The sequence below is a fragment of the Erithacus rubecula genome (genome assembly GCF_903797595.1).
Source record: "Erithacus rubecula genome assembly, chromosome: 1".
Taxonomy (NCBI): Eukaryota; Metazoa; Chordata; class Aves; order Passeriformes; family Muscicapidae; genus Erithacus; species Erithacus rubecula.
Genome location: NC_136658.1, coordinates 80,084,804 through 80,205,493, shown reverse-complemented (window position 1 = coordinate 80,205,493; position 120,690 = coordinate 80,084,804). Strand labels below are relative to the sequence as shown.

Genomic DNA, 120,690 nt, shown 5'->3' with positions numbered 1-120,690 from the left:
ATCACATGTAACAGTGGCTTGGGATACCATCACTCCAAACAACCTCCTCTTCTTCCTCCAGCTTTATGTGCTGAGCATGACTCCTTATGTTACAGGATGTCCCTGTGGACACTTAGAGTCAGCTGTCCTGGTGTCCCCTCCCAAGTCCTTTTGCACCCTCAAACTCCTTGCTGGTGGGGTGGGATGAGAAGCAGAAAAGGCCTTGGCTCTGAGTAAGCACTGCTCAGAGATAAGGAAAACATCCCTGTGTAATCAGCACTGTTTCCTGTACAATTCCAGAGCACAGCCCCAAACTGGCTGCTCTGAAGCAAATTAACTCTGTCCCAGCTAAACCGAGCACAATCCAGCTGATCTATGACTGAGTATAAAGTATATAAAGTATATAGTTTGGGGAGCAGCAGGGGAGGAATGTTTATCCAGTTTACATTAAACATTTTCCCATGAGAGGCATGAGACTAGAGTTATGAGACCAGAATTTGCCCACCATGACCTCTTACAGCATTCCCAAAAAAGACACAATCATTGAGGGGGGATTTGGGAAAGGAAAATAATGGTTTTTAGCATACCATTCCCAAGAGATAAACCCCAGGTAGCTTCATGGCAAGAGATGATTATATTTTCATCTGTACTAGATTACTTCTATGCTCAGAGGATGTCCCATTGCATAAAACAAGTCTCACTGAGGAAAAGACTATTGGTAGCCAAGCTGGCCTCAGCAAGAAGTCAGCTTAATCTGGAGAATGTGATGGCCTCTTGCAAAATACAGAAGAATACAAGGCCCTAAAAAGTCTTGTGCATCCCACCAGTAAGGAAAATTGAATTGAACAATGTGAAATGAATGAGAAAAACTGGCAACATTTCTGGTAAAATAGAGAAATTTTAATATCCTTAAAATTACTGTTAGCAGGTGGCCCAGTTTAAGCAAATCATACATCAAAAATCACTGTCATCAGCTTCCAAAATTTTTGTGACAGAAATCTGGCAGGGCTATCTCGGTGCTATTGGAAACAGAAGCAGAATTGGCACAGGGAAAACCACTCAGTGTAAGAACTACTAGAATTTATTTCTACACCAGAAAAACAAAAAGCAAGCATACAGTAATGAAACCCTATTTTTAAAATAGTAAAGTGGAGGTTCTTGTTTTAGCTTGCTACAGCATGTGTTCCTTGAGTTCTTTAGGGATGACATATAGTGCCTAGGTAGCAATTCTAATGCAAAATAACAATGATGTTAAAACCTTGGGCATGTTTGGACTGGTTCTGAGTCTAATCAAAATGGTGAATGATTAAGTCTGATGTTGCTGTGTGAATACTGTTGGTTCATGGAGCTCTACTTACAGGTACATGAAATGCCTCAAAACTCTCCAGAGTGTGCTGCAAAAAGACACTTGAGGAAAATGTGACAATTACTGGCAAATGCACATGCCCCACTGACTGCCAAACATAGTCATAACACTGGCATGTCAGTGGAAACTCACTGAAATATAGACCGCCAATAGACACCTCTTCAGTAGCCCACCAGTAAAATAAACATTCAATGTTTCAGCATAAAAGACAGAAACACTCAGTGTTTCAGCATCTGAAGAGCTGCTTCAGTTTCATAACAGCAGCTGTGAAAATGAAAATATGTAAAAACATGAGAGAACTACTGATAAAGCTGGGAGAATAACGACAAAACTGCATAATAGGAAGCAGCAGAAGAAAGAAGACTGAAGCATGCTTCATAAAAGCAAAACAAGAGAATCTAAATAATTTCTAAATAATGTCCTGAGCTCTGTACAGAGCAGCTAAGCAGGCCACCAGGAGTGGCTGCAAGGTCCATAGTCTGCTTGCCACTTTCTCCTGGTCTGACACAGAAGAATTCTGCAGGTGCGAGGATGTACTGGTTGGTACCAGACAGGAATTCCCAGACCTACATTGCTCTGGGAATCAAAGTCCAGAGACAATGTAGACAATTTCCCATGACTCTGAACCCAACTGAATGACAGGTTCATTCATTGACCCATCAGGCTCAAATAGGTTCCTACACATAACTCTCCTAGATGTGTCTAGACCATACTCCAGCTGCACAGAGGAGCACAGTGCTGTAAGGAGCCCATCCATAAATACAATACTGAACTTCATAGAGATGGCATGCATGATTCCATGATCCCTTCTATTTATGGTCTGTCTCCATATGGACTAAGGCAGTGAGCTCTGTGTGGCAGTTTAGGTACTGGTGGGTCTCACTAGCTTGGGCACAGGCTGTACTCACAGAGCATGACACCTGCCAGTGCTAACTTTCCAGAATTAGAAGTGTGATGCACCTCACCCTAACTGCAGTATTGTTTCTGTCCTGCAAGCCATGAAGAGGGTGACTGTAGTGAGCAGATGGACTCCTTTGGTTTATCTTAATTATTATGAATGTCCTGATCTGTCAAAAATATTACTCAAAGCAAAAAAAATTTTACTTCAAAAAAAGAAATTGAAACAGATGCGCTCCAAAACACCTGAATGCACAGTATTACAGAAACAACAAGAAGAAAATATTTTCACTTATCTATATAGGCAACGAGCAATGAATGTCTAAGCAACAAATCACCTTCATAAATTAAGGATGTCTCTCTCAGAAATAAATGCTTTCAGTGCAGATTTCATACTTTTTTGGTGAGGGGACATGGAAAACCCCTGGGGGTATCTATTTAAAAAGACTGATTTTTTCTGAAGTAAATGATCCTAAGAAATTCTCAGAGAAGACTCTTCTTACAATGTCAAGAATTCTAACTAGGACAAGCCCACATCAGCATCAAGCACAGCAAGGCAATTGAAGTACAGATTTAGGACATCATCAATATGACTTCCATAACAAGTGATAATATGGATGCCATCTGGAAAACGCAGAAAAGGAGTTGGATATGGATGAGCTTCTGTCAAGTTATTCTCTATTTTTTTTCTGCTATTTTTTGTGCGAGTTCCTAGCTGTGATTGTTTTTTTTTATATAATAAAAATCCTCATAATCTTAGCATGCTTATGAGTGGAGAAGATCTGAGAGTTAAGGGCTTTGGGGGAGCAGATGCTTAGTTCTGCAAGGTTTCAGAGAAAGATTTTAATCTGGCTGGAATTGCCATCATTTGCTGTAAAGTGTCCTAACAATTTTGGAATACATTTTTCACTGCCGCACGTTGCAGAAAAGCTTTTAAAAGGGTTGCAGGCTCCAGAGTGTATTGTAGGTTGTTCTTAAGATCAGGTATACTTTGCTAACTTGTACTCCTGTAGGTCCCACAAGTAGTTAACTTGTCTGAAGACAAACCATTCCTGCCCTGCCTGGGTGTATATGTATGAATTTCCTTCTGAGGCTGACAGACCTTGGTAATTTAATTTGACTTAGTTCTTCTTTATAACATTAAGATGGAACTTTAATCCTTTTAAGGAAGAGCACCTAATTTTATCACTTTCAAATTCACAAACTCCTTCAAACTTGTCATCTTCCTGTTAGAAAAAAAGGGACCCTGCAAGGTGAAGTGGTAACAATCTCCAGCCTAAGGTAATTATTCACTGTCTAAAGCTAATTACAAGCTATATTTCTTGTTCTCATTAAAAATTCTGTAAAATAAGTAGCTGTTGAGGCCTGCAATATAGAAAATTTATGTGCTTCAATTCCTGTAAATTCAGGTCCTGTTTAGGCTCTTTGTCAAAAGGGAGACATTTGCACAAGGTAATTGACCCATCTATTGGTAAGTTGACACTAACAGAGGGCATGCCAGGTGGCCAGCTTGGGCTCTCCAAAGCACAGTGGCAGATCACAAGCTAATGCTATCTCAAACAGTGTTTCACAAATGGGGCAGTCATAAATTAGGACTGTGTTTAGAACTGAAGTGTCATGACCGTGGGATACAGGATGTCTCCAGAAGTGTGTTTATATTCAGCTGAATCACCAGTGGGCCAATGAAATTCATTGGAAAAGCTTTGCTGTAAACAGCAGGTTGTAGCTCAGGGGATAATGCCAGAGCACACTGCTTGTCAAGAGAATCAGGTCCTGACTCCAGCCAGCTGCAGACATGTCCTGGCAGCTCCTGGCTGAACAAAACAAGGAGAGGACCTTGGGAATCTCCTTAAACACAGATAGCCAATAAAGTTTGTGGTTGCTCTGTTTCCTTTTGTTTGTTTTCTGTACCTACTTTCTAGTTTCTTAATTTATTTTGCTTTTCATCCGGTCCTCTGGCAGCTGTCACCTGGCTTGGTAAATATTTTCAGCAGAAGCTGGCAATAGTTCAGGTGGCCTGACTTCAAAGGAGAGCAATATAACAAATATCCACTAGATTGCACCTAGGCATTAAGCCACACACGCTTAAATTAGACTCTCCTGCTACCTTCTGGAAGGAAGTTGTGTAAGGCGAAGCTGTGAAAGAAGTGATGCCTTCTAAGCAAGTCAAACCAGGAGCTTAATACTGCCTAGATAAAACATGAAATATCAATTAAAAAAAAAAAAAAAAAAAAAAAAAAGGAGGAAAACAAATGTAAACAGAAAATCTATAACGAAGAGCAAGAAAAGCAATGTATGCAATGAATGCAATGAAAATGTTGACCAATTAGATGGCAATAAATTGGGGCAGCTTCTGAGAGTCCTAGAACAAAGGTAAGTGCTGTGAAATATGATAATCTGATACCTCATGGCAGGCAGATATTCAGGTACTTGAAAGGAGTTCTTATCAAACAAGCTCAAGCTGGTCATTTAAACAAGTGCAGAAATTGAATTTTTGCACACAAAACACCATGAAGTTGATAATACAACAACAGAAGAGGGTGGAAAAAGCACAGAGAGGCTGAGGAGTGCTTTGCTTTGCTGGAAGTGGGTTCTCAGCATAATCCAGCAGTAGCTCAGCTCATGCTGCACAGGCTGAGACATGCACCTCTCATATTTTTACTCTGATCTGCATGTAGGAGGGAGTCAGAGAGAGCCTGCCTGGGGGAAGGAAGAGGATGTTGCCTCCTTCAGTCTAAGGGTATGAACCCTGTAGGATGCTTTTAGTTAAAAATACTGGAAACTTCCGTGCATGAACAGGAAATACATTCTCTCTCTGGCAAAGAGAGACCAGATTCTTAGAGAAGGCTGCCAGAAAGCAATTACTTGGGTTGAGTGCACGAGCTACATCTGGGATGGGGATATTGCTCAGTGTATTTAGCAAATTAAGTTATTTCAAGGTAATACAAATAGAAACGGATTGCTCTTATTTGAAGGGTGGTGAAAAAGGAAGAAGGACTGGACTCTGTCTTTTCATAAGTCTGAAAAAAATGATTTGGCTGAAAGAGGCAAAATTACTGTAGGTATGCCTGAGTGTAAGTAGGAGTGGACATACCTAAACTGTGATAGTATCCCATTTCCACTTTGCCCACCAAGAGATTTCTTGGAGTGTATTTGTCTTCCCTGACATATATGGACAATACACAGAAGCTTTTTTTATTTCTTTAAGGACTTTTAGTAAGAAAGCATGAGATCTGAAGATCCATGGCCAAGGTCTGCCATCATCACTTAGCTGGAATTTCAAAACATTTATAAAATGTGAACCAGTTCAGACAGGCCAATGCAGATTCTACCCCATCTTCATGGGTGAAATTTTCTAGTTCAGCAGTAAGCTGAACACAAAGAGTTCATAAAGCTATGTCAGGAGAGTTTAAAAGGTAAATACAAAGATGAGAGAGGATATATCTGCTCCAATTCAGCATTCCCAGCACATATTTCTGCTTTGGTATTGGGCTCTCTCTGCAGTCAACTGAGAGCAACAGATGTTTCTGGGCATGACTCATCCCATTGGAAACCTGGTACTTGTGTAAACAAAGTGCACCTTGAGATTGTCACTGTCTCTCCAGTGACTGAGGAGAGTAGACAGAGAGACCAGCTCAGCTGCAAATGCCTCCTACATAGATACACAAGAACAAGTTAAATAAGATTAAGTAAGTGTTGGATCAGAAGACTTACAGAGGTCCATTCCAGCCTCAACCATTCTGTGAAGTTCAGGCCAAGGGCCAACAAGTAAAATTGGAGCAGCCGAAGGCAGCTGCCCAAACTAACTCTAAGTCCAGTCTTCCACAGCATTTTAAAGGAAAGCAGGATGGGCATGAAGGGTCAGTGATATTATCCCTTAATTTACTCATATGGGTGAAAAAATGCAAACTTTGACAAGAGAGTATGTGTGGAGGCTCATTAAGTAATTGTCAGAAAAGCAAAAGAAAACTTACTGAAGTGTCTGTCTTGTTAGTGAGAGCCTTAATTTTGTTAAGATATTGATCTGTGTACCATTAGCCATTTTTAAGAAGAGATTGGCTGAAACTGTGACTCTTGGAAATAGTATATACAACTTTGTTCTGAAACTTAAGCAACTACTAAATAATGGTTTTTATCCCTTGTGAACAGACAAACAGGTGCTGAACTGATGTCCAAGCCACTGAGGAATATGAAGTGCCTTGGCCTGGAGGGCTGCAGCTGCCATAGGAAAAGGGAACAGCAAAAATGTTTCAGAAGAGACTATGATGGCCAAAGAAGAAACTAACTAGGAAAATATCACCTTATTTGCCTGAAAGCCTCATTCTGCCGCTAGTTTCTGGAATTAGATCAACTCAGAGGAGTAAGTATAATCATCTCCAAGCCATTTATGAGTCTGAAATAAAAGTGGGCTGGTGGGGTGTGAAGAAATATGGAGGTGTGAGGAAAAGAAAATGATCCTCTGCAACTGCTGTCAGATACAGAATCCAACTGATCATAGGCTGATTGCATTACAGAGGAAGCATAATACATTTTGTAATCATCACAGGATTTGTTTTTCATGTAATGCAATTGTCTAGGCCCTCCAGGAGCATTTTGACCTATGATAGTCATAATTCCCACCCCAAAAAAAAACCCTTAAAAATTCCTCCATACTTTTAATAAATTTGGGAGAGAAAAACCAAACAACCAAACCAAACAAACAAACAAACAAACAACCCAAAACACACCCAAAAAAAAAAAAAAAAAAAGTGCAAAGAACTAAGTCAAACAAAAAATCCCACACCCAAACAAATAAAACAAACACAAACAAGAACACAAAAACCCTGAAAACCAAAATAACAAACAGAAGTAACCTTTCTCACTTGCCCAAAACACTACTGAGTAATAGCAAGTAGCTTGGACAAGTGAACTTTTGTGGCAGCTGTATTGGACTAATGGCTGCTCAGAATAAAAGGTTTATATTACTTTATGTCCCTTTTCTCTTTTCAGCACTTTGAGCCTTGCGGATTTTATGAGTAAATCCAAGGAAAATACTTGGGTGTACAGTGATAATCAGAAATGTAATTTACTAGACAGATAAATTCTGTTAAGCAAGCCAGGATGGTGATAAAGAGAAAATTAAGGAGAGAAGAAGAAGAAAGAAAAACAAAATTTCAGAATTCTCAGTGACTATTGAAACTATTCCTTGACTGACTCCAAAACAGATAGAGAGAGAAAAGGGAATGCATTAGGTTGTCATTGGCAATTTTATATTCAACCTCTTTATTATTTTCCTGATTTAGTTAGTTCGTGAGGGATCTAATTCCTCACTTTGCTATCCAGTTTGAAATCAGGTAATCATGAAAGGTAATACCTGTATCTTTTGCTGTGCTAAATGAAGCAATCTGGCTTATGTGGTAAGGAAGTAGGTGATCTAACAGCTGTATTTAATATTTTAGTGTAGTGCTGCTTAGTTTTTTAATTCCTTACAAAAGTATTTCCTCATGTTCTTAGCCAACAATTGCTGAAGTCTCGATTTTTTTGCTGGTTTTTCATCTCGTCCCAAAGCATATTTACATGTTTCATTGTTTCTTTCCCTCTCAGGTTTGCTGTGATGTCATCAGCAGTTACAAATGCTAGGCCAAAAAACTATTACAAATACTAGACCACATTTGTGGTTTCTCAGTATCCCGGCCCTTTGCAGCTTCTGAAACTGGGGCCTGTCCCCTTCTCATCAGGAATTCCTGTGGACTCTCTCCTGGGCTGGCAGAGCCACCAGCTTCCACCTTCAGTGACTGAGTTCAGATTTACTGCTCTATGCCCTCACCTCCAAACCTGACTCTCTCTTTTAATTTTTATTCTCTGCTTTCTCTGCTGGCTGCTTAAAGCAAATGAAAAATGAAAAAAACAAGGGTGGTAGATGCTGCTTTAAAAAGAGTGCCCCCAAATCTGCCCCTCAAGTGAATCCTGCAAAGGTTAACCTGCATGGCTGCTGCAAGTGCAGCCTGGAAAGACCAGCCCCATGACCCATTTTAAACACACAATCCCTGATTCATGACAGAAATCTCATTATGGACATTCTTTTTTTTTTTTAAGAGCTGCTGAGCAGTGGGTTACAACGTATCTTCAAATTAAATCCAGTTCAATAAATAGCACAAAATTAAATCACTCAAGGTCTGGTCTGCCTTGAGCTATACTTAAGCCCCGTGCATGATTAACAGATTAGAATGAAAAAAAAATCCAAACAGCAAAAAAAAAAAAAAAAAGCAGCTTAATATGTCCACTGCAGAGATACTGTTATTCCCCTGTGCTACAAATTGTTTTATCTCTAGATACTATACCAGTCTGCTCTGCCTGTAGGTCTGAGCAGATGGTATGGTTAGAGGAGCACTGAATTTCCAATTTACCCTGAAACCTGGATATTTGTGTTGTGTCCTTAGTGTTTTCAATTCTTGCAAAGAGCTATGTATTTGTCTTTCACTCATTACAATAGTGTTCCCACACAAAAAAAAGAAAAAAAGCTGAGAGGCTCAAATTGTTCCCAAGCCATACAATAATTCAGTATAAAAGAAAAGGCAATGGCATCCAGATAGTCCAAATCCTACCTTCATGCCTTATCTGTAAAAACACACTATCTGCTATGTGGCTGTCACTCACCATCCTTTAAATTAGCACTTTATATTAGGACATTAAATCCTAAGTATTCCTCACTGTGAAGTTCAATTAAGAATGTCAGCCTTCCAAGTTTTATTCTCTTAATGGAGCCTACTTTTATTTTTTTTTTATGAGGCTGCATAGCTGTAGGACTATACTACCACACTTAAAATAAAAGTAACTAAAGTAGATGAATATAAAGCTCAATACAAGAGCATATAATTTAAATTCTTCTGGCATGGCAGGACCATGTTTCACTTTCAGCAGAAACAGAGAGGTGAGAGGGCTCAGCCTTGTGCAGGATTAAACCATTTGCTATATTACATATGCTGTGCATAGCACTGAGGACAAAGAGAACCAGGCACACATTGAGACCATGATCAGGTCTCAATTAGAAATATCAGTGATATTCCAGGCTCAGGTGCCTGGAATATCACTGCAAAGCCTTTGGCACTGTAATAACCAGAAAATCATTGTCATCATTTGCATCTCATAGCAGAAACTCACTTAAATATAGGGACATATCAGAATAGCAATGAGAGGCACTGGCATATTCACATATTTTTAAATATGAAAAAGACCACCCTGCTGCAGCAGGTGACATTTTGCAGTCTGCTCCGATACCCCCCCTTCAGTCATGCAGCTACTTCAAGCAGATGTTTTCTGCCAAAGTGCCTGAACAAATTAGAAACCTCCTGGCACAGGGCATTTTTCAAATTGAGTAGTGGGATTTTAATTTAGTGATTCTCTTAAACATAACATCCTTAAGCCCCTCTGTGGACTTACAAGCTCCATCACCAAATCAGACTTGCCTCAGGTTCAAAGTCCCAATGGCAATCACCTGCACCAGCTGTAAAAGCAGTGGGCTGGTGGGTACCACTGCAGGGTGATGGTTTGTCACCCGCAGCTGCTGGCTGGTTTTCCTCTATCGAGATTTCAGAAATGAGTCAGGTGATAAACGACCCAGTTTTGAACAGGAGGGTTACCCCAAGTTGCTATGCTACTGTGAGCATGTGTAATCTTCTGATTTTAAGTACATCTAAAGAAAAGAAGAGTTGATTAAATAAATCATTGGTTCTTTTTTATGAGTTTTCAATTAACTGATGTTTGAGCAGCAAGCTTTGTTGTGCTCAAGGTTTTTTCCTACCAGTAATTTCTACTAAAAGAAATGCAATGTGGTTTTAAAACCATTCAGTGTGATAAGGTTGTGCTGAGAAATTAATAACCTGTGTGTATGTGTCATACTACTTTTCTGAAGAAATAAATCAGAAGTCTATAACATTGAAAATTGTGAGCACTTTTTCAGTTGCTTGCATAAAAATTACTCCATTTTTAGTGCTCTGCTTCAAACTCAAGTGGCCATGATTCTATTACCTGACTGATCTGTAAATCTTGGAGTCTGTATTTTGAAAAACCCCTGAAAAATAATCAGGTGACTCTGAAACATCTGATATTTGAGGAGAGACTGACTTCCAGACTCCTCAAAACAGAAAATCACAGGAAAACATCCCAATGTCAACAACTAAGCCTCCCAGATGCTCTCCAGTTCACCTTGAAGAGGCAAGAAAACATTATTTTATGTGATGAGCTCATTGTCTGCAGTGCCAGACTCTGCCCTTCCAGAATCCCAGGCACTGGGGAGTCAGTGAGCCCAACTTCCCACCTTTTGTTTTCAGTCATTTATTATCATTGCCAAAAGGACATCCATAGCCATGCTCTTACTCTTTTTTTTTTTTTTCCAACAAGGGCACTGACAACTTTGCATATGCCAGGTCTAAGAAGCCCAGGTGTAAGAAGCCACAGCCCAGCCAACATCAGCAGCCAAAAAGACACAGCCAAAAAGATTAGTCCCAAAGTCTCAGCATCTTTCAAACATGTCAAATTTTGCTATTAATATACTGATCAGCTGGGCTCCTGCAATTGGTTTGAGTATGTGCAACTAACCATGTTAAGTTTGTCCAGGATGGCTGGAAAGGCAACAGTGTTGGCCACCAGAAGGTCAAAGACTGCAGAAGCTCAGAGTATATCAGCAGCACTCCAGAGCTGCAGGGAGGTCCCCAGCTGCACAGTAATTTTTAGAGTTGAATGCTGTATGACTGGGGGAGGGAAAAAAAAAACAACCAAACCTGTCAGGAAGGCAGAAGAGTGTAGGTGAGAAAATTTTCCCCAGATTTAACAAGATCCTAAATATTTTCATCAAGACAATCTGTGAACAATTCTTTGCATATAAAATACCCTAGAGATTTGAGACTGTTGAGTGTTCTTGTATAATTAATGTTTGTTAGAAGACCTACTGAAACTATTTTTCTCATATCCATGTTATAAAGGCTGTGTGATAGTAATGTGAGACCAACGGGAATAATCCCATCTGCATAACAAAAACTAAAGGGAGATCTGTAACTGATTTAATTTTATTGCATTTCAACCACTAAATATATCTTTTAAATCAAAAGTAAGAAATAAATTATATTTCTGTCAATAGGTAACCAGATGAGTACACTCTATCGAAATGAAATCTTAGCTGTTTCCTTTTATTAAGCTTGTGATTCTTGCAGCCACATCCAGATTTCAGATCCATAAGCACATCCTTTCAAAGATGTTCCTTCTGGACTGATGCAGACTGACACAGAAAGGGACAGAGTTACTACAAGCAGGAGAACTGTAAGCTGCAGACAGGAAATGCCCTTTCTGGTTTTAAGTAATTTGGTTTAGTTTCTTATAAAAGTTGTATTATTCAAAGAGACATGGAGAAAATGAGTCCTTTTTGATTCCTGAACTTCAAAATTATGCATCTTAAAATAGTAATAGAAAACACTAGTACAGTTTGTTTGGAAATTAATTTGGATTGAAATATTAGTCACGTGCACTTTCATTTAGACTGTTTTTTTCTTTTCCAAATGGAAATAGAGAAACATATTTTTAATTTTACAATCCTTTTCTGCTTTTCATTTCCTATAAATACTGTTCAGGGTGTTTTGGATTACAGTGAAAACCTACGTATTTTTACTGCTGGGAAGATACTTACTTACTGACTGCCAAGGGTACTGATGACTGACAAATATCCATTATTTGAAAATTTAAGATTTGTCACTGTAATTACTAAAAACATCAATTTATTTTAAATTTATTGACAGTCTTCTCATTCAATGGCAGCAGAAATTGAGGCAGCATTCAGCAAAGACACAACTTTGGTGTTGACACCAATTTTTCTTTCATCAGGAGACATTTGGAGGCATCACTAATTAAATCAGAAAAGACATTAAATGCTTTTTACTACAGCATGTTGTTGGACAAAAGGAATTGTGGTTGAAGCAGTAAAACTCCATCCTACAACATTCCTGGCTGGAACTCAGATCATAGGAAGCTCTTATTTGGGCCATGTAGGGAAGGAAAACAGGTCTCTTAACACAAACAAGATAGTTTTAATTACATTAATTGTTTCTGCAGGAGCCCTTTAAAGAGAAACTAAATTTTTTAGGACTCCCACAGGATAAAGGTAAGTTAATGAAGTAAACAGACACAGAGCATCTTAAATCCCAGACAAAACATTTAAGCAAACTGATCTCTTTGACTTCATTGCAGAACAACTGTCAGTATTCCCCAGAGGAAGAGGGATGGCACTAAGAAATCTCTAGGCTTCATCTCAACCCTTCAAGTCAGTAAAGCCAAACTGCTGTGAAAAGTGATGATTTAGATTTCTCTACAAAACCTTTTTGATGGTACTGCAAGGTGCAGTACATCAAAGTCTAAGATACTCTTGAATAAAGTTCATACTGAAAAGAAAAAAAAACCCAAACAGTTTTATAACAGCATGGAACAAAATGGATCAAGAATGAAGGAACTGACATTAGTTTCTCAAAGTATCAGTCATGGCTAAATTGACTATATCCTCAATAACTATCAGTAAGTCACAATGCCAAGGTCCAGGAGAGCTGGATGAGGACCATTAATTCCTGACCAAGTCTGTGTTTCTAGGAGATGTCCCTCAGAAGATGCCTTAAACCAGAGCCTCAGGGAAGGTCCTCAGTTTTCCAAAGATGAAAGTCTGCTATGGCTGAGTTACTCAAGAGACAAGGTCATACCACTGCCAAAAAATGCCTCTATTTCAAGTAATTCCATATAGACCATGAACTTGGGTGAAACTTGTCTGGAAGCTTATTACTAAGACCAGCTAGGAAAAAAACCCCCAGATAACTAAAATGTAAAGCAAATGTTTAGCTCCCTACTTTAGCTAAGTCTGGAAGTAGGCATGACTCTTCTGTGAAGTTATTTGACTCAGTCCCCATACCCAAGAGGATATCCCACCACCTTTCCAAAACAGCTGTGTATGCATCAAGGAAACTCAGAGACAACAGACCCCTTGCCATGTTTGTGTTATGTTTTCAAGGGGATATATAGGCAATAACCCACTAGTACATTTTTTAGCAATTCTAAATGAATGCAAGTAGGAAAGCCTTGTCCCTTTCAGGAGCAGCTCAGCTTAGATGTAGGTGGATGTCAGCAAAGTCATTCTCAGCAGAAATGAAAGCCAAAGCTGTAGAAAATTGTCAGTTACAAAATGCTGAGCCCCTGAGGGCACCCTCTCTCCCTGCCAAATTCTATGGGGCTCCCCCACCCTCCCATGGTCAAGGATCCCATTTCAGTCCAGCCTGGACCCATCAGTCAGGTAAGGTCCCCATTAGAGTTACCTTGCTTGAGGTAGCTTACCTTCCTCAGAACTCAGATGGAGGCAGCTGTGACAACAATTTCAAATGCTTATAATATTAGATAATTTAGTAAACTTTCTTCCTGTTTTATCAGTAGTCTTGCAGTGTTTTTAGGGGGTATTTCCCAATGGTAGGCTGGAGGCAAAATCACAAATAAAAATCTCCACCCAACAAAACCACAAAGTATGACTATTTCAAAACAAGATGTAAAGTAGGGGCATTTCACCACACTACTAAAACAAACATGAACAGTCCTCTGTAGTTCCTGCCTGGGCAACTGCTTCAGCTTCAAATGGATCAATACTTTTCCTTGGAGGCTGAGTGACAGGACCATCCAGCAAGAGGATAAACATAAAAATACACATAGGTAAGAGGACTGAAGACAGGGAAGGGAGGACAAAGAAAAAACTCAACCATTACCACCAAGAAATACAGCAAAAGAAAGTAGAATGAATTTTCCTGTAAGCAGAAGAGAGGTATAGGGAGATCAAATACATGCTCCAGCCTTGGCCATTCCTCATGGCCAGCAAGCTGGAGCAGCGTGATTTCACCATCAGCAATGCCTACATGCTCTTCTGCATACAGCAAAGTCCAGCAGCTAATAAATAATGTGTGAAATCTGCCTGGACAGAGGATCAGGTTTGCCCAGAACATTTCCACAGTCAGCCCAATTCTTCCAAGAGAACCTGAGGAGTATTGCAGGAACTGTGCTGAGATCAGCTTAAAAGCTTCAGGATATATTTGAATCTTTTCTCTTTGAACTGCATGGTCGAAATAAATTTTTGCAGCAGCTCAGCAATTGCATGTTACTTTTTTTATTGTTGCTCACCTGGAACAACAGTTATATCTTCTTAGAAAATCAGCCTCTATATCCTGTAATGACCTTTTACTCTGTTTTTTTCCTGTTCACCCGCTTGTTTCATGAGCAAGGCTTATGTGTTTTCATTTTTCTAAGAGGTATAATAAGAGTGAAGCTACTGAAGAGCAAATGATTTTTGTGCTAAAGCTGTAGTAAAATTTGTTAGGCAATTTTCACAGTCACATAAAACCTGAAACTGCATTAAATTGTCTATGTAGCTAAAGTAACAAAACCTGACAATTAACATTTTCATACCAAAAACTGCACAAACTCAAGCAGTCTCTCTTTGCAGAAAGCAGAGTAGAAGTTCTTTGTTTACAGAAGTTTACAGTAAAACCAAAATGGTTTTCATCCAGTGTTTAAAACATACAGGCATAGAGATGCCTCACTAAATAAATAGTGTGCTGCAGGTGTGTAGTTGTGCTATGGTTGCTTTGGACAAATTTTGTAAAGCTTGTAGTGAAGGCCCAAGGCAAGAGACTAACACCAATTTTCAAATCTGCTGCACTCATTACACAGCTGAAAAAAGAAATTATGGACTGCTGACTGCCATTCCAGTCAGAAACCCCCAATTAACAGCATAAAAAGCCCAGAGAAGACTTCCTAATTAATAACCAGTAATGACAGGCAGGGAGTTAAACTGGCTCCCAGAGGTTCCAGGAACCCAGGAATTTCCCAGAATCAGTATCTTTTTGCCTGCTAACATTTTCCTCATGAAAGTTAAATAATCTGGCACAAGCATATACAAGATTAATTTTCAAGTGAATTATACATTCTGGCATTTGTATTTCTTCCTTACAGGCACAGTAATGTCTCCTGGGAATAATTTGCAGAAATTATTCAGAAATTCTGAATTTGCAAAATTATCTTCAGAAAACTTGATGGGACATATTTATAAAGTAGGTGCAGTGATTGAGCACTCAGCATTTTCATTTGCATATGCCAGCAGAGATTTGCACATATGACAGAAGTGAATAAAAAGGCAGATAGATGCTCAGTCCAAAAACTATATTCTGTACATGAAAGTGCTGCCTTAGGAAAGTGCAGGAGAATTGTAAGTATTTTGTTACAATAGCTGTCAGAGGGGTTACTTTGAGGGGAAAAAAAATCGCCCGTTAAAAATAGGTCTTAAATTTTCTAGTTCATTTCTTCACTTGAGTGAACTGTGAAAGAATTAGTTCCCTAATTATGTCAACACAATGGCTTAAGTTGTTGAGAGAGTTGGGAGAGCTTGCTGTTAATCAGCATCTCTAATTCAGTAAAAGTAAGCCTGTGACAATGAGAGAAAGCAGAAAAAGATTAACAGTTTCTGCCATTAAAAACTATTATTTCCCACACATTTTAGTATAGAGGCAGTTCTTGTACTCAAAGATGTGAGACCCCAAACCATTACCAAATCATTATTACCATAGGAATAATTTTCCTGTGCAGCTACTGTTAATTGCCAGGCAGTGTGATGGAGGTGCTGGCTATTGGTGTAGTGTAAGTGTTTCTGGGCCTTTCTGCTAATGGGGCAACAGAGCCCACTCTGCAGGGAAGAGGTTTAAAGTCTTCAGATTAAGAGTCATCCTTGGCTGAATTTAGAAAAACTCAAGTTATATTAGTACTGAGTTGGATTACTGAATAGATTCTTTCTTTCATTGTTGCTGATTTATCTGAATTTACACTGTTACAAATACTAAAAGAATTCTATCTGAGCTTTCTCTTGAACCTCAACAAATACATAAGCTTGGTTTGCTCTGCCTTCTATATCTTGCATTCTCTTATTACATTTCCTAGTAACACTTTCTATCTTCAATGACAACATTAGCGCCCTTTCTTAGAGGAAGTTAGAGGAGCTCACAAGATCACTGATGACATAACCATGTTTTAAATTCAAAAACCTCAAACTTTCCTGGTTTCTTTTCTTTTGTTGTTTTGATTTTTTTTTTTTTTTTTTTTTTTTTTTTGGTTGTTTTTTTTTGCCATTTCAACACTCAGCTCTCACATTCTTGGAAAGCCACAGCCAATCTCTACTCTGACAATTACATTGTAGAATATTAGTTATATCTTAATTTTTAAATAAATCAAAAGCAGAAATAAAATGTCTTTGGTTCTCTTGGACATAGAGAGCTCCTTTAGCTAGGTACCCCTCAGGCTGCTGCAGCTGCTTCAGCAATGCTGCACTGGGCTATGAAGCATCCCTTAGCCCAAATATAGGCTGCAGTGCTGAATTTGAATTTAATCTGAACACCTTCTCAGCTCACTCTCTGTACCCAGCACTTATGTCAGGAAGCAGAGAGCAGCAGCAGGCCTAACTTTACAACTTCACCAGTTCTTAGGAATAACTTTGGAGAAATTTGGGAGAGAAGGGAGCAATGCATTCCCTCCCTTCTGACTCCACACATGTTGTTGGTCCCCAAACTCAACTGCCAGCTTCCCTCAGCCTGAGGTGTACACAGGACTCTCAAGCCTTTCTGCTGCTCCTGTTCTTCTGCATATTGGGTGGTAGGAATTGCATGGTGGCTATGTAATTATGTTAACCAAGACCTGAAGCTGCACAGAATCACAGAATATGCCGAGCTGGAAGGGAGCCTCAAGGATCATCAAAGTCCTTGCCCTGCACTGAACATCCCCAAGAGCCTCATCATGTTCCTGAGTGTTGTACAAATGCTTCTTGAACTCTGTCAGGTTTTGTGTTGTGACCACTACCCTGGAGAGCCTGCTCCGGTGTCAACCACCCTTTGGATGAAGAACCTTTTTCTAATATCTAAACTAAACTAATAACTAAACTAAACTAAACTCCCCTCACACAATTTCCCCAGGCCATTCCCTCGGGTCCTGTCACTATTCACCACAGATAAGAGATCAGTGCCTGCCCCTCCTCTCCCGCATCATGAGAAAGTGTAGACTTTGAGTTTGTGGACCATGAGGTCTCTCCTCAGTCTCCTCCAGGCTGAACAGACCCTCAGCCACACCTCATACAGGCCTTTAAGGCCCTTCACCATCTTCATTGCCCTCCTTTGGACATTCTCTAATAGTTTTGCATTTTCCTTACATTGCAGCACCCAAAACTGCACACAATACTCAAGGTGAGGCTGCCCCAGCTCAGAGCAGAGCAGGACAATCCCCTCCCTTGCCCGGCTGGTAATGCTGTTCCTGATGTCCCCAGGACAGAGTTGGCCCTCCTGGCTGCCAGGGCACACTGGTGACTCATGTTCAACTTGATCAGGACCCCTATGTCCCTTTCCAGGGTGCTACTTTCCAGCATCTCATTCCCCAGTCTGTCTATACATTCTGCCCCATCCCAGGTGCAGAATCCAGCACTTTTCTTTGCTGAATGTCATACAGCTGCTGATTGCCCAGCCCCCTGATTTGTTGTAATCTCTTTGCAGGGCCTTGCTGCCTGCAACAGCTCCTTCCAGTTTTGAACTGTCTGTAAGCCTGCTTAGTATCCTTTCCAGTCTTGCATCCAAACCCTTTTATGAAGATGTGTAAGCTCACAAGGCACAAGATAGAGCTCTGCAGAGCCCCACTGGTGACAAGTCACCAGTCTGATGCCTGTATTCACTGTAATCTTTTATGCCTAACCTGTGAGGCAGTTGTTCACCCATGTGTTTATCCAGCTGTATGCTGAACATTTTGTCCAGAAGGATACTGTGAGAGCCAATATCTAAAGCTTTACTGAAATCCAAGCCCTTGGGTGGTTATCTTGTCATGAAAGGAAATCAGGTTTGATAAGCAGGATTTCCTTCTCATGAAGCATGCTGGCTGTGACCAGTAACTGTAAACCTGGCTTCTTTCAAATCAGCCCACACTGAAACTCAGAGGTACACTGAAACTGTGCCAGTGTAATGATCAGGAGTACACAAGACCGAGGTAGTTAAGATTGCTACAGTTCCTGCAGATTTCCTTGTCTTCCTTGTAGATGTTCAAGACTGACAACAGGTGTACATGCAGGAAGCAGAACTGCTGCCACCTGAATGTGGCTTTGTGTCTGGAGCCACTTCCACCCAGCTGCTTACCAGCCCCAGATTAGAAGTCTACTCCGCCTTTGCTTTACTTTGCACTTTCTTCAGATCCTCTGAATTTCCATTGAGTCTGTCAGAATCTCTGTGATATTTCTGACCTTTTGCAGGTCCTCAATCTTTGTTCCACTTTCAGAGAAAACCACACTGCCAAAAGTCCCTTCTGCACTAGTCATCTCGCCTGGACCAGCTTGTCCTTCCCACTATTCTCAACACGTCAATTCTGAAATGTGAGCTACTAAGTTTGGTCCCATATGTGAAACACGTGGTATTGCACATGTTGGAACATCTGATGACAAAAGAACTTCAAAAATAAGGACAATTGTCCTAGCTTGTTGGCTTCTGGAAGGTTTTGAAGCTGTTACTAACCACTGACTTCCTCTTGGCTGGAGCCTGTGAGTGACAACATGTGCAAGCAGAGAGCTCATTAACAGTCAGGATGTTTGAGGGAGGTGCTCCATGTGCAAAGCATGTTTAATTTTATCAGCAAATCAAGTTATTTTTACTCACAAAGTACTCTGTGAAAATGACAAGAGCATGGGAGAGCTGAAAGATTGCAAGATATAGAGGCAACTATTTCTATTTTGAAGACTCTGCTGAGAAGATAAAAATTATTGAGACTGAAATGAAGCATTCCAGCATTTACTGTCTCTCTTGACAGTAGAAGCACCGTGGGAGACAGAAGAACAAAAATTAAGTTAGAGAGATAATACACAGGAAGCCAATGTTATGTTATATTAAAAGCTGTCAGTACTTACAGTGACAAGCTTGGAAACAAGAAAGGAAATACTGCAATACTGAAGTATGCAGAACATATTCTGCCTATATTTTTCCCTCCCCCTTTACAAAATAATATTAAGCACAGAATTATCACCAAAAAATGGCAGGAGCTAGATGCCAAATGGGTAAACTGCTTCACCGATCAGTGAAGAAGAACCTGGCTGTCTTCCTTGGGTACAGAACTGTCCTGATCTTAGAAGGAGATGCAGATAATTTGTATATGTAAATGATGTGGTTTATAGAAAAAACCTAAATAGGGAAAATCATCTCTGTCATCTGTGCTGAAGAGAGAACACAGTACAGAACTGAAAATCGAGACAAGAGAAAGCTGATCTCTTCCCACTCTATTTAGACCAGCAGTGCACTCCCAAACACTCAAATTAGGTACTTCTTGTGAAGTAGGTACTTTCTTCAGGAAGGCTGGAGCTAAGTGATTACAAGTTGAGCTCAGGCACCTGCTGGGTGACAAAATAAATACTGGCTTTGCTGGAATCTCCTCGTGCCAAAAAAGCTGTAACCCGAAACAACTGAAGTAAACACAGCCTAATCCTCTTGCAGTAGAGGGACGGTTGTGAAGGTGCAAAAAACAACATTTATTGGCATTCATTTTTGATCTGATAATCTTCTAACAACTATGGATTTATCTTTACTAAAATATGGAGCTTGTGGTAAAGTTATTTGCATATTTCATTTTTGCCAGAACAGTCACCACAGAGGTTTGTAGCTCCACTGTCTGAAAAAAAAAATCAGTGCAAGACATACATAGTTTTATTTCTATGGTTTTGCATTTTTCTGATAGTTGTCTTACTCTCTGAGATGTTTGATTCTTGGCAAGAGAGCTTTATTTCAGTTAGGCAGGTTTAAGACCTTGATTTTAGTTCTTAAGCCTAAGTATGTGTCATAGAAAACCAAACAAAATTAGTTTAAAGTAATATGTCTTGCAAATGGCTCATTGGCCATCAGTGATGCTGGTGCTACTGCCAACCCAGTATTTTGTCTTACAGAGGGAAAATCCTGCCATCTCAGAATTATCCATTCTCAATAGCACTTCTTGATATATCATCTTGGTAAATCGATCCAAATTACTATTTTGCATGATGCAAAATACAAGTCGGATATGCTGGAGACTCTCAAAATACTAAGTATGCATGGTTTTTGGATGGGGAAAGGTTTTTTTTGGCAAGACTGTAATCTGATTTTGGCATGTGTGTTTTTATTCTGTCATCCTCCTTTAGTTGTCTGAGGGTCTGAATAAAATCCTGGTATAAAATTCTGAATAAAATTACTGAGTCAAAGGTGAAAATACACTGGTGACTGTGAGATACTGGTGTTTCTTGGTGTTTAAAGATACAAGCAGTGAAATGTATGTTGAGGCAAAATTTCCTTTGCAATGCTGTAATTTCTACACTCTTCTGCTAAGGAGCTCACAAAGCTTGTTTGGCACCATCTACTCACTCAGCACGTTATAAAGGGCAGGAAGCCCAGTCTTTAACACTTATTAACATGGGGCAAGTAAAGCTTTAGCAGGCAGACTACTGGCTCACCACCTGGACAGAAGAGAAGCATGCTTTTTCTCTCTCTCGTTGATTTCTGGTCCTCGTGCTTTGCCTGACATAGTCAAAGTAAGATTATATTTTAATAACTAGACATTCATGCTATGTCCAGCATCTTCAGGCTGTGTATCTATACATCTGTACTACAGATGGAGCATTTTTAGAACCCATTAAATTAGTGGGTTGTTTCTGCTCTCTGTTGCATGTGGTGGCATTGACAAAGACTGTGGCATGTGTCTAACCACAGGTGTTTATATACCACAGACTCCTCTGAGAGTCAAAGCATTCTACACCAAGGGCAAGAACAGTGTTATCCTCTCTGAATTTCACTCTGCACACCATACCTAAATATTAGTAGTGTTTTACAGAGGATGCCACCTGTTGCCTAGTGGTCAGGACTGTCAGCAGCTCCCACTGCACCAGCAGGACAGTGACCTCACTTTCCTGACACCTGGATGCCTTAACCAGGGACAAGGGATCATGGTCCATCTCTTTATGTGAGGTCAGGCATGGGCTGGGCTGGAGATTCTGAGACTATACATTTTAATCTAAACACCTGAAGTCAAAATCTTGTTGACTTTCCATCTCCAGGAGATTTCAACTAATCTTAGATGTCTGAAAAACTAGAAGTCAAGATTTAAACTGGTAACTTTATGCTTCTACTGTAGTTAATAAAGAGGGCTATCAGGAAGACATCCACAAAAGGTTGAGTGTCCTTCTGTGGATACCCATTTCTTCCAGCTGCAAAGGGTGACCCTCTCAGACAGCTATGGAACTTACAGGTGTTAAAACTGGAGCAATGAGTCATGATCGAGATGTCCGCATCCCATCAGCACAAACACGCAGACAAAAGTGAGGCTGAGAAACCCCGCAGCTCTCTATAGCGCCGAACCGCAGCATTTCTGAAACTCACTGCAGATTTTAATAGCTGTCGTCTACCCTAAAAATACATTCGGCACCTCTTCTCCTCACTGTAGCGTCTTGCCTGCTCTTTCTCCGGAGCTCCGGTGAACAGCAGGACCAACCACTCCTCCTCGGGACACCCTCGGCTGCTCGGTACCTGTCCTGGCTAACGCTGCTCCTTTTCGGTGCGCCCCTTCCCGGGCGGGGGTGAGTCCCGCCGTGCCGAGCCCGCCCCTCCGGCCCTGCCCGGGGGAGGGAGGGAGGGAGGCCGGGCGAGGGGCGGCCCGGAGCCCGGCGCAGCGGCACCGGGAGCAGCAGCAGCGGCGGCGGCAGCAGCCCGCTCCCCGCCGGCGGCGGTGGCTGCTCAGGCGGCAGCGGGGGCAGGTGCGGGCGCTTCCGCGTCGCGCTGCGAGGAGGAGCAGGACGAGAAGGAGGAGACGGCGGCGGGAGCGGCGGGCGGCGCGGCCAGCGGCCCGGAGCCGGGCCGGCGTGCCCGTGGGCGTGCTCCCGGGCGGGGAGGACCGCCCGCCGCCCACATCCCCGCCGCCGCCGCCGCTAACTTTGCTTCTCCGCAAAGAGCTGCCCTCCGGCAAGCAGAGGGTCGGCGGAGCCGGGGTCCGAGCCGGCCCCAGCGATGAAGGGCCGGCGGCGGTGGCGAGGCGAGCATCGCCGCTTCGCCGCGGTGCTGGTGCTGTACACGCTGCTGCTGCTCCTGCTGGTGCCCTACGCGCTGGACTACGGGGCCAGGCGCGGGCGAGTGGACGAGGAGCCGCTGCTGCGGCGCTGCCCAAGCCTGGAAGAGGCGCTGAGTGAGTGGGGCTGGGAGCAGCGACCGCCGCTGGACGAGGAAGAGGAGGAGGATGAGGCGGGCACGGCCGGGGCAGCGGGTAACAGCAGCGCGGGGAAGCGGCACATCTACCTGCACGCTACCTGGCGAACGGGCTCCTCTTTCCTCGGGGAGCTTTTCAACCAGCACCCCGACGTCTTCTACCTGTACGAGCCCATGTGGCACCTTTGGCAGGCGCTCTACCCGGGGGACGCTCTGAGCCTGCAGGGAGCCCTCCGCGACATGCTGCGCGCCCTCTTCCGATGCGACTTCTCCGTCCTGCGCCTCTACACCGCCCCGTCCGGCCCCCGCGACCCGCTGGCCCCCGCCCCGCCCGCCGCCGACAACCTCACCACGGCCAGCATCTTCGGCTGGCGGACCAACAAGGTGATCTGCTCGCCGCCGCTCTGCCCCGCCGCCCCGCGGCCCCGCGGGGAGATCGGCCTCGTCGACGGCGCGACCTGCGAGGAGAAGTGTCCGCCGCGGGCGCTGCGGGAGCTGGAGGCCGAGTGCCGCAAGTACCCGGTGGTGGTCATCAAGGACGTGCGGCTGCTGGAGCTGGGCGCGCTGCTGCCGCTGCTGCGGGAGCCCGGCCTCAACCTGCGGGTGGTGCAGCTCTTCCGCGACCCCCGCGCCGTCCACAACTCCCGCCTGAAGGCGCGGCAAGCGCTGCTGCGGGAGAGCGTCCAGGTGCTGCGCAGCCGCCACCGCACAGAGCCGCGGGGCCCGGCCCGCCACCAGCAGCAGCATCTCCTGCTGCCGCCCGGGCTGCTGGGCGGCGGGCGGCCGCCGCAGCCGCAGCATCGCGCCGAGTTCTTCCTCGGCGGCGCGCTGGAGGTGATCTGCCAGTCCTGGCTGCGCGATCTCCTGCTGGCCCGGCGCGCCCCGGACTGGCTCCGCCGCCGCTACACGCAGCTCCGCTACGAGGACCTGGTGCGGGAGCCCCGCGCCGAGCTGCGCCGCCTGCTGCGCTTCGCCGGGCTGACGGTGCCGCCGGCCCTGGAGGACTTCGTGGTCAACATGACCCGCGGTGCCGCCTACTCCTCCGACCGGCCCTTCCTCATCTCCGCCCGCGACGCGCGGGAGGCCGTGCACGCCTGGCGAGAGCGCCTCAGCCGCCAGCAGGTGCGGCAGGTGGAGGCGGCGTGCGGAGAGGCCATGAGCATCCTCGCCTACCCCCTCAGCGCCGGCGACGCCCGGTAGCGCCCGAGCCCCGTGTCCCGGACGGGCCCAGGGCGGACGGACGGACGGACAGAGCCGTCGGGCAGAGCTGAGCGCGGGGCTCACCCCTGGCATGGTAGGCGCCGACCTGGCGGGCCGGGCGCTCCCTCGGGGCAGCCCCGGCTGAGGGACACCTCGCCTCGCAGCGCTGCAGGGTCCAGGCCCCCCGTGCCGCCGTGGCTTATTGTGGCTGTGTTCCTTCTGGGCTGGGTGGAGAGGGCAGGGGGGATGATTCATTTACGAGGCGGGTTTGAGGTTAAGTGACACCTCAAGAGGTGTCTTCTGAGTACGGCATCACTCTTGGAGCCTTTTAGCGTGAAACCGCGATCGTGTACAAAGCACAGGTATGCTGTAAACAAACTGCATGAAAATTTTAAAGTCCCCCAGGTGAACACTCTCAGCAGGGAACTAGAGGGCCTGGAAGGTGCTCCTGTGGGAGCATTGCCCTTCTGGAGCTCTGAATCACACTGACCTCTATCCCACTGCTACTGAAACACAAGAGGCTTCTGTGAAGTCGCTGCAGAGGTCGGCAGGGGCCTGGGCAGCCAGGAGGGTGCCTGCTGCAGGGGGGGACTCAGCTCTGCTGCTCCAAACCTGCTCTGCAGGGATGGTCTCTGCCCCTGTTCATTGCTGGTGCTGCAGGGAGGGGGCTGAGGGAAGGGGAACCACATCCAATTGTGTCCATCGTTCTGAGCAGCAGGGTAAGCAGTCGTGCAGGGAGGGTAAGCATTCACCTGCCTATGTGTTTTGAAGATGTTCATGGCAGAAATCTTTGCTTTTCTAAAGAAATATGTAATTGTTTTGAAAGTTGGATTTTTTTTATATATATACATATATTGATATAGTTTGGTGACACTCATGTGAGATACAGGTGACTAACATGTTTCTTTGGAACACGTGTAGGGGTGAATGGAACTAGAAGGCAAGTGCTTGACATTTCTGTTTTGTTTTCTCTGTCAGATGAGAGAATCCCTTTTCTTTCCTTGCTTCCGGGCTGACACATTGTGCCGTGCTCAGGGTCCTCCCGATCACATCCCTTCCAAACAATAACATCCTCTCAGCTGGCAGCTCCTGGACAAAAGCAAATGTTTCCTAAGACAAATTAATCATGAAGTTCCCAAATAAAATCTTACATTAAAAACAAACAAACAAACGAATGAAACAAACAAACAAATAAAAAAACCCCCCAAAGTTTTATTTTGGATTTTAAAAATGACATGTTCCTGCAGGTATCCTGCAACTTGTGCAAAAAGAAGGTGTGTGTTTATCTGCAGGTACCTTTGTTTCTTAATTTCTTGATGTGGGGATAGAAGTTGTAATTCAGGGTTGCAGTTTCATAACTTCATAGAGACTGTTTTTGAATCTATTACAGTCTGTTAGTCTTTAAATGGCCCCACAAAAGTGTACAGGATTATAGGGATGTTTACATGCAGTCCTCAAATACAAATCCAGAATATGAGTTTCAAATTGAGGATAATCCAGGATCAGGAAGAAAGCGGTATTTATATAAAGTGCTGGAAATAAAGACAGTTCAAAGATGTTTTGTTATCATGGAGGAGGTATTTGATTTGCACTGCACTTTTTGTGCTCTGTTATGCTGCACAGCATGTCACTAAGTTAGGATGAACCTTCATTTATTTTAGATTGTTTTCCCTTCATCTTCCCATCTGAGTGTATGTTGGCACAAGAAGCAGGTTTCTTTCATTATCTTACAGGAAAATGTAGTCATAAAAATGTTTTTGAACAAATGGATCCATTTCCCTAAAGCATACTTCATATAGTTCTGCAACCTTGGGCTTCTACTTGAAGTAAGAATTACAGAGTCTTGTTTTGTGCTGGAAAACCTTGTGTATTATCTAAGGGATGCTTCTGCATTCTCTCACTGTGCCTATGCCACCAAAATTTGTCTCGGGGTGTTCCAGTGGCATTTAATAAGGGTATTTGTAAAGATAGACAATAACTGTACAATGCCTTGATAACCTGTGTCAGGTAACCTATTTTGGAAGGCTTTTCTGGGACTACACCCAGTACAGCTTGGCTTGTACTGACAGGTTTGGAAAGAAATTAAGATTTTTGTGCATACCAAAAGATGATACGGTACTTATTTTCTTAAATCGGTTGGGAGATTAAAATCCAATATATCCTGTTGATTTGTTCTTAGCAAGTTGCAGCCACAGAATTGTGTGATGCAAAAATTAAGCATTCTCCTCACTTTGGCAGGGAATCTCATCATCATGCTCTTTCAGGTGGTAAATATCTTTTGTGAGTCTTTCAAAATTCACACCTAATTTCACTTAAAATGGTTTATCATGATGAGCAAAGAACTGTTAACATCTAGCTTAACTTGATTCTTGTAGTTGAGAGGAAATCCACTTATTGGAATTTATATGGTATTTTCTGAAGCTGTTTCCATTTTTAAGCTGCAGAGGTGGGGAAGAGGCTTGAGGGGAAGCCATGTGAGGAGCATCTGAGGGGATTTGGTCTGTTCAGCCTGGGCAAGAGGACACTGAGGGGAGACCTCCCTGCAGTCCACAGCCTATTCCTGAGGGGTGCAGGAGGGGCAGGCACTGATCTCTTCTCTCTGGGCATCAGTGACAGGACCCAGGGAATGGTCTGAAGCTGTGTCAGGGGAAGTTTAGGTTGGATATTAGGAAAAGATTCTTCACCCAGAGGGTGCTTGGGCACTGGAACAGCTCCCCAGGGAAATGGTCAGAGCACCAGCTCAACAGAGCTCAAGAAGTTTTTGGACAATGCTCCAGCCACATGATGTGACTCTTGGGGCTGTCCTATGAAGGGCCTGGAGTTGGACTTTGCTGATTCTTGTGAGTCTCTTCCAACTCAGGATATTGTATGATAGATGTATTTTGTGTATCAATTATTATTTCTGTCAGCAAAAATTGTTCACTAGCCTGGTTGTTCTCTATGAGTGATTGATTTTTTAATTTTTGTATAATATGAGAAGGGCTCCATTGGGCAAAATGTACAAAATATAGCAAGTGCTATTTTTATTTTTTTATTCAGTGCACCTGAATTCATTAGAAAACTCATGTAAAAAAACCTGTAGGGAATATCCAAAGCTGAGAAAGGAACAATTAGGCCAGAGTGAAATCTTAGAACAGTATGTGGATGACAATTGCTTAATGATTGGTGGTGTGACATGTGCACTTCAATTACTAGAAAGTTTTCTAAAATTCTCCTGCCCAAGGAGGACAACTGAGGCTCACCAACAAATGCATCCCATTTTTCTCTTCAGGGTGTTTGGAGGGCATTGGACAGCATCATTCAGGGTGCTTACAGAATGTACTTGGTCTTGAAACTCAGACCTTGAAAAAAAAGCAAATGTACCGTCAAATGTCAGTGTTGGTATTTACCTGAAAAAATAGAAACAGGCTGATTAGGACAACCAGCATGGTGTTTTGGTAGCAGACATCTTTGGAACCAACCAGAACTTGCTGAAAGCAGGACACCCATAGTTAGACTGCATTTTGAGAGCAGCTAGACATTTTTTGCTTGGGCAGTTTGAGGTGAAGTGACAATTCTACTGGATGATGCAGAAAATTGAACCATAACTGCTCATTTAGAGAAGGGCATGGCATGATAAGCAAGAGAACAGAAAGCACATTTTTATAGTCAGCCTGAACCTGGAAGGCTTAGAATGGGGGTGCAGGACTCAGCCATAAAGTTTTAGTATTTCAGACTGAGGTTGGTAAAAATTACCTACTTGTGCTATATTGCATACAATGAATTAACAATTTTAATTTATTAAAAAGCCATAGTAGGAAATGGGTATAAAACTCACAAATGCTCACAACACATTTCTGTCTGGTTTTACTTAATTTGTGATTGTCACACGTGAGTGAATGGAGCTGGAAACTTGAGTTCTGTAATTTTTCATAAAAGGCTGAGATATTTCCATGCCATAATTGTTAACTGCTCTTTTACAACACCATATCTGTATTTAAATAGTTTCTTTTGGTGACGCAAACTAATGACATACTTGTGGGAAATGATGGAAGTGCAGGGCCAAGAAATACTTGAACCCCACCTTATTTCTACTCCTTGGGATATTACTGATGGAGTCCTTGTAGATATCCACAGTATGTACTTACATACTGCAGGTACAATAGAAATAGTTTGGTACCAGTTGCAGTATCTAACAGAAGTGTTAGAATGGTTGTGTTACTTATTTAACAACTTCAGTATTGCATGAGTCGTTTTAGCCCCCTCCTCCCCTGTCAGTCTGAGCATCAAGAAAAGTCCTGAGTTTCTGCATGAAGTTCTCAATATCACCACTTCCAGCAAAGCTCAATGATGAAAATACTTCAGAGTTTCTGGGTTTTTTATGGTAATGCAATTAAACCACTGAAACCCTGAGAGCCAACAAGCCCAACAGCGTGTTCTGTTCCTTTCTTGAGCACAGAGAGCTGTCACTGAGACTCTCTGATGGTGCATGTCATTTCTCAGAGTCACCATGGAATCCATGAAGCACTGGGAACACCTGAGATGTTGTTTTGTCTTTCTTATTTAACTTGACATGACACCTACCACCATGGAGAATGACTTGGGAGAAATACAATTTGTCAAACTAGCTGTTTTCAACACCCCACTGGCAGTGTGTGTGTGTGAATGAGGGGCCAGGCCCTGACTGTCCTTCTCCTGGCTGTTTTTCAGAGATGAATGCTGGATGCAAACACATTGAGGTGGTGTGTTCCAATGATTGAGGGGTTTGTTGTTTGTTGGTGAGATGTATATCTGGCAGTCTCAGCTCTGAACAACAGGCTGGAAGCCAATTTACATTTTAGGACTTGCAGTCTGGATATTGAGTACTGTGAAATTCTTGCTTCCAGCACTGAGATGTTAACTCTGCTGCTAACCTGGGGCACCTGCAGTGCCATTTCTTGTTGCTGTTACGTGGGAATCCAGTCCTTCCCTGGAGCTTCCAAACTTGTTGCCCTGTTTCTAAAGGTCCAACTTTGCCAAACTTCAACTGTATATAGACTGAAGCTTTTTGTCATGGGCATAAGGTTTAAGTCTCTTGGACTTTCAGTCAAAACAGTTGCATATTCTTTTTAACTTAGGATGTAGTGGTCTTTTGCCTGTGTTCAAATATTCTCAAAGATATTTCTTTGAAATCATTTTTCACTTCAGTGTTTTGGGACAGGAACTCCAGTTTGGGTAGGGGAAATTTCCTCTTTGTAGAGGATGTCTCCTGTGTTTTTTATTTTTACCTCTGCTTTCTATTCTGATTTGGCCAAATATATTAATGTTTGTATAAAATGGATAGCACGTGCTCAGTAAAAGTGGTTTTGGTATGTGTGTGTATCTTTATTTTATACCAAATAAAATGGTCTTATCTCCAGTGAGCATGTGCAAAGCTCTTTCTTTCCCATAGAAAACTCAGTGTGGTACAGTGGGAATCAAAGTCATGTAACTGTGGCAGGGGCTGCATCACTGGGCTGAGCAGGGAGGAGTCTGCTATTCCTGGTTCTCTCCAATGCCTTCCCTATCCTCTCTTTCCCTGTTGCAGTTTTCCTAAGGAAGACCCATAAATCCAGTGCTCAGCTTTCCAGTGCTTAATAATGAAAAGGACTACAGGCGAGAGGGAGAAGACATTGATGATAGATGAGGTAAACATGAGGAAACAGGGAAAGGAGTTCACTTTTAGTTGAGGATAGTGGGATTTGTTGGGCAAAGGACTTGGGTGTGAGGCAAATGAGGGGACTGGGATTTGATGAAGAGAGGCAGGAAGTTGTGATTGCTTTAATTGGAAAAGTTGGCTAAGAGTGTGTGAGGGAAGGAAGGAACATGGAGGGAGCAAGCTAGGACAAATAGGGACCAAGAACTGGGAATTGCCCCAAGTGTTTGGAGCAGATAGAAGAGGAAAGCTCAGGGCAGAAAGGGGGGAAAGATGGAAAGGAGAGGGAAACTGGTAACTCTCCAACAGCAGTTCTTGCCATGTCTCAGTTCAAATGGCTGTGCAGACAGCTGGCAGTGGAGCAGCCCCTGAGTGGAGAGCTGCTCCACAGGGCAGTGGTGACTTGTCTTCCCCTCTACCTTTCCCAGCACAAATAAACACATTTCTCCTGCAAACCAGACTCACCTCTTTCCCTTTGTATAAGGAATTTATTAGCTGCCCACCTGCTCTCCTACCAGCATTGGGATGGGATGCATGAGAAGAAGTGCTTTCCTGCAAAACTGAAATTCTGAAGCTAAAATTTGTAAAAATAAAGTCTTTGCCCACCTTCTGCTACTGTTGGTCAGTCTGTGAGTACAAGGGATGATGTGAGAGCAGTCTCACCCAGCTGCCTTTGTCTGAGCTCTGTTTGGGAGTGCCTTTGCAGTCACTTCTGCAGTGGGCATTACCACCAGCCACTAGAACAGAGGAGTCTGGGGGAGAGCCTTGTCTGTGTCCTTGGTTCAAGTGACAGATTTAAAAATCACAGTTCTAGCAGTGACTCGTGCATATCACTGACATCTATTGTTTTCAGTATAAACTTTTCAAAAAATGCCAGGAAACCTCTTGTCTATGCACGCTGTTACAGAGGCATTCAATGTCTGTGCTGCAAAGTCAAGCACTGAAGGAGTCAGACTCAATGTCTGCTGCCTCTCCTTTCATGCTCCTTTTCATGTATCACAAGTAGTTGTTTTTTCTGCAGTACAGCACTTGGTCAGCACTCAAGGTTGCACACACCTGGGGCAGGAATGGATTGTGCAGCACATCTGTGAGCACTGCCTGCTCTGTGCCACAGGTTAGAAAGTGTAAAGGAATCTGGGAGGAGACTGAAGGAGGTAAGGATGGAGGCAGTATCTCATGGCTGAGGTATTTAAAAGCTCTCAGAGGAGCTGGACTCAGTCCCTGGTGCCACAGTGTCTGTGAGATATTGGACAAGTAAGTTAGATTTTCCAAAAAGGCCAAGTCCAAATCTAGCAGAAGCTGAGTGACACCTTTGGTATGCTGGAACTGGTTTTGCAGAGCTGCTGTAGCAGCAGTCAGTGTGCAGATGTGCCTGGTCAGGGAGCACTGGTGCTTTGAGGGATGTCTCTGAACCCCTGAGTCAACTAGTCGTGAAAAGAGCAAATGTATGGTTGGTATTAACATGTTCTTTGTCATAGGCATTCAAGCTCCAAGAGGCTGAATTAATATTTTTCATAGATACAGAGAAAAGTCTGGTGAATAACTTCTTGAGGACGACCAAGCTGTGTGGTTTATTTAGTGTCAAAGTCAAGGTTGAAAGAGGACAGCAGTGCACAGCAGCATGAACAGCAGTGTGGAAGAGAGGCAATCCAGCTATGAACAATACTGGCATAACAACAGATTTTTACACATCAGCAATGAATCATTTTAGCCTGGAAGTTAGAAGAAGGTGGGGTTTTTTTAATCATAAGAACAACATGGCAGGAAGGGATGGAAGAGACAGCTCATTTTAAAAGACAAATCCTGCAATTTAGAAATAGAAAGGAACTGATATAGACCACCATGTTATGACTAGATATGAAGCTGGTGGTCCAGAAGCCCTGTGATCCTTAGGAAGTACTGTACAGTGCTGAAGTCTTCTGAAAAATCAGCTCCAATGTTCAAAAATACCAGAGCCCTAGTTTAAAGATGCTTTGTGCATTTGTTTGTGCTCTGTGAAAAGGAGAGAATGCTGACTTTCGTGGAAATGTTAACTCCAGACTCCAGTTTGTTCAGGAGTACTCTGCAATAGGTTAGTGTCTCATAACATTTCCTATGAGGAAATCTGGGGATTGTGCCTCTGCCAGTATTTGAATAAAATATATTGGAGCTGTACAATAAATCAAGAGGAGCACAAAGCCCACACCATTAACCCAGTAGGTCTTGCCCTTTTTTTCTTGAGATGAGCTGAAGGCAAAGGAAAGGTGGGGTGTGTTTGTGTAAGCAAAGGCTGTGTGGTGTTCCCTTGCCGTGGGTAGAAATCCCAGCTGTGCCAGCAAGTGCAGGATGTGGGACCACCCAGCCCTAGCACTGCCCTCACTGTGGCTGAGCTGCCTTTAATGCTTTGCCATACAGCTGTGAAATGATTAGTCCCTTGTTTATCTATGCACAGCCATGAAACTAGTTTCAGGTGGGCTCTGGATAGGATCTGAAGTGCAGCACTTGTTAAAATAATAGGAAAGAGCTGTGGGAGATCAATCTAACTACAGCAGAGGTCTCTCTGGTGGAAGATTTGAAAATTTTTCCTTGCTTTTCACGGTCATTTCAGCTGCAGCTTGAGCAGGGGTGACTTGAGTGAATTGTTGTGAATGTTCATCCCCCTCATTTAAGAACACTTAGTGATACTTAACGCTTTCTCAAATGGATTTAGAGATGAGAGGGTGAGACATTTGTCACCTGTTCCAAGCTACTTTTAAAATCATTAAGGATAAAGACTTCATCTAACCATCATATACTCCATTATGCCTATTATGTGTGCCCACTGTCAAAAACTGCTCTCAGTCATCTGTTTAAGTAATTCTTGATTCTGTTTAAGCCTGTTACTTCTCTTGCTGGATGCAGAAAACAACCTGCTACCATTGCTCTGTGATAACTTATTCTTGTCACAAGCATGTAACTATATATATATTTTTTTTTTTTACACAACAACAACCCTCCCCCAAATACTCAGCTTTCAAACGTATTAATTTCCAAGTCAGGTCTCGATTTTACAGTTTTTGTTTCAATAAGGCAGTTTGGTTTGTTCATCCTTGCATATTGATCAGCTTCCATACACAAGTCCCAGTTCTGCCTTCAAGCTCCCAAATCAGATAACCAGATAAATATTTCAGTCATTTATATAACATCAGTTTCTTGTATGAAAAGAGGTGCTTTTGCTTACCTGAAGATTGGTTTTGTCTGTTCACAAGGTTTGTAATGTCTAAAATGAGGAAACTGCTAGAAAGCAGAACCCACCCTCAAGCTACTGCAGCAAATGAGGAGTTGCTTTATCATTAATTTAATTTTGCATCCTTAAATTGGAAACCATATCTTCCTATTGACTCCCTGTAAATTCTTATTAAAATATTTTCTAGTTGACTCTTCTAAGAACTTACAATCAAAGCAGTTACATTCAGATTGAATTGTAATAATAATAACTAGCCAATATTTCTGAAACTTTGTGCCTTAATAGGAAAGAGTTAAAATCTTGACAAGCAGTATAGGTTATGAGTAGCTGCCTTGGTAGTTCTGCCCTGAAAAGTGGCCTTCCTGCTGTTTTTAGCTCTCTACATGTTGCTTGTAAATTGGTAATGCTACCCCTGAAGGAAGCAGCTAGTCAGCAATTTTAAGACTGCATAAACTTGGGTTATTTCTAAACTGAGTTTCAGGTTGCTTGGAGCTGTCTAAGTGTGTCTGGTCATGCCTGTACTTAGAGTCTCACAGATTCCTGATGAGGGATTCCAGTTCTGAGATGCTGAGCTCCTGAGGGCTGACCTTGGAGCACTCCTCAGTATGCAGAGAGTAAAATTCCTTTAGCTCAGTAGGCTACTGAGCAGGTGAGTGATAGTCCCCAGTCCTCATAGCAAAAATTCTGTCCTTCAGAAGAGTTAGGCTGTGCATTTAATAAACATTATTTTAAAAATCCTTATTATTGCATGGAAGAAAAGGTCCAGGGATAAGTGTGAGAGAAGTCTCTTGTGATCTGTTACAGAATAACTAGAATAATTTTGAGCTAGACATTTAATTAATAAAACTTTTTCATCTTCTAACAATGCTTTGATCTGGGAATGCACAAGTAGTCTGGGGCCTACAGAATAATTCCTGGGACTTATTTCTGCATGCCTGCAGGGCTTCATCACTGCTCTACCCGTGAGAAGTTCATTCCAATATTGAGAGGTTTTAAACTAGTGAAGGTAAAAAGCATCCAGGGAAGATGATAGTTACTCCTTAATCTAAACCAATTGCAGTATTGAGCATATCTAACTGAAAGCAGTAATTTGAATACCTGTAATATCATAAGTACAATTAATACAGAGTGAAGTTTGCATCCTTTGAAATGCTTTACATCCTGACTTGACAGTTGAGCTTTGGAATAACAGCTAAAAGGTAAAATCAGGTTGATTTTTGCAACCAAATGCTTTCATACATAAATAGTATTATTCTTCAAAGAAAGTGTGAAATTCTACAAGAAAAATTGCACATCCATCTTTGCAGACTTTGTTGGCTAAAGACCCAGTATGGACACCTTCCTTTTTAGAAGCTTTTAGGATTTCTTTTATTTATTTATTTTTGCTTGCTGCTGCCCTGCCCCATGCAGATCATCTGTACTGAACCACACAGCTATGGATAACTTATAGTAACCTGGGGCAGTTCTGTTTACAGTTGATCATAGTGTTGTAACAGTTAATTCCTTCCTAGTGAAAGGAAATCTGTGGAAATTTGCTGGCATTCCCTTCTCCTCCCTTTCTAAATACCAATGTCCAAGGTAAATAATATTTTGCCCTGTTTATTTTTCCAGTAGGGTTTTACCAGTGTGGATGTTTCTTGTGCTTGAAGAGACTTTCTCCATGATCCATTAGATGACAGTGCACTGTGCACCTTGGGGTCCCCTCTCTTTCACTCCTGAAGTTGTTCAACACCACTGCCTCTCTGGGGTCTAACCCCAAATTCCTGCTGTTGGCTGAAAAGCCTGACTGAGCTGGTTTTGGCTGGGGGACTTTTTTCAGAGCAGCTCACGTGGGGCGGTATTTTGGATTTGTGCTGCAGACTGTTGATAGCACAGAGATGTTTTGTTATTGCTGAGCAGTGCTTGTGCAGAATCAAGGCTTTTCCTGCTCCTCACCCACCAGTGAGGAGACTGGGGATGAGCAAGGAGTTGGGAGGTGACCTAGCCAGGACAGCTGGACACAGAGCTATCCCAGACAACGGCCTCATGCTCAGCATGTAAAGCTGGAGGCAGAAGAAGGAAACAGGAGACATTTGGAGTGATCACTGTTGTGTAAGATGGAGCCCTGCTCTCCTGGAGATGGGTGAACACCTGCCTGCTCATGGGAAATTGTGATTAATTCCTTGTTCTGCTTCGCTGGTGTGCACAGCATTTGCTTTCTCTATTCAACTGTCTTTATCTCAACCCACAAGTTTTCTCCCTTTTGTCTGTGCGATTCCGTCCCCCATCCCACTGGTGGCAAGTGAGCAGGTGGCTGTGTGGCTGGGGTTAAACCACATCACTGACCATGGATATACACAGTCCAAATCCCACTCTTCAGTTAACCAGCTGGCCCTTGGTCTATCAAGGTCTGAGTACCAGGCACCTGGGTGGGAGCAGGTGGCTGGAGCTCCACAGCCACGTCCAGCCCCAGTGCATCTAGTCCAGTGTCTGTCCTGCACAGTGCAGGGCACCAGGAAAGCTCTGCTCCCCACTGAGTGCAACTTCTGATTCCTGCTTTTTAAACTTACCACACACACAAACTCACTGCTGCAATAGCACAGAAACAGTTTTCTGCACAGGATGACCAAGGTACAGAGAGAAGTAGGGCATAGCAAACCATGGAGAAGCAACTTCTCCTCATTGCAGTGCAAAAATGAAAAGCACTGCTGAGCAGACGAGGCTGGCAGTTCTAGCAAAAGACAGGTGCATTTCAATACTGCAATTGCTACAGAAAATTTCATGGTATAAACCAAGTTTCTCTCTATAGCTTTGGTATGTATTTAATTACTCATCCTTTCTTGAACAAAAGGTGCTTTCAAGATAGCTGTACATTTACCTCTGGTTTAAATTCCCTTTTTCAGATTGTATGTAATCATTTAGTATTTAAATTCGATTTATTGTCCCATAACAAGAGAGTAGACATGGTTTTGTTTAAGACTTTTAATAGGGAGGGATTTGATAATTTTATTTCAATGACCAAATGTCTCAGGACACATAGTGGATATAGAAATAATCACATTTTCAAGTTACCCTGCACAAAACCCGAATGCAAGCTGTCACTTTTCTTTTCTTCTTAAAATTCTTCTTAAAAGAAAAGAAAACAGCTCCTAACTTCAAAACATACAAGGATTATTTTAAGTGCTTCTCAGAAATCACTTTGTCTTGTACTGTGGATTAGCTTAGCAGGAATAGTTTTTACTTTGTGAATTCACTCTTGGCTAAGAAAAATAATATATACCTGGATTAACAAAATTCTGTTGCTTTGAGGATATTGAACTCAATCATAGCAGAGGTGCCCTAGTTTTGGAAGAGAAGCAATATTAGACTGACAAATCTCTTTTATTAAGTATGTTTAAGAAAATACAGAATGTTTGGGAAAAGAAAGTCAGTGTGCAGAACATCTGTAGTTCTTCAAGCAGAGTTAAATTCTGATCACCATCTCCTTTCAGTATTTCCACTCCTCCTTTGATCCAGTTCAAATATTCAGCTGATGTTAGCATACTGAAAAATTACTGACACAATGTTACATTATATAATATACATGTTATATTATATAATGCAAGACAAAGCAGACTCTCCTCTGGTGTCTCTGCCAAGGGTGCACCTCACATCCTCTCAGAGGACTCCAAAACCCCCACACATCACTGCGAGCAGCTCCTGCACTGGATTTGCAGTGCAACACATGGTTTGTGAGTTTGGCTTCAGCTCTCAGCATTGTCTTTTCAATCACTCCTGCTGTCTCCTGAACACTAACCAGGATGGTTCCAAGCTCTTTCTGACAGACAAGCAGCTATTTTATAGGCTGTTGCACTTGTAGGCACACACGCACTAGAGATGTTTTTCACTAAGTGCAACACCCCATTTTACACTCAGCCTTGGGTTCCAAAATTACCTGAATATCCCCCACATTTTTACTTTCCTATGATTCTCTTCTCCAGATCCAGCCCTACAAATCTCTGGAAGACAGTGCTAGTAACTTCTTTCCACTATGAAAACTGGTGAAAAGATAAGAAACAGAACAGAGTTATTAATAACAGAGTTACTAATCCTCATGGATTCATCTTCCTACAGTGACTAAAGACAGCATGAGCCAAGGCTTCTTGAGAAAGGAATTTACAAATATCTTATAAAATGGAGTATATCATCCAGACCTTCTTTGTCTGCATGATCATTCACTCTTTCTAACAACAGATGTAGAAGTTACAACACCTCTCTATCCCAGCCATGTTGATGTAAATCTGTATTTTATTTCTCTACATAATAATATTTACCTTTAGTTGTATCTTGAAACACTTCCTAAAAGACAAGGGTGTGAAAGCAACTGGTGGATGCTCCAAGGTAGAAACCATTAATTTGATTTTAAGGAAGGAAACTCCAAATCAGTTCTGTATTGTGAGAAGAGGGCTGAGTTGCTGGCTTTGCCTTGAGGAAAGACCTGACAGTATCAGCCTTTTCACTTCCAAGATAAAACACAATGTTCATGTGTATCACAAATGTATTAAGCCACAGTAAGTTTTGCATTACTATCAGCCAAATAATAAGACATATTTCTGACTTGACTACAAATGACAGCTATGATTATTTGTTCTAGTGCAGCCAATGGTGTAATTCAGTGTGAGACAATGAACTCCACAAAAGGTGTCACCACCTTGTACCTGGTACTTCCCCATGACTCCAAGGTCTATTTGAAGTAAGGAAGTAATAAGAAATAAAAAGATAATGCTGATGCCTAGAATAGTAACACCATCTTCACACCTTAACTGAAACTTGTTGACAAAGCAGGAGTTCCAAGCAGCACTAACACTTCTTCTCTTGTGAAAAAATTGCTTGTATGATGCCTCAATCAAGAGACTCAAAGCTGAAGTTACTGCAGTATCTTGTCCACACAAATGAAAGTTCAGCCAAGTTTGTACACAAGCTAGCCAGTGGCAGAAAGCCCAGCAGGTGTTTATTCCCCATCCTCCACTGCTACAATCCCCACAACACAGAGAGCTTTCACAATATTTAGCTTTTTCTCTCCACCCACTTCTTTGCCATTTAACCTCTTTAGGATACTGACCTCCCAAATTAGGGCTCAGAGACATGCAAACCATTGGTGTGCTGAAGATCAAGAAACCAAGCCCTGGTACTGCAGAGAGTTGCTGTTCTCCTTACATCCTCACTGCTCCAAGTGAAAATATTGAAAGGATTGTTGTTGTGTAGCTGTCAACATGTGTCAGGGGATACAGGGGATACTATATTCCAGTTCTACTAACCTCTGCTTACAGCAATGCTCTTAGCATTGCTAAAGACACCTGGTGCAGCACCCAGCTTATTGCACACAAGAATCTGTGTTTATCTCTTGGAAGGATTCAGGTTAAATGCTGCTTCTGATTTCGGGCATTATGAACAGACCAAAACTAATTAACAGGCAACCTGTAGCAGCCACCCTGTAGCTGCAAAGGCAAGGCACAGCCTGTCTCCTTAAAGGAAGGAAGCAAATTTGGGATGTCCTTAGATGGCTTACATTCTCCTTTCTCCACCAGAACCATCGATGAGTCATGTGATTTTACCTCTCTTCTGATATCCCAAATCAGACAAACTTACCTCAAGTGACCCTGTGTGCTGGAAGTTGTTATTTCACAACAGCTATTACTAATCGGCTGATGCGATCCAGAATGCCTTCTGGTGTTCTGCTTTCTGGTATTAATCTGTGTCAACATCAAGACATTCAAGCCAAGCAGTTTAAGACTGAAATTCAAAATCAGGCAGTGGAGGATAACCTGCCTGATTAAACTAAAGTCTGGCAACAAAAGTCATAAATATATTACAACACTGAACTGCGTGACCTACTTCTCCCTGCCTCAGTAATAACAACTTCAGAGATTTTACTAGTTAACAAATAAATCCAATTCATTTCTCATAGCCTGAAGTTAAGTATTTTAACACTGCAGCAAAAACCTTTTAAGTTGGGCAATCACTTTCTCTGAGGGAATGCAAATCTGGAGGGTTTTTTTTCAATTAGAAGCAGGAAAGCAACCTTTAATTGCAGCATTTCAAATTATTGCCATTTAATTAATCAAATTTGCATAAGTTAGCAGTGTAGCATAGCTTTGAAATTATACTCAGGCGCTAAAGTGACGTTTGACTATTCTGCCTCCCTCTCTCTTTTTTAAAAATCTGTATCTAATGTGTTTATATGTGACATTTTCAATCTCCAAAAGGTTTAAAAACTGCAGGAAGTGGGGCTTCAGAAAGCTAAATTAAAAATGATTATGTTAATAAAAGGTAGAACTAACCCAAATATTTTTAATTTTCCTAGGGCAAAGATTGTTGCTTCCTTGCATGCACCAACAGAAATCCTTTCTGGCTCTGTACTACTGCACAAGAACCTTTACCCATGGCAGCTTAGCAGCTGATCAATAAGCCAGGGCTTCTTTCCCTCCCTGCAGATATCTTTCTCCACCAGCAAGTTCCCTGATAGAGTCAGTGCAGGCGACTAATAAAGCCTTTTATTCCAGTATAAATTATAATGAGCTGTCTTGCCCAGTTAACATTCAGTCCCAGATAAATCAGATAAACCCACTGGCATTTTGGATGTCAGCAAGTCCATGTGGGGCAGTGCAAAATAGATTATTATCAAGAAAGTACCAGAGGAAGAGTGAATAAAGCAACCAAACCAGATAGATCATCTTATTGCCATCTTATTCAAAATCTGAACTGATTCTAAGATTCAATTGCTTTGTCACAACTGTTTAATTTCCATAACAAAAACTTAGATAAATTCAAAGTATCAAATGAAGATAAGAAATGTCATTTGAGTCTGCAACACAGATTCAAATATTAGATAAGCATTTCCATCCTGTTTGTATGTGACCATGTTTCATAAGGCACCTCCATATTCTTCAGACTAATGTTAACATAGAACTGCTCTCAAGATTACTATAGGCATTTTAGAATCAAGAAAACATAGTAATGATGCGAGGTTACTTTAAAAACAATATTCAAAGTTACTTCCCTTGCTCTGGAGCAGAAGCAAATCAGTGTTGCCCTGTAAAAACTTTTGATTTTATGATCAGTTAGAATGGGTTGATTTTATTACTTTTGCATTAGCCCACTGCCCTTACTTTAGATAAGGTATGCAGAAGCCAACATAACTTCTCAGCATTTAGGACTTCAAGATTAAGAATAGCAATTGTTTACAGTGCTGTTCCCACAGTAGAGCTGCCTGTTTAAACCATTTCCTGGCTTTGTAATTCACTGTTTCCTCCACACTTTCCTCCTCTTTTACTTTGCAGGCTTATTTCTACTGGAAGTTATTTTTCAGAATGGCACTCCCAAAAATTCCAGACCAAGAAGTATCTGGTTTTTCACTGCAACATATTAAGCTCTCCTCTAAACCTTTGGAAGCAAGACCCCATTTCTGCATTGAAAATAAGATTTGCATGGGCTGCTTCTTACAAAGAGTGTTTTCCAACATAGGGATGTTTGAATTTGTTAATCTACATTATTTAGACCGATTAATGTGTTCAACTTATTTAGCTGTTTTGTCCTACTTTCTGCAAGTCTGATTATGACCAAAATTGTTCATAGCTAGTCCAGGGTATTTACTGACTTCTTTTCTCCTGGATGGTCTGTGTCTCACAGTCATAGGTTGTCTTCCCTTTCTTCTAAAGTTTCAGTGGGTCATGAGTTCAGTAATTTTGGAGAAGAATACTCCCTGCTTATGCATCTGCAACTTCTCTGGTTTCTCCCCCAAAAAGGTCCTCCCATAAATGTTAAAGAAAAGCATATGAAGGTTAGGCTTGAGAGTATCCAAATTCCATTCCCACACTTGTGCAGAAGCAGACACCATGTCTGCCAAGGCTGAGGTCAAGCATGTTATTCCAGGGAGCTGCTTCAGAGTTAAAAGAAACACAGAACCTTTCGTTGAAAGGCATGTGAAGCATATTAGTTTCTAGGGTTTTACGTCCAGAATAAGACTAAAAGACATTCTGCTGACCAATACTGTCTAAAGAGAGACTGCAATAAGAGTTAAATTGATATTATACATGAAGGACCATACCAAACTTATTATAAAGATGAAAATCACACAATCTGGCATCCTAAGTAGCATAAGCAGCTCACAGTATCTGCTAAGGTTGCTAGAATTCCTACTGAGAGAACTTTCCCTCACCCCAGGAGTAAAACATAGGAGCCATCATTTCACTAATAATGGACATAATTTTAACATTTGCTATTTATTTGTTTCAGATCAGCTCTTCAGAAGTTCAGCCAAAAAAGAATTTATTTTTTTCTCTCCTCCAGTTAAAATTCCTGCAGTCCTTTCCCCAAAGGCAATTCCTTCATTGTAAAAGTAAATAAAATTTTTTTTTTTGTCTTTTCATGGGCCAGAAAACATGCATCCTTGGAATAGGGCTAGACTTGGTCAACTACCAAGTATGTGATACTTCACCCTTGTTCAGGCTTATCAGAAAAGCCAGTTTACATTGCATAGTAGACATGTAACAGAGTGTAAACACACTTGTCATAGTGTTCCTCCTTTCTGATAAGTGGAGATAGAGGATCAGAGCTGCTCCTGGAGCCAGCAGCACTTGGAACACCTCTCATGGAAAGCACCCTGAAAATTCCAGTGTTGAGCTCCTGTTTGTAGCAGTGCTCTTGGCAGTCACAGGATCTGCTCATGGCTCCTCAGCTTTAACTGAGAAACTGTCTGTGCTCCCAGAGAAATTAATTGTTGGTTTTTTGTTGTTTTTTTTTTTTGCAAAACACACACAGGTCTGAAAAGGAGCTATTCTGCTCAGCAATCTTCATCAGAGTTTGTTATTCTGCACCATTTAAGAACAAGCTCCCTCACTGCAGTCTACAAATTCCTCATGAGGGGAAGAGGAGGGGCAGGCATTGATCTCTTCTCTGTGGTGACCACTGGCAGGGCCCAGGCAAGGGGCTGAAGTTGTGCCAGGGGGGTTTAAGTTGGGTCTTAGAAAAAGGTTCTTCACCTAGAGGATGGCAGGGCACTGGAACAGTTCCCAGGGAAATGGTCACAGCACCAGCCTGATAGAGCTCAAGAAGTTTTTGGACAATGCTCTCAGGCACAGTGTGACTCTTGGGGATGGTGCTGTTCAGGGACAAGAGCTGGACTTCAATGATCCTTGTGTGTCCCATTCAGCTGGGAATATTCTGTGATTCTATATTGGTCTTACAATTTTTCCAGTCATTACAGATCAATGCCCTTTATAAATTTATCTTGGAGGTACAGGCAGGTAGGTAGATCATTTGTAAGAGAACACATTTGAAAGAAAGCAGACTAGACAACACAACTGCAAAGTTTCTCTGCAGCAGGAAAAGTTCATGTACTGAGGTTAGCCCAATAAGTTTAATAGTTAAGGTAAAACAGAGTGGGTATTTACTCACACACAATTTTATGAGGAACAACTGAAATGGCATCAAGAAAAACACAATTTTTGGACAAATTGATATTACATCACGTTAGTGGGCCACAAACTCTTTAAAAAAATAAATCTTTTGAGACATGAGAATGAAATCACATTTTAGCATGCTTTAAATAGCTGAAAGGCTCTTCAAAGCATACATTTTCAGCTATTGGCAAAGACAATGATTATCTCCTCATCTGAAAATTAAAAAGCATTTAGCAATAAGTTAAAGCTAGCCTACGTGTAAGTGGGCTAAATACTAGTCAGAGATTTTTCCCTTTTCACATTTAAGATACTACAGTTCATCACTTCTGTAGCTTATATGCTGTTGTGCAATGCCCCACTGAAGTTTCACATCTACTCTGCAAAAGACAACAAGGGTAAACAGCTTTCTGTCAGGATAGTCACAAATGGTAAAAACAGTAGTAATTGTTTGTCTGTTTAATTAGATGTTTGCTGTTTATCACACACAAGAACTTGAAGCAGAGTTCATGGATTCTTCTGAGCAATATGAAACCTCCTGGTTCCATGCAAGTCCAATACTGCCTCTCTCTCTTTTTTTTCTTTTCTCCTCCTATCTGCTGTTTTCCCCAGGTCAAGTTTCCAACTACTTTCATATGAAAGAAAGTTTTACTTTGTGACTGCTACCTGAGAGATCCAGGCTCATGTCGGCTTCAGGTACATCTTAGACCACAGGAAACTGGATGTTTTTCTTTTGAGGCACTAGAAGTTAGGCTAAGAGTAATAGTCATGTTGCCCAAAGCTAAAGGGACAAGTAGCTCTCATTGCCTTCCTATCTAAACAGCTGGACAGCGAAGAAATCTTATTTTCCCTTTTTTTTTTCCCTGAAATAGATTAAATACATTTTGAAGTAACAGATTCCCCAGTCTTTCATTCACACATCTGTAACCCTAATGTTTACTGTCCCATTACATGTCTCAGCCTCACGAGAGAAGTTAACAATAGATCTCTCCACATTCAGATAAACACACAATCATTTTGTCTCTTAACAATTGTCAGGTTTATAGTTGTCCTTTCACATTCTCAAGCTAAGCCAAGACAAGCTCAGTTCTATGACATTTTCATGTACCTCTCTTCAGAGAGAGAGCTGCTGCAGCTGAACAAGACAATTGCAGCATGCTAGTTATACTTGGATTTGATAAGCAGTTGGAAAGAGGAGAATAACCAGTTTTCTTATTTGTCTATTTTCAGACATATAGAAAACCCCACTGTCAGCATCTTGAGTAAAAAATAGGTGATATCTTCAGACCCTAGTAAAACCACTTATGTGTGTTAACTTGTTTAAATAAACACTCCCACCTCAAGTGACACAGTGGCCTGCAGTCTTCCTTGATCCATTCACAGAGCAAGAGTTATTTTTACTGAGTCAGTAATCATGCATTGTATTCCAGAGGAAATACTAGCCGGGTACCCCTACTTGTAACTTCATGATCAGCTGCTCCCAAATCACGTTCCAGTGCTTCCTCTGAACTACTTTTTTTTCTCCTGCTGTCAAGGTTAGTGGTAGCTGTGTGGGGGCCAGAAGAACCATTTGCAGTTATTGTTGTATCACCATATGTCACAGTAAGGTCACCATCATTCAGAATAAAATCGGAATCCTCTTCTCGAAGCTGTTCCTGATTCTGAAAAAAAGAAAAATCTTTACACAATGCACAGCACCTTTCTTTGCCCAGAACACAACAGAAGAATTTATCTACATGTCAATATAGAAAAGGTTCCACCTTAAGAAATGTTAAAAATAACCTTGAACCCAGTGTTTGCAAATCAGCTTACTGTTCCCTGTATAACTACTGCTACTGAGGAGAGATGAAAGGGAGCTGAAGCCAAGAACTAGGTTATGGAACGGGTAACCCGGGATTTAGTGGCACTGGAAGTACACCAGAAGTACAAGAGATGAGTGGTACATATTGGATTTTGCATTACAATTCAGAAGGCAGTACAGATCAAGCACAGCTGAGCCACTCGAGATACAGAGTTACATCTGTTGCTAATTAGGCAAATTCATTAGTAAACTTTTTATGCAAGTTGATAAGAACTCAGAAAGCCCAAAATCTCTATATACAAGGATTCCTCAACACTTTCATTATACATCAAGAACTAACAATATTCTTTCAAACTATCTCCTTACTTTTACCTGTTACTAAATAAAGAATTACTTGACCTAGTTCTTTGGAAAGCTCCTGAGCCAAAAAGGATGGATACAACTAAGTGCTGGCTTCATAATTTTGTAACTAGTTCTGATGTGTTTTCTTCTCAAAATCATTTAAGAAATGATGGCTCACAAAACCCTGTGAATTTATTTTGGCAGAGATGGGATGAAATATATAGTCAGAGAATATAAATTGCTAAATTGTAATAAAGCACTTGATTTCTCCATCACAGCATAATACAACAAGCAACTGTACTCTGTTCCACTCCTGTTTGACATGATAAAAGGTAAAATGGCTGAATAAGTCAGAAAATGTGTTTTCTTCATATTTGAAGAAAATTCTAATCAGTGCTATAATCTTGTTTTCTTGCAACTGAAAGCAATTATTTCCCCACATGAATGGCTCTGTCCTGCTTAGCAGGAGCTGAAATGTGCTTTGCTTGTTCCCTCAGTAGGCTGGACACGGATCAGGCTGTGTTCTCAAAATACATTATTTTCTTCCACTGCGGCAAAGGGAGGGGGGCACAGGCCATGTGAGATGGGATGGCTGTGATCAACGTGAACAGAAAGCACTGCCTCTCCTGCAGAACAGCAGTTCAGGGCACTGGAGATTGAAAATGCTGATTAACCTGTCCATGATGAAAAATGCAGCTCCTGGCTAAATGAAACTTCCCTGGGAAAGTTCCCTGTCATTATGTCAGAAAGATAATCAGACAAAATAAAGCAGCAGAAGCCTCTAGATGATACAGAATATATAACTCACAAGGACTAGAAGAAGTGTCAGGAATTTGCCAAAATCCACAAGAGAAATGGTGCAGTTCAGTGTTGGTGCAAGACAAGCCCTACTTTGAAGGAATGCTAATTTCTTAGACCCTTAATGGCATCCAAATTTATCATTGCTTTTTTGTGACAGTGTTAGTCTGATAGAGAGCACTGTTCTCAAAGACCCAATACAGGTTAGGACACTTGCTTTTTTGATCACAAAGAAAACACTGACCTACCAGTACCATCTTAAACAGAAAAAAAAAAAAAAAGGGAGAAATTAAAGGGTTCAGCTATAATTGGCAGAAACACCCTTTGCAATATTTTAGTTCCAAATAAAAATCAAGTCTGAGGTACAAGACCAAAATCATTAAAAGGGTCATAAAATAATCAGTTTAAGAAAACCTGCTATCTGGATATATATTTTTTTGAAGAAGAGGCATTCAAATAAGGATGAAAATCAGAAAAAAAGAAGCAGGCAGTTTGTGACTATTGACTGATTATGTTTCTAAAAGTCAGAGAAGCTGTGAAGGTCTGTCACACATTCCCTCTCATGGTGCTTGCCCTTGGAGAAGCACCAAGGAGGGGAAGGCAGAGCTGACAGAGCACCAGAAGGTATTGCTGTACCAGGGCTGTGTGAGAAGTGGCTGCAGCAAGCACCCAAAGCACCTCCTGTCTCCACAGTGCTGTTGTACAGTCAACCCTTGCAGATACCTATCAGATAAGAAATTGGTAAGAACACATTACAATTGAGCTTCCCCAAAAGGCTGAGGAGTTCTTGCAAGTATGACACTGAAAAAGAGGGACACAGGCAAGCCCTGACTCAGTCTTTGCTGGTTTGTCCCAGGCTACATTTACATGATCAGCTCCAGAGAAAACACTGAGCTTTCTCTCGAGGGGGTGAACAAACATTGCCTCATACAAGTCAATGTCCAATTATTTGTTTCCACTCTGAATAGTACTACCAGCAGCATGGATTTTATTTCATTTATTTCTTCAGAGAACACCCACGAAAAATCTCACGTACTGTACAGATTTACTATGCTTGCAAACAAAGAGGAAGGGTGAATAAACCTATCGTGCTTCATGCAGCATGTACAATTTTTTCAAGAAAGACAGGAAATGTATCCAAATAGATCCACAGAGACTTGAAATAGTCCCAAGAATAACCCTAAACAGGCCTCTGCAATCCCCTACGGTTCTGTAGGAAGAGCCTCAATTCACTCAGAAAACAGTTCTGAACTTCACTACTTAAACTGACACTCTAGAATGGCTAAAGACCTGAATCCAAAACTCTGCAAAAGCCTGGATTCTGCTCTGATGTGCTGACCACAACCTTGAGGGACCTCTCTGCAGACTATCATCTTTGTGGTAAAAGCTGTTCATGCTCCTAAGAATGCAGGAACATTCTGGAGATGTTTTTTTTTATTCTAAAAGCTTATTTAAAATCAGTTACTGCTTACAAAGCCAGGTTTTTTGCCCCCTAAGACAATGTAACAAAAAGCACAGGCAAAGTAGGATGCATGTGCAAAGTGCTGACAGTCATCACAAATGCTGGTGCTGAACACAACGCAGGCACCACAGATAACAAAACTTGCATCAGAAGTTGCTTATCTTGTGGCTCCAAAATGAAAGCATCAAGTACCATGCATGCAAAATATATTCCAACTTAAACCTGATGCTCCTTTTAGTTTCCCTCTTTCTCTGCTGAATTTAAATTCAGCAAGGAAACAAAGTATTTTTTGCTATGAAGCTAAAGCCACTTAGGAGGGAAAGGGGGAAGCCTGGCTGAACAGTTTTCTTATCCATTTTGAGAGTTATCTCCTCCAAAGATTGCAAATCAAGTTTCTTCACTGGGCTTGCATATTTATAAATTATTTCAGTTCCTTCTAGTTATATACCAAGTTGTCATACTGTGTATGTGCAATAAATACACTTTAAAAAAGTGTGGAAGAGCCCCAAAACAAATGAGCAACAACAAAAATGTATCCCCAGGAGTGCTTCTTTCAGTTGGAATAAATGACTGATAGAACAGAGAATTACTAAAAAAACTCAAAGGACATTTTAAAAAAAAGCAAAATAACTGACCTACATCAGTTTGGGATAAGCTGTAAAGCCCTGCCAACTAGTCATGCACTGAAGATAACACCAGAAGAAAAAAATAGTGATTAAAATTATAATTTTCAAAATCTAACTTCTAACTGCAGCAACTTTTCAAGCTTTAAATTCCAACTTGTCTGTCTGGGTTGGAAACAGCCAAGTGGCACAGCCTTAAAGCAGTGGGAGAATGTCAGCAAGGAACAGTAACATCATCCCTGGAAAAAATCCACTGTACCTCACCCCTGTGGGCTGACTCAGAGCCCTACACACACTCCATGCAAATTGAGGCTTGGAGGACACGATCTCATGCTGAGGAATAATTTGTGGGTGGGCCACATTGTAGGATTATTTGACTTTCAGACTTTCCAATCCCCCTCTGGCATTTAATTAAAAAGACCTACTCCCACTTGTGGAAGTGAGAGTGAATTTTAAGTAAGAGTGTGATAAAGTCAGAGAAAGTAAAAAAACCCAAAACAACAACAGCTAAAAACAATCTACAAATATACAGTCAGCATAGCCACATACTTATTGTTTTCTTCTCTATATAGATATCATGACTTAGACATGCACCTGGAAGGAGATCCAGGATTTAATATTTGTTTGGAAAACAAATTTTACAGCTATGTTTTACTTTATTAAATATTTACAGACTTATTTTTTCTTGTTTAACTGAAAATCTTCAGTCTTTAATCCTCACAGGTATATAGCATTTAATTTTCCTGGAAATATCTTACAAAAGCACTATTCCAAGGAGTTTTTCCTCACAAAGACATGGCTGTCTCTGTTGCTTCACCTGCATTTAATAGAAAGGCAAAAATATTCCACAGTTTATTAACCAATAATGAAATGTCATAGCCATGTGCTGCAGCAAAGTCAGCCATGCAAAGAAACAAAAAGACACAAAGCAAGTTCAGAAGTCTTGAAAATAAGCTACAAATAAACCTTCAAAATTATATTCCTAAGACAAATGCAGCACTGCCCTGAAATAGGAACAGGAAAGAGAATACAATAGGAAAGTTCCACATTATACACCTTAATGAAGTATACAACCTTTCAAGCATTTTTAATGAAGTTAATGTCCTGTGTGTATCACTGAGCCAATCCATTAATAATAAGTTTCCACATCTGGTAGTAACCAATAATGATGAGTAACGAGGAGAAAAAAAAAGAGGAAAAAGAGCCAACTATAAGAGAAAATGAGAGTCAAAGCTTACATGCTCACTCTGGTTAGATCCTCAGTTACTGGACAATTACTCTCATAAGATCATACACAGACAGACATATGGGTAATGCACAAGTGGACTAATTGATCTGATGGATGCCTTCCAATCTAGACATGTTTTAAGACCTCCAGTGCCATTGCAAAGATGGGAACTAGGCCTATTTCTTGCATTACCATAGTTCAAATGGGCAACAGGTGTCTCAAAGTTTTTTGAAACTTTTCCATTAGATACAAGTAAGATGCTAATGATACCCAGAAAGAAAAGTAGGGAAAGATTTGAAAGCAGCAATTAGAATTCATAACTCTCTAGGGAAGAACTTGAGCATAGAGATATTAATATCCCAGAGAACCTGCAAATTTGAGATGTCACACATACTACTTTGGTTTTATTTACAAGCATCTTATGAAATGAGATTTCAGAAGTACTGTACAGATAAGAAAGACAAGTATCAGGATCCTACAAGAGAATAGAACATTAATTATTGCAAGACACAGATGTAGTGTCCTGACACAGTGTAGTGACCTGCTGGACTGAGATAAGTAACTGATTAACAGTTTCTGAAATCTGATCTCAAATTTCGCAGTGGAAACAATGAAGGGAAGTGCTACCACCCTTTTTTTTTCCCCCAGCTGGGTAAATGTGTCAATGACATCTCTAAGGAGACCTTGAAGTTTAGCAGAAACAGGCAAAGAATCCTGTCCAAAAGTCCTGAGAAGGGACTGAATATTTTGAAGTGATTCACTGAACTGGGTTATTGCCTAAGCACATGATTTTCCCATATCCTTAAATGTAATTTTCTAATGTAGTATTTAAGCAATAAGATAATTCCTGATCTCAAACAACAGAAGCCTTTGCCACAGGGCAGAGCATCTTAAATCCTTCCTGCCTAGGAAAACCAGTACTTTCTTGCAGTGTCTATCAGACCAGCTGGAACCAGGACATTACCTGAAAAGAGAAAACATGGGTTTGCTGAAGTTTAATAAATAAAAAATAAAAGCAAGAAGTTTTGTTCTACTTACATCATAAACCTGGGGACTTGTCAGGCAGCGGGCTATCAGGCCACACCAGCTGGGCAGAGTTGTGGTCAATGGAGGGCCACTGTGAGTGAGAATTGGTTTTAAATAACTTAAGTAGTTAAGGAAAATACACCAGTGCTCAAAAACCACTACTGAAAAAAAGAGAGAATTGTACATAAATATGGTTCTGCCTTTGAACTATGATATTCAGTAATTGTACATAAAACACCCTCTCAACATTTTCCCCTTGATTGTTTCAAGGGCAGTTTCTTTACTCACTCATCTTCTCCAAGGACCACTAGCTAACTTCTTCTTACAAGTTTCAAACAGTTGCAGTTTCCAGCTTCTGTGCTCTCAAGTAAAAAGGGGAAAGCAAAGGTGCTTTAGTGTTGAAAGGTCCAAAGGTATTTCTGCTCTGAAGATGGGAGCATGGTATTAAGGTTGCAAGCTATTGGTAGCAAGGTGACACTCCTGTGTGGCTTAATATAGAGAAATAAGAAATTATGTTCATTCAACATCCTCAAAGCAATATAACCACTTGATCTGCTGGTTACTGAGCCACAGAGATGTAACCAGAGATATTACCCTGGTAATACTCACAGACATTTCTGCAGTGCACATACGTTTATCACACAGAGCCTCAGAAAGGTGGAGGGAAAACTATGCAAGAGCCATGTACCACAGAGTTGAAGGAAAGCAGTGCTACCTAAATGGCACTGAGGAGATGTGGGTGTGGGAAAGGAAAGTGTCTTTACCCTTATTTTACAGGTCTATGCCCAGGCAAATCCACACTTTTCACATGAGTGCTCCACACTGATAATATGCCTGAAAAAAATACCCAACAGTCAAAATACGTGTCTCTGTTAAAAAGCAGCATGTTCATCTTGACTAGCACATGAATCAGTCAATTTTATTTTAAATACAAATCTATAATTATGTTGCAGGCATTCTAGTTGCTTTCTTAGGCCTCTAAGCACAGCAGGAATCTAGTTCCTTTGTAAATGTAAGTTTCCCTCTCAGCCCATTAAGATGCTTAGGGCAAAGAGGGGGTTAAAAGGGGGCTGTTTTAGCAGAGCCTGGCATAGCTGTTTACTGGAGCAGAGTTATGTTTCCTCCTTTCCTCCTTCACTAAAAGTGTGGTTACACCCATTCCTGGAAAGAAACAAGCTCTTCACCCCTGCACTAATCCAGGCTCCACACTGCCCTGTGCCAGACAGGCAACAACTCAGCCATGAAAAAACAAGCCCATTTAAAGACATCTGCTACTTCATCAAAGTTGCAGTTTTCTCCATGTTTAACAGTTGTGGGTGAAGCCAGAGAACAGACCACAACACTATGTGAACTCTGCATTCCAGAGGAATGAAGTTCCCACTTATCCATGCCTACAGGGCTCTGGAGCACTCTTTTCCATCACTTTCTTGCATCTTTTTCAAGTTAAGTTCTCTTACATAGGGTGAATTTTGAGACAATCTGCCTTGCTACCCAGAAACCGAGTGAATGCACCAGCAAAAAACCATTTTGCATGGATATAGAGGTGGCAATTCTAAAGATTATCCTGTTTTATTTAATTTAAGCCCACCAGCCAATGCTTATCAGAATGCCGACTTCCAACAGAAGCAACAGATTTAACCTCTACATACAGTAAGGTCTGCCTCTCAATGTCAGTTTCCTTAGCATAAACTTCACAGAGACTTTTCTTAAGTATTGCTAGTCACTTCACCACTGGAAAAAAAATAGGGAATGTCAGGATCCTTTAAGTTTCTGTGAAACAGGTAGTTAGGCTGCAATTTTGTCCAGACACTCCCCCCACCTTTGCTGCTAGGGAGGGACTGTTCTCTGCAAGCATCATCTGAGGGAAGTCAGCACTGCCAACTACTCCTTTCATCAGGCACATCCCTTTTGTAAAGGCAGGGGAAGAGGACAGCTCTGCTTCCTTCTTAAAAAGACAAAAAAAGAAGCAGTCAGCCACAGCCAGATCCTTTCATGCTTTTGGTACCAAAGTGTCTTTTTTTAAAAATAGTAAAAATTTACTTTGAGGCACTTTGAGGCCAGTCACTAGAATTCGAAGAGTTAACTTGGAATTACGAACATTTATGAATATTTAAAATAACACATACACTCCTTTCTGTGCTTTGGGTCAGTACTACTGCATCTGAAAGCATTGGTCATAAACAGATTTTATCCCAAACATGCAAGTGCTGTTAGGATCCAAACATTTTCAACATGCACAAGGCAAGGAAAGAAACTACTGTGCTCCAACCAGCCCAGCAATCTCTCATCAATCAAAGCCAAGACCCCAGTGAAAAGACTCACATGCAAGCTGCAAGAACACTAGGGCTCTATCACTGGTAATTGTGTACATTTAGCTGCCCCAGAAATTACTAGAATTCAGTATTGAAATTACTAGGAATTCAATATTGAAATTTCTTTGGGTTTCTAGGTGTAAGTGACTTGCCATAGCCACAAGAATATCTTTGGCATTTTCTGCTAAGTGGCTGTGAGCTGTTGAGGAGGAGCAGCTGTGACATACTTAACGTGTCATAATTAATGATATACTGTTTAAGGTAAATAGATTTTAAAAAACCCCAAACTCACAAGCATGAAATATAGGACAGCCACACAAAAGTTGCTCAGAATCTTAAACAAGGTTTTCTAAATAATATAATAATAACTTTAAAAAGGTTGTACAGTACTATCTATATTCAGAGATACTCTGCTTTAACACCCATAGTACCTCCTGGATATACTTAAGGAGATAAGCTGGATCTCACATAGATTTTTAGTTCTACAACTTCCTCTTCAGAAATCAACCACAGATTTTGGGACTCCATCACAAAAGCAGATGGCTTTGCAGAGCAACGAGTCGAAGCTTAGATGTATACAATGAACTAGAAACCTAGTTTGTGGTATGAATGTCATTGAAAATAAGAACAGATTAATAGAACAAATCAGAGGAGCTGAAATAATTAATTGTCTGTCTTATTGTTTAGGAAGGTTCTTCATCTCTGGCTGGTTTCTGTCCTCCAGCAAATGTCACTCACCCTGCATTAGGAAAAGGAATGGTCTGACTGCTGAGCCAGTGAATTCAAGCTTCAGTTCTGTGCCTTGACCTGTCAAATACTTGAAAGAGTCAAACAGGAGAAAGAACAAGTGCTTAAGGCTACATATGGGTACATGGAAAGGGAAAAAGTGAACATTTCAAGCCTTGAAACTAAGCTGTGTTTTCAAAAGGATACTTATGATCAAAGCTATACCACAGCCTGAAGAGCCAAGCGCTTTCCTGCTTCGTCCTGTTCCTTCGCGCAGAATCTTGGCCATCCTAAAAGTAAGATAAAGGCATATTCAATTACTTCAGGCAGAAAAACTCAGAACTATACACTCCAGTAATCTATAATATAATATCCTGTAGAAAAAAAAAAAAAAAAGCCAAGCCACTTCAATACTGTGCCTGAAACACAGAAGAAAGCTGTTTAGATACTTGCGTATATTGAGTTTACTTTCCCTAGAAAGACCAGAAACAACTGCAGAGAACCAGGCTGTCTTCATTGCACTCAAGTTACCTAAACTCCTCTACCACCAAGTTCTCTGGAACCTAAAACCTTTTCTCACTGTTAGTATAGTAACAGATACAGAAATAATTTCCAAACAGACAAATAAGCCTCATTGATATTCCAAGACTGATTCTTATTAGTTGCTTGATTGGCTTCCTTAACTCTAGGTCTAGGTCTAACTCCAGGTTTGATGGTTTTTTCTGAAGCATTTTGCTTCCTTGGAAGAACAAGGGAAATTACCATATCTGATAAATTCTTAGAAACCTGAGGAAATATATCGCATTCAAAATAAATGTGCTTAACAGAGAATCCATATAAAGATCACAATTGAGGGAGGTCATGCAAATCTCAGAAATGCTGGATCAACCTTGAAAGGGCTAACAGTATTAAATATAATCTCTTAACTAGCTGTGCTACAAGTCATCACACCAGCTGGTCTGCAGCTGCATCTGTTTTTACTTTTGTTACTGTTGGGTTTGACCGTTTTGCTTTGTGTTTTTGTTTTCTTGTTTTTGTTGTTCAGAGAGGGGGAGGTGTTTATGGCCAGAGGCCAGTATTAAACATAGGAAAACAAATGAATGCCTTGTATGAATCATCTCCCAAACTACTGGAAAAGAACAAGACAGGATTACACTGTGTACTTCTGACCTGTAAAAAATCCATGATCCACCAAGAGTTAAACCTAATACATTTTCATTCCCTGCCCATCCCAAATGATATATTTTCTTTAACTGTGACATACTGCTAATCTTGGCTTGGTGAAAGAAAGATGAATCCAAAGGGAACTGACTAATGGACTACATTAGCAATGCAATCCACAGTTAAGAGGGAAACAAATGGGTAAGCTCTTTATGTTTACATGGGAAAAAGCAAACATGATATTTCCACAGCAGACACTGACTGAGAACAGAATACCCATGCTCTGTTGCCCATTAAAGCAATTCCTCAATTACTGACAAGCTCAGTCTGAACTGGCCAAAGCCATCTTTCCACAATAGCACCTCCTAACTTTGGTTATATGCAATAATCGTGGCCTTCACTGTAAAAGGTGTTTTGAAGCCTGGACTTCTGGTTGCTTCCAGATAGTTACAAAACAAAATTCACCCTTACTGCTAGCCAGCCCCATCATTTCAGCATCTATTTGGTGTGCTGGACACAGGCTTTTACAAAGAACACAGAGATGCCAAGAGCAGTTTCTGAAATGAAATAAATACTTCCAGAGCAAGTTCCTCTTACCTGTACAACATGTAACAGGAAAAGAAAAAGAAAGGATTGAAAAAACACCCAAATAACCCATAACAAACCAACCAAAACAACACCAAAAAAAAAAAAAAAAAAAAAAAAAAAAAAAAAAAAAAAAAAAAAAAAAAAGACCAAGGCAGGAGAATACATTCATCTCTGGCTAGCCTGAATACCAGCATCATCATACAAAACTTGTTCCCTAAGCATCCTCTACATCCAAAGCTGCCTGTCAAGCAGAACTCTGGAAGAGTGCAAGCCAAGGTCTGGACAGAGGAAACTCCCAGTTAAGCTTGAGGAATTTTTGAGTTGTTTTGTTTTTTTCTGAATCCTTCACTCCTCTAGTGAATCAACTCAAGTTTATAGATGAGCAAAACTGAAAATTCTGCTATGAACGACATTCTTCCAACGATCTTGTTTGCCACTAGTATATTTCAGGGGAAAAAAAAGTCAACTCTTGGGCTGTTACTGATGCATGGAAAGCTCCACTAAAGATTCACAGCAACAGTTTACTGAATAAAAAAGGCAATTTTCCCATACTCTTTCTGCTTCACCCAGGTGAGAGGTAGTCCAGGCAGGATCCTGCTGGCATGTGGTTTAGTATGCAAGAGTCAAAATCAGATTAACAAACTTAATCTTGGGTTCTAAGCAAGTCCAAGGGCCAAAATTTGGTTTCAGTTAAGGAAGAGGAGCCAAGAGTATTACCTCTGAACTGAGAAAAACTCTTTATGCAGTAGCATACTAAGAGCAAGCATGTTGGGTGGGTGGGGTAAGAGGAAAGTGCATTGTTATATAGAGTGTATTAGTATATTTGGAAAGGTTTGTGATTTCTTAAGTGTACACAAAAACGTGACCACGACACCCAAAATCACTGAATGTTTTTCAGTGGGCATTACTTGAATATTGCAAAGCAAAATCCAGCTAGGAGAGAAAGGTTTTATCCATGCAAACAACTTCTGCAGTTTTCTATTGTCTTAGTTATAAAATAAGATCAGCCTAATAGAGAAGTTATGTAAGTTACTTACTCCTTGTAAGACTTGAAAGCTGTCATTAGTAGGTGGAGGATCCTGATCTGGGTCAACCCCAACCCTACAGAAACATTAGGAAAACAAAGCAAGTGGTGTTACTGAGGATTGCAAATGCTGTAAGTTTGGCAGAATGCATTTTAAAAGCATTTTAAGCACCCAGCAAAGCTGCACCAGAAAGGTTGTGAGAATAGATTGTGGAAAAGGTGCCCATTATTCCCCTGCAGTTATATAGCTGTAAAAAAAACCACTTTTTCACTCAAGAAACTGCTTCAACTCTATGTCAGCATCAACTTTAACTGCTTACCTTTGTTGCCAATTTTTTTAGAATACAAGAAAATATTAATTTTGCCTTAAAAAGTGGAAGACATCCTCTTCAGTGGAGAGTATCCCTCATGTCCAGCAGGAAGAAAACATCAACTAAGGACAAAGCCCAGCCTAAATACTTCCTGCAGCAAATAACTGCCAGATAAACCTGAGAATGGCTGAAATATTTTAATATTTTAAAAAGACACAAGCACTCCAAGTTTTAATGCACAAAAAATATTTTATAAAGGGTCACAGCATTAATTTTCTGCAAGTTTCATTCACCTAACACATCACAGCCACAGTGGACTAACAAGTGGCCTGTAGTGCAGCCTCCCATCTGAATGAGGCAGGGTTTGTGTAATGAGATGGTGGGTATTGACAGAATAATATGTTAAGAAGAAACTGTCTACTCATTTCTGCATAGTTAGAAAGCATCTTATTATTGAATCATCCTTGCACATAGGGCTCCTATCCAAGATTGGCATTTAATCCTTGTAATTATGTTCAGGTTTTTCTGGTCTGGTTTGGGGGTAGACAGGACTTGTCTATTTTATACCCTATTTATGTCCTGATCTCTGTCATCTCTTGTAGAACTTAAACCTCCAACCTCAAAAGTTAGATAAGATTCTCAGTCTCAGATTTGCTGTGGTTTATTTCCACCATGTTGCATAATAAGTGTGGGAAAACACAAGCAAGAACCATTTCAGACAATAAGATTTTGTTAATGTCGTCACTTCTACTCTCTTAGACAGGACTGAGCTGGTTTGGTGCAATTTCCTTGTTCCTTAGACTTTTTGTCAGCTATTTATAGCCATGGTGTTTATGCAACAGCCCTAAGAATCCCCAGAAACCAAGAAAACCTTACTAGTCAGACCATATCATTGGTTTGTCCCAGGGACACCATGCTTAGGTCAAATAAAAAGAGAACACTTTAAAATAGTTTCCAGGGCAGCACTTTCTGATAAAACAATAGAAGAAGAAAAGTCCTTGTGGATTCACAGCCAGCTCAAGGCCTCCCATGAGTTAATGTAGTTCAGGAAAAATACAGAAGGCTGCTCTTCTGCAGCCTCATAAAACTAGTGCTGACCCAGTCCTTTGCTTTTTTGCTTTTTTTTCTGAGCCTCTTGTTCTTTCCTCATCACTTCCTTTCTCCACATTTAGAATAATCTCAAACTTAAGGCACATTTAGCCTGGAAATTCCTGGGCACTGACCAGCATCAGAACTGAAAAACTTCACCAGTTTAAGGGTGACAGACTGGATAGACAGACTGAGTACTGGATTGTAACACATGCTAAAATAAAACACCACACACAAGAGCTCTGAGGGGGGCTTAGATGTCACTGCTTTGGCTATCACTACATAAGAACAGGTTTTGGCAGGGAAACTGGTTATCTAATGCAGAAATCTGACAAGCAATATCAGGAAACAACTCAGTACAGTAATATATGTGTATACATAAGAGTATGCATTCCTTTATAAGTACACATGAAAATAAAAGAAAAATATTTGTGGCTTTCCAAACTGCTCATAGGGGAAGGTTCAGTGTGCTGAGCACTACAACCAGGCTCGTGTTGGCTGTGTAGCTGACAGAATGTGGAGCTCAAGAAGCTCGTTCCAGAAGATGAACATAGCTTGCATTCCCCAAATAGTTTTTACTCCCTGGGCTACCTATCCACTTCACAGTACATAAGAAGACCAAACAATTCAGTGTCTCAGCTTTTACTTGACTTACAAGTTTGTGCATTTGTTTGGAGGATTTTAACAGCCTTAGGCAGGGGAATGGGGCTTAATGGAAGACCAAAGAAGAATAACCATACTGTTCAGTGATAGTATATCACAGACCAGGAATTTGGGTTCACTGTTGTGCTGAAGAGGTAAAGGAAACTTTTCTATATTAAAATGGTTAAACTTTTAGTAAAAAAAGATCATACTACAAACGTTCCTCTCAATATTGAAATAATATACCCAAAGAGACTTGTCAATTTAATTTTTTTCAAAGTTATTCTTCAAATGAATTTATATTTTGAAGATTTATAATTAATTCTTTTCCATGAATCTTATTTTTAAAAAAATTCACTCTCAAAGTCTGTTCCTTTTTGGTAGGAAGACTGCCTATATAAGTTTCAAGGTTAAATACTTTGATCTCATGGCAAGTATAGCAAGTGAAAAGAAGCATAGGAAACAGTTACTTCATCCTTGCTTAATGACTTCAATAACTGAAAGTATGATAAAGCTGATGCATGTATGTCTTCAACATTGATTTTCTTCTTATGCTGAAGAGAAAAAAATCAATTTCATAAACTTAATATAATTTAAAAGCTTCCTGTAATTTAAACGTGCTGCAAAGGTCAATATCAGCTCTCATTTATTTAACCTGTTTTATAAATTAAACTGTTTCTGGATGGATTTACACAGATCCGCTCCCAGAGGTCAGCCTTTTTAAAGGTTGGGCTGTTTTGCTCAAACCCCATAGCAGAAAACAGTGTTTTATTGAAGAGACACCTCTGTGATGGGCACTGAGGGGCACAGCCAAGGCCAAGGCAGTGCAGATGCCAGCAAGCATCTTTGTTTTCCCCTCCACCCTTTCTGAGAGCCCTTTGCAGCAGGATGTGCTGGGAATTCCCACAGAAATAAGTACAAATAAGTAGCTCTTAAAAAAGAAGATTTCAGATGAAGAATATGAACAGTTTTGTAGCTGTAACAGTGCATATAAGTTTCAACATTGGTGAAAAATTTATTTCCCCCCTTGGAATCACTTTGGTATCTCATAGACACTTTATTTCTTCAGTACAAGCAATTACTAGTATGCAAAATTCAGACATCTTTATTTCAGCCTTGGAAAGGTTATTGGAGTCTGTAGACAGGAGTATGATATAGTAGAAAATAACACACTTTAAGTATATTTCTTCAATCCTCCCAAATGAAAAATTTTTTTAAAGCAAAAAAGCTTTTCATGTTTTAAGATCTGTAATAGGAAAGGGACTAGTCCTAATGCCCAACACCAAAACACAGCATTTCTGCCCTTAACTGATTCCTGGACTTCTTTGTCTTTATCCCAAAGCTACAACTCCTGTACATGTGGTACAGGAGCTACTCAGATTTGATCTCTCAAAACATTAAGTGCAATTCAGTAACTTCAACAGTGTGGGAGAAAGTGGTTCACACACAAAACTGAACAAAGTGGATGGAAATGAATAGTAAAAAGCATATAGAACTATACCAAGTTCTCTACTACATCATTTTAAAATGGGTGGAATGACTTCTGATATTTCAGTAACTCCCCCAGGGCTCTACAACACATGGATGACAAGTTACCAAAATACCAGGCATTATTAGATTTAGCATGTGTAATTACTATGGCAACAGCCAAGAATGACTGCAACAGATTATAGCTCTCAGATTGCCTGCACAAACTAACACATTGCATCTCTGGCAAATCTAGTAGTTTGTTGGAAACTTTCAAGTGTGACATGAAAACTTTTCATTGCCCATCTCAAAGAGATTTCTTTACATAAATATTCAGTGTGTTTTTATGTACATACACATGCACACATATACATACACAACCCCTATAGATGTCAGTTAGATATTTATCTTATTTTAAATTCTCTCTCTAACCATTTATCTGTTCTAAAAACACCAAATCAGAATCCTACTCTTCTCTGCTTGATATCTCTCTATTTTTAAAAATATATCCCCAAAGAGGTTGGACTAAATCATCTATGAAGTTCTTTCCAGCCTGAAGAGTTATGCAAAATAACCTCAAGCAGTGCTTAAGAATACCTTTGTGATTAAAGAGCATAAGATCAACTCCATTGGTTTCAGCTCTCAAGTCTTCCAAGGCCAGAGATTCAAGTTTTGCTTTATTGAATATCCATACACAGAGTGAAAGAATGTGTTTTATAGATTATTTTTTTAGTCATGGCGTGTGATCCACACCCTCACAGCCCAGAATAAGTGAATAGACTCAGAGTCGAGGAACATCTACAGCACCCTCAGAAAAGAAGCAGCAACTGCATGCCACAGTATAGAGAAGGAGCACACACTCAGTGTTACAAAGATGAAAAAAGCCAAGCACCAGGTTAGTGTGGTATCAAGGAAAGCACAGTGTCACCTGAAATACAGCCAGTGGCTTTCACTCATCTCTTCCACCGATGGAACATGGTCACCAACTCTGGTACAGTACAAGAATGCAATGTGAGTAACAAAATGCTCATGAGATGGGGCTCTACAGAGCTCTTCAGCAAAACAAAGCAAACCAACAACAAAAAAAGTCCACATCCAATCAAAAAAGACAGAACATACATGAACAATGGCAGAGAAACGACAAAGTGACCAAAAAAACAAAATTAGCAACAGCAGCAATTTCTGATTGACATATCCAGCAATATTCTTCATTTGTTCAGAACCCAGCTGGCAACTCATCTGCATTAATGACAGACTACATCCCCCAGAGAGCCAGATTCAGTAGCTCTCTTTGGTGCTGCACACAGACAAAGCCAATCTAAGACAATTGCTACCCCTTAAGACCTGCACATGGTCTGAAAGAGAGAGCACAGGAAGCATCAAGGGAAGCTGTACATGTATGAGAGGGGTCACCAATACTGCCTGGTTTCAGAGCACTCCAAACCAACTGGTAACAAGCACTAAATCACTCCATTGCTTTAACCAAAAATTTACTATCAATTTTTGATTAATCTCCAGTCATAGCAGAGTCTGTTTTTAATCCTTGCTTTTCCCTTTTCAGTTGTGTTTGGGGGGTGCAAACGAAGCATTTTTGGCTTCCAGTATTTTTCACATACATTCCTTAGCAGACTGTGGGGTTTTCTCCCTCATATTTTTCCACAAAGAACTATATATTGCATATGTGAAATAAATGCCCAGATAATCAGAAACCCACAGAAGCCTCACTTCAGAAAAAGCAGGTGTACACACCCTGGTTGCAGGCTGACATCTTGACTATCCAAATATTTAATTCTATAGTTTGTGATATGAAGAGCATGTACTCATCTAATCCTTGACTATCGAGGCAAATACCAGACTTTAGATAGCTTTGTTTTGGATTCCAGGTTCAACAGCTCTTTTCCCATGCCAACATACACTCCAGGTCAGAGTACTCTGCTCCCCAAGGCCATCACTGAGAAGGTTCTGCATGTACAGCAAAAACTAAAATTAAAAACTACCCAATAACTTCCCTTCTATGACTTCTTTCTCTTTCCTGTATCTTTGCCAAGTTAGTATACTAAAGTTTTCCCAGATGTCTGTAATGAGCGCAGCATTTTTGGAAAAATTTAGCTTTTTTGGAAGAGTTCAATAGTTTCTCAGAAGATGGCTGAGAAAGATGAGAATTCCCACCACTATGCTTTTAAAAAAATTAAAACCCAATCCCTAAAACCCCCTGGAATTGGGAAAGGTTGTCTCAGCTTGTTTTTAGGCTGCCTTTGAGTATTTGTTCACTTTACCTTACCAAGACAATGACCCTGAAACTGCTGGCTGAGCCTTGCCAGGACTTGGCAGCTCAACTCATATCATCTATGAGCTCTAGATGTGTCTCAACCTCACACCTACAGTGTCTTCCCCACTCTTCTTCTCTGTAGTGTGAATTGCTGTGTTTCAGAGAATAAGAGGAGAGAAAAGGAAACATCTCCATGCTTACTTCCAGAGGAAGAAGTAATTTCTTTTCTACTAAGGGAAAAACCAGAGGGGTGGGGCTGGAGGCTTGAAGGCTGCACTACCCCACTATTAAGGGAGATTCAAGACTGATGATGAAAAACTAGACATTGGAAAAGGAGGAAGAACAGAAAAACTAGGGAAAGGCAACTGGAAGGAACAGCAGAGAAAGAGATGGGCAAGGAAAAAGCCCTCAACAGAGGGCAAGGAACTGCCCCTGTGTCTGTGCATCTTTCTTCAAGCAGAGAGTGGCTAAAGGCAGTGAAGGATGTAAGTAACACAATAATGGAAAGAGGCTGCAAAACAGGAGGATGTAAGCTCCATCAGGCATCCCCCACCCCAGTCTGGAGCATAGCATGGGGCTGGATCCCAGCACCAGCACTCTCCTCCTGCCATCCCAGCACACCATGTGTGGTATGTAATGCACAGTTACCATTGCCCCACCCTGGGTAAGAGAGTGGAGGACAACCACCAAGCCAACACTTTTACCACCATCACAGATAGTTAGGTAGTTCACATAGCAGCTGGTTGAGAGTTAATGTCTCCACATTTCTTTTTCAGTTTGCTCTTTTACAGAAAAAAAAAAAAATCACTAAATGGAAAGCTCTTTAAAGATTGTATATGCAAGGTCAGACATAAGGCACTAAATATCTAATTTGGCATTGTCTGTGCATCCTTTAGCTTTTATGGTAAAAAAGTGTAAGGTATAATGCTTTGAGATTTATAAAAAGGTTTCTAAATATAACTGAAATTGCTTCATTAAAATAAGCAATAAATTCCACATTTGCAACAGTTTATGAAGGAGAGGAAGCCACTAATCCATGTGTTGCTTCATTCAACATGAAAAGAACAGGTCACTAACCTCTTATTAAAACTGGAAAACACATTGTTTTGCAACACAAATACTAGGAGTTCCCTTTTTTTTTTTCCTGTGACAGATAAATGAAACAAGAAGTTAGCTATTTTTCAAAGAGAGGAATTTTGCCAGTGGTTTTGATTTACATAGTTCTCAAGTTGGCTGAAACTGTTAGAGCTTCAGCCAGGAAATTGTTTCTTTGTTTAGGTCTTAAAGGATGAGAATATACTTTTAATATCCAGGTCATGCTTTAGTTTCTACGAAAAAAGCAAACCTACCACTAATAAAATGTAACTGTTTACCATTTAAATTGGATATGTCTCACTGATAGTCAGCCAAGGAACTCCAACACGTGATATCATGGCTTTAACTCCAGTTTCTGGTGTTAGGTTTTAATTTCCTAGGCATCAAGGGGCAGAAATCAAAAGCATCTAAAAATCCTGTTATTTTTCACTCAGATTTTGAAGTTGTGATCTCACTTTTCCAATGAGTTATGCATTAAACTGAAGTCTAGCCTCTGCTACAAATCATTTGCTTAGCTGTATATGAAAGCCTGGTCAGGGATCCCTGGTAACCTACCCTATCTGAATAGATACCTGCTCATCTGAATATCTGAAGCTTTCAGAACAGCAAGAGGAGGCAGAGAGTATTTTTGCCTATTTTCCTCCTTATACTGCTTTTTACTTGACCAAAACTTAATTTTCATGTTAGTCTCTCTATCCTTCACCTACTTTTAATGTTTCATATCATAGGTGGGAAGGGACCAACAGTAAGTAAAGAGTCAAGCATGCATCCCAAATGCTACACCACAAATGGTGTGGCCAGAAGGCACGTGCCTCTTCCTCTAAGCCCCAGCAAGGCAACTCTGGATGTCTGTGTAGATGTTCCCCTTGCATGCACACAGCTGCTTCCCCAGGAACTCAGTGGTATCGAGCCAGGCTGACACTCCTGGCTGCAGTCAGCTCCCTGAAAAAGGGATTTCTACTCAAATCATGCAGGCACCACCTTAAATAAACCCCTTTGGTTTTGATGTCTGTCTTGGCTCCTCTGCCTTGCCCAGACATGGGGATTCTATTTACATCCACACTGAGGAAAGAACAACTACTTTGTGAGGCCTTGGTAAGGGTTGACTAGCCTTCCTTCCTTCCTGATACAATTGATATGACCTTCACATCACAACTGGACTCCTTGCAGTCCTCACAAATCTTGACATTTAAGTCCAACCTACACATGGCATTAATTTTCTACATCCTTTCACCTCATCTAGGAAGAAAACCACCTTTACCTTATAACATCTTTTCTGCTAAGTAATCCTACATGCCACCACTACTTATTTCCAGCCTCAGGCAGTCAAATTTAATGGGCAAGCACCAAGGCTCAGAGAGCATCCTAGGGACAAGTTACCTACTGCACAGCCTCAGGGCTGCATCAGCACCATACACTCTGCTGCTGAGTGAATCACTGGGACAGCATCTCAGCTTCACCTCCTCCACCGAGTAGAAGGGGATGGGAAAGAGATAACTGGCATAATTTTAAAATTCAGCTGGAAAATAATTTGTCCTTTTTAAAATCTGCAAAGTCAGGATTTTTTTTCCTATTTTTTTCCTTTTTTTCTTTTTTTTTCCCTCAGGACAAAGTGTTGTAGTCACTGAGGATACTTCACTGGCATTTTCTAATTCTCAATCAGCTGCACATGGCTGCCACCTCCTGGCACAAATCTGATTTCATGTGGTCCCAGAAGGTGCAGATTCCATCTCCAACAGGCCAGCTGTAGGCAGACCCCTGAAGTTCTCCAAAATGTTTCCTATGTAGAGCTCCCTTGCTATATATTATCTTTCCATTGACAGGAAAGTTAACCCTTTATTTTCTGTCAACCATGCCAAAAACTGACAGTAGAAATCACTGCTTATTTGCAAGGATGGGTAAATCCCCTTGTAAAACTACTAAACTAAACTAACTAAACACTCAAAACTGTTGATGCTTTGGGTTTTAGCTTTTATATATTCAGCTTCAGTCAGTAACTACCTTCTGGTAGTTACTTCTCTGGAATGTTACCATAGCTTTTACAGCTATTCTGCCTTCTTGGTCACACTAATGACTTTGGCAAATCTGGCCATCTTGAGGGATAAGTCTGGAATGGATATGGAGTTAGTCCTCTCTGCAGGACCAGCTCATCAGCCAGGCTTATGGAGTCTCACTACTGAACTAATTTAGCTAAAGGGGGAAGTGCACAATCTTAGATACTTCCTCGTTTCTCTGTAGGAGGATAGGAGGAAAAAAGTCTGCTACCTCAGAATGATTTTGCAGTTGGCCAAGGGCTGAGCCACATGCAAGAATTCAATCCTGTCCTGCTGCTGACTGAAAGAGCCCTGTGGCAGAGGTAATGGATGATTGCACTCAGGGCTTGTACAGGTTGTACTGTTTTAATTCTCTTCTATTTATCTTTGTCTCCCAAACTGCCAAAACTTTCAAAATTATAATATATATGTCCTTAGCAATGATTGGTTTGTGGTTCTCTAGCATAGCTCTTGACAAATATTCTCAAATACAAAAGTACAGGCAGTCAAAAGTATTAAGCAGGATTTATATCAGACGTCTATAATCATGCAACTTACCATTTTCACAGATCTCCTCAAAACAGGAGGAAACACTCCCCAAAGACCAGCAGGATCCCATTTATCCCAGTTGATAAGATAACATCAGGTTTTGTTTAAAGTACATTCAGCTCAGCATCACCCAATAAAGAATCTACTGAACTTAAAAACCTTCACAGGCCCATTACAAAGAGTCAAAAGAAAGGGGGCAGTCTTCGTATAATATGAAGTTTATGTGGGACTAGATTAATTCTTTATTTTCAATATAGAGATGTTTTGTCAGGCAACACTGTTCCTTCTCTTGCTGGACTGACAAAGACCTAGATACCTACTTGCAGAGCACCTTTAGGCTGAATCCCAGCAGCATCAATACATTTTCTTCACCTCCCCTCTATAAAATATAATGATCTAAATACCTACATACATATATATAAATACCATGTTCTAAATGCTTCCAGCAAGCATCAAGTTCTATAGAACTGCCAAATTAGCACAGCTGCCTCTTGAAAAGTGAAGTTTCCCCAGCACACAGCTGCATACCAACCTGATGTTCAGCCAGGACAGCATGGGGGTTGTACCTCCACCAACAATCCACACAGTGAAAAACACGATGAGCAGAGTTGTTGAGAACATCATTTGGTGGGAGTAGGTAGCAGTATCTCGTATAGCCAGAGCAAATGCCATGGCTCCCCTGAGACCTGTCAGAAAGAATGAAACAGCACAGCTTCAGAAGTGCAGCCATGACTGTGGATAGCACAGCACCTTCCTTGCTCCTTCCCACAAAATGTCAGGCAGAAAGCACTGGGCTCCAGCACGTTTTAATTTCCTTAGATTCCATCACAAATTATGCCCTGGGATTATTTACAAAATGTTATAACTGTCCTTGTTTCCTATAACTTATAGAATCCACAAGTGCTATGAAAAGGTCCAGAAACTAACAGGAAAGGAAGAAAGAAACAAGCAAGTTGTAGACAACAGCAAAACATTATGTAAGTCAACAGCTCCCTGAATCTAGATGAAAATTTAAACTTTTCCTGTTGAATCCATAATTGAAATGTGAGTTCTTGACATGACATTTTGACCAGCTGGAAGAATATTCTAGTTAATCACATGGTCACAGGCAGACTATATCCTTCCTCCTCTCCTCTGCTCCCATTTATAAAACTTCACTAGCAAGAACAAGCCATGGCATCAGGCCATCTGCAGACTTCTTATGCAGAGAAGTCACAGGATGGTTAAGGTTTTAAGGAATCCCTGGAGTTCATCTGGTCCAATCCCCCTGTTTGAACAATCTCTGCTTAACCTGCAGTGAGTTGCACAGGACCACATCCAGATGGCTTTTGAATAACTCCATGGATGGAGATGCCACAACCTCTCTGGAGAATTTATGCAATGCTTCGACATAGTAAAGAAGGTTTCCTGACATTCAAACAGAAAACCTCATGTGTTCCAGTTTGTCCCCATTACCTCTGGGCCTGGAAAAGGGCACCACTAAATATAGCCTGGCTCTGTCTTCTTTATAGCCTCTTGTGTACAGAGGATTGCCTGGAACTTCTTGAGGATGTGCACGTTTAGACACACAATACATAATTTGCCTTAAATTACAAATTTAAAGCAGTCATCTGTGTGACAAATTATAAGGCAATTTAAGTCAAATACCTTTCTCTAACTAAGTGGGAAAGGTTATCCATAAATGCACTTTGATTTTTTCAGCAGGTATTTGTTTCAGCACAATGTGAACATCATCTCAGCTAGAAATAACTTTTTGGAAGAAACACATCCCAGTTTCCCCATGTCCTTCACAAGCACTTCAAATTAAAAAGTTCTATTCCCAACATGAGCATTTCAGGATGTCACCCCATCCCAGACATGGCTCACTTTCTGTAAAGGCTGAAAGATCCATGATGGCATGCTGCAACAATCAGTAAGCCTTCCCTTCAGGATGTGTGAACATGGGTCATAAAACCAGGAGGCGGCATAGTCAGTCGCTTATGAATTAAAATTAGGACTTTGTGCTTTGCCCAGAATTTTTACTCTTACCTGAAAACATCATCATATGCTGAAAGCTCCAGCTGATCTTATGCCTTCTGCCCAAATTCAACAAGAAGGAGAGGGGGTAGATATGTGCAGCTCTGCCCAAAAAGATTGCAACCTGTTTGCAGTTGAGGGTTAAGGATTTCTCTTTCCTGAGGCATGCAGTTTTTGGTACCTGACTTTTACATGAAGCTTTTATTTTAGTGAGAGATTTACACCATTTTATCAAGTGTTCTTCCTATAGCTGTGTATCTAAAGTGATTCACAAGTGTTTCAAAAGTGATTGCACAAAATGTAAAATTTTACTAATACAACTAAGTTTTCAGATTCACAGTGAAATTATACCTATTATTAAATGACCGATTGAACAAATGAAGACTTTACATTGAAAATGCAATTTTGAGTTTTGAAACAACAGAAATGCAGCTCTGTATACAGAGGGAAATCACCTTAAGCCTAGCAAGTGGCCACCCCACTATGACTCCTGCAGAGGTAAAAATCTCCTATTAGCTAGCAAACACTTAGCAGCACAGAGCTGCTAAGAATATAAATACAAAAGCCATTTATTCAGCACTAGAATAAAGTTGAAAAAGAATAGTGAAAAAATGTTGCAGAAATTCATGACAGTAGATGGCAAGCACTCTCACTGTGGTGCAAAACATCCAGTGGTTCCAGTGAAGAAGCAGAAAGCTGAAGATACTCTGCATGGTATAAGGAACATTTTGGAAAAAACTAGAGGCTGAAATCCTACAAAATGCCAACACAGTCAGAAGCCAAACAAACACTGATCATTTGCTGCTGGGATGGGAACATTAGAAGAATAATACATGTCCCATGGAAAAGAAATAAAGAGAATATAAGAGTTCTAGACACCACTGGGTAATTGTCATAGCTAAAGTAAAGTAATTCTGTCAGCAGGGAGTATCTCTAGGAAAATCAGATTTTGATTATTACTTTGTTCAATAACCTTCATATAACTATTCCAAGCAACTTTTGTACCAGTCTCTGTGAGGTCTACAGAAATCAGACATCAGAAGCCATAAAGACTAATGTATGTAGGAATAATAGCTAAGATCTTGCCAAGGATATTGAGGCTCTACCTCTGCCTTTATCCAGAGGAAAAAAAAAAAAATCACCAGTTGAAAAACTGGTGATGTTGCAACATTTCAACTCTACAAGTTGTTAACTCAATGGGTACCATTGAGTGTTGAGTAAAATATGAGTGCTAGTACCAGTTGCCTTCCTCACAAAGGTACAAAAACACTCAAGTGGCAACAGAGGTTAAGTGCAGAGTAGAGGAAGATGTAGAAAATGCATTAAAAGGCAAGTAGGCAGAGAAACAACTTCTGAAAACAAGCCCAGGGCAGATAGCACAAGTTGAGAGAAGATAGAAGGCTACACTAAGCATGAAAAATTGCATTGCTTAGTATACCAGATGCAACTATTCTGTTCATATTTTTATCCAATGTCTGCAGGGCTCTGGAGCATTTTTTAGGTCAGAAAAGTAGATGTGAGGTGACACAGGAGAAAATGTATTACTGTTCCATGAAAAAGTAAATTGCTGAAGGAAAACAAAGACAAATGTGATAAATCCTGAGTAGTACAGAAAATAGTAGAAAGAAGAAAAAACAAGTACATCTCATACATGGCCATTTTTACATGCCCTTTTATGGGGTTTTACCTCCATTGCCAATAGCCCTACTACTACAGCAGGCACAGGGAAATGAAGACTGGAAGACTAGTTCCCATTTCTTCATGCATACTTATAGTTCTGTGGAATTTTCAAGCAGCCAGGAATATAGAGAGGAGAGAGTTACACAATCCATTTGAACAGGAGCAGGATGCAGATCTACATGAGTGTGACTACTACAAAGTGTTCAGTTCTGGGGGATTTGAGAGTCAGACACCAGAGACAATGGCAGAACCTTTAATTGTGTACCCTTCATATCATGGTCTGTACCTCACCTCAGCTCCTTTCTCCTCCCATCACCTGAGATGATGCCCTCTGGGACATTGCTCAAAGATTATCTATTTACCCACATCCCTTCTTATGTGTTACTTTCTCAAGGGGCCTCTAGATGTGGAGAGAAAAATAAATCCTTTACTAGGTCTCCAAAACACAAATACAAGAAACAACACAAGGAGTATTGGCTGCCAATGGCCAAAGCATACAGTAAAGTATATTCATTCATTTATCTAGTGAAATTATATGATTTCTAGCATTCAGGTACAGAGCCAAGAACTGTGTGACACACAGGCCTTAGGGCTTTGATGTAAGATGTAACCAAAGATTTTTCTCAAAATTATTGTGAGTGCAAGACATTGGGGAAATTTAGGCCAGCCACCATTCTCTGCTTGGTAAAGCCAACAGATACCCCAAGTTCTTGAGTGCATAAGACAATAGAGAAACCACAAACAATGTGAAAAAGGATACAAAAGCTCCAATAATGAAAACTGGGCTGAATATGTGCTTCTGGAAAGTAAACAGTGCCAAGCCCATATAAGAAAATATGAAGTTCTCAGCCAGGAAGTGCAGCACCTCAAAGAGCTAGAGAGAAAACCATCACATGTTAAAGGCCAAGTAAAAAAGATGCAGTAAAAACAAAAGTTCATGGACTACTACAGCAATGCACTGTAAAAAAGGTAGAAGACATCCTTGCCTGCTTAGTGCGACTTCTGGACTCAACAGACAAGTTATTGTATGTATAATGTGCCTGGGTAATTCCACAGAAGAGGACAGCCACCACACCTGTGAACAGAACCACATGGAAAAATCAGCCTGTTTACTGTCAGTTCACCACACTTCCCCTTCACAAGCTCCATTTAATTTATACATCATTCTTAACCTTGAGATTTTATGACTCTCCCATTTAATTGAGTGAGATACCAGGTTAGGGACATGGTGTCTGAACCAAACCATTGCCTTTGTTGCATAATAAACTGCAGCTTACAGAGTGCAAAAAAATCCCAACAACCCAGCTTGAAGCACAAACATATTTCTCATTTACAAGCTTTAATGAGAAAGTGGAAAAATTACTTCTGAGATTAATTTCTCCATGTGCTTGAATCCAAGAAACTCACCAGTAAATCCACAAGCTTCTGCAAGCAGGAAAGTGCTCCAGGACATCAAGAAGAAGAGAGCTGTTTCCAGCAGGGGGAAGCAGTGCAACTTGGTAAACTTTGTCACGTTAAGTCACTTGTTAAGGGATCAAAAAGAAATCCTTTGACTTCTCTGCTCCCAGGGTTTATGAAACACACTTTTAGAACACTTTTGTGTACTAACATCCCATGCTTGTCAGAAAACAAAACACTTTTGATGCTGAAAAATGTGAATTCCAATATACCAAGGCAAATTTCAGACTCGTGTTGCAACAATCAGTTTTGGATACTTTTGTTGTATATCCAAGACAAAGTGTGGCTCCACCTCTTAGAGGTAATATTATCTTATACAATGATTCCCTTTGAAGTGGTATCAAGTAAGTGATATATATCTGCTGCTCCTTTTTTATACTGTGGGTGTCTTGGCTTTTCAGGGGATCAGTGAGGCATTTATATTTTGTTCCCCCTGCCAACCTCAATTAAGAGTCCCACTTACCACCTTCAAATAAAGCACAAAATGCATTCAAAAGCATTTAATTTACAGAGCTGTTCTTGACTACAGCAACCCTAAGATAGGAAGATTTACAAGAATTTTTCTTCTCAGATTTGTTAAAAGGTCTTTTCCAGCAAGTGTGGCTACTTCAGTACTTTTAAGGCAAAACAATTGCTGCCTACAAAACATATTTCCTCTCCTTGTACTGATGTGTTTTAGAGAAAAAGCCAACTCAGAGCAGCTCAGCCTTTTAAAGGAAAGGAAAAAAAATTTCATCTTGCAGAGGAGAGCAAAACCTGAGGAACATCAAAGCACACAGAATTTACAATTCATACAGCTACTGAAGAAGCAGAACAGATTTCAGTAGCATTAAATTTAGCTCTTCACACACCACAAAAAAAAAAGTTGTTCACCTATATATAGAATCTTTTTGGTGTTTCTTTTTCCTAAGCACTGGTCTGGCAGCAGGTAAATACTGAACAGCACACATATCTGAGGTGCAAACAGCTATGCACAGTTCATATGGAGGCAATCAGTACCAACTCTCCACTCACACCTACTTCTTGCTGACATTCTCTGCTGACTTGGACTAGGGCAAACATACACTCCAGACACACCTTCAACCATGGCCTTACTTTGTCAGAAGGCTGCCCTCAAAACAAAGCCTAGAGTATCATTGAAAAGAAAATTACTTTCCCTGCTGGCATTACACCAAATATCAAATGCAGCATACTTTTTAAACAGCTGTTACTTCTGCACAGAAAACAGCTGTTACTTCTACAACTTTTGATCTCAGCTGAATTCTTCCCCATCACTTCTCCTGAACAGATCTATTTTCTAAGATCATGCTTCATCCACCATAACTAAAATTTGAATCCATTTGCCCTCAGATAATCCCAGTGCCTGGCCCAAGGGACATTCATGAATGCCTAAGGAGACTGGATAGCCACAGTCACTCCATGGGAGAGGAAGAGGTTGAACCTTGTTCCCCTGAAGTTAGGCAAGGGGTCTAGTCAGAACCAGTTCCTTATTTCCAGTCTTTTCTGGCAGTTTTGTGAATTGAACTGTTTATTCCCCTTGCTGTTATTGCAAGCAACCATACCAAGATATTTCATTAAATCTGAAATAAAAACCTGTGCTCATCATTTTGGAGAAAGATCAAAGTGAGAGAAAGGCAAGAAAACAAAAACATTTAAATTTTCCATATAATTTATCAAATTGAAACATTAACTGAAACTAAATTATTATTTATTTTCTCTTAACTCTTTTCTTTGTTAGACATGGCCTTGTATTTCACATCTTTTCAACTAGTCAGGGGCTGCAGTTTAGTAAAAATATACAATGTAGTACTATAAATTAGTTAAGTTATATTGTATATTGTAAAAAAGAAAAAAGACAGCTTGCTGAAAGCCAGAATAAATCCTTGTATATTATCTGCATAATTGATAACCAAGTATTCTATCTATGCTCAAAGGACAGTGCATGACTGCATGAAACCCCTTACTCAGAGAGGTATAGGTATAGGTACTTCAGGGTATAGGAATATTATCCTAATCCATAATTTATGGGTTCTAATCAGCTATGAAGAGTAAAATGCAAATTTTATTTGCTTCTACAGCATTACATGACACTAAGGATGTTTTCAAAATAAAATACTCATATAATTATGCAACCAAAGAAAAAGAGCTACACAAAAACAAAACAGAGAAAAAAAATGTTTATATATCCCTCCACACCACACACAAAATGCCACCACAGAGGCTTTGTTCTGAACAGCCTCACATCACCCTCCTGAGCACAACCATTAGAAAAAGCAAGGATTAGCTGCTGCTTCAGAAGCATAATTTTACAAAGTGGATCTGAATGCATTTCAGCCTTAATTAGTAACCAACCTGCAAGCCAAAACCCACAGCAGCTGCATTTGAGCAGTGAGAGCTATGGATGGCTGCTAGCCTAAAAGCCAGAGGAAGAATTGTGGTTCTGGGTCACATTGATTGCAGATCAGTGGAACTGAGACCAAACATTAAAGCATCAGCAGCACATCTTCCCTACTATACTTAAAGGGTTCCCATTATGCAGACATGTCAGGAAAAAATTCACAGTGTGTATATGAGATGCAGTTCAGACATTACTGTTTCAGAGTCACAGGTTCATGATCATTGTACAAAATATCACATTTTACCACTTTCAGCTCAGTGTTTAGAAGTCGAGGCTCATCAGAACAGCCTGGGATATGTATAGATATGGTTATACTAGCCAGTCAGAAAACAAAGATTTAATTTTGTTCACCAAGAAGCATCATGACTCCTGGTCAGGCTGAAGGTCTACTGCCTGAGCCTAAAAGAAAACCCATACAAATTGCTTTCTAAGCACCTCAGAGGTCTAACCAAATAGCAACAACAAGCATTAAGAGAACAGAACTGATCATGTAAGGCACATCATGTTATTAAGTTAAATTCTCTTAAATCTTATCCAAGATGTTTGACATCAGATTTCTGGCAAAAAGTTTAAATGCAGGACTCAAAGAATGCTGTGGGGATCAGAAATAACAGAGATTTTGCTAAAGACAGAATCAAATACCATTTATCATAGGAGATGTCTTTCAAGACTAATAATAAAATCTAGGTTTTGTAACTCCATAAAAAAAAATATCTAAACACTGTTAGGAAGTGCCTGTTTAAGGCCCTCTGTTGTTTTGTTGCAGCAACATCACTAAAACTTCTACTATGGCCTCAATTTTATTGGAAAGGATTGATTTCTGCAGGTACCTATAATGCCTTTCTACAGGAAAGAAGTCACATGAATACTGATCACATCTTCACACTCAGAATTAAACAAGCTAGAGTCAATTCTGGTATAATGGGAAACAAAAAATCCCTGATAATATCCACATGTGCCATCTCAGCTAGAATAACTAAACATGAAAAAGGATATCAGAGCTGTCACAACCCCTGTCACTGCTCCCATCATGAAGGAACCACTGAATATTCCCAGGAAAACACCAACGGACTTGAAAAATGCTGCAGCATCAAAAGCATGGGTATTTTCGCCTGTGGGCTGGTAGGCAACTATAGATCTAGAAAGAGAGAGGACAATGACACGTTACAAGTGGCATCAGAGAAGATTTTTTTCTGAGCTACAGGGAGGCAATCCCATGCTGAAGGTTCATGTGTCATTCTGACCTATGTATCCATTAGGGACCTTGGCAAATGTTTGCAATGCTTATCAACCCAGTTAAAGGCAATCCATTTAAACTTGCAAGAATCTTTCTCAGAAAAAGCATTTCTTTTAGACAAATGCCAAAAGCAATTTAGTCATTTCAGGGTAGAAATTCACAGAGTTACTTACGAGGATAATACAATGGCAACAGCATCATTCAACACACTCTCTCCAAACAGAAGGGCATAGAGATCGACATCAGCATGCAGCTCATTAAATATTGCTAGCACGGTAACTGCAGAAAGAAAAGAGAAAAACAACACTGGAATGACTGCAGCAGCTGTGCAGCAGACTCCCCAGTTTGGCTAAAGCAACAAAATGCAGGAATTAAAGTACAGGATCAAAATTAAAATGGGAAACCGTAGTCATGTTTACCTACTAGTGAGCAATTCCTCCATCAGTTTTAGGGCAGCTTCATTAGGAAGTGGCTCTTTTGTCCTCCCCTCTGCATAATGTTCATAGCAAGGCCATGATCAAGGGGCATGGGGCAGACAAAGCCCTGATATTATTTTAGAACATGTTCCATATAAGACAGTAAGCAAAATATTGTGCAGCTCTTCCTGCTTTTAAAAGCTGTATGGATTGTTGACACAGGTTTATTATTTCAGCCATTGTAAAATAGTACAAATAATCCTAAGTGTTCCCCTAAGTATGCACTATGCCACAGGTGTGAATTTCCACATAATTTAAAAAGGACAAAAGTGCTCAATATTTATAAACATTCTTTCAAGAAAATTCTGAGATGAAAGACCATGATCTTGAAAATGTTCCTAAATATACACTTCAAAAATCACACGGTGATTTCTTGCATAAATTGTATGCAACCACCAGCTGTTCAGAGCTCAGCTCAATCACAGGAGCTACTTCCCATTTTCACACTAATCACCACTAAGCACCTCAAATACACTGCTTTAAATGTCAGGCTTCATACTTCAGCACTCCCCACCCTGGCCCCTGACCTTTGCCAGCCCTACAAGCTGATCTGTCAAGCAGAGACTTCAGTGTGAGCCTGCTCAAAGATGTTTACATGATTTGGGCAAAAGCTGAAATGACTTGGCCAGAAAAGCATTCTTCTGCCTTAACTTGTAAAACGAAGTTTATTTGAATGAGGAAAAGAAAAACCCCCACGTAAAGAACCTAAAAGCTTCAAATATTGCTCTTAAATTACCCAGCCCCAAGCAATGTAGCTGAAGGAGGAAGTTCTGCTATCCAGAAAATACAGTAATTTCATATATTTGCAGTCTTAAACTTGATGCACACTTAAGAAACCACTTAACAAAAACCATATTTAAGTATTTGAACAGGACAGTCAGACTTTTTTCCAAATATGCCACGATATCATGCCAGTTCAGTCACAAATCAGCAGAGAACAGCTTCCAAAATGCTCAGAATTTGCATGTACTTCAGAGAAGAGTTTCAGAGATACTAACACGACATAACTGAAAATAGAGTCCTGTTAATATGCAGCTGAAAATCCTAACAATGGGTTATTTTGGAAGATTATTAAAAAATGTTCATTGAGCTACCTGGATCAGTGGCAGATATTATCGCTCCAAAGAGGAGGCAGTCTGTATAATAGAATTTATCAGACAGCTGACCCACCAACTTCATTAGTTTCACAACACCATACATGAGATTCCTGAAGAGAAAGAAGATAAAACATTGAAAGTCAAACAAGCTGATGCATTTCAGACAGGCTAAAGGAAAGCAGGAGCACCAGTATTTCAGACAGGTTTGTTTATGCTGCAGCTCAGTGGGACTTTACCACAGTGTGGCACAAAGCTCTCAAAGTGAACCTTCCTCTTCACACAATTAGCACAGTCTACACATTTCTTCTGTTTTCCACCAAATTTTCCCTGCTCAAAATTCCCCTTGGTATTTTACAATACATAGGCCAAAAGCTCTGAGGTAAGGATAGTCTGTAATAATAGATTATTTCTCTAATGAAATTGTTTGAGAGACAAGCCAAGGTCACAACACAATTCAGGATTTCTGTTATTCAGAATATCCGTATACAAGACACAGTAATATGGGCAGCATAAGAGATTGTAGGCAAGCAAACCAACATGACCATCAATCTTAAACTAAATGTGTGTGCATATACACAGGTAAAATACATACATGCAGGCAAAGAGAGAGAGTGTGCTTTAGCAGCTTAATCTTTAGTGTACAGAGGAACTGATACTGGAGTTCACTTACCCAATAATAAAACAAGACACTGCTGTTCCTAAAAAGGCGTAAGCCAAAATGGACCCCAAATTCCTGAAAAAGTGTCTCTGCACAGAAAAAAGAGGTTTATATACTTACTTTAGAGAAGTTATATTGCCCATTCAGAACCATCTAGCACACTACTTCACTTGCATTGATATACAGAAACACACCTTTATTTCAGAGAACATTTCAATTACTGCTGTTAAATTCAATCCAACTTCAATAAATTGAATAGACCAGATCTGTGCCATGCATTAGATCCTCCACGTGGCTTACTGACAGAAAGCTTATTGACAGAAACCAGCACCAATTTGTGGTGTCTTCAAGCAAGATCAGAATCTGGGACCTTCTGCCATTAAGGGTCTGGCACATCTCCACTGGGATTCAAGGCTAGGTCTGCTTCTCAGCATAATTTACTGCATTTTGGACATTTGAGAAGGACCAAAACAATTCATAACAGAACATCTTTTACTTTAAATGAAACTGACATTAATGTCTGGCTAAGTTCAAAGGAAAACAAAGCAGCAGAATTAAATAGAGTTTAATGCATTTATACTCAAAAATACATGTATTTTCTCTTAAAACAATATTACCTAACCATCTCTGGAGGAAATGAGATTTTTCTTACTGTAAGTAAATGCCTGAAAGGAGACTAAAATCCTGAACAAATCAGTAATCTCACATTTTTAAAAAAGGATCTATTCTCCTAAGAAGTTATTGCACTTACTTTCTTCAGGCTATAACCAGCATGAAAAATAATAGGAGGCAATAGAATGTTGAAAAAAACTTCTGGATCAAATGTTACCTAAAAAATAAAATAGGATATTTTGATTAGAAACAGACATCTACAAATTGTTAGGACTTTTCCCTCATTCATTTTCTGACAACCACTATTTCTGGTTATTGAAATAGATAGGTTGAACCTCTAAAACACTGGCCAGCTCTATTTGTACATAGCAGCAAAAAGCTGCAGCTCTTGTTGGTAAATACCATCTAGAAAGAATAGGCATTACATTGGGACCTCTGCCAGATCATGAGTAACCAGAGTCCCATATTTTAAATTAAAAATCTCCAGTAGAAATCATGCTGAAGAAAAGCTCTCCTGTTGTGATACCTGATATTGGGATAGATGCAGATGAAATGCTATTTTAGCTTACTTTTTGTGCAAATGAAGCCACTGAATAGTTACTGTAAGCCAATCAAGTCAGATACAAGACTAGTTTTCTGAAATTTGGGTCATACACCTCTTCCATGTATTTCAGTAGGAGTTCTAGATATTCCTGAAGGGCTATACTGAAGAACAAAAAAACAACAGTTAAATGCAAACAGAAGACCTTCACACATCAGACTAACTAGGCTCTCTTCACCTACTGCCTAAGCCCAGGTTAGAAGACAAACACTGCAACTGTGCTCTCCCAGAGCAGGACTCATTTCAGCAAATTTGAGATACCTACAGCAGAAAAATACACATAAACAGCTGGCCTTTCCTGATAATCTACAGAAAGAAATGCTTTTAGATCACAACCCTATGGTTTGAAGCTTTGATACACACAAAAGGTGATTAATTCTTGACACTGAATAAAAAGGCAAATAACACATCTGAATAACTGCTGATAGGTGAATTTCACTTCCAACACCAGACTGCCTCATTTGGTGGTTTATAGGGTGGAAGCAGCAGCTATTTCCTGACAATAAACAGATTTTAAAACCCTAGGGGAAAAGGAACAACAAGGAAAAATCACTCTTCACTAAGAAATTATCACTTTCCTTATATTGCATTTATGCAAGGCAGCATAAGGCTTCTTTTTTTTTTACAGTTCAGCTGATCTCTGTGAATTGTACAGATGTTAGAAACATACATTAAGTCTTCAAACCAAGACCTTTAGGAAAGCACTACATACACATAACAGAGAACAGTTTCTCCAGCAGTGATATAATAGAGAAGGTGCTTTTGAATTAAACATTAAAGTGCTGTTACTATCAGCAATACTGACACCTGACACTACCTAAGGTTCAAATGGGATGGAGGGGGAGGAGGGAGGGAAGCACAGATGGAGGAGCAACACTCAGCAATGTGGAATGGCAGCCTCACCTTTCTCAGCATGTCATTCTGCTCCACGTTGTGGATCTTCCCAGGGCTGATTTCCCCTTTGAGCGTGTACTCGAAGAACTTGCCGCTGACATTGACCAGCAGGGTGGTGAAGGGCCTGTCCTCCTGGGAGCAGCTGAAGGGTTTGTCATGGCCACTCGTGGAGGGAGTCCCATATCTCAAGATAACCCCAACTATGAGTCCTGGAAGAGAGGAAAAAAATCCATGGAGCTGATTTGTTACTCCTGCACTTTTATGAGTTTCAAACACCATCCAAGGGATGGTGCATGAGCTTTACAAACATATGGGCATCATGAACACATTGAAGGGAACTGTTACTATCAGCTTTCTGCTGAGGAAGAGCACATCAAAACCATCAGTGAATCTGGAGAATCTGACTGAAGTGACAAACAAAAGGTTCCATTGCAGTTTTTGTCTTCCCCACACCCATTCACACCTCAAAAGTGTAAAGCCCCAGTCACATGAGAGTATGAACATCAGGACACACCTGCCTTGGGACAGAACCAAGCAAACACACTGTTGCCAGAAAACCATGACTGCTGGAAACATGTGACCATATGGAATGGTGATGTTTGCCATATTATTTCATGGCTACAGCAAGGATGCAGATTTTTATCTTACAATTCTAGGCAAGAAAACAGTGCCTGTTGCACAATCTGTGTACTCCACAAACTTGAAAACTAAAAGAGATGACATGCACAAAGAAGTTGCTACATGCCGTTTGCAAGCATTTTCCACATTTCATATAAACAAAAATAAAATAAGGTATAAATGAGTAATCATAAGAGGCCCAGGATTCAGGAACATAGGGCAAGTTACTTAGGCAGCAGAGAAAATCCAGCCAGAAAACACTATTAATAACAAATGCATCAGAGTGACAAAAATAATTCATAACTTAATGCTGGGGAGCTGGAGAAGCACTAAGTTGTAACCGAGCACAATTCCTGTTACAATGTACTAAGAAAAGAACATCTGCAGAGAGAACATATAAGAGCAGTCAAAGTGGTTTTGGTCTGGTAAGTAAACAAATTGATACCCACTTACTAAAGGCTCCTCTGTTGCTTTAGGATGATCTGCAATTTAATCTTTGTTCCAGACAACTGCAAGATGAAGATGGTTGTTTGATGCTTTTGTTGACAAATCAGTAGTCATTTTGGGTTTCCTCACGGTAACCCTCCCTCTGTATCTGTGGTTTCCCCAGATAGTAAATGAAGCTGACAGGTAATAACCAAAAAATAAATGAGGTAAAACAAACAAACAAAAAACCCAAATAGACTTGTTCTGCCATAGTGCAAAGAGTAACCAAACTGCACCCCCAAAAAGCCAACCAAAGGAACACACCTCATTCTCCTAAAGTCCAGAGTGATAAAACTGTTTCAAAGAAAGAAGATACAGCAGGTAGCAGATGTGACAGTAGTGGGAGGCTCATCTCCAGCTTTCCTTCTCTAAGAACAGAGCAGCAACACGATCATTCCAAAGTAACTGGGATATTAAGATTAATATTATTTAGAAAGGGGAAGTACATGCTCAGAGAGAACACAGGAAGAGATTCCCCTAAGCAAGATAAATCTTACTGAAATTTCAAATGCTAAAAATTTAAATAGACAGATTTATAGAAGGATCTCCTAACACCACCAGAGCATTTTACAGCTATATGTGATGGATGAGGCAGAAACACAGCTCTGCACAAAGTGACAGGTTCAGCCAGTCATCTCCAAGCCACTTGCACTGCCAGTTATGGCTACAGGCACCTTCACCAATCCAGCCAGGAGAGCAGCCTAAGCTTTCCACTGCTCTCACTCTACTCACAGCTAGGAAGAGCTATGCTCACAGAACACATCAGGAAGACTGACTGTAGTAAAAATTGATCTAACCAGCAACAGCCAGAAATCCTGTAGTAAATCAGAATGCAAAAAGAAAACTGTACAGATGAGCTTATACATAGCTGCAGCATAAAGCAAATTCTATATTGCTACTCAGCTGAGAATAGAGAGGGGGACACTGGTAGCTTCTTATGGTCAGAGACTGTCCTTACAGCATTGCAAAAGCAGATGGGAAATCCCATTACTATTGCATTAGGAAGAAAAATCTGAGAGCAGGAGGTGATTGCCCTATATAACTGGATATAATCCACTTGTATGTTTTCCTCCATAGTAAAATATGCCAGTTATATGACAATTATATTCATAACTAGTACTTAGCATCTGAAGTTAAACATTTTATCCCATATCCTCACTCTCCCATGGCCCAGTAGCACACCTACAGGGAATTTTCATACACTTTCTATTAATAAGCAGCCAAATGAATAAGTTTTTTGTACTGAGCACCATGCAGTTTAGGAACACGTGGTCTCTGCTCTCAGGGTGCTGTCTTGCAGCAGGATGCACCTGGACCAGATACCTTCATTGAGGCAGAAGACTGTCAGAAGCAGTCAAGTGGGTGAAGCTGCCCACAGCTCAGTCATTAGAGGAAATATGTATGAAAACAAAAGAGGCCCAAGGAAGACACACAAATTCCACAGCCAGTTTTATTAGCAAAAAATCAGACATTTGTTAGTTGAAAAGATGAATTAGAAGAATGGAAAACTCCCTGAATTTACAAAGGTACAGGCATACTGCTATTTATATCATATAGTCCCAAACCAACAGGTTTTGAACATTGAAGTGAAACATTAAAGCAAATGTTTGACAGAAGTCATTGGTGTTTTTCCTAAAAACATTTGAAGTCTTTACAGAAAACTATATGGAAGAATTTTCAATTTTCCATTTTCCAATGGACATTATGTCTTTTATATGCTATAAAGTTACTGTACTTGTTACATGATTTCCACATCCATCTTACTTGATAAAATAACATGAACAAAGCTCAGACAGCTCAGTCAACCTGCCAAGATCACAAAAAACTAAAACCCCAAGTGCTTTTCAGGCAGAAGAAACTGCCTGATTTATAGCCTCAGGAAGAATGCCCTTCTAAGCTGTCTGCCATTAGGTGTTATACAGAAGACCAGGGCATCCTCTGTAATTCTCCCTGAACATTTGATTTCAACCATTTCTGAAACATCAGAGTTGCAGCTGGAGAACAAAAGTAGAATAGAAAGAGAGATACCTGGAATTTTTCAATGGACAAGCCTAGACTAAAACTTACTTATAGGTTGTTAACATAAGCATAAATTCAGGATAGCTCTGTTGTTTATTTGGAAGCAAGAAATGGTTGCTAGAATCTAAGAACAGATACAGAAGAATCAGTACATAAACTGTGTTACTCCTACTCAAGGTGTTACTGCTGAAGAGTTTATGGAGAACCTGGAACAAAAGCAAGTATTTTTCTGTCTGCTTAAGAGCAGTCTACCTCTTCAAAAAGAGAACCTCTAGGCCAAATAAATCCAGTGCTGCTTTTTATTGTAGGAAAGCCACAAGAGAGAAAAAGCTATAAATGGATGCAAAATTTGAGAAGGGCCTTACTTTCAAAGTTTTGGGTTATAGTAGATATTGCAAGGGAAGTTGACATCATTATTCAAAGACTCTTATGAAGGATTATCTCAAAAACTAATACTTAATAACCTGAATGCATCACTTTCATTCTCATTTTTAACAGAGAGAACACTTATGCTGGCAGCTTGCCTGTACAATGCTGATCATGCAGGTTTTATACAAAGAACATCTTACTAGAAATGAAGCATTAAAACCTGGGAATATTTTGTCCTTTCTGATAATGAAAAATATTAGATTTCAGGCAAAGTCATAGAATCATTTAGGTTGGAAAATACCTAAGATCACTGAGTTCAACTGTTAACTTGGCACTGCCAAATCAGCCATTAAACCATGCTCCAAAATGCCACACCTACACATCTTTTAAACACCTCCAGGGATGGTTACTCATCCCCCTTCCTGGGTAATTCCAATCCTTGGTCACCCTTTCAGAGAAAAAAATAACCTTAATATCCAATCTAAACCTCCTTTTATGCAACTGGATTGGTCAACACTAATCTAACAATACACTATTTAAAATGTCATCTTTACTTTAGGTTTTGTTTGAGTACAGAAGTCACTGAAGCGAGCATGAATTCAGAAAGACGCAGATAACCACGAGTACCTTTATCTGGTAACTGTGTGATTCCCAGCCCAGCTCTGTGCTGAAGCACCCCTGAGGTTTCAGGGAGTGCCAGCTGGCAGCTGAGTGCAGGAACCAGAGGCATTCACACTTCACATCACACAGTTTGATCAGTGAATTCAACTTGATCTGTGAGGCAGTGGAGTGGATCAATCTGTGAACTCAAACCTGTTTAGATACAGTTTCTTTCATACACTTCTGGTAGAGAGCCAGGTGCTGAAAACTGAGGGTCCTTTCCCTTCTAACCTTCAAATTGAGGGAGATTTGGTAGATGTTTTACTGCTGTTTGCAGCCACACTCTGGGGAGACAGAAGAGAGGGACAGAATCTTCTGGAAAGTGCACAGTAATTAGGACTAAAGGCAGCAGAGTTGTTGCAATGCAGGCAAAAAAACGAGGCAAGGTTTGTTTTTAAAACAATGAAGTGACTGAGCACCAGGACAAGCTGTCACAAAGGCTGCATAATCTCCTTCCTTGCATAGAGCCAAAACTCACTTGGGTATGGCCATGGGCAATCCAAGGTGTGGGGACCTGCTGTGAGCAAAGGGCTGGATAAGACAACCTCCCAAGGTCCCTCCTATGAACACTTGGACCCCTCAGATATACCATACTGCAAAAATTTCTTTAAAATCATCTTAATTGCTTTCTGGATCAAGACTTGGGGTTTTGTGTTGCTTTGGAGTTGGGTTTTTATTTTGTTTAAATGACAGACTGCACTCCTAACTCAGTAAGGGAAAAAGAAACAGCAATGAGTGTCATCATAAAAGTGAAAAAGATCCAGCAGACCAGGAAGGGACTGCCTTTACTGCCTCAGTCCACCCTGACTTGCCTTGGGCCTCAACTGACCCCATCAAAAGCAGGGAAAAGGGGTGGCCAGGAGACATTCAGCTAATTCCACATAAGGACAGGAAAGCAGGTACTGTGATGCATCACACAAAACACTTGTTACCATACTTCTCTTTTTTATTTTAATGCAATAATAGTATATTTTGGAAGTGACACTGCAGCAAATCACTGATGGGTTTGTGAAGCAGGGCAACACAGTCAGTGATGAGACCAGTCTTGGCTTGGCAGAGTTTGTCATCCCTTAGTGCCAGACAAAGGCAGAATAGCACATTTTATGTACCTGGACACCAACTTCTTCAGTGACAGGGAGTAAAATACTGTTTGCTTTTAAAAACACACACAAAGAATATGGGGGGGGGGGGGGGGGAAGGATTTCTTATGTTTAAAAGTCTAGATTTTTCTTCCCTGCCTCCAAACTGAACTTTATACCAGCTTGAGGGCAAGGAAACAAAGCTGAAAAAACTTGGCATGATGGATGAAAGAAAGCTCTGTATGTATTTTCAAGGTGAAAGACTAACAATAATACACAGCGTTTATCACGTAGATCATTTTTCTTCTGGATGTTTGCATGCATCAAGATACCACACTTGGAAAGTTTTGCTTTAAATAGCCTAAACACCAACAGATAAACTATTTTTCCTATTACAGTGTCAGTTTTTGAACCTTACAGTTCACACTTTCAAATTTCACAGTGACTTTTGAGGAAGTTTCAACACTTGTACAAAATAATTCAAGCATTTTTCTGATCTAGAACTGAGCCAATAACACTGTATATTAAAAAAAAAAAACAAATCACATGTTACATACCATCTTCCCAGGCACTAGCAACTCACTCTCTTTACCATTTGCTTGCCATTCACTGTACTACCTTATATAGGAGGGCAGAGGAACACCATTACCCAACCTCTTGAAGAAGGGTTAAGCAAGTATCTGCAGACCCCCAGGTGTCTGATAGCATTTGTATTTTCCCTATACTTCATGCTGGTGAGGCCACACTTCTAGCCCTGTGTCCAATTCTAGGCATGTCACTTCAATAAGAACACTGAGGTGCTGGAGGAAGCCCAGACAAGGGCAATGGAGCTGGTGAAGGGTCTGGAGCTCAGGTCCTATGAGGTGCAGCTGAGGGAGCTGAGGATGTTCAGCCTGGACAAAAGGAGGCTCAGGAGTGGCTTTGTCACTCTAGAACCCCCTGGAAGGAGGATGCAGCCAGGCAGGGGTCAGCCTCTTCTGCCAGGCAGCCAGCCACAGGACAAGAGGAAATGGCTGCAAGCTCAGGGAAGGTTGAAGCTGGACATGAGGAGGAATTTCTTCACAGAAAGGCTGATTAGACATTGGAACAGACTGTCCAGAGGGGTGGTGGAGTCACCATTCCTGGAGGTGTTTAAGAAACAATTGTATGTGCCACGCAGTGCCATGGTCTACTGGCATTCAGTCCCAAATTGGATTCCATCTCAGAGGTCTCTTCCAACCTAATTGTGATTCTGTGATTCTGTCTTGCACTCAGCATGGCTAATCTATTAGCTACTCTCTCAATGGTGCAATTTTGCCTGTGTGGCATTCTCCAGCTTGTCACATCGCTGCAGAGGATGCAGACTTTGGAAAATGGGAAGCAGGTTATGTTCAGCAGTGTGAGCACATGATAAATCCTCACTACATTTCAGTTTAAAAAAAAAAATTAAAACCAGCATTTTTCAACAGGAAAGAAAGGCAGAGAATGCCAATTCTTGAAGTTTGGAAGAAATGTTGAGGATATCCAAACCCTAAAATGCTGAATAACAGATTCAAGGGCACGCTTTGTCATTGCCTTAAGGCTATTTTAGATAAGGAAGCTAAAAGACAGTAAACAAGTGGGTAGTTCTTCTTCCTTGTAGGCAGACATAGCAGTATGCTATCAAGGACATCTTTGTAATAAGAATTCACTTGCTAAAATAAGCCAAACTAAGCATAGTTTTGAATTTAAATAAACAGATTACACAAAAAAGTTATCAGCACACTGTGCAGAACTAAATGTCAAATTAACTCACTGGCTTTGTGCCATCAGACATGTGCACTGTACACTTATGTCTTCTTGCAAGTCTTTGGTTCCAAAAAACTCACAGGAGTGTAGTGATCTAGTTCTTTTTCATGTTGTTGTGTTGTGTGATTTGCATACTTAACATGTATAGCAAAAGGGAGAAAAAAAATATGAACTACAGGGGCAGGCACATATGCTTTATTCTGTAATGCACATTTTTACTGATGAGGTTAAAGAACAAGTTCAAGGTAGAAGAAGAGTGGCTTAAAAATACAGCTATCAAGAGATTTAAGCAGAAGATTGCTTTGGAATTTCAAAAGTTAGATTCTGAAGAACTTTAAGTTTCATATATGGCTTTATATTTGCGCAGGAGACCTATAACCACAGAAAAATTTGTTTGTTCCAAACAATTTGGGGGGATGAGTAGACCCTATCAGTAAGAGAGCAACCACAGAAAGATGACAATAAATACATGGCAAAATGATAGCCAGTAAGAAACACTGTTCTTTTTATTTTTCCTTGCAATCTAAAAATCCAGAAAAGACAAAAAACATTTAGAAGCATTTAAAAAAAACAACAACCCTAAAGCCACAAAACACACACACCCCAACCCAACAGCATCTGTCAAGCAGCCTGAACTGACATGCAGCCCTGGGAGAAGCTGCTGTCCTGTGGTAATCACATGTGGCCTCTGGTCCAAGCACAGGACTATGAGTCAAGGCTCCTGAGCCAGCCCCAGCCTTAGCAATGACTCAGTTAAAGACCTTGGACAAGCCACAGGAGACAATTTAAAGAGACAATCTCCATTTAGAAATAAATTACCACAGTTATTAAGGGCACAGGTATTTGTCAGAGATTCCAGAGTCTGCAACTAATCTCAATTCAGGTGTTCTCAAGTTTAGTTACTGCATAATCATTGTTTCATGCAACACAGATTTCACAAAACATTTGCTGTTCAGTACTTTATAAATAACATTTTAAAAGCTCCTTTATACTTCTCAAAATGCAAGTTTCCCTTCTTATTTATAAAACTCAAGTAGTGAAAGCCATACATGTACTAGCACCACATATGTTCCTAGAGGTGTGAGCAGCAGTGGGCCATTACAAAGACACCAACCTCTGCCCCACTGGGGCTCCCTTTCCTTCCCCCACACAGGAGAGGCTCCCAGTCCCCTGCAGCAGCAGCAGAGCTTAAGTATTTCTTTCAACACAGGCTTCTAATCCAGATGAGTCAAATCCCAAACACTGAGATTTTTTCCCGCAGGCACCAAGAAGAACAGCAGGACTAGCAGCAGTTTTTATGGTGTATAACAGAAAGTTGTCTATTTAATCCTCGTGTTCTGTTACTGCTTTTTCTCCCATTTGCATGCTAGAACACTCAGCATCTCAGACAGGAGGCCACAAATTCCTCAGAATCTGAAAAATAATCATGTCAGGTCTTTCGTTACAAAAAGATTTACAGTAATAGCACCTGGCTCAGGCACTAGCAAGAAATGAGCTTTCCAGTTAAAAAAAAAGAAAAAAAAAAAAAGCCCAGAAAATAATTATCCCCCCCTAAATCTTCAGCAGAAGGAGTTATTAATCTGTCATTGCAAGGAGTCAGGCTTCAATCTGTAACCCAATTGAAACTCATTAAGCAGCAACAATCTCTTTGCTGACACTGTCATTTAATATTGAAGATTTGACTTAAGGAGAGGGGGAAGGGGCAGAATATATTCATTTTGATACACTTTTGGGTTCAAAGATCCCACTATAGCCACAAGGAGTGTAGCTGGGTATTTTTTCTTACTGGGAACATTTTGACATCCCTGCTTTAGGCCTTCACTTATTTGTAGAAAATGATAGATATGTGTGGAGGTCTTCATCCTAAAAACCTTTTCTAGGAACCTTCTGATTAGGATAGGGGCCAAAACAAAGTCTTAGGAGTAAAAAGAAGAAGAAATTTGAGCAAGGTGAATGAAACAAAACCTGTACCAGAAAACTTCTCCTTGAGACAACTGAAAACATTCCAGTACTTCTCTTTTCCCAAAGATCTGTTTGCACTAAGCCATTTCCAGTTACTAAAAACATAACTTTCTACACGTAGAGAAGACAAGGGTTTTAAGTTGGCTGAATTTTCAAGAAAATAATTTTTTGCTGAGGCAACTCCCGTGTTCTGTAAACCAACCAGCACTTGTAGATAAAACGGTTTGTGGCTTGCAGAGAAATTCACTGACCCAAAAGACAGAAATAGCAGCAAGATGACAGCTCTGGCTTTCCATGGTCATTATGTTTGACCAGAGAAGCCTTGTAATTACAGCATCCAAACACACACAGTCCCACAGAAGATCTATCCCATCTCATGGGAGCAACCTGGCCCTTACAGACATGTCCCTAAGCATAGCCAAGAAGCCACATGTTTCCCATTTCTCCTTCTGGGTGACTGCTCTGAGCACATGGCCTTCCCACAACCACACCACAATTGTCAATCCCACTCACAGCTGTTCTAACATCCATCCCACTATGGGTGCTCTGAACGAAAAAAAGAAAAAAAAAAAAAGTCAGCAAATGCTCTTCTAGGACCTTATGGGCAGATGTACAGAGGAGCAAAGGAACCTATTATTAATTGTTTTCATATCTAGTTCGAAATTTAAGCAGTTATCTTAGTACTAACTGCAGAAGCCAGCAAATGGCTTCTGCCACAGCCTGCAGGGCATGAGCAGTTTCAGGACACTTCTGCCTTTCTGACTGATTCCCATGAGTTGGAGAAGAAGAAAGAATGTTACAGCATTTTGAGCTGTGACAAAAATAAAGCCAGCCAAAAGCTCAGCCTGCTTACAAGCAGCACATTGTCCAGAGGTTGCCCAGCTGCAATTTCCAACCTCCTACACAGCCTGTTACCACTCTCCTTCCTTCCTTCTAAACTGACACAAGCTTTACCTTTTCCCAGCTGAGCTCACCCTACAGTTCCTAGTCACTAACTTCTTGCTCTGCTTCCACTACACTCTTATGCCTCGTTGCCTGCTCCCAAGAGAACTCAGATGCTGCTGCAGCCTGACATTTCTGCCATCCCTTACATCTTTTTTTAGCACCAGTGGTGCCAACAAGGTGCCCAAGCAATCAAATCCATTTCATCTCTTCTCTGCATGCAACCTCAGCTCTGAACCCAGCGTGTCTCAGTAGCACAGAAGTGGATGGGAATCTTTGATCTGATATTTCCTCCTGGCAAAAGATATCTGATAAGGGCTAATAAAATCAGATTTACTAGAGATGAAGAGCAGCCAACTGCTGCTACATGGAATAATCTGACACCCAGGGCAGCTACTGACACCACAAGGGTTTGGTGCAAGACCCTTCAGCAGGACAGAAAAAGGTAAGGAGTAAAACTCCCTTCCAAAGGCTGATCCCACCTACACGAGCAGACCCATTGTGCACCCCATGAGCTTCCTCTTAAACAACCCATTTTAAGTGTTTAAACCATATTTTTTTTATTTATGCTGTCTTTCGGCCATTCATTCCTCTCTCCTGAAAATTCTCTTGAACAAATTCAACCTCAAGAACAAAACCAAGAAATTCTCAGGTTAAGACAGCAGGTTTTCCCATGCAGTTGCAACACAACAGCTCTCAGCCCTACACTAAAATTTTAGGTTTGGACATGTGCAAAACAATCACCATAAAGCAATTCTTGCATCCCAAGGTAGATGAGTACCCTGTCAGGAAGATACCAACTCAGAAGAAGGATCTTCATTTCACTTTTTTCATACCACGGGACTTTCAGGGCTGTTTCAGATGAGCATCACCAGAATACCCTCCAAAATCCCTTTTTTTTTTTCTTGTGACATGATTTATATGAATCCAACAGTACCCATTTTCATCAATAAAACTGTCTAACCAGTTCAGTTGAAAAATTGCTTAAGTCAACTTGCTCTTTAGATAATTAACTGCACATGATTCTTATAAAAACCTTTTAAAAATGTATACATTTGCCACCAGAAGTATGAACAACTCCCCCTTGACATAAAACTAGAGGGCAGGATGGACCTACATCCATGCTCACAGCAGACAGAGAGTAGCAGGCCATGAAACCAAGCACTGTTGCTCACTGTGCACATCCTTTACCCTTTTTGCATACACGAGTTTAAGTAGCCTGCTGCATCACTGCTCAGATGTAACTTTCACAGCCTCTTCTTTTCACTTTTCCATTTAGATTTTTCAAGTAAAATACACTATCAGCTAATTCTGGCTTCTATTCAATTTCACTTCTCCAAAGAAGAAAATTGTGTGACAGAATAATACAAGTGCCAGTGACAGCAACATGAAATGTATTATAATGTATTTTGTCCAGCTTACAACAGCCACCCCAAACCACAGAAAAAGCACCTCATTTAATAGCAATGTGTTTATTAGGGCCCTGGCATCAGATAAGTAGTTGAAACTAACAGAAGGAAAAAAAACCAAAAAACCAAGCAACCCACAGAACAATGGTATGTATAGATAAAAGGTTACTCCACCCTTCCCTAAGTGCTGAGAAAATCTATAGCCATCAACACTGCTCATGGAGAGAGCCACCTCTGAGAGCATGCTACTGGATTTTTGTTTTTAAAAAGCACATGCTAGTACTGCTGCTTTTGAACAACATGGTTAAGAGATATACGACTAATTAGATACTTGGAGAGATCCCTCTTGAAATTTTAAAAATAATTTATTCCAAGATTTTCTACCATGTGAATCTGCAGGTTTAACGGCAGTGTATGTGCACTTATTAACATCCTCCCAACACAAAAGCTTGGCCACCAGCTAACACAAAGACCTCAGATTTACTTCAGTGGTGGTAAAGTATCTAGGGTAGCTCATTTCAATTCCTATTTTGCCTCCACCAAGCTTTGGTTTGGTACCAGCACTCTGTCTTGACATTTAGGGAAGCCTCTAGAAGTGGTGAATGGCACCTGCCCAGAGCCAGCAGGATACACAGCTGTCATCTCTTCTTTTTCCAAGCAGCCAAGCATTAAAACAAAGAGAAACCAGCCTAGAGTTTCCCATTTCTCCCATTGCTGCTCAAGTCAGGAGATAAATAACTTTTCCTTTCAACCCACTGCTTGAGGCTTCCAAGTCCAACAGAGAATTTTCAGCACAACATGATACTTTTTACATCTCAGAAGATACATTTTAATATGTCTCCAAGTATGAGTTATTCACACCTCATAGGCAGACACTGAAGGTCTTTTGTGCAATTCATGTTTAAAAAGACACAGATGTGCTTTAAATGAAGTTTATTTTTTTTCAGACACAGTCCCTGGTGCACTTGAAGAGAGCTCTGATTTAACGATTTGCCTTTTAAAAGCCATTAGCAGTTTTTGCAGCAGCTCCCACACATTTATCTTTCAAGCTGTTAGTAATAATGGGTGGGGAAAAAAAGAAAAGTATAGAGCTGCAAAGCAAACAAATTGAAGTGCTGAAAAGTTAGAATCAACTTAAGTCTGACATGCAAATCTGAAAGTTCAAGCTCAGATTCAAAATTTAAAGACCTATTAGGACAAAGTATTTGCAACTTGCAACTGTCATAACTACAGAGAAAAAGAAATGACCAAAAATTTACTCAAGCCTCCAAGGAAAAAAGAAAAACCAAAGGAAAAATTACTTTTTTTAACCGTAGATGTCAGCTGAATGTTATTTGCTAAAACTTTTGAGACCTAAAAAAAGCCACTCTGGGTTTAAAGACTGAAATGTTTTGGAAGAGTTTTAGAAAACTTCCAAACCACATAGAGCTTTTCAATTTCAGCTATGCAGCTTCTTACAAAAAAACACAAAAGTAATTCAAAATGTTATCATCTATAGCATGGATTGCCTTGGTGAAATACACCAATGTAATGACAAATACTCTTAATTTGTGTATTACTTTCTACTGGCTAAGGGTTTGCAGAATGAAGAAAGTCTGGGTCCTCTCTTAGACTGTCCAAAAACCAGGAAAGGCAGTAGTTTCAAAAACAGCCGCCAACTCAAGCTAGCAAATTTGGAGTACACACAATGTTACTTGTTTCCACTGTAACAAGTAAGTCCAGCTGATGGGAACCAGCAGATGATTAGCAATCCTAAAAATTTACTCCTGTATATAGAAAGACAGAACCAGTTCAAATCAGGTTTGGAGTGAAAGGGCCCTTATGTTCATAGATGCTGCTGAAGCAAGTTTATTCAGATTATATTTATCTAAGATCCTCCATGGCTTTTTATTGGAGACAAAAATTTGTCTTTATGGAGCAGGCTCAGCTGCTTTTTCCTAGCACATCAGCAGAGCTTTATCTGCTGCCTTCACTGTTGCCATTTCACTGACAGATAAAGGTTGCCCCTCTCACTCATCTCATCCATCTCCCCTGTTCCCTGTGGAAAATCTAGGTGCCAGTGAACCATTCAACGGGTGGACATGCAGGAACATGCAGGCTGCAGCACTACCTGGACACTGCTCATACTCATCCCCCTAAAAGGGCAACTTGAGCCTTGCCACTGTCCCCACTGCCCAGGAGCAAACCCAAGGTCCTGATGTGCTACACAAAGTATTCATTCTGCAAACTCCTTAAAAGTTTAATACAACAGGAGCATGGAGACATAAGAGTGACGAGTGCTCTACCCATCACATATGGTGCTGCAAGCACACCTCTAATTTAAAGAGTCTGGTAAGAACTCTGAAAAAAGTAAAAGGTGGGGTTTTTTTTAAATGCTTTCACTCTGGGGTTGCAGAGCATGAGGCTTGTTAAATATTAGGGACAGACAAATTGCAGAGAAGTCAACAAGACTCAAGACTTTGCAATCCAATAGTGACAGGCTGAGCAGTCAGTGTGGTATCCTCACCTAATATTGCTGTAGATTTTGCAAAAGGTGTGATTGCATAAAAATAAATTTTATTTTTTTCAGACAAGGAGTAGAAAATATTTCTGTCAGAGCAACATTTCACAGTTTCAGTTTGAGGTAATGTCTCATAAAAGCAATACATGTTCTATCAAATAAAATAAATAGAATTCTATCTTGCTAGACTTGAGGCCTATCCTCATTGATATTTGTGCTTTAAAATAAATTTACTGAGAAAGATTAACTAGAGACCTCCACAAAGGATTTTTAAAGGGGATTTTTAAAAATGAAAGTCGACTCCTTAAATTAAAAAAAAAAAATAAAAAATAAGAAGTAACAATAGTAAGAACAGCTATTTTAGCTGTTAAAAGAATTGCTTACTACAGTAGGAAGAAAAATCCAAATAAAGTTATGAATATTTCCAATTTCTATCATAATTCTGCCATTAGTTATGAGAGATAAGAAACAGTTCAATATATATACACTTACTTTGATCAAAACTACAGTACTGTCTGATGGGACATCAGAAAACTCATGGGGCAGGAAGAGCACTGTGGCACAGCTCAGAGAGGAAAAGGGTGATGGGTGATGGCAAACTGGCTGGGTGTCAACAAAGCAAAGACAAAAACACTTCTCAAGAAGCAAAGTGCAAAGAAGCTATAACCAAAACTGCACAGAGCTGCATCCCCTGGCTTTTCTTTTCCATCCATCACTGGTATCACTACTTCATCCTAACTCCAATACCATGTTTCTGTGCAGAACACGATTTTCCAAAGCAAGCTGAAGTGTTCCACTCTGCACCAGCAACACAATAAACTTAATTTCAGTTTGTTTTAGAAAATTGCTCTCCACTCCCAGAAATCAGCAGGCAGAACATGAAAACACTGTGCTGGGTTAGACAGCTCAAACATGAAACTCAAGCTCATTCTAACACATGCCTTGGATTTAATCTAAGATTAGCCTTGCTACAACTCACAGAAGGTTGCTGTGCATTAGGATCATGTTGTATCATTAGGATCATGACCAGTTTGTTGAAATTTGTCAAGGATATCAGCAACATGGGTCTCTTCCAAGAGTGACAAAGCCTTAAAGCAAAGCCATGCTGTCTGCAGAGTTAGATTCCAGATTTGAGCCTGTAAGAGCAAGCAGGTGATGCCAAAAACCACCAGTCCCTTTTCACCAGGGGGCACAACTTGGCTTTCTTGAACAAATAAGTATTTAAGCATTTGGTTGAGAAGAGTAGTGGGCTTTCCAAGTTTCATTGATACATGACAACATAGGTGGGAGCATAAAAAAGAAAATCCCAATTGCAGGCACCAGAAAGGAACAGCTAAAAGCTGTAGTGAATGCTTTAAACCTTGTTTCTTGCCACAACTCTTCTCCTGCAAGATGAAGTCATGGCACTGCTCTGCAAACACATCTCAGGGTTTAATGTTCATGTGAAGCTCAGAAGAAGTCATCCCATACCCAACGAATAGGAGGAAGGAATAAAACTTTTCAGAAACATGTCTTATGATAACAGCCTGATAGGCTCAAGCTCTGCTAAAAGTTAACAAACAGCACCATGAGTAAAGTAGGCCTTTCCAGGAGATTTGCAATTTTGGATATGCTGTCTCTGACAGTATCCAGGAGCTGTTCCTCACTGTTGCTGAAAACACAATATCCTTGAGCCTAAGAGAAAGGGCAAGCTGGAGCAGTGCAGCTGAAGCCCAGGTGAGGCACAGTGGCACAAACACAATGATGTATTTTCTTAGAATGGACAGAAGCAGTGCACAGGTTGATCTGGTACACTTTCAGAGGATGAGTATGACAGTCATTATTTTTGCAGTATCCAGAGCTGGTGAAATATCCTAGGAGTCCACATGAACATGGGGTACAGTAATATTGGACATTGTTATTCAATTTCCTGTGCCAGAAGTAGCATGGAAGCTGTTTCACACAAACAAACTACACAGTTCAGTTCCTTCAGTATGACCTGTCAGAGTCATCAAGCAGGAACATGAAAAGGTTTTATCTGTGACATGGCTATAGTAATACAAATCCAGCCTGACAGATAAGAGCTGGGCAACTGATGTCTACAGAAGTGCAAATATTCAATTAACAACATCTCTGAGCAATAATCACAGATGTCCTGATGTCAGGAAACACAGTCACAGCAGCTTCTGTCAAACCAGGGAACACATGTACATTTGCAGAGAACTGCAAAAAAGCACACCACTGTGTGCTCAAGTCTAGCACTAATAAAGATCCTAAAAAAGGCAAGCACATAGAGAATAATTTCACTGAAAAGCTGAAGGAAATCATGTTCAAAATATGCACCTAGGTGGCTTATATAGCACCGTGTCTTCGTCAAGGGAAAATCTTCTCTGCATTGCTTGCTTCCCTTCTCTCCCTCTCTCTGAAACAGCTGCTATTTTCAAGCTCATAATTTGCTATTCAAAGGCCTTCATGCAACAGTTGTCAGTAACAAACTACCAGAGTAGATTGTCTTCAAAAAGCACCACTAACATTCACCACTTCAGTAGCTGTATCAAAGTCTGGCTGTATTTGCTTGTTGACTCAACCAGAAGAGATTCCATAGTGAAATCTCAAAGAAAAGAAACCTACTTCAGACCAGGATATTAATATTGTGTGCAATAAATGACACTCACTGAAGTGCTGTATTTTTATTACATGTATTTGGTTTGTGCTGTTGCTATACCAGCTACTGCCAGTGGAATCAGAAGCCCCAGGCAGTCAAGACGTGTCTGTACCAGACACACTACTCACACATACCCTCTAAAACACTTACCAAATAATTTCTCTGTAATTCTCTATTTTAAATGATATTGTACTTGCTCTGTAAAGCCTGCATTTTATCTATTTGAAATGTTGGTTGTAGTTGAACCAGATTGTTAACATGGAATATTCCTAAATTTCTCCAGTAATGGAACATTGGGAAGTGCTCCATGCTACCTGAAAGTGCAGCAACTGCCCAGTGGTCATTTATTCCTGATTAACACCTTATGCAGAAGAGACTTATCACTTAGGACAGAACTGCTAAAGTGCTTTATCCAAACATCATGGGAAAAAAATCTGCATTTCCCAACACCTACCCTGTCAAGGGCAATTTGGAATCTGGAGGCACACAACTCTTGGTCACAGTACTATTTTTATTTGAGAAACACAGGGAATGTTTCAGACTCCAGAGTCAACTCTGATCTTCAGCCAGCACAGCAGAGTGTTCCTTGTTCAGTGCTCCTGGCATAACACAGTGCAGCATCCCACTCAGAATTGTAAGCACCCTTTTGATAAAGCTTGTCTGATAAGATAAGCACAGCTAGCAATGAAAAGTAGAATTAAAATCTAAAATTACAAGCTTTCACTGAGAAATAAACAAATCAATCACACTTAGGAAGAGAGACAGCATGAGCTGTACTAGTGTGTTTTGGACTATACATCCCTCCCTGAGTATTCTACTGTGCTTTCAATAAAAAGAGTATGTTACCCAAGGCTAACTTTTTTTTCAGTCCAAATACTCCACAATATACTGACAACTGAATAAATGCCCGGGACAATCTGCCCATTCATGACCACTGGAGTTCATCATTCCTACTTATTCTTCATCCTTTGCAGATGCAGTAATCCTTATGAATGCAGGCTTTCTTCAGATTGTAAAGAATGGCAATAGGGCCATAATGAAAATCAATCCAAAGAAAATCCAAGCTTTCAGAGCATGCACTGAAGATTTGCTGATCTGTACAATGGTCAGCTAGAAAACATACATATTACAAACAAAATAGGAAAAGGGTGGAAAGTGTGTAAAAATGGTTTATGAAGCATTGCATCATTTAAAAGCTGTATTTCAAAAACCACACGTGCATCTGTATGAATAAAGTTTTTTCACAGTCCTTCCTTCTCAAATATGCAGAAGAGCTATCTTTCCCCATTCCTATTTATTTAGGGACCAGTAACATGCAGAAAGAAGGAATAAGAAAAATAAAGAGAGATTATAGATATGGTGAAACATTGTGCAGGTATTGTGGAGCTTTCTGTTGCTTCTGTACAAAAGAATGTTCATGTCAGGTCCTGACAATGATGTGTTCTGAGGCTGCAGCAATTAAAACAGTTCTTGAGAAAATAAAAATTATTGCTGCAATGCCTATTCATTCCAAGGACTTAAAGAGAATTACTGCTTCAGTGAACCTTTCCTCAGTAGCAGGAAAACTAGCTTCACAGTGCTTTTGCTAGAGCCCAACACAAATAAATTTATCTCAAATTCTAAAAATAAATTACACAATCGCAAATAAAACCCAGTAAAAAGATTTTCTTTTTCTTTTCCTTTTAACAAGCTCTATCAATTTAAGCAAGAGGAATTGTTATGAAATATGAGCAGGTTAAGCAACAATAAATGGGAGATCAAATTGGATAACTGCTCCTTACAGTGAAGTGCTACCTAGCTGTTAGACTCAGATATAGAGAACCAGTTTTGGGATTGGAGTAATTATCCTGAGAAAACAAATAGACTCTTCAGCCTACCATATTCTTCTGGAATAAATAGCTATAATATTTCAGAAAGAACAACAGGACTTTGGGGATGAGCACAGCATTATCACTGTTACCATAATATTTCAGGCAATGAGATCCAGATGGATGCAGGATAAAGTGTCATATTTGTTATACTAGCAAAGCACTGACAAAAGGTGTGCCCATTGCTCATGCTAAATGCTGACAGACTGAACTGCCAGATCATTGGGAAAACAGTGTCAGGCTGCCAAGTTGTAGGCCACAAACATAACAAAAATTAAAAAAAAAAAAAAAAAGCAGACAATATTACTGCACATATAAAATTTATATATTAATTATCCTGCATAATGAATGATCACTACTAAAGTATTTGCTTTGAGGACTGGATTTAGTTTTGATTACTCTCCGAGTAAAAGATGGTATTTTCCAGCAGTCTAAGTGGAAAACTTACCATTATATTCAACTGAAAGTTAACAAGGTGTGCCACAATCCTTCTGCCACAACAGTAAGTAAAAATTTGCAACAAATCAAATGGACGTAAAGGATCTTGCAACATGAGTAATGCACACAATGCCTAATATTAAGACGCTTGTGGCAAACACCAAACCCCCACAAGGCAGGAAACCCCAGGAAACCCCCCATTAATTGTTTTACCAATACTCAGACATCCTTGAAAAAAATTAGTCAGCTCTTTTTTTAATTATTGACTGGAAAAGAAGGGCCACAAGAAGTCACTGCACTCCTCTGTGCCAGGTTAAGATTCAGCCATGGGGAAGAACACTCCAACACTCCCACACCTTCTAACTCACACTTCTCTCCCCTAAGAGATGTGGCAGCCTGCCTGCTTTGCATACCTATCAAAAGAAGTGTGTGGATGTGTTGCAGGCACAGGTAAGATATGCAAAGTCAGATAGTGTTTAGCTGGGGCCCTGTGTGATCATTACAAGAACAAAGAGCTTGCACAGCATCAACTGCTTCAGAGTAGAGGTTCCGCTTTTCCTGGAACTGCGGAGACAATGCTGATGGAAATCACTGAGTAAGGACAGAATCACAGCTCATGATCTGATTCAACAGTAAGTTTCCCAAGCAATCCTGAACAAACCTTTCCTGTTGCACTTCAGACCTAGTATTATTTTCCATCTTTAAGAGGCAAAAATTAAAATGAAAAAGTTTTACAGTGCTTCAATACTTGATATTTCATGGAGCTGCAAAGTTGCACACATTTTTTTCCATCCCATATAAACAGGCAGTGATAAAAAACTGGGGTCTAGCTTCAGGCTGATGAGCAACATGAGCCCAACTATTCCCCTACTCCCTCCAAGCTAGAAGTAATACAAAGAAAAAAAAAAGCAGCAGTATAAAAGGATGACTGAAAATGTTTTTGAGAGCTGAGCAATTTACTTCTGGTGGTTCAGAGATGGTGCAACTGACACTGACTTCTGAAAACCTTTGTCACTCTACACCTCAACAGCCTAACCCCAGTCACAGCCAGGACCCCCCTACTTAGTTAAATTCCTAGGAGAAAGTGTTCTTTTTCAGGATTTCCTATTTATCTCAGAGATAAGAGGTTACTGGTCTGTGACCCACAGACTAAACAGAAAGGTAAAAAAAAAAAAAAAAAAATAGCACAGAAATATAGCAAGAAAAACTAGACTAGTGTATCAGAATATTTTTCATCTTGCAGAAAACTTCTAGTTTTTCAGCTACTGATTTGCCACCCCTAAAAAAACAAACCACATATCCCCCCTAAAATATTTCCATCTTCCCATAGTCAGCATCTCAGTCCATTTCAATAAGCCTGACTGAGTCCTCTGCCTTCATCTCTTTCTGCAGACACAATTCAGCCAGGCATTCCTCTTTGGGGTACCTGTTGTTGCAGGAATCTGTTCTGCAACTTTTTCTAGCCAGGTTAGGTTACTTCTTCAGTACTGGCTGACCTGCTCACTGAAGCTTGCAACAAGACTGCTTGATTCAAATCCTATGTCATAGATAAATTTTCATGGCCAATACGACCACTTGTCTAACAGACCTTGTCCTGCAAATGTGATATCCCAGTAGCAATTCCTAGCCCAAGGAACTTGGTTAGTTGAAGTTATAGTATGACAATTATCTTTGTTCCAAACATTACAGATATTTTTAAAATGTATTACTGTTTTCAAATTAGTTTTCCTTAACTTTGAAGTTAAGTATTATGGAATGGACCTCTGGCAAACTGCTGCTAACAGGAATAACTAAAACCTTTCTAACACCTTTAGAAAACCTTCCTGGCTGTACCAACCCACTGACTTCAAACCTCAGAAAGCCCCTGTTTGAGCAGGAACTTCCAGTAAGTCTGTGCTTGTCAACAAGCTCCTGTTTCAAGCCTCTCAACCAGTAAGGCAAATACATTGTAACAGGAAAATCACATCCAGTAAGAGCAGTTAAATTTAGGAGTATGCCTAACTATTAACTTAAGGTGTATCAGCTTTCCACTAGTCATATATTTATCTCAGCATATGATTCATGGACTTTTTATATTCTCCACACAACACACACTCAGTTTATGTATCAGGACAATAGGAAGAAGAACCTAAATTTTAGTTGACAAGTTTTTCTTGTGTTATTAAAAAAAACACCATATCCACATGTAAAATGGTATTTTTTTCTATACTAAATCAAATGCAAAGAAATACTGTTTCCAATCAAGTGAAGCATCAGAAATCTGTCTCTGTGCTCAGACAGAGTATTACACAAGAACAGGCTATTCTGGAAGGTGAGCAATTCAGCTCTGAGGTGTGCATGTTATGTGTGGGTGCACATACACGGGTCAAATGTGATCTGTTCAAGGATCAGAAATGCCATGCATGTGTTGCATCATTGGGACATAATTACAAAAGCTCCAATTATTGCTCTTATGCATTGCCCTTTTCAACATTTAAGTGTTCTGAAGATCTTGGAAGCTCTAACTTACGGAAAGAATGGGTTGTTTTTACAAACTTGCTATAGGTTTGTTACTTATTATAAATGTTACAAATTAACTCAAATTTCCTACCTGACTAGTCAAGGAAAATTCTGTAACAGTAACCCTGATGGTAAATAGTCTCAATGGTACAAGTTCTCATAGCTGTGAAATCCATGTGCTGCTCATGAATCAAACTTTGAGCCTTTTCTTAATGTATAAGGGCTAAAAACTAGGTCTTGGTCTTCACACAGTCTATTAGCAAGTTAAAAAATGTTAGTTTGGCTCTTGTTATGATGAAATGGTCCTAGAGATAGTGGCATCTGTCTTTCACTTTAGAGAGGACAGCTGAGAACACAGAAACAAAGCAAGAGAGGGCCAGGGAAATAAGGCTTCTTATAAAAGGGATGGCCAAAGTTTAATCTGAACAAAATTCTCCTGTGCCTTGAGAGCCAGAACATCAAAGGAGCCAATGCTGAAATCAAAGCCTGGACTGTAGATGTGTAGAGAAACATAGGAATTCATGCCTTATTCATATGTTACCTAGAAATAAATAACTTCCACACCTTAAACAGCTTACAGGTGAAGACAAGGCACAGATAGTTTCATTAGTGGCCAGGGCAACCAGCCTCAGTGAGGAAGACTCTGGCAGCAGGAAGAAGATAAAAATGACAAGCTATTTCAGCCATCCTGATATTTAGCCAATCCTCACATTCCCATGAGGCAGAGAAGTGAGCAAAGGTTTTTAGTTTAGACTGGGGGAAAATAATGTAGGTCTGATCTAGGGAGAGGAATCCAGGTTGTCAGCTTTAAAATAAGCTATTGGATGCACTGTAGAGAGAAATGAAGTAACAAGGAAAGATTGTTAGGAGATTCCCACTAAAAAGCAAACAGTCAGCATAATACAATTTCCAGGAGAGCTAAAATACATAGCAATAATAAAACCCACAGGAACCATTGGAGAGCAAGGCTTATGTGTCAGTATCATGTGAATGAAGGAAGAAGAGCAAAAGGAGGCTAAAAAAATTACAGACATCATGCTCCAAAAACTGTGGGAGTCTCAACTTTCTCTTACAGCTGTGGTAGCACTTAATACAGAAAAGCAACTTGTGATCTGGTAACAGAGAAGTAAAGACAACCTCTGACTTTGGCTAGTGAGCTTAGCAAACCAAATGTTTCAGAGAGATTTTAGGATTGTTTGCCTGGTTTTTATTTAAAGAACATAGCTAAGTTTAAGCAGTACCTAGAAGATTGAGACCCTGATGAAGGGCCTTAGCTTTCATAGGCTAAGGAGAGAGTGATCATAAATGCAGAGTAGATTGTGCTTACACCTCCTGCCACAGCCTTTCAGTCTTTAGAAGAGAGGCTAATATCAAATGTACAAACAAAAAATAATTCTAAGTTTCCCCTATCTTGTAATTAGGGTTGAAAAACACTATCTAACATCATAAGCACCTGATGCAATGAGATTAAATATTTGTGTTTAAAGTGCAGAGAACAAAGAAAAAAACTGTAACTGTCCCATCTTATATACTTTGGAAGAGATCCCAAAACCATTAGGATCAAAAAAATGAAAATATTGAAATAAGCAGACTCAAGCATTTGCCAGCAAAAGCAATAAACCCTTTTTATGGCTCCCTGAGGAAATGGGGGACATAATCAAGTACTAAGCATCACCAAGATATCTCTGTTGACATTTCTCTGTTACATGCAGGCACATGTATAATCAGAGTATGCTGCAATTAGATTTTGTTACTGCAGCTCTACTACATTAGGAAATCCCTCACTAACTCTTCAGTCATGTAGTGCTGAGGAAAAGATTGTGTCTCTGTGTCTCTGTAAAGATAATCAGAAAGATTGTGTGTGTGTGTACGCATTGCTTAAACACAACTGAACATGGCTGAAAGAAGGTTAAAAGTCTCTAGATAAAAAAATCCCAACTTCATAAACAAGGTTTTGCCAAGTCAGACATACTGCTGTACAGAGATCAAAAGGAATAAAGGTTAGCCTGAAACAATGCCCTGACACTCAGTTGCCCATATAAAAGTCTATTTCAGCATTAAGGTTATTTCACACACACCAACATTTCTTCAAAATACTCATAATCTTCAAAAAAGTATTCACTGTAACCCATGTCTGGTGGGAATATGTTCCCTGTAAGACACTAGTATTGCAGATAGGTATGACAAAGCCACACCCTTTATGCTGTGAGGAGTATAAAGATGACTCTCAAGGTATAAATCTTCAAGATAAGCCAACCAAGAAGTGCTTGCTTGAATTTTGTGAGTCGGGAGAGGATGCTACAGCTCACCCTGCCAGGCATGTCTGTGGAAGGTCACTCACAATCAGCCTCCTCTTCTCTTAATTTATAAGATTACATAATAATCAACTAAAAATATCAAAGATAACCCGGGAGAAACAATCATGTGGAACTTCACCAACAGAAATAAGCCTTTACATCAGTTTTCTTCTTCCATATTATCCCTGTATTTTCCAGGCAGTGCAAAACTGCAGTGTAGCCAGTGTTGCCAACTCCACTCACTGCCTCAATTCTCCTGTGAATACCCTTTCCTCCCAGCTAGCCAGGGAGCCCTCTGTGTTTGCCACTTTGAACCCTTCTAGGAACCGAAGTTCAAAGGGATACTTTGAAAGCATCAATTACATAGCAAGGCTGAAAGCTGATTAAAATATGTTGATATTCAATCACTAAGAAGGCATCTTAAGAAGGACAGTCAAGTTTTCTCATGGATAAGGAAAATCTTTTCCATGAGAAAAGCCATTATACAATCAGTAACTACAATGAAGAGTATCACAAAGGAATGAGAAATAGGAAGGGTTGTGCAGCAGTAAAACAACAGATGAGAAGCATATTGCACTTAAAATGAAGGTCCTCTTTTACTACTGAAGGACTTGATATCAAGTGCTAAGTGTGGGGGAAACAATTTCTTAGAATTAGTGTGGAAGCATATAGCAGTCACTGTAATGGATGCTCAGTAAAAACCAAAAGCTAGTCATATCTGTGTGGGACACTTGCTATTTTTAAACTATCATCCGTTACATCTTTCTGTTAGTATCTCATATCCAAAGCAATGGCAAAGGTTAAGAGCAGTTTTCATATTTAATCCAGTTCTTGAATTAATGGAGCAGCCTCTGAGCCTCAGAAGAAATAGCTACATTCCCAGAGTGTTGGCACCACTTATGGACATGCTGCAGAGCTGACACAGGGAACACTCTCACTTGTAGGTGACACCAAGCCATGAAAGCAGCTTTCTCTTCACCTAGCTACTGATGGCAAGAGATACAGGTGCACACATCATACTTTCATTACAGCCAGCAGATTAAAGACTGTCATCTTATGCACAGACAAGTTAATTGCATTCTAGAATACATTTGTAAGTTGTTCTATTGTTTCCATCCCTTTATTTTTTATTTTTTTTTCTTAAGAATAGTCCCCCAATTCCATTATAAAGGAGCAGGTGAACATGTCAAACTTACTTTAAAAACTCTCCTCAATCCTAACTATTTTTTTAAGTCTAAGTGAGAAGTGAAGGCATCTATGGAAAGGCATGGGATTCTGAATAAGCAGACCACTTTATTTAAACATTTCCACAAATCCAGCACACCCAGACTCACAGCTTTGTTGTTCAAACTCCCCTCTCCAAGGAGCTTACAAGGTAACAGAGGAAGAACCAGTAATACACTCAAATACAAATATTACTCAAAATATGCAACAGGTATTCTGGTGCCTTCAGCTGCCTTTAAAACCATTTACTACAGACTTTTTCAACAAGGAGGAGGCATTTTGGAAGAACCTACAAACAGATAAAGTCCCTCCAGTGTGACATTAGGGCCAGGACCCCACAGTGGCAGCTGATCTCCCCATTGCTGAGCCATCAGGTCAGCAGTGCAGCCAAGCCCACAGACACCCTAGGCAGCAGTCCTGCACCCACAAGAGAAATTAAGAGCTTCCACATCACCTTTGAAAAGCAATATAGAATACCCAAGCTGTGAAGAAAGCACAAGAAACCACATATCTCCTCTGGCTAAGAGCAGAGTTTAATCTCCTCAACTTTAATTTAGAGAGAGCTTTCAGCTCTTTCTCCCCAGTAAAAGAAAAAACAAATAACAGTTTCATCTTCCATAGCTTTCAAAGCCCTTTAGGTACTTCTAAAGTAAAGTGATTTATCTGATTACAGGACATGGGAAAAAAAAACCCAAACCAACAGTTTCCCACAATTTTGCTTTTCTCCCTTCACACTCAGTTAATTGCAGGCTGAAGTGCTTCTTAATAGGGGAGAAAAAAGCAGTGCATTTTAGCTAAATTACCTATCTCTGTTAGAAAAGATCTGAACTGTTGAAAATGACTGTGTAGTCTTTACAACATTAGTAAAAAATCCTTCAACATAAATACTCTTCTAAAAAAATTGCTTGTATCACATTCTTTCAATGTAGACACCACTTAGTGTAAAGCAGAGCAAGAAAGGTTATATTCAGTATTTAATGGGGATAAAGCTTTAATCCTGAGTCACAAATAAGTACTCTGTGTTGGGGGGGGGGGAAGTAAGTCTACAAGCTGGTATTTCTGGCTGTCAGCATGGAAACAACACTTGAGTTAAATACTGAGACTGTCTCTTGAGTACACAGGGACAGTTCAGCAGCCCAGTGCTGGACTCACAGCACTCAGCACATAAGCAAGGAGAGAGAATCCATGGTACACAACACCTGTTAAAGGCCTAGATAGGAACTGCAAAATATTTTTATTTCTAGCCCCTAACAGGGCTAGATACATAGCTCTGGACTGCAAACTGTGTCCCCTAACCTGTTTGTTGTTTTTTTTCTTTAATAATTGAGCTGAGGTTCCTGCTTCAGCTATCTGGTTTCTAAAATCAGTTGAGGGTGAAGCTGCATCCTAATGGAGATAATGGTTGTACAGACAGCAGCAGATGGAAATTGCTCCCTACCAGAAGCAAGGAAAAGGTTTCACCCAACTCTCTAAGATGTTCTGAACTACTCTGCAAAGCTGATTGGTAAGAGGAGCCCAACTTTCAGAAGGAAGGAGTGGGGGAAAGGGCTCTATGCACCCACAAAGCAAGGTTTGGGGGTCTGAAGATAAAAAAAGATCAGAGCTAGTTGGACCATGACAATTTTCTTCCCATCTCTGTTTCCAGAGCTATCTATGTGCACTGCAGGAAACCATCCTGGCTTGGAGGTACTCCTGAATGGTGCCAAGGACTGTCTGTACAGGTGACCCAGAAGCACTTCCTGCTGTGTGGATAATTGCTTTGGGTGAAGGCAATTTCAGTGTTCAGGTGTTCTAATCTTTCTATAGCACAGGAATTGAGAAACATTTATTAAAGATACACTACAAAGGAATATACGGCTCAGCACAACATTCTAAAATTAAATTTCTGAAAGAATGGTAACTGAATTGTTCATTCTATTTGAATAGCCAATTACAGTTCATTACAGGAAATTTACAATGCAGTATTGTGAAATCCAGAGATAAGATTACACACCAGTTGCCACACTGCCACACAGATTTTTGTTAACACAGCCAAGGTAACTTTCCCTATCATCTTTCTATGACCATCTTTAAAACAAAGGCCTACTTTACCCTTAGGGAGCCAGAATTTCTGTGATCTTGTTTAAGTTAAATTATTTCCTTAATAACCCTTCCTCTACATTTTCAAGTGACCAGTAGGTCCCTTTCTCTGATTTTAACCTTCTTTACACTTTCTCCCATGTATAGCTCACACTTTTCTACACGTATCTCATTGCCTCTCCTCAGTTCTCATACACTTCTCTTTTCTCTGTTCCCATCTAGCAGACTCTCCTGCTGTCTGTCTCCTCATCAGTGTCTGAGACATACGTGTAAAATCAGAGTTCTCCTGGAAAGATACTGATCTATCCTTTAAGGGATCTGCTTATTGATGCAAAGATGGCAAGAAAGGAGAGAAATTCTTCATTCTTCCTAGTCAAGGGCACTTTACCCTTTACCAAACAAAATGGTGATAACCCAGGCCTCTTTCACAGCCACCTCTTGCTAGAAACACAGACTCCTAAAGACTAAGCAAAGAAGCAATGAGAGAGGACACCATCAGCATCTGAGAAGTAGTTCTGGGCATCCTGTTGGACTTTAACTTTTATATACTCCATCTCCTTTTCTGTTTTCTCATCTGCACTGATAACAGAAGTTACTAGAGTTGCTGTAAATGTTCTGCATCTACAGAGCAATTCAGTCCTTGTGTTCTTTCAGGAAGAATCATTGGCAGACCTGTTTAGAGACATATTTCTATTGCGAAGTAGCAAAAAAAAAAAAAAAAAAAAAATTGGAAGTGGTTCCAAAATTAATTTTCTGAAGTGGACAAAGGAAAACCTCAAGCCCCTACAGGGCCCAGACATGCAACATAAACCTGTCATGCACCTTGTTCTGACAGGCTTGTGCACCAGACATCAGGTTACCTCCCCCCAGCTCAGCACACTCCAGCCAACACAGCCAGAGCACTCACTCAGGAGCTGAAGGCAGCCAGGCATGGGAGCTCTGCAGTATTACAGATCTGGCATCTGTTTGTGATAACTTCCTAATTCAGATGAGATTTGCAGTAGATGCAGAGGAACACCTTCCCCTGTCAGCCTCTGCATGGCTCTGCAGAGCAACATCAACTTTAACATCCAACACGTCACCAAAGGCTGTCTCACAAGAAATACATGTTATCATTTCTCTCTTCTTTAGTTTATGCCATGATCAGAAAGTATTCTGGTGTTGATTTGACAGAACTCCTCGCAAAGATGTTAACAAACATAAAAATGAGTTAATTTATCTTAAACAAATATACTGCCCTTATAGAAACAAATGAACAAACCCTCAAACCCACATGAAAAACAACAAAACTCTAATGCAAGAAACAAAGAAACACAAAATCACTGCTCTGTGGACTATTGAGGACTTGTACCCCAAAGATATTTCAGAAACACCAGCAATTTTCTATCCAACTATCCCTGCCTGAAAAGCAGACCTGAAACAATTGCAGGTTAATAAAGGTTATATAGCATTGCTTCTAAATTTCTCTCATGAGAACTTACAATTTTTCTCCCCAGTCATAGGCCATAAAGCAAGCTTACAGAAAAGATTTGTATTACAATTAAAACATACTGAGCAGCCAAAAAATTGAGCAAGACTCACTTTAAAATCCTGCAACAAAGTGATTTAAAATAATATTCAGGAAGAATAAGCAGGCTGCCAGAGAAAGTATAATGTTCTCAAAACTGGGTGCTCAGTTATGATCCTAAATCTAGTATTAGGAGGCTTATGTCAAAGTGGCTTATTAAAAACCAAGACTGACATTATTTTGCTGGCAGTGGAGACGAGTTAGGTCATCTCTAGCATGTGTAGATAGATGCTAGAATTCTGAGGGAGGGCACTGCAGCCAGATGAGCTAAAAATAGACCTTTTCTGTATCTACTCTGTGGATACAGAAACTTAGTCTGATACAGAGTATTATAGAACAGATATAATGTTTTATCCTGAAGTTTTACAGCTTCTCTCTCATTTCGGTTCCACAAAAGGTAACAGAAGTATTGTATTCCTCCTCATATACTGCTTTTCTTTCACTGTACCCAAGTGCAGTTTGCTTTTACTTTTATCTGCAGCACTAGCACATGTGCTAGTGCTGCAGATACTCCAGAACAAGATATTCCAGAACAACCCCAGAGACAAGAAGGCACCTGATAGGACTGACACCTATGCTGATTCATGGGTGGCCAGCTGCCTGAAATACCACTTATGAAAGGGGATAAAGTAATTGCCTAGTGGCAGTGACACCACTGGCTCTGCTGGGAAACATCTGCTGATCCAGGAGCAGAGAACTGGGGGATCACCATCACTTCCCACCCTCATTCTGATTCATTTAGCACTAATAAATACTTATGCTTTTAGGACTACAAATCTTTCTCTGATGTTCTTTGCCTTACAGTTTTGTGTTTTAGGTAGAGTGGTCAAACATGTGCATTTTAAATACATATACAGCTTTTTAAAAATTGCATTTCTCAGATAGGTTTCTATTTTGCTGAAACTTGCTATCTGTCAGTTTAACCACTGTCTTTTAAACAACAAGGAAGGAAGAGGAGGTTTAAGCCCAGTTATCAGAAGTATAACAGAAAGTTACTGCAGCACTTGCTATGTTCTTCTTTTTGCTCTATAGAAAGTCTGTGAAATGTTGAAGTGAAGCCAGGTCTCAGCAGAGCTTTACCAGCATGGAGGTTAACAATGTTAGGTAGGAACTGAACTCACTAAACATGTTTCCTAGGATGTTTGCCATGAAAAGGCAGGAGTTTGGAAAGGAGTACAGTATGTATTTCGATATAATAAGGGGACTCATTTAGAAGACAAGTACATTGAGGAACAATCTATGAAAGCAAAATTATTTAAGTCAGGGTACACCTAGAAAATATAATAGTTTAAGCCAATTACTCCTTTTTTGGATGCTGCCAGTGGGGCTGAAAGAGACATAGCATAGTGCCTTTCATAAGACATGATTTCAGCATTTGCACATCAAACTGAGAACCTAACACCCCTTTCTCAGATCAGAAACTACGTGTTAGAGCAAATTAATTTGAGCTTAATGAGAGGCAGAATCTCTCCAGCTGAACAATTTCTCATTTCCCACGCAGCTCATCAGAACATATACCCAAATGCCCTTGATGCCCTGACACTTGTACTGCATGCATTAGCACACCCACATACACAAGATTTTCAGCATAAACTAAGCCACTGAAATGATCATAAAACATCATAAATGAACTTTCCAAAGGTGACAACACCAGAGTAATATCTAAGCATCTTCAATACCACCTTACCTAGTCTCTTTTCCAATCAATACAGACAGTTAATCTACTGTCTCCTGGGCACTCTTCAGCTGCTAAGCATTACCATGCCAGTGCATAACTTACTTATATGACCAGCTGTTAATTTGTTGGTTTTCAGCAATGAGCATATGTGAAGCACACAGCAATGCAGCAAAGAGATCAGTGACTAAGAGCAAATTGGGATGGTTTAAGAGAAGCATCAGCAGAGGAAAATTCCACTGCTTTGCAAGCAATCATATAGCTTTCAAGAGCAGTAGTACTTATCGGGGAGGAAACTCTTCACTTTCCCCCTCCCCTCGAGTGCTGAATTTCTCATGTGTGGTTACCCTCAACACGCTTATCCCGACCAGCATCGGGCAGGTGTTTCACACGGTTCAGCAGGAACAGATTCCGCTGCCGAAGGAGAAGAAGTGCCCCCGGCGTTGATGGCAGTAGCCAATCACCAGCAGACAAATAATTTTTCAAATGGATGGCTGCTCTTCACCGCAACCCACTGTGCTCTGCGTAGCAAACTGCGCACCCAACACAGCCGTGGATTTCCCCGCGGAGCGAGCGCTCTGCGCTCCCAGCTCGGGCTCACCTGCCGCCCTCTGCGCCAGGCACTGGCAGCACCAGGGAGAGCAGACCAGCACCATTATCATCATCCAGCAGAACCCAGCTCCTCCGGACCATCTGGCTCCACAAACTCAGGGGAGATACACAGCTGAGGGATTTACTTTCTCTTTACTCACATCCATCGGGAAGAGGGGCCTGGAGTGGGCGAACTCCACTCAGTAGAACCCCCGTTCCACCAGGAGGGCTCGGGATGAGCCGCGGACCAGGGTCAGGGTGTCTGGTCAGTATCACTGCGGTCAGCCGGGATCCGCAAACGCGGGCCGGCAGTGACAGCAGCAGCGCGCCGACAGCCAGGGAGCGAACCCGGAGGCTGAACACGCTCCTTTCCGCGTGGTGCGGCCACGGCACGGCGAGGACAGCGCGATGGCGCTTCCCAAAGCCATCTCTGCCATGACCTGCACGGGCGGCACTCCATGCTGCTGGAAGTGCGGACAGCGAGCTGCCTTTGTGCGGCGGGGAGGGAGGGTCAGTGAGCGCTGTCCCCGGCAGCACGGCCAGGGAGGTGGGGCGCACCTCCCCGCAGGACACCGCTCCGCTGCCGCACGGGAGGCTGCGGACCGCGTGTCCCCCTCAGTGTCCTTCTGTCCCCAGCCCCAGGAAAGGCGCCGGCTAAGGGAGGGGATCCAGGAGCACCGGCGGAGCCTGCCGGGCTCTGCGGCTCGGGGCTCCCCCTGCCCGGGGCTTGGCCTACCCGGGCACTGCCGCCCGCCGGCCGCGGCGGCTCGGGGCTCCTCCGGCGGCGCGGAGGGGCGCGGCCGGTACCGGGCCCGCCGCCCCTGCCGCACCTGCCGGGCTGACACCGGGGGCGGAGGCGCGGGCGGTGCCGCGGCCCCGGCGGCACTCACCGTAGATCATGGCCAGGCCGGTCTCGTGGAGGAAGCGGACCCGCCGGTGCTTGAAGAGCCAGATGGTGAGGATGGTGAGGGTGAGGAGCAGGATGAAGGTGAGCAGGCTCACGCTGTCCTGCCGGTGGCTCTCCTCCGCCTCCTTCTCGGTGGCGAGCTCCTCCATGGCGCTGCTGCTGCCGCCGCTCCGCTCCGCCGCTCGCAGCCCGCCGGCCGCCAGCAGCAGCAGCAAGAGCAGCGGGAGCCGGCGGCGCAGGGGCTCGGCCATGGCTGCGGGATGCCGCGGCTCCCTGTCCCACTCCCGCGGCGCCCCACGGGCACTGCCCACCGCCCCCCGGCCGGCGGGGAGAGAGGGAGGGAGCGGGGGAGGGAAAGAAGGACGGGGGAGGGAGCGGCCCCGGCGCGCAGAGCCCGCCCGCCGCCGCCTGCCCCGGCCCCTTAAAGGCGCAGCCAGCGCTGCTCCGCCGTGACGGCGGTGTCGCTGCCTCCCCCGTGCCCGTCCGGCGCAGGTGGAGGGGCGGGAGAGATGTCCCGGTTTCCTCCGCCCCCGCGGGGCTGGTGCTGCTCCGGCAGCTGCAGGTGCCGCCTCGGTGGCGCGGGCAGAGCTGCGGTGCCGGTGCCGGCAGAGCGAACCTGGGAGCGGCTCTGACACCGGCCCGGTGCTGGAAATCACCACCCCGGAGCCCGCCCGTGCTCGAACTGGGTCAGGAGCAGACGGCTCCCTTAAGAACTGACAGCGAATAAGCGCTGTTGTTTCTATTTTATTTATTTACTTGATTTTTTATTTTTTAAATAAAAAACATAGGAAACATAGGGAAACATACTAACCGCAAATTACAAACTTGGAGGTTTTCATCCAGGTACACATCCTACTGGATATTTGCTTCTAGGAAGCAAGACAATTGTAGGAAATGAATAGAGAGCTAGTCAGCAGTTTTCATTTGATTTTTTTTTTTTCTGAGAAGAAAAAAAAGCATATGTTTACTGTTTGAAAATCATCTCGAGTTAGGGGTAGGAAAGAAAAGTCGCTTTTTGCAAGCAACCCAAAATTAGCACTTCCTCCTTTAGTTTTTTTCCCTTTTTCTTAAATGAATCACAACCCCTTTAAAAGATGAAATATTGAGCAGTGAGATTGTTTGGACTTAAAGAAATACAAACAGCTGTAAAACTGGGTTTGTGTTTTCTTTTGGGGTTTTGTTGGTTGGTTGGTTGGTTTTGATTTTTTGTTTTGTCAGCTTCGGCAGGAGGGTGCTTTGCCTTTGGCTACCAGAGGAATATTCCAGTATTCCACTCAGCTTCCAGTGGTGGTGTGAGCAGTGCTGACATTTCTGCTCCTGGGGCCTTTCTCCCAGAGTTATTTTCGATCACAACACCTAACACGTATTTTTAGTCATTATTTTGCACAAAAAAAAAAAAAAAGCACAATAACTTCAGCAACATCTTTAATTAGTTACATACCAGGTCTTATCTCCTTTACTGTTGTGGTCTTTCTTAACATTGTTGCCATGTTTCTGAGGGTACTTATTTGGATGCTCTAGTTAGAAGAAACTTTTTTTCTCCTGCTGATGAATCTGTAATTGTCTTTGTATCATATGCTATTTTTTAGAAATTAATATTTCAGGATGACAGCTTAAATGTATATATAAATCTACACTTCTATTTACATGTAGTCCTTTTAAAAACAGTATTTATGCCAACTCTCCTTAACAAGCTTAAAAATCCAGCGTAATTAAGTGCAATTATATTTAAATATTTGGTTGTGCAGGGCTGAAAGCTTACTTTGATAGTGCCATCATTTGTAAACCTCTTAGAGATGAAAAGAAGTAATTTGCCTTGAAGACCTAGCTCTTAAGCCTATGTGAACCATTAAAAATTACTGCCTCAAGACTGACTTATTTTAAATCTCACATTCAAAATTAACATTTCTGGTATAATGAGAGCATTGTACTATGAAATCTTTACTGTGTATCTTTAGGATATACAATCTACATACAATGTAACATATCTTTAGGATATAACAACTACAGGCCTCATGGCAGACTAGAGTTATGCACTACAGTGCTAAGTATGTGCAATGCTAATAAAGTTGTAAAATAAAAACTGGATAGCAATAACAGGTTGTCCTCTGTGGGCTTTTATGTGCTGCATAGTGCTGTGCAAAGTCTGTCACTACTTGATGGCTCTTTTTAAGCAGACAATTTCCATGTATATTGTAATTTTATCCACCTCCCAGCAGAGCTGCAGAGGTTAAGTTACTTCCTGCCAGGTCTTCCACCAGTAAACTGTGTTTTATTCTTGTACATTTCACTACACATTATGCCTCTTGCTCTCCATGCAACAATGAGAAACATCCAGGCATATTTCATATTTTTTAATGCTTAAGGATAATAGACAAATTTTCTTTTTTTTTATTTTTTTCTCCAGCTGAACTCTGTTGTTTATGGAGAAAAGCATTCATCCATGGCTTCACCTGTCAGTGCTACCATCAGGTCAAGCCTTGAACTCCCACATTCACATTTACCAGGCTTTTTCATTGCTATCCTGCCCCTGAGCCTTACACAGGTATCACCTTGTCCTAGGAATCTTTCCCCAATTATTTTTATCAAATTAAAATATAATGTTCACTATTATTGTGTGTGAAAGTGAGTACAGCTTATTCTTTCCCAGGACTGTGTGGGTGTAACTAAATCCTGTATGTCAAATGGTGATGGGAGCATGATTGTTTCTATCTGTGTAGAGCATCAAAGTTTATTAGTGATGTAATTGACTTCTCCTCAGCTCAGTGTTCCATCTAATAAGTTGTTGTCAGGGAACTTGGTAGGCAGAGTGTATTTGGTTTGTACAGGCCAAAACTTGCTATCTCTTTGCACTCATGGATTGGTGCATAAATACTTGAATTGATTCAAACAACATCATCTAGAGTGTATGTTACCAAGTAAGGAAAAGTATCAAGTTAAGCCTCTTTATATCTTTGTAAACCAGGCTGCTTACAACCCTTGTAAGAGGGCTGTGTTTTCTCAGCTCAGTTTCTTGCAGTGGTGTAACTCCAAGGTCTCCATGATATTTTCAGTCCATTAGGAACATCAGTAATCTCACCTCAAGGGGTAGCTCCAACACTGTAATAGCCCTGCAGTTAGTTTTTGTTCCAGACTATTTTTTGGCAGGCCTCCACCTTCCTTCCCAAGCTGTTCTGCACTAAAACTTCAGTACTCTACAGGTGGGACCTCTGCCTGACAGCTACCACATATGTTGCAGAAGTCAGCCTGCCTGCTTAGCAGAACTGTCATTTGATCCTATTCCTGCTTTCTTTCCATTTGTTAATTTTGATCCAGACCCAGACAGAGTTCTTTGATCTGCTTGTTGTTTGAGAGGCCCTTCCTGAGGTAGAAACAATGAGGTGTGCTTTGGGAGATGGAAGGCCAGATAGATAACAACAGAGGTATAAAAAAATTCACACTAAACTATCAGATGGCAGTGAAATAGGTCAGAGGACAAAATATAGCCATTTGACAGAGTTCAGCCATACTTGGAGGGTTGCAGGAGGATTTTTGTGTTAAATGCTAATAAATATTTACATTTGCACATAGTTGGTAATTAACTCCCAGGGTTGAGTCACATGGGTCTGGCCAAAACACCACAGAGACTGATATGGTTCAGCCTTTGCCTACCAGTCTTGTCTGATTAAAATATTCTTTCTGCCAGAGGAACTATCAAAGAGTCCATTCAGCATTTTTATAACTTGTTTGTTAAGAAACTGTTATCACATGAACTGATACACACTTTGGGTTTATTCTTATTCCCAGAGTTGAATAATGCCAGGTCCTATTTTCAATTGCTCTTTCTCCAGCTGTTGGTGGTAACATCATCCACTCCTTGTCAATCACACTGGAGAACTGGTGCTCTGTTGAGACCTTTTCTGTATTATGCAAGTCTCTTGAGACTGGCCCTTTGTGGTGCTGAAAGCAGTTTTGAGACTTTCACTGATCTAACATGTTGTAGGACTGATTCTGGTAGAGAAAGGTCTCGTTGTTGCTTGGGCTTATAAAAAAATGGAAAATCAAACAAATCCTTATCTTCACACATGGCATGTTTATGCGACTGCCTTTGCACTCTCACATTTTTTAGCACATTAATCCAGAATGCAGTAGCAAGTTGATTAGCTATCAGGTCAGCCTTGTAGAGCAGCTGCCATGTCAGCCACACTCCTTTCTCCCTTTTTTTCTCCTTTCTTCCCTTTTAAGCCAAACTCTACCATCACTGTGCTTTAAAATGACAACCCATTTTGAACCTATAGCTAATATACAGCACCAGTGGCATCATCTTGTGGGCTACTCTCCTGTGTCCATGTAGGATATCCATATACTACAGGGTCCCATAAAATGCACCCTATTGACATGTGAGGTTAAAGACAACTAAGTGTTCTGAAGAAGATGTCATATTTTTACTGAAAATAATCTCTTTTCAAATCTCCAGCTTGTTGGAAGTGCTAACAATTGTGACACACTTCTCTGCTTATACCAGTTCTTCAGAGGTGTCATAAAGCTGAGAAAATGTCAGAACTGCCATTTTCCATCAGTGCAAGTGCAGAAATCATAATTAGCCTTTCCAGTAGACAAAAGTCTAGCTAGAGTAAAAGCTGTTTTGTGCTATTTGCAAGGTGTGATAGTCACTCACTGTGCAGCCACATCTCACAGCTTTTGAGTCATGGTAAAATTTCAAAGTGTCTGAGAGGGATATGACTAGAAATTTTACCTATGTAAGAGTGCTCTGTCATTTCTCTTGTACCCAAACAGATTTATTTCCCATTCTAGCCGTATGTGGTATCAGCAAGAGTCATTCTACTAGTGGCAAAGCAAGTTGTCTCAGAAGAAGGCAGTTCATTACCCTTTGCAGGTGTACATCATGGTTATGACTTTCAAAGTTGTAATCACTCAAAGAAGTTAAGCAATCATTCTTCTCATCACCTCTCACCATGTTCCCCATAAATATTAAAACAAGTGAATATCACAGCTCAGCAAGTGCCACAACTCAACCTGTGCCAGAAGAGCATGAAAAAACATTCCAGAAAAGAGCAAGTGAGCCTCAGTTGAGGATAGTGAATTATGATTTGACCTTGTGCACAAAGGAACATTTATTTATGTGAACATTCGAAACTGCAAGAAGGCACATAGATGCTCTATTAGTGACAGCTGTCAGTTGACCACTACCAGAAATGGTGTCTGTGAAATGTTTCACTGAATGCAGCTCTGAAGCATAAAAGAGGAAAGATTGTGAAAAATGTGGGTGCAGTGTTGTGGCATTCTAATTTGTTGTAAAATATTTCTATTCCAATTTACACTATTGTATCAAACCTTGTGACAAAAACCCCCAAAACCCTCTGTTGTCTTCTTGATGAACAGAAAGTCAAAATTATGCTTCATTGAATCTTGACTATGCACAATATGTCTGCCTACAGGCATAGCACAGGCTAGAAAATGAATCTTAGTCAGTAAAGTTATGCTAAGTCTATTGGCTTCATCTGAATCAGGCAGCCCAGAGGCATGGTGAGACATTGAACAGAAAAAGGTTAGATCTGTCTTCAGAGGTTATGTCTGAAGGTGCTTATTTTTACTCTTGCTCTGGATAGAAGTGATCAAACAGAAACTTCTAGTTTCTCTTACAGGAAAACAAGTTTTCCTAGAAATACCAGATCCTAAAACACCCATGAATAATTGACTGCCATCATGCTGGACAGCAACTGCTCTGGAGTTTTGAAAGAAACCTAGAGTCACCTTCAGAGTGAAAACTCTGTTCTGATGGTCAGAGGGAACCTTCTGTGCTTCAGTTTGTGTCCATTTCCTCTGGTCCTGCTACTGAGCACAGCCTGGCTCCATCAGACTTTAATAGAACTTAATGAAATTATCAATAGATGATAAAATGAGATTAGATTGTAAATTATGAGATTGTAATAATATAACATAGAATAATAAAGAATATAATATCTAATTTAGCAGCAATATTTATTTCTAGAGCTTTCCATACTGGCAAAGTATGGAAAAAAAGTCTGAGAGTAGTGTTTCAAAACCAAATTTAATTGTAAATTTTTGTTACTGTGGAAACTAAAAAACCAATTGACTAATACCTGCTCATTTTGAGTTCCACTCCAAAAATGGGAGAATCCTGAGTCAGGGAGGCAGAAGTGGCTGCTTAGCTGAAAAATGAGGATTAGACATAAGTCCAAGACAATACCAGGTGATACCAGTACTGGAGTCTGATTTTCTTTTCCAAGAAATTTGGGTTGGTGCAGGCAGTGCTGTTGGGCAAGTTTAGCTTCTGGTGGACCCTGCCTAGAGCCAGTGGAAAGCTCTAAAGGGAAACATGCTGCAACAGTTGGACCCTCTCACCACTGATCTGCATCTATTGGAAAAATCACCATAATAGGTTTGGGCCAAGTTGTGCTTATGGGACATGGAGCTTTCACAAGGATGATACAGACAGGGGTGTTTTTTATTTGGTTGATTGCCAAGCTGCTGGGCAAAAGCAAAGAGGAGAAAGATAAAAAAGACTGAAATCAAAAGACAGAGAATAGTTGTCAGCTGCTTGGAGGTGCAATCAATATAATTGCAGGCTGTAACCCCAAGATAGGAAACATCCAGGACAGATCTGTGTTAGTGGAATCAGCATCACAATAGGCAGGTCAGACATAATTGGTATTGTAGGAACAGAAGTCACCTACGGTGTTCTAAGGAAGGATTTGACATTATACTGCACTGTATAAATTCCTTATTTTAGTAAATAGAGTACTTCTTTCTATAAAGAGGTTTTTTTATGTTAATATTATTTGCATATTCACAGTTCCTCGTGCTTCCCCTGTTGTGTGCTAATGGAGATAAAATCCAGGTGTGGGCAGTAAAATAAGTGGGGTAATCTATAGTGGTATGGCACTTACATACAAAGATGGGACATCTAGAGGCCAGAGCAGTGTCTGCAGATACCATCAGTACAAATACATCTACTATTAGAGCATTTTTCAAAAGCAGCTTAGATAATAAGTACATTGCATGACCTCTAGTGGTATTAAGCCCAAGGCACTGTCCAAGTCACTCCTAGCAGTTTCATGCTGCTGGGGAAAAGCCAAGGTCACAGAGGAACTATCTCATGTGTGATAGTTCTGTGCTGCTGTACCCCCCCCTTACTGCCAGATTTATGGCAACCTCAATTTTGTCCCATTGCCAGGGTAAGACTGAGAAAAGTTTTTAATTCAGCAAAAATTCCAAACACTCAGCAGAGTGAATGTCTTGCAGCAATGTTTTCATTGTCAACTAATAACACATGGTCATTAATCTTTCTTGGTGTCATGGTTTAACCCCAGCCAGCAGCTCAGCCTGACCTAGCCACTTGCTCACTTCTTCCACTGTGGGATGGATAAGAGAATCAGAAGGGTAAAAGTGAAAAAACTCTTGGGTTGAGACAAAGACAGTTTAATAGAGATAGCAAAGGCCATGCAAAACAAGCAAGATGTTAATTCACTGCTTCCCATGGAGAGGCAGGTGTTCAGTCATCTCCAGGGAAGTTGGGGTCCATCACATATAACAGTGACTTGGGAAGACAAATGCCACCACTCTGAATTCTTTAGTTCCCCCTCTTTTTTAAGTTCCTCCCAGCTGTATGTGCTGAGAATGTAACCATATGGTGTGCAGAATCCCTGTGGCCAGCTGGGGTCAGCTGTCCCAGCTGTGATCCCTCACAACTCCTTGTCCACCTCCAGCCTCCTCCCTGGTGGGATGAGGAGCAGAAAAGGTCCTGACTGTGCAAGCCCTGCTGAGCAATAAGGAAAATACCCCTGTGCTTTCAACACTGTTTCCAGCACAAATGCAAAACACAGCCCCACACAAGCTGCTATGAAGAAAATGAACTCTATCCTGGCCAAAACCAGCCCACCTGCTATTATCTTCATGTAGAGAAATAAGGACATGGAAACACCAGTGCAAGAAGGAATGACAATGAGAACCAGGAGATAAAATTGTCAGTGCTTTCTCTGCAGTGACTCAGGAAGTCACAGAGAAATAAGAATTTCTGTTAACATCAGCAGAATAATAATGTTCTGATTCTGTCTTTGTGGGTTCTATTTTGTTGAAGAGGTGCAGCTGTCATTGCTGACATCCTCTCAGAGGGTCTGGAATCCCCACAGCTTGAAAAGGAAGCTAGAAATTATCTGCTGCCTCGGGTATCAACTTCAGCAGTAGGGAAAGGCAGGACCAGGTCTGCCAGAAGGGAAGTACTGACAGGCAGATGAGGCGAAACTGGCAACAAATGTGGCAACTGCAGACACTGAACACTGAAGATCTGAGCAACTGTGCAATTAGGAAGCCAGGCTTTCCAACAAGGCTGGTTGGAGAAGCCTTCTCTCGTGAGCTGCTGATGCAGCCTCTGGATGCAACAAACAGGAGGTTGCTGGACACCTTGAGACAGACAAGCTATGTTCTTTAAAGCTATGGAGTCTGTTCCCATGGATTCCCTTCCCTCAACACCATATTCCATGGCCCCTGAGACATGTGCAATGAGTCAGTCCCCAACAGCCCATCCATGGAATGTGTTTCAGTGCTCTGCAACAATTGAAAGAGGTGCACTCACATTTTGATAAAGTACAATTGCTCATTATAGAAGACATGTTTTGTTTAATTTGCTCTTAAGTTTGGTTTCACTCATATTCTGGCATTTGGGGTTTTGTCTAGTACATTTTTTCTACATTCACGGCACCAGGATATCCTGTTTCTTTCTACTATTTACTCTTTAGTCCTTAGGTGTGTAAATAGAGAGAGGGACTTCAAAGCAGATTATGTTTAAAAGAAATAATTTTAAATAGACAATGCAAAAAATTGACCTCAAGCCAGTTTAATCCAGAAAACTGATATTGTGTTTACCATAACTCATTTAAATTCTAACATTTTTGTAAGCCTGAATAAGATCTTAAATGGATTTGTTTCAGAGTATGATCTGTGATTATTTACTCACTATATTTATCTCAATGGATATGTCACTTTCATAAATAACAAGTCAGTATGATTAACCAGTTGTTTAAAGGAGAGTTGTTATAGCAGGCATGTCTTTAATGTGTGTGTGAATTGATTTGACATTTTATTGGGGGTGTGAGCTAATCTGAATTAGCTGCTTTCCAGATGTAAGCCATTTCTGGCATTGACTGTGGTTTCATTTATGTATAGCACCTATAACTTAGAGAGAACTCCTGGAAACGATCAATGACAAACAACTGAACATAAAAAAAGTTATTTGCCTGAAACAGCCTTGCCTGAAGTTTTGGTGTCTATGTCTGTGTTCATCACTCTTTGTTTGCTTCACTAAGAAAGAAAAATTTGATGTTGAGATAGGTCTGGTTATCTGCCACCCAAAAGTGCTTATCTGAGATGACTTGCCACCCCACATTTTTTAACATGGCCTAAAAAAAGATTGCAAACTCAGAGCTCCATATCATAGTAGAGCTATCATATGGCTGAGGAAGTCTCCTCAGAACTCTAGTTTGTTTGGCAACAAGAGATTCCAGCAAGTACTGTAAACTGAAAAATAAAAAAAAAACACTTTTTGATCACTTGCCTGTACTGAAGATGTTCAGCTACTAACAGAAGTACAGGAGGTTTTTCCTTATATTATTAAAACCAGAGACAGATACCAGATTGTTTTTCTGTGTACACAGGTCCTGCTTAATAAGTCTGAAACAGAGTAAAGTGTGAGTCCCAAACTCAGCTATCATTTTTGGATTTTTTTTCTTTTAAAAATTTATTTTGCTTTGTCCTTACACCTCTCTGGATGAAAATTTTTGGGGAGGTTATTGCAGTTTGAATAACTCCTGAGCTCGTGAAAAGAGAAGGATTGAAAATCATCAAAATGGCAAAAGGTTGAATGAGAAAATACTTAATTTGCATAAAATCAAAGATATTCCCCATTTTCACATTGCTCAGTGGCCAGCTCTGCATCAGTTTCTCTTGGCTTGGCTGTGTTTCCCCTCTCTTGACTATTAACTTGACCAATTTGCCTAATTACATGCAGGTCATGTGTAGTGTACTTAACCCTGTTTGTGACCACAGGATTCCTTTGGGATTTCACCCTACTATATTAGGATTCATATTTCTCTCTAGTGAATGAGTCTATTTTGCCAGAGAACATATCTTTCATTCTACTCCAGTTCCTCCGTGTCTGAACATTTTATTCACTTATTTCTACACTGAACATTCTTGCTTCTTCAGTGCAAAATGCATTATTTGAAAACTAGTCTTAGTCTGAGTCTTCTAATAGCCAAGCAAGCTCTGGAGTTTAATCTCTTCCCAATAATAATTACTTCAATATTTTCTTTCCATCTGTTGTCTCTGCAGTATCCCTTGCTATTTTGTATTATCAACAGTTTAACTAATTTATTCCTCAGAGTCTTACAGTGACATAGCACTATTTCCAAAAACATGATCTACAATGTTTACTGCACATTCTGCTCAAAGACAGAAAGGGAAAAAAAGGTGAAACAAATAGAATCCTGTGTTTGTTTACTTAAACAGCAGGATTTTTTCACAGTTAACACTGAATATTTAAATGTGCAGTTTAGATGTGATTCACTGGCTCATTACTATAGGCAGAGTACTGCCTTACTGCAGCCCTTCAGTATATTTTGGCAGGATTACAAGGTTCAGATCAGTGATGTCATCTACACTTTTGTTTGAGGATCCCACTTTTCTCACTTTTTGCCAGTCTCACTGGGAGCATCAGGCAGCCACTGTTCACACCCACAAGAACAATATGCATGGCAAGTTGGCGCCATGGATAAAGACATCCCACAAAACTAATGTTAAGAGCTTCAGATTGGAAGAGCATCAATAAACTGTGCAACAATGTAAAATGAAACTTCAGATAGACAAATTATGATTAATTGTGCAGTAGCAAATTAACACATTGCCACTTCCAATTACCCGTTTGTCATGGTCTGCTGCACCAGATGCTGCACCAGAATTAGGAGGACAGTCTCTACCTCAGGTCTCAGCAACCCTTTTTCTGTGCCACAGCAGCAGCTGAAACCAATAGTGAAAGGATTGGTATTATGTCAGACACTGAGCAAGAAAACCATCCCCAAAGAAATAGAATGTACATTCAAAAAGGCTCTAAAATGCCAAGTGATAAGAGCAAGCCACCTTTACAGAGTGTTTTCTTGACTTTTCTGCATTAGGACTATGACAGAGGGAAACTTTTGATGACCCTACCTTTGCAACAATGCTCCACTGAGCACCCCAATGTCAGATGCTAGAGACCTGGATAAAGGGTAAAAAGACATGACTGGAGACAGATGCTGGCAGATGATTTTGTCAATTTTAATTCAGGTATATGGGGAATCAGAGCACATCTCACTTTTACCACAAAAAAAAAAAAAAAAAAAAAAAAAAAAAAAAAAAAAAAAACTTTGAGCTTGGG

At 40.7% G+C, this 120,690-nt stretch overlaps 2 protein-coding genes across 3 annotated transcripts; one reads left to right on the top strand and one right to left on the bottom strand.

Moving 5' to 3' along the window:
- Window positions 1–22,178: 22,178 nt before the first annotated feature.
- On the top strand, window positions 22,179–24,883 carry CHST7 (carbohydrate sulfotransferase 7). Its single transcript, XM_079308425.1, has one exon. It carries the CDS (start codon window positions 22,318–22,320, stop codon window positions 23,710–23,712), a length of 1,395 nt encoding a protein of 464 aa, XP_079164551.1. The 5' UTR covers window positions 22,179–22,317; the 3' UTR covers window positions 23,713–24,883.
- Window positions 24,884–41,918: 17,035 nt separating this feature from the next.
- On the bottom strand, window positions 41,919–109,688 carry SLC9A7 (solute carrier family 9 member A7). Of its 2 annotated transcripts, XM_079314299.1 has the most exons (17): window positions 109,243–109,631; window positions 77,669–77,868; window positions 76,304–76,381; window positions 75,565–75,641; window positions 74,892–75,004; window positions 73,495–73,600; window positions 73,081–73,222; window positions 69,636–69,741; window positions 69,215–69,303; window positions 68,989–69,102; window positions 66,561–66,672; window positions 65,065–65,218; window positions 59,515–59,574; window positions 55,091–55,154; window positions 52,512–52,594; window positions 49,279–49,384; window positions 41,919–43,647 (listed from the first exon to the last, which is right to left on the bottom strand). In XM_079314299.1, the coding sequence occupies exons 1-17, from the start codon at window positions 109,508–109,510 to the stop codon at window positions 43,399–43,401; spliced, it is 2,121 nt and encodes a 706-aa protein (XP_079170425.1). In that variant the 5' UTR covers window positions 109,511–109,631; the 3' UTR covers window positions 41,919–43,398. The 2 variants fall into 2 exon arrangements, with proteins under 2 accessions (XP_079170425.1, XP_079170426.1); XM_079314300.1 differs by lacking the exon at window positions 59,515–59,574 and having other exon boundaries at window positions 109,243–109,688.
- Window positions 109,689–120,690: the final 11,002 nt, after the last annotated feature.

Coding starts and splice junctions, on each gene's coding strand:
- SLC9A7 (XM_079314299.1), bottom strand. CDS start 109,510: ATGGCCGAGCCCCTGCGCCGCCGGCTCCCGCTGCTCTTGCTGCTGCTG. Junction 75,005..75,564: donor GTGTCTTGTTTTATTATTGG/GTAAGTGAACTC, acceptor CTTTCTCTTCAG/GAATCTCATGTATGGTGTTG. Junction 73,601..74,891: donor AATATCTGCCACTGATCCAG/GTAGCTCAATGA, acceptor TTCTTTCTGCAG/TTACCGTGCTAGCAATATTT.
- CHST7 (XM_079308425.1), top strand. CDS start 22,318: ATGAAGGGCCGGCGGCGGTGGCGAGGCGAGCATCGCCGCTTCGCCGCG.